At 43.9% G+C, this 144,179-nt stretch overlaps 7 protein-coding genes across 11 annotated transcripts in view; all 7 read right to left on the bottom strand.

Annotated features, from left to right (window-relative positions):
- LOC139000305 (zinc finger protein 256-like) overlaps positions 1-8,996 on the bottom strand; it is a 13,796-nt gene extending 4,800 nt beyond the window's left edge. The window contains exons 1-3 of the mRNA XM_070402544.1: positions 8,964-8,996; positions 8,255-8,398; positions 7,958-8,084 (exon numbers count right to left, since the gene is read on the bottom strand). Of these exons, the coding sequence (XP_070258645.1) occupies positions 7,958-8,084; positions 8,255-8,398; positions 8,964-8,996 (304 nt within the window). The remainder of the gene's footprint in view (positions 1-7,957; positions 8,085-8,254; positions 8,399-8,963) is intronic.
- A 10,681-nt stretch (positions 8,997-19,677) lies between these two features.
- On the bottom strand, positions 19,678-21,247 carry LOC138999804 (zinc finger protein 879-like). Its single transcript, XM_070402030.1, has one exon. The coding sequence runs from the start codon at positions 21,137-21,139 to the stop codon at positions 20,174-20,176; it is 966 nt and encodes a 321-aa protein (XP_070258131.1). The 5' UTR covers positions 21,140-21,247; the 3' UTR covers positions 19,678-20,173.
- An 11,688-nt stretch (positions 21,248-32,935) lies between these two features.
- LOC138999638 (zinc finger protein 418-like) lies at positions 32,936-34,828 on the bottom strand. The gene has a single exon (XM_070401808.1). It carries the CDS (start codon positions 34,679-34,681, stop codon positions 33,011-33,013), a length of 1,671 nt encoding a protein of 556 aa, XP_070257909.1. The 5' UTR covers positions 34,682-34,828; the 3' UTR covers positions 32,936-33,010.
- A 9,203-nt stretch (positions 34,829-44,031) lies between these two features.
- LOC139000304 (zinc finger protein 154-like) lies at positions 44,032-59,518 on the bottom strand. The gene is made up of 4 exons (XM_070402543.1): positions 59,486-59,518; positions 58,483-58,609; positions 49,855-51,327; positions 44,032-45,170 (listed from the first exon to the last, which is right to left on the bottom strand). The coding sequence occupies exons 1-4, from the start codon at positions 59,516-59,518 to the stop codon at positions 44,911-44,913; spliced, it is 1,893 nt and encodes a 630-aa protein (XP_070258644.1). The 3' UTR covers positions 44,032-44,910.
- Positions 59,519-70,690: 11,172 nt separating this feature from the next.
- On the bottom strand, positions 70,691-90,880 carry LOC138999501 (zinc finger protein 585A-like). Of its 3 annotated transcripts, none has more exons than XR_011469394.1 (4): positions 90,674-90,880; positions 89,669-89,795; positions 75,574-79,202; positions 70,691-75,124 (listed from the first exon to the last, which is right to left on the bottom strand). XR_011469394.1 is itself a non-coding variant. In XM_070401631.1 (3 exons), the coding sequence occupies exons 1-3, from the start codon at positions 90,704-90,706 to the stop codon at positions 75,952-75,954; spliced, it is 3,411 nt and encodes a 1,136-aa protein (XP_070257732.1). In that variant the 5' UTR covers positions 90,707-90,880; the 3' UTR covers positions 70,691-75,951. The 3 variants fall into 3 exon arrangements, 1 of the variants encoding a protein (XP_070257732.1); XR_011469395.1 differs by having other exon boundaries at positions 70,691-74,772; XM_070401631.1 differs by having other exon boundaries at positions 70,691-79,202.
- Positions 90,881-96,384: 5,504 nt separating this feature from the next.
- Positions 96,385-116,200, bottom strand: LOC138999506 (zinc finger protein 721-like). Of its 3 annotated transcripts, none has more exons than XR_011469396.1 (4): positions 115,970-116,200; positions 114,966-115,092; positions 100,572-104,533; positions 96,385-100,122 (listed from the first exon to the last, which is right to left on the bottom strand). XR_011469396.1 is itself a non-coding variant. In XM_070401638.1 (3 exons), exons 1-3 carry the CDS (start codon positions 116,000-116,002, stop codon positions 100,950-100,952), a joined length of 3,744 nt encoding a protein of 1,247 aa, XP_070257739.1. In that variant the 5' UTR covers positions 116,003-116,200; the 3' UTR covers positions 96,385-100,949. The 3 variants fall into 3 exon arrangements, 1 of the variants encoding a protein (XP_070257739.1); XR_011469397.1 differs by having other exon boundaries at positions 96,385-99,770; XM_070401638.1 differs by having other exon boundaries at positions 96,385-104,533.
- A 9,913-nt stretch (positions 116,201-126,113) lies between these two features.
- Positions 126,114-127,787, bottom strand: LOC139000303 (zinc finger protein 135-like). Its single transcript, XM_070402542.1, has 2 exons — positions 127,138-127,787; positions 126,114-126,636 (listed from the first exon to the last, which is right to left on the bottom strand). Exons 1-2 carry the CDS (start codon positions 127,785-127,787, stop codon positions 126,213-126,215), a joined length of 1,074 nt encoding a protein of 357 aa, XP_070258643.1. The 3' UTR covers positions 126,114-126,212.
- Positions 127,788-144,179: the final 16,392 nt, after the last annotated feature.

Genomic DNA, 144,179 nt, shown 5'->3' with positions numbered 1-144,179 from the left:
AACTGGAGTCCTCCCGACCCCGCTTTCCTGTCTTTCTTTCTCAATTCCCACCTCCCTACCTCAGCCCGGCTCAACCTGTCAGGCTGGCCCTGACAACCGTGTTCATGGATTGGTAGAATCAACATCATGAAAATGTCCATACTACCCAAACCAATCTGCAGATTCAATGCAATCCCCATTAAGATACCAACCGCATATTTCACAGACCGATAATAAGCTCTCCAAAAATAAATATGGAATAATAATAAAAAATAGTCGCAGCAATCCTGAGAAAGAACAAAGTTGAAGGGATGACAATACCAGGTACCAAGGTATATTGCAAAAATGCCTGGTACTTGCACAACAACAGACATATAGAACAATGCAACAGAACAGAGAATCTAGAAATTGACCCACGCCTTTATGCTCAATATTTGTCAAAGGAGGCAACAGCATACAGTGAAATCAAGACAGTCTTTTCAATAAATAGTGTTGGGAAAATTGAACAGATACATGCAAAAAAATGAAACTAGACCACCAACTTATACCATACACAAAATAAACTAAATATAGATAAAGTCTGTAAACATAAGATGGGAAACTTTAAAAATCTTAGAAGAGAGAGGAACCAAGATGGCGGCGTAGGGAGCGGACCTGTGTGTGCTGCTCTCTCACAGCATCATTGAAACTATCAACTATGAAGTAAACAACCGCCACTCAGAACCATGGGGAAGTTGGCCCAGTGGGAGATCTACAACTGGAGGAAAAGAAAGAAGCGCAGTGAGACTGAGTGGGAGCTACGGAGGCACCAAAACCAGAGGTACGCAGTCACACGCCACGCGGGCTGCAAATGGATTCTCGGTTTTTTACGAACCCTCGAATCCTCTGGGCTTGCTCGGGGCGGGTCTCGGAGGCCCCAGATCCCACAGGGAGAGGCGGCCACGGCCTTGCAGTGGTCGGAGAGCGAGGGAAGCTCTGACACGCGGCTGCTCGCCGGCACCAAGGGACAAGAAGTCCTGGTGTCCCGGGGAGGCGAGGGGCGCGGAGACGCCGCCATCGCTATTTCCTCCACGCTGGCGACTCCCTGTGACCCCGCCCTACCCTCATGGCTGTGCCAGAGGCACAAGAGGGAATGACTGTGCTTTTACAAACTCTCAAATCCACTGAGCTGGTTCGGGCGGGTCTCTGAGGCCCCAGGCCCCAAGGCGAGAGACGGCACGGCCTTCCAGCGGTCAGAAAGCGAGGGAGGCTCTGGCGCTCGGCTGCTCGCCGGCACTGGGGGACGCAAAGTCCTGGAGTCCTGGATAGGCAAGGGGCCGCTGAGTCTCCGCCCCGGCGACTCCCTGTGACCCCGCCCTACGCAATTTACATTCCCATCTGGGCTGTGCCAGACTCACAGGTAGAAACGCCTTTGCTTCTGCAAACTCTCAAATCCACTGAGCTGGTTCAGGCGGGATCATGAAGCACCAGACCCGACGGGGAGAGGCAGCACGGCCTTGCAGCCATCAGAAAGCGAGGGAGACTCTGTTGCACAGCTGCTCGCCGGCACTGGGGGACACAAAGCCCTGGCAGAGAGTCAAGGGGCCGCGGAGACTCAGCCTGTGCTATTTGCTCCGCCATGGCGACTCCCTGAGTCTCAGCCCTAATCAATTTACATCCCCATCCAAGCTGTGCCAGGTGCACAAAAAGACCCACCTGCGCTTTTGCAGCCTATCCCAACAAATTGCAGACTTCAACTGCTTGCAGCCATGAGAGACACACTCAAGAAGCAGACCCAGGAGAACCAGGATGGCGGCATAAGGAAGAGACCTGTGCGTGCTACCTCACACAACAACATCGAAACTACCAAATATCAGACAAACACCTAGCATACAGAACCATGGGAAAGTTGGCCCAGTGGAAGCTCTACAACTGGAAGGAGAGAAAGAACATTGAGACTGAGTAGGATGTGACACCAAGTACAGAGCCCAACCCAACAAACTGCAGATTTCAACTCCTCGCATAGAAAGAAGCGCATTGAGACTGAGTAGGATCTGCAGAGGCACCAAGTACAGAGCCCATCCCAGCAGGCTGCAGATTTCAGCTCCTTGCATCTGGGAGGGACGCAATCGGGGGGCAGAGTCGGGTCCGGGGCCGGCCAGGGCTGGGCCTGACTCTGCCGGCACTGTGGAACTGCTGTACCAGCAAGCGCACAAACATGCCCACTGGTCCCAGTCTCTTGTGGGGCGCTGGGGGACAGCAGACAGGCAGTCTGTGCACTTGGTGGAGGGCAGGAGTGCTGGATGTTCAACCACCAGGAACGCCTGGAGATTTTGTCTAGTGGAGAGCCGCTGGCAGGGGACAGAGGGCCAAACTTCCTGTTTCCCCGGTAAGGCTGGGATGGCCCCGGTGAGGTTGGGATGGCCCCGGTGAGGTTGAAACGGTCCCGGTGTGGTACGGACGACCCCGGTCAGGTCGAAACGGCCCCGGTGTGGTAGGGACGACCCCGGTGAGGTTGAAACAGCCCCCGTGAGGTAGGGACGACCCCAGTCAGGTCGAAACGGCCCCGGTGTGGTAAGGGACGACCCCGGTCAGGTTGAAACGGCCCCCGTGAGGTAGGGACGACCCCAGTCAGGTCGAAACGGCCCCGGTGTGGTAGGGACGACCCCGGTCAGGTTGAAACGGCCCCCGTGAGGTAGGGACGACCCCGGTGAGGTTGAAACGGCCCCCGTGAGGTAGGGACGACCCTGGTCAGGTCGAAACGGCCCCGGTGTGGTAGGGACGACCCCGGTGAGGTTGAAACAGCCCCCGTGAGGTAGGGACGACCCTGGTCAGGTCGAAACGGCCCCGGTGTGGTAGGGACAACCCCGGTGAGGTTGAAACGGCCCCCGTGAGGTAGGGACGACCCCAGTGAGGTTGAAACAGCCCCCGTGAGGTAGGGACGACCCTGGTCAGGTCGAAACGGCCCCGGTGTGGTAGGGACGACCCCGGTGAGGTTGAAACAGCCCCCGTGAGGTAGGGACGACCCTGGTCAGGTCGAAACGGCCCCGGTGTGGTAGGGACAACCCCGGTGAGGTTGAAACGGCCCCCGTGAGGTAGGGACGACCCCAGTGAGGTTGAAACAGCCCCCGTGAGGTAGGGACGACCCTGGTCAGGTCGAAACGGCCCCGGTGTGGTAGGGACAACCCCGGTCAGGTTGAAACAGCCCCGGTGTGGTAGGGACGACCCTGGTCAGGTCGAAACGGCCCCGGTGTGGTAGGGACAACCCCGGTCAGGTTGAAACAGCCCCGGTGTGGTAGGGACGACCCTGGTCAGGTCGAAACGGCCCCGGTGTGGTAGGGACAACCCCGGTCAGGTTGAAACGGCCCCCGTGAGGTAGGGACGACCCCGGTGAGGTTGAAACGGCCCCCGTGAGGTAGGGACGACCTTGGTCAGGTCGAAACGACCCCGGTGTGGTAGGGACAACCCCGGTGAGGTTGAAACGGCCCCCGTGAGGTAGGGACGACCCCAGTCAGGTCGAAACGGCCCCGGTGTGGTAGGGACGACCCTGGTCAGGTCGAAACGGCCCCGGTGTGGTAGGGACGACCCCGGTGAGGTTGAAACAGCCCCCGTGAGGTAGGGACGACCCTGGTCAGGTCGAAACGGCCCCGGTGTGGTAGGGACAACCCCGGTGAGGTTGAAACGGCCCCCGTGAGGTAGGGACGACCCCAGTGAGGTTGAAACAGCCCCCGTGAGGTAGGGACGACCCTGGTCAGGTCGAAACGGCCCCGGTGTGGTAGGGACAACCCCGGTCAGGTTGAAACAGCCCCGGTGTGGTAGGGACGACCCTGGTCAGGTCGAAACGGCCCCGGTGTGGTAGGGACAACCCCGGTCAGGTTGAAACAGCCCCGGTGTGGTAGGGACGACCCTGGTCAGGTCGAAACGGCCCCGGTGTGGTAGGGACAACCCCGGTCAGGTTGAAACGGCCCCCGTGAGGTAGGGACGACCCCGGTGAGGTTGAAACGGCCCCCGTGAGGTAGGGACGACCTTGGTCAGGTCGAAACGACCCCGGTGTGGTAGGGACAACCCCGGTGAGGTTGAAACGGCCCCCGTGAGGTAGGGACGACCCCAGTCAGGTCGAAACGGCCCCGGTGTGGTAGGGACAACCCCGGTCAGGTTGAAACAGCCCCGGTGTGGTAGGGACGACCCTGGTCAGGTCGAAACGGCCCCGGTGTGGTAGGGACAACCCCGGTCAGGTTGAAACGGCCCCCGTAAGGTAGGGACGACCCCGGTGAGGTTGAAACGGCCCCCATGAGGTAGGGACGACCCTGATCAGGTTGAAACGGCCCCGGTGTGGTAGGGACGACTCCGGTGAGGTTGAAACGGCCCCCGTGAGGTAGGGACGACCCCGGTGAGGTTGAAACGGCCCCCGTGAGGTAGGGACGACCCTGGTCAGGTCGAAACGGCCCCGGTGTGGTAGGGACAACCCCGGTCAGGTTGAAACAGCCCCCGTGAGGTAGGGACGACCCCGGTGAGGTTGAATCGGCCCCCGTGAGGTAGGGACGACCCTGGTCAGGTCGAAACGGCCCCGGTGTGGTAGGGACAACCCCGGTCAGGTTGAAACAGCCCCGGTGTGGTAGGGACAACCCCAGTCAGGTTGAAACAGCCCCGGTGTGGTAGGGACGACCCCGGTGAGGTTGAAACGGCCCCCGTGAGGTAGGGACGACCCTGGTCAGGTCGAAACGGCCCCGGTGTGGTAGGGACAACCCCGGTCAGGTAGGGACAACCCCGGTCAGGTTGAAATGGTCCCGGTGTGGTAGGGACGACCCCGGTGAGGTTGAAACGGCCCCCGTGAGGTAGGGACGACCCCGGTGAGGTTGAAACGGCCCCCGTGAGCTAGGGACGGCCCCGGTGAGGTTGAAACGGCCCTGGTGAGGCTCAGACGGCCCTGGTGAGGTTGAGACTACTCCAGTGAGGTTGGGACAAATAAAGGGGACCAGTATGGACTGATGAACAGGGGTAGATACAGAAGCAGAGCAACATTGAACAGAATGTTAAAATACAGTGGGAAGCCTGGGGAGGGTTGGGGGGCGGGATTAAGAGACCAACTGAAGGACTTATATGCATGCATATAAGATTAACCAATGGACACAAGACACGGGGCGGGGGGGGCGGGGGGTAGGGGCCGGGGGAATGTCAAGGGGGGGAATAAAGGAGACATATGTAATACTCTTTGTAATACTTTAAGAAATAAAAATTATTAAAAAATAAATAAATAAAAAAATAAATAAATAAAAAAATAAAAATCTTAGAAGAATCCACAGGCAGCAAAATATCAGACATATATCCTAGCAATGTCTTTACAGATACAGCTCCTAGGGTAATGGAAACTAAGGAAAAAATGAACAAATAGAACTACGTCAAGATAAAAAGCTTCTGCACAGCCAAAGAAACCATCAACAAAATAACCAGAAAGCCCAAGGCATGGGAGAACATATTTGCCAATGTTGTATCTGATAAGGGTTTACTCTCCAAAATTTACAGGAAATCATACATCATAAGAAAAAGAAGGTACATGATCCAATCAAAAAATGGGCAAAGGACCGAAATACACACTTTTCGAGAGTGGATATACGGAAAGCCGAGACATATAAAAACATGCTCAAAGCCACTTATCCAAGAGACGCAAATCAAAATGACAATGAGATATCATCTCACACCTGTCAGGATGCCTATCATCAACTAATCGACAAACGACAAGTGCTGACAAGGATGCGGAGAAAAAGGAACCCTTGTGCATCACTGGTGGGAATGCATATTGGTACAGACACTGTGGAATATAGTGTAGAGTTTTCCAAAAAATTAAAAATGGAACTCCCAATTGACCCATCTAGGAAAATATCCCAAGAAATCAGAAACAGCCCTTGCCGGTTTGGCTCACTGGATAGAGCATCGGCCTGCAGGTTGAAGGGTCCCAGGTTCGATGCCGCCCAAGGCAACATGACGGACTGTGGGCTCAATTACCAGTAGGGTGCATGCAGAACGCAGAGATCAATGATTCTCTCTTATCATTAATGTTACTATCTCTCTCTCCTTCTTCTTTCCTCTTTCTGAAATCAATAATGAAATTAAAATTAAAAAAAGAAATCAGAAACAGCAATCAGAAAGGACATATGCACCCCTATAATCATAGCAACACAATTTACAATAGCTAAGATTTGGAAATAGCCTAAGTGCCCATCAGTAAATGAGTGGATTAAAAACTGTGCTACATAAGTTTGCTATTAAAATACATTAAACTATAAAAAAATAAAAATAAAAATAAAAACTGTGCTACATCTACACAATGGAATAGTATGCTGCTGTTACAAAGGAGGAACTCTTACTATTTGCAACAGCATGGATGGAACTGGAGAGCATTATGCTAAGCAAAATAAGCCAGGTGGAGAAAGATAAATATCACATGATCTCACTCATTTGTGGTCAATGAGGGAAAATGGAGACATATGTAATACAATATATATTTCTTTAAACAATAAAGAATTTTTTTAAAAGAAATATTGTGAAAATATCCATAGTACACAATGCAATCGACAGATTAAATGGAACCCTGAGGTTACTTCTTATGGTACTTTACAAAGATATGAAAAGAGAACCTTGAAATGTATAGAACTAAAAAATGTGAGTAGCAAAAACAATCCTGAGTGAGAAGCAAGCTGGTGGCATCACTTCCTGACATCAATTTTTACAAAGAGAAAGCAAGCAAACTGTGTTGCTGAAGAAACACAGACACATACATCAACAGAAGAGAACAGAAAACACAGAAATAAACCCAGGCACATACTTTCAAGTAATTATTGTCAAAACTGCAAGACAGAGAAGAAAGGAAAGATAGTTTCTTCAATGAATGGTGCTGCTGAAAATCAATACTCACATGTAAACACCACAATACTGCATACCCCTGAAAGAATTTAACGCAACCTGCATACCAGAATTGAATGTCAGCGCTAAAACTTAAAACGCCTCAGAACAACCTAGAGAAAAAGTTTTGGAGATTTGTTTTGACATGATTTTCGGAATGTGACACCAACCACCAGACAAAAAAGAAAAAACAAACAGTCCAGATGGCAACAAATAAAGAAAAAGCTTCTTCACAGCCCAACAGCAATAAACAAAATGAAATGAAAGGAAATCTAGAGAACAGAAAAAAATACTTGCAAATCCTATGAAGGAATTGCTTGGAGAGATTGGGGATTCAGTTCTGATCAGCACAATAAAGCGAATATTGAGATACAGACAGAAATTCAGTCAAATAGTTGGAGTTCCCAGGGAATAATAAAGTTATGTTAATACTATACTGGAGGCTAATAACAATGCAATGACTTGTCTGAAAACCAAACTCAATATAACTTCATTAAAAATACTTTATTACTAAGCACTAGTAACAAGCATCTGAGCTTGCTAGAAACATGGTGGCACTAGACCTGCTAAATGCAGGGTTGTCAAACACATACAATTTGTAGAAAAGTGGGTGTGGGCGAGCAATATATGCATCTGAAAAGCACAATTAAGCACATACAAAAATATATGTTCCTGGATGTGATAAGCAATTAATATATAAAAATACAAGATAGTCAAGAGAATGTTTAACCAAAAAATAGAGTTATTAAGCAGGAAGAGGACATAGAAACAATTCCTCTAAAAGTATGTATAAATGACCAACAAGAATATAGAAAATGCTCTCCTCACTGATCAAAGTGGAATCCCTCAATCTTCAAAAAATACACTAGAAAGCACAAGTCCTTCCCTGTGAATTTAGTGGAGCTGGGGGTATTGGGACTTCAGGAATAGAAGGGAGCAGCAGAAACAGACCAACCCTCCCAAGGACAGCAACTACCCAGGAAACTGGAAAATCAAGCAGTACCACAGTCTACCTGGGAGGACAGAGCACACTCCGGGGAATGGGGCCTGGGAAACAAAAAAGCCAAGTCCAGGTCACTGGTGAGAGTGAGGGTCTTACCCAGCGAGGATATAAGTTCAAAGTTCTCCAGCATCACATTCAGGTACAGCTGTCTCTGACCCTCATCAAGGAGGCTCCATTCCTCCCTGGAGAAGTACAGGGCAATGTCCTCAAAGGTCACGCCAACCTGTCAGAATGCAGACAATTAAAACCAGAGCTGTCTCTCCGAGACCCAGTAATCCTACTCCTTACACACCTTCCCCCCCTCAACCTCCTCCAGGGCACCCGGTTACTGTGGACACCAGTGCAAGCCAGTGCAAGTGCAGGCTGCTCTCTCATCACAGTCCCATTACTCACTGTGATGGCCCTCAGCAGAGCAGCTGGGTTGGGTGGGAAGGACTGGGGGAGGGGAGGGTAGAGGGCAATGCGATTTAAGCTCTGGGCAATGCCTGCAGGGCACCAGCCTTCCTGCCAAGCAACACCACTGCAGTCTCCTAGATCCTGCCCCCAAGACAAAGCCAAGTGTAGGTTTATGCTTCACCTTTAAGTCCCCACAGCAGATCCCGGTGACTATCAGCTCACACTTCCTCCAGATGTGCTCACCACTGGGTAATGTTTATCCCCTTCCCATGTTCAGACCCCAGGTTCACTCCCTCAGCTCTGCCCCCTTCCTGCTCCAATGCCACTGGATCTCACTGGCCTCACCCATGAACCTGGCATATGGCGTGTAGAGAGCTTGTAGTCCAGCCGGATCCAGGACCACCCCAGGCCCCTGATGGACCCACAGCCGGGAAAGCCCCGAATGAGTCTGTGCCGTCCTCCCTGCAGCCTCTGCTCTTTCCGTCAATACTCACAGCCACATCCTCAGGGACCTTCAGATGCAAGTCACCCCCGTCCTCTCTGCCCTGCACTTGCTGTGTCCTCAGAAGCCACAACAGTCCTCTCTCCCCTCCGCCTTCCTCACGGTCCTCCACGCGGGACTGAGCTGCAGGACGGGACAGGCGCCCTCCCCAGGCTGTGGTGTCTGTGTGAGGAGGCGGTGAGGGCCTGGGGGACTCGAACTCACCTCAGCCCGTCTCCTCAGCGGGGGCGCCGCCATTGCCCTCTGTGGGCTGAGCGGGGCGGGAGCAGAAGCCGCTGCGGGAATGGCGGTCCCTGTCCCGGCCCTGGCCTGGGTCCGGGTGCCAACTCCGAGCGTCAATCCCACGTGTGAGCTGTGAGCACCACTGGAGGCTCCCACCATGGGCTGTGAGGCGGGGAACACCGCTCTCCGGCCTTCTCCACGGGACCGCGAACACGGAAAACCTCACCGCCTGAGACAAAAATCTGAGAAAACGAAATCCTGACAAGGATTACCGGTCCCGCCCTACAGAAGCGGCCAAACAGACCCTCCATTGGCTCCGCGTGATGCCATTCCACGCGTGGTCTTCTGGGTAATGTAGTTTCTCCGCTCCAAAGCCGGGATCCAGTATTTCTCAGTTGACTCCAGGACTTGATTTAGGCACAAATAGCCCAAGAACACACCAAGTACACTAAGGGTCCTCTAGCGCCTTCAGGGGAGGTGACGTCCGGGGCAAGTTTGTTTCTCCAGCACCTGCGTGGCTGGTTTTGCATATCTTTCTTCAGGACCTGCTCTTTCTGACTGGCAGGCATTGTTTCTTCATTCAGGACTTTTGGCTCCTGTCTCCTTCAGGCCAACTGTAGCTGGGGGAGGTTGCTCAAGTCTCTGACTAGATCTCACCTGCCTCCATTGAATTCATTATACAAAGTTTATATCACAAAACAGACACTCATACTTAAGAGAATCTGCTTCTGATGCCATCCAAAGTGTCAGCTCTGCCTGGGCTGCAGTGAGGATAAGATGGCCAAGAGACAAGTGAAAAGTGCTCAAAGTGACTGATCATCAGAGAGATGCAAATTAAAGCAACAATTAGAGACCACCTCACAACTGTCGGAGTGGCTGTCATCAACAAATCAACCAAGGACAAGTGCTGGGGAGGATTGGAAAAAAGGGTACCCTAGTACAGGCCTGGTGGGAATGCAAATCTGTACAGCCATTATGGAAATCAGTTTGGAGTTTTTGCAAAAATTTTAATATGGAACTGCCATTTAATTCAGTGATTCTATTCCTAGGAATATATCCTAAGAAACTTAAAACAATCAGATAGAATGTATGCACCCCTATGTTCATAGCAACACAATTTACAATAGCAAAGACCTGGAAACTGCCCAAGTATCCATCAAAATAGTGGATAAAAAACTTTAGTACATATATACCATGGAATACCATGCAGAAGTAAAAATGAAGAATCTCTTACCCTTTCACACAGCATGGAGGGACCTTGAAAGCATCACGCTAAGTGAAATAAGTCAGTCAAAGAGGACAGTATCACTTGATCTCACTCATATTTGGAATCTAATTAACAAAAAACTGATGGAGTGGATTCAGAGATATGGAAGCATGGAATTACAGCAGAATCTTAGAGGGAAAGTGGGGAAGGGTAAAAAGAAATGTGCTCAGGTACGGATTAAAACACACACACACACACACACACACACACACACACACAATAAAAACAAAGTCACCTGAGCCTTGAGCATTTTCTTCTGGTCTCTGAAAGCAAGAGTAAACCTCTAGCTTGCTGGGTTCTGGGTTTGCTCTGCATTTGTGTTTATAAATTTGTCTTCCATCAGTTGTGTCCCTGGAAATGCTGATACCCCTCCATGTAACGTTCTCCTGCTTCACATGAGTCAATTGCTATTGGTGTTGTTGTAAGAAATGTCCAAACTTGTGGAGACTTTTTCTAAGTTTATTTGACCCAAGTTGCGACATTTGCCAGGAAGCAAAATAACAACAGGTTGAGTAGTGCTCAGGAGAACGAGTTTTGCACCTTTTTTTATACATTTTTAAATATATATATTTTATTGATTTTTTACAAAGAGGAAGGGAGAGGGATAGAGAGTCAGAAACATGGATGAGAGAGAAACATCCATAAGCTGCTTCCTACACACCTCCCACTGGGGATGCGCCCGCAACCAACGTACATGCCCTTGACCAGAATCAAACCTGGGACCCTTCAGTCCACAGGCCGACGCTCTATCCACTGAGCCAAACAGGTTAGGGTTATACATGATACTCAAAGGAGAAGACATATGGGGGTTGAGATTTACTGGTGATAAATTAGAGTGGGGGAATGAAGAGGGAAATCCCTGGGATTAAACAAAAAGTAAAAATAGTAGACAAAAACTTCTTTTTAAAATGTTCTCCAACAGTTAACACTTAATATTTGACACAACAATAATAATAATTGTGGACCTGAGGTCTTCTGTGTTTGGAGATTGTGCCCTTAGGAGTCTGTAGAAAAGGAAATTTCCCAGAAAATCCAAAGGTATGTATTCTAGATGCAAAAAGACAATAGACACGCTCAATAAGCTAAAGATTGACCTTTGCAAAGAAACAAAACAAAACAAAAAAAAGGAGGCCAGGGAATAACTACCCCTGTGACTTGCTTTTACTTAAAAAGTTTTAACTTCAAACCATCCTGGGTGGTTACTTTTGGCCTGAGTTTGTATGATTCACTATGTGATGCCAGGCTACCTGAGCTTGCTATATTTACTATGTACCATCATTTTTGTCCATGCTGTGGTGTTAAAACCTATGGGGTCAGGAGAAAAATCACTGAGTGGTGTAATTTCTTTGGGACCCGTTGCTGACATCCTCCTGAACACAATGCCCCCAGTACTGCTGGTGCCCCTTTATTTGGTCTCCTAGAAGTATTCACTCTTCAGGTTAATAAAGCCTTAGGTTCTAAAAGTCCTCGAGGTATTTGTAAGGATAAGAAGAAGGTCTTTCTGTTTCTTTTCTGTGACCTTCCACAATTTATGAGAAGCACTTGCTAATTAAACCCCAAATTAATGGCTCCTCTAATTCAAAGAGCTCCTCTGTTCGAACTGCAGAACAAGATAAGCTACTTTAAATGCTAAATTCTTACATACCCCTCCTTCCTGCTGTTGTTACACCTCAGGGATAACTCACACCAAGGAGTCTCTAGTTTGTAGAAAGTTTCCTCCCCTCCACACCTTCAAACATGCCTCTTCATAACTTTTTCTCAGGTCATTTTTTTTTTTTTTTTTTTTAACAGAGAAGAAGGAGAGGGATAGAGAGTTAGAAACATCGATGAGAGAGAAACATCTATCATCTGCCTCCTGCACACCCCCTACTGGGGATGTGCCTGCAACCAAGGTACATGCCCTTGACCGGAATCGAACCTGAGACCCTTCAGTCTGCAGGCCAACACTCTATCCACTGAGCCAAACCGGTTAGGGCATCCGGTCCTATCTTATAGGCTGGGAAAGAAACTGATAAGCACCTCCGTAGAACATCTGCCAGACTTTCTCCTGGAAACCAAACAAACTGTAACTTTTAAGGACAGCTCCTCTTATCTACACAACTTCAGCTCAGCCCAAGGCCCCTCCATTCTTTGTCCCTAAGTAACAAGCACTGCTGAAAAGCAGAAGCCACCATTTCTTCCCTGCCCTGAATTGACTAGCAATACTTGGCCTTCTCCTGTCTTGGAAAGTAAAATAAACTTCCTCTCTGCATTCCTTTTAGTTGTGAATTCTTTTTTTTTTTTTATTGCTTAAAGTATTACAAAGGGTATTACATATATGTCCTTTTTTTTTCCCCCCCGCCCTTGATAATCCCCTGGCCTCCCCTACCTCCCAGTTGTGAATTCTTTCACAGGCTGTATCACCGCCCAAAACTTAACACTATTCCTTAATTTTGTGGAGTTAAGGGAGTGATTGTGAAAGAAGATGAGGGAAATGATATTGCAGAGGCAAAATAATTTTCCCTTCTTTTGTAGGTATGGATAGCTTTGCTGATTTGGCTTAGTGGATAGAGTGTCGGCCTGTGGACTGAAGGGTTCCTGGTTCAATTCTGGTCAGAGGCACATGCCCTGGTTGCAGGCTTGATCCCCAGTGTGGGGCACACAGGAGGCAGCCCAGCAATGATTCTCTCTCATCATTGATGTTTCCGGCTCTCTCTCCCTCTCTGGGATCAATAGAAATATATTTTTTTTAAAAATTAAATTAAATTAAATGGATATAACACAGATTAACAGGGGAAAACTATCATAAAGTTATGAACATGTACACCTACTGTATACATCAAGCATGTCAAAGGTGGGGCCCCCAGGCTGCAGGGGGCGCACAACGAATATTCATTAAAAATCACTCATTTATAGCAGCCCTTTGTATTCAACCTATCGAGATAAACCTACATTTCTATGAAAATTTAAGGTTGTTTTTTTTTTTTGTGGCCCACAGAAACTTAAACCTTGTTTATATGGCTTGTGTTAGCCTTTGAGCTTGACTGCTTAGTATATGGAAACGACTCAAAGAGTAACACGCCAAAACGGCAAACACCATCATCTGAAAAGCGAACTTAACCTACAATCAAAAAATGTTATGTGTAAAGAGTCAGTTAGGGTAGATTGTCAGGAAAAGCACAGTGAGGACCTCAGTTGTGGCCCAGTGTGCTGCGCACTGTGGTGAGGGCTTGTCCTCAAAAGGACTCTGTTCCAAACCAATGACCCAGGGTGCAGACACAGGAGGCTGGGAAGGAGAACAAGCCTCCAGAACATGATCCGGGCTGCAGGGAAAACATGGTGAAAGCCATTGCCTCATTCAGCCCGTAGGGATATAGAGGATGGAATCACATGGGCAGTGGGTCCTAGGCATGAGTAAGAGGTGAGCACCCGTCCACTGAGACCAGGGTCATGTAGGACTCCAGCATCACTTCCGAATATTAGGTCGCAGAATTCATATCAAAGTGTATCCTCCCCTGAAGGGTGAGTGTCAAACTGAAGGGTCAAACTGAAGCATGAAATTCACCCCAGTAAACAGAATGGCAGCATGACACCCATCATGTGGGCACAGGTGCAGAGACCCAGCCCTAACTACCGAGGTCTCCTGAGGGTCATAGTCTGTGCTGGGATCAGAGGGACGGTAGACAAACAGCAGCTCACTCTGAAAGAAGGTTCCCCTGGAGAAACCACTGCACTGAGAAATGATGGCGTTTCCCTGAACACGGGGAGGCCAGGGGCAAGTGCTCTGAGATGTACAGGGAATGGAAGGAATCGCATAACTGCAACCATGGAAACAGGAGCTGCAGCTGAGCCACCCTGGGCCTCAGACTGTACCTGCTCCAGTGAGGGCTGCACATCTGAGGTACGGACTGTGTCTGACGCTGGAGAAAATGATGGGTTAAAATCCAGCCCCTTGAATCTGACACTTGTCTGTGGTGTAAACTGGGGGAGCTGACTTCATTTCTCAGACACGGAACTTTTTCAGCAATTTGATACGGGACGCACCACAATGAGACCTGAGTGCCCACAGCACCTGCCTCCCTGCAGCCGAGTCAGCGGCTTCTTATAGGCCCCATTTCTCACTAAAATGCACCCAAAGACAAAGGTGCTTTCGGGGATTGGGGGAGTGAGAAGCGCCTGCCTGGGAAGGTCTCTGCAGGGAGTGGCTGGAGTTGCTGGAGCCAAGGCAGGCTGCAGGCACAGCTGCGTTACACAAGTGGACACCTTACCCCTGGACCTTCTCCAATAGCGCCGGCATGGGGACATACCTCATACTTGTTTTTCACAGGAGGAAACTGACTTAGACCAGCAGAAGGGGTTATTTCACTGTAAGTTCCAGTGATAATAGAGAATCTCAAATTCAAATCTAGGATGCCTGATCCAGGGCATAGGGAGTGTGATCACTGCCCTTCTATTTACTGTATAGAATCACAATTTGCTGCATAGGCTTTGGGACTCTAAAACAGCCTGCCACCCAGATGCCCTCTGGCCTTCCTGAGAGATCTGTTCCAATCCAAGAACCCCCATGACAGGAGACAAGGAAAATGCAGAAGACTACAAAGCAAGGGCTTAGTGCAGGATCAGATGACTGGTGTTCTGAAAGCAATGGAGAATGTTGGTAGTGCAGGTTAAAATTAAAAATGGTCATTGCACAGGGCATAGCATTTAAAAAGTAATGACTCACCCCGCTGGCATGGGTCAGTGCTTGAGCTTCCACCCGTGCACAAAGAGTTCCTTGGTTAGAGTCCCAGTCAGAGCACATGCCCGGATTGCAGGCTCCATCCCCAGTAGGGTGTGGAGGAAGCAGCGATCAGTGATTCCCTGGCATCATTGATGTTTCTTTTCTAAGATAAGGGACTCAATTTTCTTTAATATTTTATCGATTTCACAGAGGAAGGGAAAGGCACAGAAAGATAGAAACATCAATGATGAGAGAGAATCAGTGATAAGCTGCCTCCAGGAAGCCCCACCTGGGGATCTAGCAGGGGCCCACGCATGTGCTCTGAGGGGAAAAGGAACTGACCTCCTGATTCATAGGTAGACTGAGTCCCCCTGACTGGCTATCATTGTTTGTTTTTTTTTCTCTCTCTCTCTCCACCTCCCTTGGTCTATGAAATCATTAAAAATATTTTAAAAATCAATTAAATATACTTATCAATTTAGTAAAATAAATTAATATATTTTTATTGATTTCAGAGAGGAAGGGAGTAGAGAGAAACATTAATGATGAGAGAGAATGATTGATTGATTGGCTGCCTCCTGCAGTTCCCCACACTGGGGATTGAGCCTGCAACCTGGACAGCTGATCTTGACTAGAAGCTCACCCTGGACCTTTCAGTCCAAAGGCTGATGCTCTATTCACTGAGCCAAACTAACTAGGACAATTAAATTTTTTAAGTAAAAAATATTAAAACATATTATTCTAATACAAAAAATGTTTATTTCCCAAAGTAAAAAAGGCACAAAATGAGTGAAATTCCAACATCCATCTTTGTTGTTCTCAATCCTATTGTTAAAGAAAATTGCCAAAACTCATAGCACATTAGGCAGAACATATGATGTTTTAACAAAGATACAGACTCAGCAAATATACTTCTGAGAAAATGCTCACCACAAATCCTTAGGAAAAATACAATCCAACAGTGAGGCAGCACAATAAACCTCCCCCCAAAAAAGTTTAAATAAATTAGGATTGACCGAACAAATTTTGCTCTAGGATGTGGAGAATGTGAATCCCTAACACACTGCTGAAAAAAAATGTAAAAAACTATAATCAGCTAAAGTTTATTTTCTATTTTTAAAGAATAGTTTATTAATTTTTAGAGACAAGGAAGAGGGAGAGAAACATTGATGAAAGAGTGCCATATCGGCCAGCCGCCTCCTGCACACCCACTTCTGTGGATCTAGCCCACAAGCCAGGCACATATCACCACTGGCAATCAAATCCACAACCCTGTGTTCCATGAGATGATGGCCAAGCACTGAGCAACAATGGCCCTGGTGGTATATTCCATTGAGATCACAATTTGCTAATCTCAGTAAATTTAAACATTCATCTACTCAAAAACCCAGATTATGCACTGAATTTTTGACAAAGGTAAATAACACTTATATACATACAAGGAATTATACAGAAATGTTTGTACCAGCTCTGTTAGAAATAACCAAATATTTATTAAAATGGACAAACTGATGACGATGTATCAATGATAAGAAAACCTCTCAGAGCCTGAACTGGTTTGGCTCAGTGGATAGAGTCCTGTCCTGTGGACCGAAGGGTCCAAGGTTTGATTCTGGTCAAGGGCATGTACCTTGGTTGTGGGCACATCCCCAATAGGGGGAGGTGCAGGAGGCAGCTGACAGATTGAGCGATGTTTCTAACTCTCTACCCATTTCCCTTCCTCTCTGTAATGGGGTGACCCGCAGAGGACCACCAGGGACTCAGGTCAAGATTTAGGAGCCTTTATTAAGCTGGCCAGCGACTACAGTTACAGCACCCTGCCAAGATGAGGCTGAACTGCAGTGCCGACTACAGGAGTTACATTTTATTATTAAATTCTGTGCAGGCCCAGAGAAAAATGTCTTTCAAATTCTGGGCCCCCAACATGGAGGAAACTCTCTTTATTTATACTTTTTCCAGTCGTCTGTCTCCCAAATTTGGAATGAGATTTCCAGGCCTTCTGAGAAAGAAGGCCTGCTGGGAAGGGGCCATGAGGCCATATCTCAAGGCCTGGCAACTGTCTGGGTGTCAGCACTGACAACTCTGTCTGGGGCATAGTTTAAGGCCTCTCTGGAATGGGAGTAGTCATATTTTCCTTATTATTTAAGACACAAGCCATACTATCAGGGTTAAAATTTCAACCAATTTTTTCCCTTTATTGAATAAGATTTTACAAATATGTCCTTATCCTCCCAATGTCCCGATCCTCCACCTCACACCGAGCATTCTGGAAAGTTTCCACAATAAAATATATTTTTTTAAAAAAATAATATCTATTAGAAAAAACCTTGAGGTACTAATATAACTTGAAAAAATCTCCAAGTATTTATGAAAAAAAAATTAAAGCAGAAAAATACTTAAAAAAATAGTTTCCTATGAAAATGGGATGTAAATCCATGGAAACTAGGAAAGCTGTGAAGAACAGGAACAGGTTAAAATAGGACATGAAGCAAATACACAGTGAAACATATAGTCAGCATTTTGACTATAATAATGGTTTCAGTTTCTGGCACATGTCAAGATTTATGAAACACTATACTTAACACATGGTAACTTACTCATTACAGCTGTTAAAAATGGTTCAAGATAAAAACAAATGTATGTTCACCTATTTTTGAAGCACAGGTTTCACAATTCTATATTCATTCCACATTCATATACCCTCTGGGTGAGTCTCATGTCAGTACAGAAAATGTAACAAACGATGAAGAACTTTCACCCAAACCCACAAAGCCACATACTTTGAGTAAAGACAGCCTCTGTCTCCATCATTGTTTTGCTGCCTGAGCACCAATGGCTCTGATGGGAACATTTGAGAAGACAAAAGAGCCACAAAACATCTTGATTATAATCAATGACAATGACTGCTCCACAGAAGATAAACATGCCTGGGGTCCCTACGATCTGTGTCCACAGAGCTCCTGTAGTCTTTTCCCCCAAATAATTCCTGGATGCACAGTTAGATGAGGACCATTCCATCTAATGGGCTGCAGTCTCGTCCAACAACAATTAGGTCAGTTTTCCTGAAGTGAAAGGGTTTCCCTCACTGCTATGGTCCTCAAACCAGTGACCATCACCCATGAAATTGTAGGCATTAGGGCACATGGCCCTCTGCAACACCTGGGCAAGAGATACCCTTCACATCTATTGGCATCCCTTGCAAACAAGAAAAAAAATTCATGCTCCCAGACATACTTGAGGTTTTCACAGCTACCCCCTCTTTGGAGTGATCTCTGTGTCTCAAATCATCCATCTTCACATGAGAACTAGAGTGTCCACCGTGTTTCTTAGGAAAATATGGGCAGCAGTGTAAATTTGACAACAACTGCTGAGCTAATTTCTGAACCATACGGTTCCCCCAAGGGCAAAAATGGTTGACACCCCAAAAAAGTTTTTCAACTCATCATGCTTGGAAAGCCCAGATCTCCTTATAAACTAACCTATAAAGTTAATAGAACACCCAACATTTCTTAGGAAAAAGCCTTCATTATTTTTTTTTTTAATATATTTTATTGATTTTTTACAGAGAGGAAGGGAGAGAGATAGAGAGTTAGAAACATCGATGAGAGAGAAACATCGATCAGCTGCCTCCTGCACATCTCCTACTGGGGATATGCCCGCAACCCAGGCACATGCCCTTGACCAGAATCGAACCCGGGACCTTTCAGTCCGCAGGCTGACGCTCTATCCACTGAGCCAAACCGGTTTCGGCAGCCTTCATTATTTTACAAACCAAACAGAACAGAGACTGGCAGTTCTTCCATTGATGACTCAGGCACTCAATAAATTCATCACTGGCATCTAGGGAAAGTGTTTCTGAAAATGGCAGTCCCTCTGTGTGGGGAACTGATATAGGGTTGAGCCTTGGACGACCTGCTGGCAAAGTCACAAACAAGTCTCAGCTTAGAGGGCTCAGTCCTCTTAGCATAATTAGGCTTGACCTTATAACACTCCCCAGATCTCACCTGGGAAGTAATGGGCTGAGGGAAGTGCAGGAAGTGTAACTATGGTCAAAACAGGTGAAACTCACAAGAACTGTGTAACTATGATAACCTCTGCCTTGCTTACCTCTGACTATAAAAGGTCGGTGCTGCCTGAGCACCGGTGGAAGTCCTTCCTCTTGAGTTGGACTTACCCGCCTGGCCCCCCAATATTCCCAAATTATCTCTTCTTTTCTCTTTCATTTGTGTGCGGCTCCTCTTCCAGATCCTGAACCCTGAACCATGCGGGACGTGGAGGGAAACATTTACAACACCTCCGCAACATGTTTATGGGGGCCAAGGGAAATCAGTCCTATGTGGCAACTCATGACAGGGAAACAAGAAAGAACAAGGGGCTCAGGTATTCCTCATTTTCTTCAACAAATTAGACAACAGACTTAGCTTCCCTGGGCACATGAGGATGGGGATTGACGCCGTTTGTAGAGACCCTATAGGTGGTTCAGATGAAATACCTTCAGCAACAGAAATATGCAGGGACACAGATCTGGCAGGACATCCGGTATATTAGAACATTCAAGATAATTACATAGTGTTCCAACATAAAAACACACAAACACAATAGCAAAAACACTTATGGGAACTTTACATAATATAGGTGATTAAATATATGAGATACAATTCAGAAAAATGAGGATTCACAAATTTTGTTGTACTATTGCTAAGGCCTCACTAAGAAACCACATTTCCTACACATCTAAGAAATTTCTCCCATTTGTACTCCTATGCAGAGAGCGAATCTAGAAATTTGGATGAGATACACCTCACAATAATTGCACTCATAATAGCTTTCTCCATTGTGAACTCTCTGATGATAATGGAGACCACTTCTACCTTTATAAGATTTCCCACATTCAGTACATTTATAAGGCTTTTCTCCCATATGAACTCTCTGATGAATACTAAGGTGAGAGCTCTGGGTAAAAGATTTCCCACATTCACTGCATTGATAAGGCTTTTCTCCTGAATGAAGTCGCTGACGATAACAAAGGTCACTGCTAGTGGTAAAAGATTTCCCACATTCACTCCATTGATAAGGTTTTTCTCCCATATGAACTCTCTGATGTTGATAAAGGCTGGTCTTAGAGGGAAAAGATTTTCCACATTCACTGCATTGATAACGCTTTTCCCCGGTGTGACCTCTCTTAAGATACTGGAGACCACAGCTACGTTTATAAGATTTTCCACATTAAGTGCATTTATAAGGCTTTTCTCCAGTATGAACTCTCTGATGCTGATGAAGGATGTCCTTAGTGGTAAAAGATTTCCCACATTCACTGCAAATATAAGGCTTTTCTCCCGTATGAAGACTTTGATGATAAAGAAGGGCATGGCTCCGGGTAAAAGACTTCCCACATCCACTACACTTATAAGGCCTTTCTCCCGTATGAACTCTTTGATGAACACGAAGGGTAATGCTCTGGGTAAAAGATTTTCCACATTCACTGCATTTATAAGGCTTTTCACCTGTATGAATTCTCTGATGTATTTGAAGGATGGTTTTAGTGGTAAAAGATTTTCCACATTCACTGCATTGATAAGGCTTTTCTCCAGTGTGAACTCTCTGATGAGATCGAAGGGCAGTGCTCCATGCAAAAGATTTTCCACATTCACTGCATTTATAAGGCTTTTCACCTGTATGAACTCTCTGATGTATTTGAAGGATGGTTTTAGTGGTAAAAGATTTTCCACATTCATTGCATTTATAAGGCTTTTCACCTGTATGAACTCTCTGATGTATTTGAAGGATGGTTTTAGTGGTAAAAGATTTTCCACATTCACTGCATTGATAAGGCTTTTCTCCAGTGTGAACTCTCTGATGAGAACGAAGGGCACTGCTCCATGCAAAAGATTTTCCACATTCAATACACTGAAAAGGCTTTTCTCCTGTATGAACTCTATGATGATCACGAAGGGCACTGCTCCATGCAAAAGATTTTCCACATTCACTGCACTGATAAGGCTTTTCTCCAGTGTGACCTCTTTGTTGACAATGAAAGCTAGAAAATTTGGTAACATATTTTCCACATTCAGAGGACACAAAACACCGACTTCCAAGACGGACACCTTTTTCCTGAATAAACGTGTGCGTGCAACTAATGTCTCTCTTACATTCTTTTCTACTGCAATAATTTTTTCTCCTTTGAAATGTCATCCCACATGCCAAAATTGCAGTTGGACTGTCCCTGGTCTGAGTAGCCTTTAGGTGGAGATTTCCTGGCACGGTTAGGACACCCTGCTCACCCTGCCCGCATGTGAAACAATTCTGGGACACATTGAAATTGCAGCTCTTTGCAAGTGAGATCCTGTCCACACCTCTAGTGAAAGACTTCTCTTTCCCATGCTGCTGGTGAAATTTTCCATGGAAATAAAATCGTTTTGCACACGTTCCACACCTCAACAGTATCTGTCCGTGTTGTGTTCTCTGCCCCTCCATCATGTGGAAAATGTTTCCCAAGACCAGCCCACAACTCTCACAGGGGTGGCTCTTCTGGGAAGACAAGGCTAACTTGGGATTCCTTGCCTGTGACAATTTTACAGAAACCTTCTGTTCAGTCGTTGCCTCCACATTCTCTGCTCCACAGCAGCAACCTGAAGAAAAGAAACGCAGGTGAAGTGCATGTTGACCTGATAAAAACAGAATATCTTCACCTCAATTGTTATGTCACAACTGGACATGATTCCATACAATGATTTTCTTTTTTTTTTACAATGATTTTCAAGACAAGTCAGTGAGACTCTCAGGAAATGGCTGTTATATATAACATGGCCCAAAAGGTCACTGGATGATCAAAATCTCACCAAGGGAGGACAGGAGCATAGGCTGGTATAAAAAGAAGAGAGGCAGGGTCTGCTCGTTACTACTCCACAAATGGCTTCCTTTAGGACCTTTCATGCTGGCGTAATGAATCTGTGTTAAATAATTTCAATGTGCTCAAACCCATAAAATATCAATCATAATAAAGTATGTGATGTGCAGTGTCAATATAATACGGGTGCACTCTAAGGCTCTGCAGGCATGCCACAACACTGGAGTGCAGTAAAGCCGAGATGTGTGAAAGAGGTAGAGGTGCAAAGTTTAGAGAGGTTCAGGTTATCCATGGGCTGGGAGTCCCAGTAGAATGATCACTATTAAAATTGAGTCATAGGCAAAGTGTCAACACTAAGCAAGAAGAATTAGAATTGGGTGAGGAGTGGGCAATGGTAATAAAACCTTTTTGTTGTTGAACAAAATCGCTTCCTAGTTATGAATGTAACAAAGCCCAGGCGTGAGAACTGCCCACAAAGCCCTTCACCAAGGCAAGACTGCCTCTGGGTCTACCCTGTCATTGATAAAGCCATGTTTCTCCTGTGATCAACAACGATTTTACCTCTTAAATCCAAGTTGAGCATGGGAAAAATGATGCAAATCTTAAAAGAAAACCTAAAACGAGGTATGGTCAGCACTGTGGTACAACAACAAACCACAGATGAGATCACAGGCAAAAGACCTATGTGAGTGACATCAGCAAGATGGCAGAATCAGAGATGGAGAATCGTTCCCCATCCCAGAGTAAGTGGACAGCTATCCATGAAGAAAAATCCCACAGGAAATGGGAATAAGAGTACCATGAAGACACACAGTAATACAGAATACCAAATAAGGACAACTGCATAAAAAGGATGACAGGAAACTGGGTGAGGAAACACATTTGAAGATACCCAAGGTCAAAAAAAAGGGTTAGCCCTGACTGGTTTGGCTCAGTGGATAGAGCGTCGGCCTACGGACTGAAAGGTCCCGGGTTTGATTCCGGTCAAGGGCATGTACCTTGGTTGCGGGCACATCCCCAGTGCGGGGTGTGCAGGAGGCAGCTGATCGATGTTTCTAACTCTCTATCCCTCTCCCTTCCTCTCTGTAAAAATCAATAAAATATATTTTAAAAAAAGGGTTAATAACTAACTAACTAAGGAAATAAATAAATAAATAAATAAAGGAATCAAGGGTCGGCCCTAGTTGGTTTTCTCAGTGGATAGAGTGTGAGCCTGCGGACTGAAAGGTCCAAAGTTCCATTCCACTCAAGGGCACATGCCCAGTTTGTTGTGGGTTCAGTCCCCATTGGTGGAAATGCAGAAGGGAGTTGATCAGTGACACTTTCTCATCATTAATGTTTCTCTCTCTCTCTCTCTCTGTCCCGCTTCCTCTCAGAAATTAATAAAAAATATATTTTTTTAAAAAGTGGGTCAGCCCTAGCCGGTTGGGCTCAGTGGATAGAGCATTCACTTGTGGACTGAAGGGTTCCAGGTTCGATTCAGGTTAAGGGCACATGACCTGGTTGCGGGATTGTTCCCAGCTGGGCAGCATGCAGGAGGCAGGTAATTAATGATTCTCTCTCATCACTTATGTTTCTCTCTCGCTCTTTCTTGCTATCTGAAATCAATAAAAATATATTGTAAATAAATAAATAAAATAACGTGTTAGCGATACCACTATAAGCCACTGTGCTTTTGTTCTCATTGATTCTAGTGGCCTGTTTTCCAAAAACCCAGAAATTTTTGTTTCAAAACACCACACAATGCCCTGGCCAGTGTGACTCAGTTGTTTGGAGCAGCGTCCTGTGTTTTGAAGGGTGTAGGGTTCAATTCCCAGTTAAGGCACATATCAGAATGTGGGTTCCATAACCGGTTTTCAACTGTGCAGATGGCACCCAATTAATGTTTCCCCCTCATGTCTACCGCCCCCCCCCCCTCCATTTAACTTCCTCTCTCTGTAAAAGAAATAATAAATAAAGACATAAGGCCGAAACCGGTTTGGCTTAGTGGATAGAGCATCGGCCTGCTGATTGAAAGGTCCCAGGTTCGATTCCGGTCAAGGGCATGTACCTGTGTTGTGGGCACATCCCCAGTAGGAGATGTGCAGGAGGCAGCTGATCGATGTTTCTCTCTCATTGATGTTTCTGACTCTCTATCTCTCTCCCTTCCTCTCTTAAAAAATCAATAAAAAAAAAAAAAAATATATATATATATAAAAAAATAAAAAAAAAAAAAATAAAGACATAAGAATTTTAGGGTAGCCAAAAACAAAAGAGATCTCAAAAAGTCTAGAGGCAAAGTAAATAACAAGACAACCTACCAAAGCTTACGTATAACATTCAGAAAATGTAGCCCTAACTGGTTTGGTTTAGTGGGTAGAGCGTTGACTTGAGGACTTAAGGGTCCCAGGTTCAAAATAGGTCAAGGACATGTACCGTGGTGGCGGGCACATCCCCAGTAGGGAGTGTGCAGGAGGCAGCTGAATCGATGTTTCTCTATCATCTATGTTTCTCTCTATCCCTTTCTCTCCCTTCCTCCGTGTAAAAAATCAGTAAAATGTATTTTAAAAAAGAAAATGTAATTCTAAGGAGAAATTTTATAGAGATAAATGCCCACATTGTCACAAAAGATCTCAAAGAACCTAACATGGCACCTCAGGAAACTAGAAACACACCAGGAAAGTAAACCAAAGGTTTCAGAGGAAAGAAACCATAAATATTAGAACAAACAAAAATAAAAGAGAGACAAGACAAAAGAAAGGAATACCTAAAAGGTATATTTTTAAAAAAAGATATAAAAATGTGCAAGCCATTAGCTACACTAAAGAAAAACACACAAACAAAACCCAAGCCTCAAATAAGTAAAAAAAGAAATTAAAGATAAGACATTACACATGTCACTATGAACCAGAGTGCATCATAAGAGATGTTGATGTTAGGAGACGACATAACCCTCCATAGAGAAATCTGTCAAGATCCCACTATGAGCTCCTGAAATTAACAAACAAATTCAGAATCCTGTCCACGTGGCTCAGTGTTTCAGAGTGTGGCCCTCATGCCCCAAGGTTGTGGGTTTGATCCCCCATCAGGGCACATGTAGGGGACAACCAATGAATGCACAGATGGGTAGAACAGCACATCAATGCCTCACTCTCTTTGTTTCTCTCTCTAAAATCAATCAATAAATGCTGCCCGGTATGTCACACTGATTAAGCATTGACTCATGAACTAGGAGGTCACAGTTCGATTCTTTGTTAGGACACCTGCACTGGTGGTGAGCTCAATCACCAGTAGGGGGTCATGCAGGAGCCAGCTGATCAATGACTCTCTCTCCTCTCCCTCTGGGAAATAAAAAATACATATATTTAAACAAATAAATAAATAATTTAAAGAATAAATCAATATCCCTAGCCACTGTGCTTCACTGATGACAGTGCTGCTTGTGCACTGGAGGGCTAGGGTCTGATTCCCAGTCAAAGGTACATACCTGGGTTGCAGGTCCGATCCCCACTCACAGTAGAGGCAACATATGGGAGGCAGCCAAGCGATGTTTCTGTTTCTCTCTCTGTCTCTCACTCTCTCTCTAAAAAAACAATCAGTGGAAAAAATATCCTCACTATTCAGGTCAAGATAAAAGAAGAATAAAGAATTAAAATCAGAAAAGTTACAGAATGCAAAATAAACATGCCACCATTATTTCCATTTCTACAACCTCATGAGAAATTCTTTGATGGAAAAATGAAGAATGTAATCTAATTGACCAAAGAATCAAAAACCATAAAACCCAAACGAATAAATTCAACCAAAACGTGAAACATCTGTACAGTGAGACCTATAAGACAGTGATAAAACGCCCTGACAGGTTTGACTCAGTGGATAGAGCGTCAGCCTGCGGACTCAAGAGTCCCGGGCAAGTACTTTGGTCGCAGGCACATCGCCAGTAGGGGGTGTGCAGGAGGCAGCTGATCGATGTTTCTCTCTCATCGATGTTTCTAACTCTCTAAAAGACAGTGATGAAAGGAATGGAAGAAAACACAAATAAGTTGAAATACAACCTGTGTTCAAGGCTCTGAAAATGAAATATGGTGGAGATAGGTATCGTACACAAGGAAAACAACAGATTAAATGCAATTCCAAAAACTCCAATGGTATTTTACAAAGAAATGACTAGAAAATCTGAAAATGGAATCGGAAGACCTCCATTAACAAAAACAATCTTTTTAAAAAAATATGTTTTATTGAATTTTTACAGAGAGGAAGGGAAAGGAATAGCGAGTTAGAAACATTGATAGGAGAGAAACATCAATCAGGTGCCACCTGCACACTCCATACGGGATATGTGCTCTTAACCAAGGTACATTCCCTAGACCAGAATCAAACCTGGACCCCTTGAGACCGCCGGCTAGGGATCTATCCACTGAGTCAAATGGGCTAGGGTCGTGGTCGGCAAACTGCGGCTCGCGAGCCACACGCGGCTCTTTGGCCCCTTGAGTGTGTCTCTTCCACTAAATACCAAGTGCGGGCGCGCATGGACAGTGCGATTGAAACTTTGTGGCCCAAGCGCAGAAGTCGGTATTTTGTGGAAGAGCCACACTCAAGAGGCCAAAGAGCCGCGTGTGGCTCACGAACCGCAGTTTACGGACCACGGGAGGGCAACAAAAGCAGTCTTTTTTTTTTTTTTAAATATATTTTATTGATTTTTTACAGAGAGGAAGGGAGAGAGATAGAGAGTTAGAAATATCGATGAGAGAGAAACATCGATCAGGTACCTCCTGCACATCTCCTACTGGGGATGTGCCTGCAACCCAGGTACATGCCCTTGACCAGAATTGAACCTGGGACCTTTCAGTCCCCAGGCCGACGCTCTATCCACTGAGCCAAACCGGTTTCGGCCAAAAGCAGTCTTGAGCAAGAAGAAAGCTCTTGGCATCACACTTCCTGACTTCAATTTATTACAAAGAGAAAGCAAACAAACAGTGTGTTGCTGGAGAAAGACAGACACATACACCAACAGAACAGAACAGAAAACACAAAAAAACCCAGGCACATACTTTAAGTAATCTTTGACAAAGCTGCAAGCCACAGAAGAAGGGAAAGATAGTTTCTGCAATGAATGGTGCTGGTATAAACGGACATTCACATGTAAAACAACAAAACTGGACAGCACTGATAAAATTTAACTCAACTTGCAGAACAGAATTAAATGTCAGCGCTAAAACTTAAAACTCCTCAGGACAACCTAGAGAAAAAGTTTTGGAGGTTTGTTTTGGACAGGATTTTCTGAATGTGACACCAGCCACCACACAAAATAGAAAACATAAACAGTCCACACTGCAACAAATAAAGTAAATAGGGTCTTCACTGCACAACAGCAATGAACAAAATGAATGAAAGGCAATATAGAGAATAGAAGAAAATAGTTGCAAACCAAAGGAAGGAATCTCTTGGAGATATTGTGGATTCGGCTCTGATCAGCACAATAAAGCGAATATTGCGATATAGACAGAAATTCACACAAATAGTGGGAGTTCCCTGGGAATAATGAAGGTATGTTAATACTGTACTGCAGGCTAATAACAATGCAGTGACTCTGTCTCAAAAGCAAAGTGAATATAACTTCACTAACAATATTTAATTGCTAAGCACCTGAGCTTGCTATAAACATGGTGGCACTAGACCTGCTGAATGCCGGGTTGCCAAAAACATGAACTTTGTAGAAAAGCTGGTGTGGGAGAGTTATATCTGCAAAGCACAATTAAGCACATGCAAAAATATGTGTTCCTGTATGTCGTAGGCAATTAATATATAAAATATGCAAGGTATTCAAAAGACTAACAAAAAATACAGTTAATAAACAGGATAAGGATGTAGAGACAACTTTCAAAAAATATATACACATTACCAACAGGAATATGGAAAATGCTATCTTCACTAATCAAGGTGGAATTCTATAAGCTTCCTGCAACACTACCAACCACAAGTCCTTCCCTGTGAATTTAGTGCAACGGGGAGTATTGGGACTTCAGGAACAGAAGGGAGCAGCAGAAACAGACCAACCCTCCCAACAGCAACTACCCAGAAAACTGGAAAATCAAGCAGTACCACAGTCTACCTGGGAGGACAGAGCACACTCCGGGGAATGGGGCCTGGGAAATAGAAAAGCCAAGCCCAGGTCACTGGTAACAGTGAGGGTCTTACCCAGCGAGGATATAAGTTCAAAGTTCTCCAGCATCACATTCAGGTACAGCTGTCTCTGACTCTCATCAAGGAGGCTCCATTCCTCCCTGGAGAAGTACAGGGCAATGTCCTCAAAGGTCACGCCAACCTGTCAGAATGGAGACAATTGAACCCACAGCTGCCTTTTTGAGAACCAGTAATTCTATTCCTTACACATCTGGCCCACCCTAAATCTCCTCCAGGGCACCCCGTTAGTTTGGACACCAGGCCCTAATGCCAGTGCAGGCTGCTCTCTCATCACAGTCCCATTACTCACTGCAATGAATGGCCCTCAGCAGAGCAGCTGGGTTGGGTGGAAGGATTGGGGGAGAGGAGAGTAGAGAGCAATGCCATTTAAGCTCTGGGCGATGCCTGCAGGGCCCCAGCCTTCCTGCCAAGCAACACCACTGCAGTCTCCTAGATCCTGTCTCCAAGACAAAGCCAAGCCTCGGTTTATACTTCTTTATGTGCACAGCAAGTCCCAGGGACCATAAGCTCACACTTCCTCCAGATGTGCACTCACCACAGTAAAATGTTTCTGCCCTTCCCACCTTCAGTCCCCAAGTTCATTCCCCTCAGCTCTGCCCCCTACCTGCTCCAATGCCACTGGATCTCGCTGGACTCACCCATGAACCTGGCATATGGCGGGTAGAGAGCTTGCAGTCCAGCCGGATCCAGGACCACCCCCGGCCCTGATGGATCCCATTCATTCGAATAAGCCCCGAATGAGGCTGTGCCGTCCTCCCTGCAGCCTCTGATCTTTCCGACAATACTCACATCCCACGGACTCAGGGGAAATTCAGATGCAAGTCACCCCTGTTCTCTCTGCCCTGCACTTGCTGTGTCCTCAGAAGCCACAACACTCCTCTCTCCCCTCCACCTTCCTCACGGTCCTCCACGCGGGACTGAGCTGCAGGACGGGACAGGCGCCCTCCCCGGGCTGTGGTGTCTGTGTGAGGAGGCGGTGAGGGCCTGGGGGACTGAACTCACCTCAGCCCGTCTCCTCAGCGGGGGCGCCGCCATTGCCCTCTGTGGGCTGAGCCCGGCGGGAGCAGAAGCCGCTGCAGGAATGGCGGTCCCTGTCCCGGCCCTGGTCTGGGTGAGGGTGGCGACTCCGAGCTTCAATCCCAAGTGTGAGCTGTGACACCACTGGAGGCTCCGACCATGGGCTGTGTGGCGGGGAGCACCACTCTCCAGCCTCCTCCACGGGACTGTGCGACCAGGAAAACGTGACCACAGGAAACAAAGATTTGAGAAGGCAAAACCCCGCCACTAGAACTCCAGTTTCCTCCCTACGGAAGCGGCCAAACGGAAATGACTTTTCTGAGCCTCCATTGGCTCAGCCTGGTGGCAACCCCTGCCATGCCTTCTGGGTATTGTAGTTCCTAAGCTCCACGGCCAGAGTCCTGCATCTCTCAATTGAGTCCAGGACTGGATTGAGGGGCAAATAGCCCAAGAACACACCAACTACACTCAGGGTCCTCCAGCCCCCTCAGTGCAGGTAACGCCTGGGGCAAGTTTGTTTCTCCTGTATCCCCGTGGCTGGTTTTGCATATCTTTCTTCAGGACCTGCTCATTCTGAATGACAGGCACTGTTTCTTCATTCAGGACATTTGGCATGTGTCTTCTTCAGGCCAACTATAGCTTGCAGAGGTTGCTCAAGTCTCTACCTGCCTCTAACCTGCGTCCTTTGAGTCCATTATGCAAGGTTAATGTCTCAAAACAGACACTCATACTTTATATTTGTCTAATGTATCCATTTACATGTCAGCCCTGTCTCCAGATTCCTGAAGCCTTGCTGCTGCGAAAAGAGTGCCACCCGGATAGCAAAGCTGTGGAAGCTTTGTACCTTGGAATACCATGCTGCACTAGAAATGAAGACTCTCTTACCCTTTCACACAGCATGGAGGGACCTGGAGAGCATCCTGCTCAGTGAAATAACTCTGTCAGAGAAAGACAAGCATCACTTCATCTCTCTCTCATGTGGAATCTAATTAATTGAAAAAACAACAGATGGAGTGGTTTGAGAGACATGGAACCATGACATTGAGTGCAGAATCTCAGAGGCAAGTTGGAGGGACAGTAAAAAAAGAAAAATAAAAAAAATCCTCTCGTGAGGATTAAGCACAGGCGCACACACGCACACACACAGGCACACACACACACAAAATAAAAACATTCACCTGAGCCTTAAGCAGTTTCTTCTGCTGTCTGAAAACAAGGGGAAAACTCTAGCTTGCTGGGTTCTGGATCTGCTCTAAATTTGTGGTTAAAAATCTGTCTTCCATCAGTTGAGTCCCTGGAAATGCTGATACTCCTGCATGGAACCTTCTCCTGCTTCACATGAGTCAATGGCTTTTGCTATTGTTCTAAGAAATGTCCAAACCTGTGGAGAACTTTTCTAAGTTCATTTGAACCAAGCCTGCCACATTGCTAGGAAGCAAAATAAGAACAGATTGAGCACTGCTTGGGAGAATGGCAGTTTTGCACCTTTTTGGTAAGTTAGACTCAAAGGAAAAGACATATTGGGGTTTCATGAAATTTATGGATGATAAAATGGGGTAACGGGGTGGGCCTGAGGAGGGAAATCTCAGAGATTTGATAAAAACTTTAAAAAATAGACATAGCCGTAGCTGGTTTGGCTCAGTGGATAGAGCGTCAGTCTGCATACTCAAAGGTCCCAGGTTTGATTTCGGGCAAGGGCATGCACCTTGGTTGCGGGCACATCCCCAGTAGGGAGTGTGCAGCAGGCACCTGATGGATGTCTCTCTCGTCGATGTTTCTAACTCTCTATCCCTCTCCCTTTTTTTCTGTAAAAAAATCAATAAAATATATTTTTAAAAAATAGCCATAAACTACTTTTAAAAAGTATATTGAACAGTTAACAGTTAATATTTAACACAATAACAATAATAATGGGGGCCTTTGGTCTTCTGTGCTGGGAGATTGTGCCTTTAGGAGTCTCTAAAACAAAAATTTCCCTGAAAATCCAAAGGTATGTTATCCCAGATCGAAAAACACAATACACAGTCTCAATAAAGTAAAAATTGACTTTTGCAAAAACAAAAACAAAAACAAGGCTAGGATATAAGTAGCCCTGTGACTTGCTTTTACTTGGAAACTTTTAACTTCAAATCATAAATGGTTACTTTTGGCCTCTGAGTTTGTAAAATTCATCAAGCCATGCCAGACACCCTGAACTTGCTAGGTTTAGTATATGCCAGGGGTGGGCAAACTTTTTGACTCGAGGGCCACAATGGGTTCTTAAACTGGACCGGAGGGCCGGTACAAAAGCATGGATGGAGTGTTTGTGTGAACTAATATAAATTCAAAATAAACATCATTACATAAAAGGGTATGGTCTTTTTTTTTTTTTTAGTTTTATTCATTTCAAATGGGCCATAGTTTGCCCATGGCTGGTATATGCCATCATTTTTTTTTCCATAGTGGGGAGTTAGAACTCCTTGGTTGAAGAGAAAATTCAATGACTGAAGGATTGTATGCATGCATATTAGCATAACTAATGGACACAGACACTGGGGCAGTGGGGGCTTGCCTGGGGTAGGAATGGCTGCGGGGGCGGGGGGGAGTCCAAAACAGGAGAAAAGAGAAATATGTAAAACTTTAGACAATAAATAATTTAAAAATATGAAAATAAAGTCAAGAAAATTCAATGAGGGTTTTATTTCCTCCCGGACACATTGCTGATATCCTCCTGAACACAATACCCCCAGTATTGCTGGTGTACCTTTATTTGGTCTCCTAGAAGTAGTCACTCTTCAGGTCAATAAAGCCTTAGGTTCTAAATGTGCGGGAGGTATTGTAAATAACTGGCAGATCTATACCTGGGGCCTTCCACAATATATGAGATGCACCTACTAATTAAATCCCAAGATTGTTGGCTCCTCTACTTCAAACAGCTCATTTGATCAAACTGCTGAACAAGATCAGTTACTTTCAAGGCTACATTCTTGCTAACCCTCCTCCCTGCTGTTGTCACACCTCAAGGATATTTGGCACAGAAGGGTCTCTAGTTAGTAGAAAGTTTCTTTCCCTCCCCGCCCCCGCTTCACACAATTCTGTTTTGAACTCTACATAACTTTTTCTGTAGTCATATTTTATAGGCTTGGAGAAAATACTAATAAGGCACCTCCTTATACATCTGCCAGGCTATCTCCCGGAAAGCAAACAAACTGTAACTTTTAAAGACAGCCCCTCACATCTACTCAACTTCAGTGCTGTCCAATGCGCCTCCTTCCTTCTCCCTAAGCAACAGCCACTGCTGAAAAGAACTGTATAACTATGGTAACCTCTGCCTTGTTTACCTCTGACTATAAAAGGTCGGTGCTGCCTGAGCACCGGTGGAAGTCCTTCCTCTTGAGTTGGACTTACCCACCTGGCCCCCCAATATTCCCAAATTATCTCTTGTCTTTTCTCTTTCATTTGTGTGCGGCTCCTCTTCCAGATCCTGAACCCTGAACCACGCGGGACGTGGAGGGAAACATTTACAACACCTCCGCAACATGTTTATGGGGGCCAACGGAAATCAGTCTTATGTGGCAACTCATGACAGGGAAACAAGAAAGAACAAAGGGCTCAGGTATTCCTCATTTTCTTCAACAAATTAGACAACAGACTTAGCTTCCCTGGGCACATGAGGATGGTGATTGACGCCGTTTGTAGAGACCTTATAGGTGGTTCAGATGTAATACCTTCAGCAACAGAAATATGCAGTGACATAGATCTGGCAGGACATCCTGATATTAGAAAGTGCAACATAATTACGTAGTGTTCCAACATAAAAACACACAAACACAATAGCAAAAACACTTATGGGAACTTTACATAATATAGGTGATTAAATATATGAGATACAATTCAGAAAAATGAGGATTCACAAATTTTGTTGTACTATTCTTAAGTCCTGAGAAAGTACATTTCCTACACATCAAAGAAATTTCTCCCATTTGTACTCTTATGCGAACAGTGAATATAGAAATATGGCTGAGAGAAACCTCACATTAATTGCACTCATAATGGCTTTCTCCAGTGTGAACTCTCTGATGATAATGGAGACCACTTTTACCTTTATAAGATTTCCCACATTCAGTGCATTCATAAGGCTTTTCTCCTGTATGAACTCTCTGATGTTGATGAAGGAGAGCGTTAGTGGTAAAAGACTTCCCACATTTACTACATTTATAAGGCTTTTCTCCCGTATGAACTCTTTGATGATAATGAAGGGCATTGCTCCGGATAAAAGACTTCCCACATTCACTACACTTATAAGGCTTTTCTCCTGTATGAACACTCTGATGATCACGAAGGGCAGTGCTCTGTGCAAAAGATTTTCCACATTCATAGCATTTATAAGGCTTTTCTCCTCTATGAACTCTCTGATGAGCATGAAGTGTAGCGTTGCGGGTGAAAGATTTTCCACATTCACTGCATTTATAAGGCTTTTCACCTGTATGAAATCTCTGATGAACACGAAGCGTATTGCTCCGGGCAAAACATTTCCCACATTCACTGCATTTATAAGGCTTTTCTCCTGTATGAACTCTCTGATGATCACGAAGGGCATTGCTCTGTGCAAAAGATTTTCCACATTCATAGCATTTATAAGGCTTTTCTCCTGTGTGAACTCTTTGATGTCGATGAAGGATCTTCTTAGAGATAAAAGATTTTCCACATTCATAGCATTTATAAGGCTTTTCTCCAGTGTGAACTCTCTGATGAGCACGAAGGTTACTGCACTTGTTAAAAGATTTTCCACATTCACTGCATTGATAAGGCTTTTCTCCTCTATGAATTCTCTGATGAGCACGAAGGGTAGCGTTCCGGGTGAAAGATTTTCCACATTCACTGCATTTATATGGCTTTTCACCTGTATGAATTCCCTGATGAACACGAAGCGTATTGCTCTGGGCAAAACATTTCCCACATTCACTGCATTTATAAGGCTTTTCTCCTGTATGAACTCTCTGATGATCACGAAGGGCATTGCTCTGTGCAAAAGAGTTTCCACACTCGTAGAATTTATAAGGCTTTTCTCCAGTGTGAACTCTCTGATGTCGATGAAGGATCTTCTTAGAGATAAAAGATTTTCCACATTCACTGCATTGATAAGGCTTTTCTCTAGTGTGAACTCTCTGATGTCGATGAAGGATCTTCTTAGAGATAAAAGATTTTCCACATTCACTGCATTGATAAGGCTTTTCTTGAGTGTGACCTCTCTGTTGATAATGAAAGCTACAACATTTGGAAAAATATTTTCCACATTCAGAGGACAGAAAACACCCACTTCCAAGATGGACATCTTTTTCCTGAATAAATGTGTGGGTGCAACTAATGTCTTCCTTACAATCTTTTCTACTGTAATAATTTTTTGTCCTTTTAAAAGGCATCCCACACGTCGAAATTGTGGTTGGACTGTCCCTGGTCTGAGTAGTCTTGAGGTGGAGATGTCCTGACCCCATAAGGACACCATGAACAAAATTCCCGCATGTGAAATGATTCTGGGATACACTGAAATTGCAGCTGTTTGCAAGTGACATCCTGTCCACATCTCTAGTGAAAGATTTCTCTTTCACATGCTGCTGGTGAAATTTTGCATGGAAAAAAAATTGTTTTGCACATGCCCCACACCTCAACAGTATTTGTCCATGTTGTGTTCCCTGCAGCTCCATCATGTGGAAAATGTTTCCCAAGACCACCCCACAACTCTCACAGGGGTGGCTCTTCTGGGAAGACAAGGCTAACTTGGGATTCCTTGCCTGTGACAATCTTACAGAAACCTTCTGTTCAGTCGTTTCCTCCACGTTTTCTCCTCCACAGCAGCAACCTGAAGAAAAGAAAAGTAGGTAAAGTGCATGTTCACCTGATAAATACAGAATATCTTCATCACAATAGTTTATGTCAAAACAGGACGATTCCATACAATGATTTTCAAGACAAGTGAGTCAGACTCTCAAGAAATAGCTGTCATAAGAAAAAAAAAGAAAAGAAAGAAATGGCTATTATATATAACATAGCCCAAAAGGTCACTGAATGAGGAAAGTCTCACCAAGGGAGGACAGAAGCACTGGCTGGCAAGACAAGAAGAGAGGCAGGGTCTGCTCGTTATTACTCCACAAATGGCTTCCTTTAGGACATTTCATGCTGGAAACATGAGTCTGTGTAAAATAATTTCAATGTGTTCAAACCCATAAAATATCAATCATAGTAAAGCACGGGATGTTCAGCGTCAATATAATACGGGTGCGCTCTAAAGCTCTGCAGGCATGCAACAGCATTGGAGTGCAGTAAAGCCGAGATGTGTGATAGAGGTAGAGGTGCAAAGTTGAAAGAGGTTAAGGTTACCCAAGGGCTGGGAATCCGAGTAGAATGATCACTATTAAAACTGAGTCATGGGCCATGTGTCAACATTAAACAAGAAGTAGAACTGGGAAAAGAGTGGGCAATGGTAACAAAACATTTTTGTTGTTGAACAAAATGGCTTTCTAGTTATGAATGAAACAGAGCCCAGGCATGAAAACCGCCCCCAGAGTCCTTCACCAGGGCAAGACTGCCTCTGGGTCTACCCTGTCATTGATAAAGTCATCTTTCTCCTGTGACGCACAAAAGATTTTGCCTCTTAAATCCAAGTTGAGCCACAGCATGAGATAAATGAGGCAAATCTTACAAGAAAACCTAAAACGAGATATCGTCAGCACTGTGGTAGAACAACAAACCACAAATGAGATCACAGGCAAAAGACCTATGTGAGTGACATCAGCAAGATGGCAGAATCAGAGACAGAGAATCTTTCTTCATCACAGACTAAGTAGACAGCTATCCAAGCAAAAAAATCCCACAGGCAATGGGAATAAGAGTACCTTGAAGACAAACGGTAATACAGAATACCAAATAAGGACAACTGCATAGAAAGGATGACAGGAAACTGGGTGAGGAAACACATTTGAAGACACCTAAGGCCAAAAAAAAGGGTTAATAACTACCTAACTAAATAACTAAGGAAATAAATAAATACATAGATAAATAAATAAAGGAAGGAAGGAAGCAAGAGTCAGTCCTAGCTGATTGACTCAGTGGATAGAGTGTCAGCCTGCGGACTGAAAGGTCCAAGGTTCCATTCCACTCAAGGGCACATGCCCAGTATTTTGTGGTTTAAGTCCCCTGTAGGGGGCATGTAGGAGGGAGCTGATCAGTGACACTTTCTCATCATTACTGTTTCTCTCTCTCTCTTTCTCTCGGACTTTCCTCTAAGAAATTGATAAAAATATATTTTTTAAAAAGAGGGTCAGCCCTAGTCAGTTGGGTTCAGTGGATAGAGTATCCGCTTGTTCACTGAAGAGTCCCAGCTTGGATTCAGGTCAAGGGCACATGACCGGGTTGCGGGCTCGGTCCCTGCTGGTGAGCATGGGGGAGGCAGCCAATTAATGATTCTCTCTCATCACTGATGTTTCTCTCTCTCTCCCTCTTCCTTACTGTCTGAAATCAATAAAAATATATTGTAAATAAAAAATAAAAATAAAGGGTCAGCGATACCACTATGAGCCACTGTGCTTCTGTTCTCATTGATCCTAGTGGCCTGTTCTCCCAAAACCTGGATTTTTGTTTCAAAAAACCACACAATGCCCTGGCCTGTGTGACTCAGATGACTGGAGCAGCATCCTGTGTATTGAAGGGTCTAGGGTTCAATTCCCGGTTAGGGCACAAATCACAATGTGGCTTCCACACCCGTTTTTCCACTGTGCACATGGCAGCCGATTGATGTTTCTCCCTCATCTCTCTTTCCCCCTTGTCCCTTCCTTTCTATGTAAAAGGAATAATAAGGAAAGACATAAGAATTTCAGGGTAGCCAAAAACAAAAGAGATCTCAAAAAAGTCTAGAGGCAAAGTAAATAACAAAGCAAGCTACCAAAGCTTATGTACAACATTCAGAAAATGTAGCCCTAACTGGTTTGGTTCAGTGGATAGAGCACTGGCTTGAGCACTGAAGGGTCCCACGTTCAAATCCGGTCAAGGACATGTACCGTAATTGCGGGCACATCCCCAGTAGGGAGTGTGCAGGAGGTAGCTGAATTGATGATTCTCTATCATCAATGTTTCTCACTATCCCTCTCATTCCCTTCCTCTCTGTGAAAAATCAGTAAAACATATTTTCATGAAGAAAATGTAATTCTAAGGAGAAATTTTATAGAGATAGATGCCTACATTGTCACAAAAGATCTCAAAGAACCTAACATGGCGCCTCAGGAAAGGAGAAGTCGGTATTTTTTGGAAAAGCCACACTCAAGGGGCCAAAGAGCCCCATGTGGCTCGTGAGCCACAGTTTGCCAAACACTGGAGGGCAACAAAAGCACTCTTGAGCAAGAAGAAAGCTCGTGGCATCACACTTCCTGACTTCAATTTATTACAAAGAGAAAGCAAGCAAACGGTGTGTTGCTGGAGAAACACAGACACGTACATCAACAGAACAGAACAGAAAACACAAAAAAACTCAGGCACATACTTTAAATAATCTTTGACAAAGCTGCAAGCCACAGAAGAAGGGAAAGAGAGTCTGCAATGAATGGTGCTGGTATAAATGGACATTCACATGTAAAACAACAAAACTGTACAGCACTGATAAAATGGAACTCAACCTGCAGGACAGAATTAAATGTCAGCGCTAACACTTAAAACTCCTCAGGACAACCAAGAGAAAAAGTTTTGGAGGTTTGTTTTAGACAGAATTTTCTGAATGTGACACCAACCACCACACAAAATAGAAAACATAAACAGTCCACACTGCAACAAATAAAGTAAATAGGGTCTTCACTGCACAACAGCAATGAACAAAATGAATGAAAGGCAATCTAGAGAATAGAAGAAAATACTTGCAAACCAAAGGAAGAAATCTCTTGGAGATATTGTGGATTCAGCTCTGATCAGCACAATAAAGCGAATATTGCGATATAGACAGAAATTCACACAAATAGTGGGAGTTCCCTGGGAATAATGAAGGTATGTTAATACTGTACTGCAGGCTAATAACAATGCAGTGACTCTGTCTCAAAAGCAAAGTCTATAGAACTATACTAACAATATTTAATTGCTGAGCACTGGTAACAAGCACCTGAGCTTGCTATAAACATGGTGGCACTAGACCTGCTGAATGCAGGGTTGCCAAAAACATGGACTTTGTAGAAAAGCTGGTGTGGGGGAGTTATATCTGCAAAGCACAATTAAGCACATGCAAAAATATGTGTTCCTGTATGTCGGAGGCTATTAATATATAAAATATACAAGGTATTCAAAAGACTAATAAAAATAGAGTTAATAAACAGGATAAGGATGTAAACACAATTTTTCAAAAATACATACACATTATCAACAGGAATATAGAAAATGCTTTCTTCACTTACAAGGTGGAATCCCTTAGGCTTCCTGCAACACAACCAACCTCAAGTGGTTCCCTGTGAATTTAGTGCAGCGGGGAGTATTGGGACTTCAGGAATAGAAGGGAGCAGCAGAAACAGACCAATCCTCCCCAGGACAGCAACTACCCAGGAAACTGAAAAATCCAGCAGTACCACAGTCTACCTGAAAGGACAGAGCACACTCCGGGGAATGGGGCCTGGGAAATAGAAAAGCCAATTCCAGGTCACTGGTAACAGGGAGGGTCTTACCCAGTGAGGATATAAGTTCAAAGTTCTCCAGCATCACATTCAGGTACAGCTGTCTCTGACCCTCATCAAGGAGGCTCCATTCCTCCCTGGAGAAGAACAGGGCAATGTCCTCAAAGGTCACACCAACCTGTCAGAATGGAGACAATTGAACCCAGAGCTGCCTTTCTGAGAACTAGTAACTCTATACCTTACACATCTGCCCCCCTCCAACCACCTCCAGGGCACCCCGTTACTTTGGACACCAGGCCCTAATGCCAGTGCAGGCTGCTCTCTCATCACAGTCCCATTACTCACTGCAATGAATGGCCCACAGCAGAGCAGCTGGGTTGGGAGTGAAGGATTAGGGGAGGGGAGGGTAGAGAGCAATGCCATTTAAGCTCTGGGCAATGCCTGCAGGGCCCCAGCCTTCCTGCCAAGCAACACCACTGCAGTCTCCTAGATCCTGTCTCCAAGATAATGCCAAGCCTCGGTTTATACTTCTTTATGTGCACAGCAAGTCCCAGGGACCATAAGCTCACACTTCCTCCAGATGTGCACTCACCACAGTGAAATGTTTCTGCCCTGCCCACCTTCAGTCCTCAAGTTAATTCCCCTCAGCTCTGCCCCCTACCTGCTCCAATGCCACTGGATCTTGCTGGACTCACCCATGAACCTGGCATATGGCGGGTAGAGAGCTTGTAGTCCAGCCGGATCCAGGACCACCCCCGGCCCTGATGGATCCCACTCATTCGAATAAGCCCCGAATGAGGCTGTGCCGTCCTCCCTGCAGCCTCTGGTCTTTCCGTCAATACTCACATCCCACGGACTCAGGGGAAATTCAGAGGCAAGTCACCCCCGTCCTCTCTGCCCTGCACTTGCTGTGTCCTCAGAAGCCACAACACTCCTCTCTCCCCTCCTCCTTCCTCACGGGCCTCCACGCGGGACTGAGCTGCAGGACGGGACAGGCGCCCTCCCCAGGCTGTGGTGTCTGTGTGAGGAGGCGGTGAGGGCCTGGGGGACTGAACTCACCTCAGCCCGTCTCCTCAGCGGGGGCGCCGCCATTGCCCTCTGTGGGCTGAGCCGGGCGGGAGTAGAAGCCGCTGCAGGAATGGCGGTCCCTGTCCCGGCCCTGGTCTGGGTCCGAGTGGCGACTCCGAGCTTCAATCCCACGTGGGAGCTGTGACACCACTGGAGGCTCCGACCATGGGCTGTGAGGCGGGGAGCACCACTCTCCGGCCTTCTCAATGGGACTATGCGACCAGGAAAACGTGACCACAGGAAACAAAGATTTGAGAAGGCAAAACCCTGCCACTAGGATTTCACTTTCCGCCCTACAGAAGCGGCTAAACGGAAGTGCCTTTTCTGAGCCTCCATTGGCTCAGCCTGGTGGCATTCCCTGCCATGCCTTCTGGGTATTGTAGTTCCTAAGCTCCAAGGCCAGGGTCCTGCATCTCTCAATTGAGTCCAGGACTGGATTGAGGGGCAAAAAGCCCAAGAACACACCAACTACACTCAGGGTCCTCCAGCCCCTTCAGTGCAGGTAATGCCTGGGGCAAGTTTGTTTCTCCTGTATCCCCGTGGCTGGTTTTGCATATCTTTCTTCAGGACCTGCTCATTCTGAATGACAGGCATTGTTTCTTCATTCAGGACATTTGACATGCATCTTCTTCAGGCCAACTATAGCTTGCAGGGTTTGCTCAAGTCTCTACCTGCCTCTAACCTGAGTCCTTTGAGTCCATTATAGAAGGTTAATGTCTCAAAACAGACACTCATACTTTATATTTGTCTAATGTATCCATTTACATGTCAGCCCTGTCTCCAGATTCCTAAAATCTTGCTGCTGCGAAAAGAGTGCTCCATGGATACCAAAGCTGTGGAACCTTTGTACCATGGAATACCATGCTGCACACTAGAAATGAAGACTCTCTTACCCTTTCACACAGCATGGAGGGACCTGGAGAGCATCCTGCTCAGTGAAATAACTCTGTCAGAGAAAGACAAGCATCACTTCATCTCTCTCACATGTGGAATCTAATTAATTGAAAAAACAACAGATGGAGTGGTTTGAGAGACATGGAACCATGACATTGAGTGCAGAATCTCAGAGGCAAGTTGGAGGGACAGTAAAAAAAGAAAAATGAAAAAACATCCTCTGGTGAGGATTAAGCACAGGCGCACACACGCACACACAAAATAAAAACATTCACCTGAGCCTTAAGCATTTTCTTCTGTTGTCTGAAAGCAAGGGGGAAACTCTAGCTTGCTGGGTTCTGGATCTGCTCTAAATTTGTGGTCAAAAATCTGTCTTCCGTCAGTTGAGTCCCCGGAAATGCTGATACTCTTCCATGGAACCATCTCCTGCTTCACATGAGTCAATTGCTTTTGGTATTGTTGTAAGAAATGTCCAAACCTGTGGAGAACTTTTCTAAGTTCATTTGAACCAAGCCTGCCACATTGCTAGGAAGCAAAATAAGAAAAGATTGAGCACTGCTTGGGAGAATGGCAGTTTTGCACCTTTCTGGTAAGTTAGACTCAATGGAAAAGACATATTGGGGTTTCATGAAATTTATGGATGATAAATTGGGGTTATGGGGTGGGCCTGAGGAGGGAAATCTCAGAGATTTGATAAAAACTTTAAAAAATAGACATAGCCGTAGCCGGTTTGGCTCAGTGGATAGAGCGTCAGTCTGCATACTCAAGGGTCCCAGGTTTGATTTCGGTCAAGGGCATGCACCTTGGTTGCGGACACATCCCCAGTAGGGAGTATGCAGAAGGCACCTGATGGATGTCTCTCTCATCAATGTTTCTAACTCTCTATCCCCTCTCCCTTTCTTTCTGTAAGAAAATCAATAAAATATATTTTAAAAAAATAGACATAAACTACTTTTAAAAAGTTTATTGAACAGTTAACAGTTAATATTTAACACAATAACAATAATAATTGGGGCCTGTGTTCTTCTGTGCTGGAAGATTGTGCCTTTAGGAGTCTCTAAAACAAAAATTTCCCTGAAAATCCAAAGGTATGTTATCCCAGATCGAAAAAACACAATACACAGTCTCAATAAAGTAAAAATTGACCTTTGCAAAAACAAAAACAAAAACAAGGCTAGGATATAAGTAGCCCTGTGACTTGCTTTTACTTGCAAAGTTTTAACTTCAAATCATAAATGGTTACTTTTGGCCTCTGAGTTTGTAAAATTCATCAAGCCATGCTAGACTTCCTGAACTTGCTAGGTTTAGTATATGCCAGGGATGGGCAAACTTTTTGACTTGAGGGCCACAATGGGTTCATAAACTGGACCGGAGGGCCGGTACAAAAGCATGGATGGAGTGTTTGTGTGAACTAATATAAATTCAAAGTAAACATCATTACATAAAAGGGTATGGTCTTTTTTTTTTTTCAGTTTTATTCATTTCAAAGGGGCCGGGGCCGGCCCGTGGGCTGTAGTTTGCCCATGGCTGGTATATGCCATCATTTTTTTTTTCCATAGTCGGGAGTTAGAACCTGTCGGTTGAAGAGAAAATTCAATGACTGAAGGATTGTATGCATGCATATTAGCATAACTAATGGACACAGACACTGGGGCAGTGGGGGCTTGCCTGGGGTAGGAATGGCTGGCGGGGGGCGGGGAGGGGGAGTCCAAAACAGGAGAAGAGAGAAATATGTAAAAGTTCAGAAAATAATAATTTAAAAATATGAAAATAAAGTCAAGAAAATTCAAAGAGGCTTTTATTTCCACCCGGACCCATTACTGATGCTCCCAGTATTGCTGGTGTACCTTTATTTGCTCTCCTAGAAGTAGTCACTCTTCAGGTCAATAAAGCCTTAGGTTCTAAATGTGCTGGAGATATTTGTAAATACAACAAAAATGTATTTATTTTTCTTGGCTGCGGCCTTCCACAATATATGAGATGCACCTATTAATTAAATACCAAGATTGTTGGCTCCTCTACTTCAAACAGCTCATTTGTTCAAACTGCTGAACAAGATCAGTTACTTTCAAGGCTACATTCTTGCTAACCCTCCTCCCTGCTGTTGTCACACCTCAAGGATATTTGGCACAGAAGTGTCTCCAATTAGTAGAAAGTTTCTCCCCCGCCCCCCCTTCACATAACTCTGTTTTGAACTCTTCATAACTTTTTCTCTAGTCATATTTTATAGGCTTGGGGAAAATACTGATAAAACACCTCCCTATACATCTGCCAGACTATCTCCTGGAAAGCAAACAAACTGTAACTTTTAAAGACAGCCCCTCACATCTACTCAACTTCAGTGCTGTCCAACGTGCCTCCTTCCTTCTCCCTAAGCAACAGCCACTGCTGAAAAGAAGACGCCCCTTTATCGCTGCCATGTAGTGACTACCAATACTTGGCCCTTTCTTCTCTTGGAAAGTAAAATAAAGTTCTTCTCTGCATGTTTCCTTTTAGCTGCGAATCCTTCCACATCCCACATCACCAGAAAAATCCTAAAAGTATTACTTTATTCAAAGGAGTTAAGAGGAAAAATATGAGGAAAATGACTTGTAGAAGCAACATAATATTTCCTCCTTCTTTTCTAGGTTCTTTGTTTGGCCCAATAATTAAATTGATGTAATATAGATTAACAGGGGAATAACAATCACAAAGTTATTAACATAACCTAGAGGTTCTCTGCGCTTCTTGGACCTGTAAGTCCATTTCTTTCACCATGTGGGGGAAGTTTTCTGCCATTATTTCTTCAAATAGGTTTTCAATATCTTGCTGTCTCTCATCTTCTGGCACCCCTATTATTCTGATGTTGGTACGCTTGAAACTGTCCCAGAGGCTCCTTACACTATCTTCACACTTTCGGATTCTTTTTTCATTTTGCTTTTCCAGTTGGGTGTTTTTTGTCGAATCTTTGGTTTGATTCTTGTGCTCCTCTGGTCTGCTATTTGGTGTAATATTCTTTATTTCAGTCCGTGTATGCTTACTTTCTAATTTCTTTATCGTAGCATCGAGGGTCTCATTAGTTTTCGTGAGGCTCTGCTCAAGTTTATAGCAAGCCCTCAAAATTGCAATTTTTAGCTCCATATACCTCCATTTCTGTCATGTTTTTTTGTCTCTGCATCTTTTATGCTTTCTTGGTGCACCCCCTTGTGGTCTTTGTGCGCAGTCTTGTTCTAGCCAAGCCTTAATTGTTGTAGTTAACACTAGAGGGATTTGACCACCAGGCCGACTGGCTGTAGGAATCAGCTGTGTGGAAAACTTCAGTCCTCTGGGGAGGCGCTAGTCCAGCCTTTGCCTGAGGCGATCGGCAAATGGCTCTGCGCAGGGCTTGGGCGGGGCGGGCTCAACAGGGCGGGGGGAGGGAGCAGCTATGGCTGCTCTCAGTCCGTCTCCAGGGGCTCTGCCTCTCTGTCCCCACAACTGCTGCAAACCTCGGAGGGACCTTAGCCAGACAGTCCCGCTTCTCCCGTTTGAGTCTGGGTCCCTAGAGACTCGCCCGGATCTGTAGCCCAGAGTCTGAGACTCCCTCCTGATTGAAAACGACAACCGCGCCCTCAGCCACCAGCCCGCTTTGCGCGCACACCGCCGCACCAACGTACCTTTAAATTTTCCACACTGCGCCTCCTCTAAGCCTCGTAATGCTGTTGTTTTTCCTTCTAGTTGAAGAGTCTCTCCTCAGCCAGCCTTCCTGTGGTTCTGGGTGATGTCCGTTCCGTCTTTTAGTTGTATTTTTGAAGTGGTTGTTCGAGGCAGCTCCGGTGTTTACCTATGCCGCCATCTTGGTTTCTCCTAACATAACCTAGATATACATGGAAATGACTCAGAAAAATGGAATAACCTGCCAAAATGGCAAACACCTTCACCTAAAATCACCCTCCCCTACAGTCAAAAATGTTGTGTGTGGAATCAGGGTGGATTTTCGGGAAAAGCACAGTAAGGATCTCAGTTGTGGCCCATTGTGCAGTGCACTGTGATGAGGGCTTGTATTCAAAAGGACTCTGTTCCAACCCAAAGATCCAGGTGCAGACGCAGGAGACTGGGAAGGAGGATGGGGGTCCAGAACATGATCCGGGCTGCAGGGAATACATGGTGAGAGCCAGTGTCTCATTCAGCCAGTAGGGATATAGAGGACAGAATCACATGGCCAGTCGGTCCTATGCATGAATAAGAAGTGAACATCCGTCCACTGAGACCAACAACATGTAGAACTCCAGCATCATTTCCAAATATTAGGTCCCAAAATTCATGTCCAATTATATCCACTCCTGCAGGGTGAATATCAGTGCCACATAGGAACATCATTTAAAGGAGCAAGCTGAGGCATCAAATTCATCAGTGGAAGGGGTCACAGCATGACACCCAACATGTGGACAAAGGTGCAGAGACCCAGCCCTAATTACCAAGGATTCCTGAGGGTCAAAACCAGTGCTGGGATCAAAGTGAAAGTAGACAACCAGCAGCTCACTCTGAAAGAAGGATCCCCTGCAGAAACCACTGCAGCTGAGCAATGATGGTGTTCCCATACACACAGGGAGGCCAAGGGTAAATGCTCTGAGATCTAAATGAATGGAAGGAAAAGCATTAACTGTAACCATGGAGACAGGAGCTGCAGCTGAGCCACCCTGGGCCTCAGACTGTATCTGCTCCAGTGAGGGCTCCACATCAGTGGTAGAGACTCTGTCTAACGCTGAAGAAAATAATGGTTAAAATCCAGTCTCTTGAACATGACACTTGTCTGTGGTGTAAACTTGGGGACCTGACTTCATTTCTCTGACACTGAACTTTTTCAGCAATTTGATATGGGACGCACCACAATGAGACCTGAGTGGCACAGCACCTGCCTCCCTGCAGCAGAGTCAGCGGCTTCTTATAGGTCCCATTTCTTGGTAAAATGCACCCAAAGACAAAGGTGCTTGCGGGGATCGGGGGAGTGAGAAGTGCCTGCCTGGGAAGGTCTCTGCAGGGAGTGGCTGGAGTTGCTGGAGCCAAAGCAGGCTGCAGGCACAGCTGCGTTACTGCACGTGGACACCTTACCCCTGAACCTTCTCCAATAGCTCCGGCATGGGGACATACCTCATACTTGTTTTTCACAGAAGGAAACGGCCTTAGACCAGCAGAAAGGGTTATGTCATTGTAAGTTCCAGTGATAACAGACAATCTGAAATTCAAATCTAGGATGCCTGATCCAGGGCATAGGGAATCTGCTCACTGCCCCCCATTTTCTGCTGCATTGGCTTTGGGACTCTAAAACACCTGCCCATGCAGATGCCCTCTGGCCTTCCTGAGAGAACTGTTCCAACCCAAGTATCCCCATGACAGGAGACAAGGAAAATGCAGAAGACGACAAAGCCAGGGCTTAGTGCAGGATCAGATGACTGGTGTTCTGAAAGCAAAGGAGAATGTTAGGAGTGCAGGTTAAAATTAAAAATGTTCATTGCACAGGGCATAGCATTTAAAAAGTAATAAATCACCCAGCTGGTGTGGGTCAGTGCTTGAGCTTCAACCTGTGCACAAAGAGGTCCTTGGTTAGATTCCCAGTCAGAGCACATGCCCGGATTGCAGGATCCATCCCCAGTAGGGTATGGAGGAAGCAGTGATCAATGATTCTCTCTCATCATTGATGTTTCCTTTCCTTATTTTTCTTTTTGAAGATTAGGGACTCAGTTTTCTTTTTTATGGATTTCACAGAGGAAGGGAGAGAGACAGAGAGATAGAAACATCAATGATGACAGACAATCATTGATAAGCTGCCTCCTGCAAGCCCCTCCTGGGGATCTAACAGGGACCACGCATGTACCCTGAGTGGCACTGGAACTGACCTCCCAGTTCATAGGACGATTGAGCCGCCTTGCTGGACTCACATTATTAATGGTTCTCTCTCTCTCTCTCTCTCTCTCTTTCCACCTCCTTTGCTCTATGAAGTCAATAAAAATATTTTTTAAATGAATTAAAATATTTTTGAAATATATCTTTATTGATTTCAGAGAGGAAAGGAGAGGTAAAGAGAGATAGAAACATCAATGATAAGAGAGAATGATGGATTGGCTGCCTCTTGCAGTCCCCACACTGAGGATTGAGACTGCAACCTGGGCATGTGCTCTTGACTAGAAGCTTACCTGGGACCTTTCAGTCGGAAGGCTGACGCTCTATTCACTGAGCCAAACCAGGTAGGGAAATTAAAATATTTTTCTTAAGTAATAAATATTAAAACATATTATTCCAATACAAAAAGTTTATTTCCTAAAGTAAAAAAGGCACAAAATGAATGAAATTCCAACATAGATCTTTGTTGTTCCACTGTCCTATTTTTAAAGAAATTTGCAAAAACTCATAGCACATTATGCAGAACATATGGTAAGATGTTTTAATGAAGAAATAGACTCAGCAAATACACCTCTGAGAATAGGGTCACCATAAAATCCTACAAAAAATACAATCAAACATTAAGGCAGCACAACAATTTATAAAAAACAAAAAAATACACGTTAAATTATGATTGACCGAAGAAATTATTCTCTAGGATGTGGAGACTGAATCCTTAATACACTGCTGAAAAAAATGTAAAAAAGTACAGTTAGTTGAAGTTTATTTTTTATTTTTAAAGAATAGTTTATTAATTTTTAGAGAGAGAAGGGAGAGGGAGAGAAACATTGATGGAAGAGTGCTATATGGGCCAGCCGCCTCCTGCACACCCACTTCTATCGATCTAGCCCACAACTCAGGTACATATTCCCACTGGCAATCATCTCCACAACCCTGTGCTGCATGGGATCATGGCCAAGCACTGAGCCACACCGGCCCTGGTGGTATATTCCATTGAGATCACACTTTGCTAATCTCAGTAAATTTAAACCTACATCTACTCAAAAAAACCAGACTTTGCACTGAATTTTTCACAAAGGGAAATAACACTTATATACATACAAGGAATTATATAGAAATGTTTGTACCAGCTGTTAGAAATAACTAAACATTTATTAAAACGGACAAATTATGGTGATATATCAATGATAAGAATATCTATCACAGCCCTAACTGGTTTGGCTCAGTGGATACAGCACTGGCCTGTGGATTGAAGGGTCACAGATTCAATTCTTGTCAAGGGCAAGTATCTTGGTTTCAGGGGGTGTGCAGGAGGCAGCTAATCAAAGTTTCTAACTTTTTACCCCTCTCCCTTCCTCTCTGTAAAATCAATAAAACATATTTAAAAAAAAAGAATATCAGGAAAAAAGATGAGTTACTAATGTAACTTTAATAAATCTCCAAGTATTTATGAAACAAAAATTAAAGCAGAAAAATACTTAGAAAAATAAAGTTCTCTATGAAAATGGAATGTAAATCCATGGAAACTAGGAAAGTTGTGAAGAACAGGGACAGGTTAAAAGCGGTCATGAAGCAATTGCACAGAGACAGATATGGTCAGCATTATGACTATAATGATGGTTTCAGTTTCATGCACATGTCAAGATTTAGGAAAAATGCCATAAACGGTTTGGCTCAGTGGATAGAGGGTCGACCTGCGGACTCAAGGGTCCCAGGTTCGATTCCGGTCAGGGGCATGTACCTTGGCTGTGGGCACATACCCAGTGGGGAGTGCGCAGGAGGCAGCTGATAGATGTTTCTCTCTCATCGATGTTTCTGACACTCTGTCCCTCGCCCTTCCTCTCTGTAAAGAATAAAATATATTTTTTTAAAAAAGATTTAGGAAACAATATACTTAACACACGTACATACTCATTACAGCTGTTAACAATAGTTCACAATAACACAAATGTACATTCACCTATTCTGGAAGAACAGGTTTGGAAACTCTATATTCAATCCACATACTTATGCCATCTGAGTGAGAGTCTCATCTCAGTGACAGAAAATTAACAAACAATGAAGAACTTTCACCAAAATCGACAAAAGCCACATCCCTGGACCAAGGACAGCCTTAGTTTCCATCTTGGTTTTCCTGTCAGCACACCAATGGCTCTGATGGGAACATCTGAGAAGCTACAGGAGCCACAAACCATCTTGATTATAATCAATGATAATGACTCCTTCACAAAAGATAAAATACCTGCAGTCCCTCAGATCTGTGTACACACAGCTCCTGTTGTCTTTTCCTCAAACTAATTCCTGGATGCACAGTTAGAGGAGGACCATTCCATCTAATGGGCTGCAATCTCGCCCAACAACAATCAGGTCAGTAGGCATTAGTGCACATGGCCCTCTGCAAGACCTGGGCAAGAGATTCCCTTCACATGTATTGGCATCCCTTGCAAACGAGAAAATAAGTTCATGCTCCCAGACATACTTGAGGTTGTTACAGCTACCCCCTCTTTGCAGTGATCTTTGTGTCTCAAAGCATCCAAACATCACAGGACGATTAGAGAGTCCACAGTGCTTTCAAGAAAAATATGGGCACAGTGTAAATTTGCCAAAAACTGCTGAGCTACTTTCTGCACCATACTGTTTCCCCAAAGGGAAAAATGTTTAAGAACCCAAACAAGTTTTCACCTCATCACGCTTGAAGAGCCCAAATCTTTCTATAAGCTAACCTACACAGTAAATAGAACACCCCAGATTAAAGAAGTCTTAGGAAAAAGCCTTCATTATTTTACCTACCAAAGAGACAGGAGACTGGCAGTTCTTCCATTGACGACTAAGTACTCAATAAACTCACCACCAGCGTTCAGGCAAAGCATGTCCCTGAAAATGGCAGTCCCTCTGCAACATTATGTTTACTGGGGCCAACAGTAATCAGTCCTATGTGGCGACTCATGATAGGGAAACAAGTAAGAAACAAGGGCTCAGGTATTCCTCATTTTCTTCAACAAATTCGACAACAGAGTTAGCTTCCCTGGGCACATGAGGATGGTGACTGAGGCCATTTGTAGGGGCCTTATAGGTGGTTCAGGTGAAATACCTTCAGCAACAGAAATATGCAGTGATGTAGATCTGGCAGGACATCTCAGTATGTTAGAACGTGCAACATAATTACACAGTGTGCCAACGAAAAACACACAAACAGAAAAGCAAAAACACTTATGCAAGCTTTACAGAATATAGGTGATTAAATAAATGAAATACAATTCAGAAAAATGAGGACTCAGAAATTTTCCTGTACTATTGTTATGTCCAAATTAAGAAATTAAATTTCCTACACATCTAAGAAATTTCTCTCATTTGTACTCTTATGAACGGAGCGAATTTAGAAATTTGGCTGGGATATACCTCACATTAATTGCACTCACATTGGCTTTCTCCAGTGTGAACTCTCTGATGATACTGGAGACTACTGCTCCTTTTAAAAGATTTCCCACATTCAGTGCATTTATAAGGCTTTTCTCCTGTATGAACTCTCTGATGTCGATGAAGGATGGTATTAGTGGTAAAAGACTTCCCACATTCACTGCATTGATAAGGCTTTTCTCCTGTATGAAGTCTCTGATGACGATGAAGGTCATTGCTAACGGGAAAAGATTTCCCACATTCACTGCACTGATACGGCTTTTCTCCAGTGTGAACTCTCTGATGATACTGGAGACCTTTTCTACCTTTAAAAGATTTTCCACAATCACTGCATTTATAAGGCTTTTCTCCTGTATGAACTCTCTGATGATAACGAAGGGCAATGCTCCGGGTAAAAGATTTCCCACACTCACTGCATTTATAAGGCTTTTCTCCAGTGTGAACTCTCTGATGATAATGAAGGGCATTGCTCTGGGTAAAAGATTTCCCACATTCACTGCATTGATAAGGCTTTTCTCCCGTATGAACTCTCTGATGTTGATAAAGATCTTTCTTAGTAGTAAAAGATTTTCCACATTCACTGCATTGAAAAGGCTTTTCTCCAGTATGAACTCTCTGATGATATCGGAAACCACTTCTACTTTTAAAAGATTTTCCACATTCACTGCATTTATAAGGCTTTTCTTCAGTGTGAACTATCTGATGATAACGAAGAGCAGTGCTCCAGGTAAAAGATTTCCCACACTCACTGCATGTATAAGGCTTTTGTCCTGTATGAAATCTCTGATGACAATGAAGATCATGGATCCTGGTAAAATATTTCCCACATTCACTGCAGTGATATGCCCTTTCTCCAGTGTGATCTCTCTGTTGATAATGAAACCTAGAAAATTTGGTACAATATTTTCCACATTCAGTGCACACACCACATGGACTTCCAAGATGGACACCTTTTTCCTGAATAAACGTGTGGGTGCAACTGATGTCGTTCTTACATTCTTTTCTGCTGAAATAATTTTTTCTGCTTTGAAACATCATCCCACGCTTCAAAATAGCACTTGGACTGTTCCTGGTCTCAGTATCCTTTAGGTGGAGATGTCCTGACCCGGTAAGGACACTCTGCCCAACCTCTCCGCATGTGAAATGATTCTGGGACACATTGAAATTGCAGCTGTTTGCAAGTGACATCCTTTCCAAACCTCTTATGTAAGTCTGCTCTCTCACATGCTGCTGGTGAAATTTTGCACACAAATAAAACCGTTTTGCACATGCCCCACACCTCAACAGTATTTGTCTGTGTTGTGTTCCCTGCAGTTCCATCACGCGGAAAATGTTTCCCAGGACTAGCCCACAACTCTCACAGGGGTGGCTCTTCTGGGAAGACAACGGTAACTTGGGATTCCTTGCCTGTGAAAATCTAATAGAAATCTTTTGTTCAGTCGTGGCCTCCACATTCTCTTCTCCACAGCAGCAACCTGAACAAAAGGAAATGTAGGTGAAGTGCATGTTGACCTGATAAAAGCAGAATATCTTCAACACAGATGTTTATGTCACAACTGGACATGATTCCAGACATTGATTTTCAAGACAAGTGAGTCAGACTCTCAGGAAATGGCTGTTATATATAAAATGCCCAAAAGGAAAATCTCACCGAGGGAGGACAGAAGCATAGGCTGGGACAAAAAGAGGAGGGCAGGGTCTGCTCATTATTACTCCACAAATGGCTTCCTTAGGAACTTTCATGCTGGTGATGTGACTGTGTGTAGAATAATTTCATGTGTGCAAACCCATAAACTATCAATCACATTAGAGCATGTGATGTTCAGCATGAATAAAATAATACATGTGCACTCGAAGGCCTGCAGGCATGGAACAACATTGGAGGGCAGTAAAGCAAGATGTGCTAAAGAGGTAAAGGTGCAAAGTTTAGAGAGGTTAAGGTTATCCATGGGCTGGGAATCTGAGTAGAATGATCACTACTAAAACTGACTCGTGGATGGCGGCATAGGTTAACGCTGGAGTTTGCTGCCTCGAACAACCACTTCAAAAACACAACTAAAAGACGAAACGGACATCATCCAGAACCACAGGAAGGCTGGCTGAGTGGAATTTCTACAACTAGGAGGAACCGAGAATCAGAAGAGGCACAGTGCTGAAGTAAAATACTAAGGTGCGGAGTGCATGCGGCGCGGGCTGGTGGCTGAGGGCGCAATTGTCTGTTTCAATCCAGAGGGAGCCTCAGACTCTGAACTCCAGATGCGGGTGAGTCTCTAGGGACCCAGACTCAAACAGGAGAAGCGGGACTGTCTGGCATCGGTCCCTCCGAGGTTTGCAGCGGTTGCTGGGACAGAGAGGCAGAGCCCCTGGGGACAGACTGAGAGCAGCCATAACTGCTCCCTCCTCCGCCCTGTTGATCCTGTGGGACCGGCCCCGCCCAAGCCCTGCACAGAGCCATTTGTCGGATAGCCTCAGGCAAAGGCTAGATTAGCACCTCCCTAGAGGACAGAAGTTCTCCCACTGCAGACACAGCTGATTCTCACAGCCAGTTGGCCTGGAGGTCAAGTAGTAATTACCTACAACAATCAAGGCTTGACTACAACAAGACTGCTCACAGAGACCACAAGGGGGTGCACCAAGAGTGTCTACCTCAGGTAATTGGGACACTTAACACGCAAAGCCACTCTATCGACACAGCGAAGCATAAAAAAATGCCGAGACAAAGAAACAGGCCACAAATGACAGAACCGGAGGAAAGCAGGCTACTGGACATAGAATTCAAAACCACACTTTTGAGGTCTCTCAAGAGGCTTCTAGAGTCTGTCGATAAACTTGATGAGATGTACAGGAAATCTAATGAGACCCTCGACGGTGTGATAAAGGACCAACTAGAAAGTAAGCATACACTGACTGAAATAAAGAATATTATACAGACTCCCAACAGCAGATCAGAGGAGCGCAAGAATCAAGCCAAAGATTTGAAATGTGAGGAAGCAAAAAACACCCAACTGGAAAAGCAAAATGAAAAAAGAATCTGAAAGTGTGAATATAGTGTAAGGAGCCTCTGGGACAGCTACAAGCGTACCAACATCAGAATTATAGGGGTGCCAGAAGATGAGAGACAGCAAGATATTGAAAACCTATTTTAAGAAATAATTACAGAAAACTTCCCCTACTTGGTGAAAGAAATAGACTTACAAGGCCAGGAAGCGCAGAGAACCCCAAACAAAAGGAATCCAAAGAGGACCACACCAACACACATCATAATTAAAATGCCAAGAGCAAAAGACAAAGAGAGAATCTTAAAGCGGCAAGAGAAAGAAACTCAGTTACCTACAAGGGAATACTCATATGACTGTCAGCTGATTTCTCAACAAAAACGTTGCAGGCCAGAAGGGAGTGGCAAGAAATATTCAAAGTGATGAACCTACAACCAAAAGTACTTTATCCAGCAAAGCTATCATTCAGAATTGAAGGTCAGATAAAGAGCTTCACAGATAAGGAAAAGCTAAAGGAGTTCACCACCACCAAACCAGTATTATATGAAATGCTGAAAGGTATCCTTTAAGAAGAGGAAGAATGCCGAAACCGGTTTCGCTCAGTGGACAGAGCGTCGGCCTGTGGACTGAAGGGTCCCAGGTTCGATTCCGATCAAGGACATGTACCTGGGTTGCAGGCACATCCCAGTAGGAGGTGTGCAGGAGGCAGCTGATCGATGTTTCTCTCTCATCGATGTTTCTGACTCTCTATCTCTCTCCCTTCCTCTCTGTAAAAAATCAATAAAATATATTTTAAAAAAAAACAGGAAAAAGAAGAAAAAGGTAAAGATACAAATTGTGAACAACAAACATGCATCTATCAACAAGTGAATCTAAGAATCAAGTGAATAAATAATCTGATGAACAGAATGAACTGGTGATTATAATAGAATCAGGGACATAGAAAGGGAATGGACTGACTATGCTTGGGGGGGAAAGGGGTGTGGGAGATGCGGGAAGAGACTGGACAAAAATCATGCACCTATGGATGAGGACAGTGGGTGGGGAGTGAGGGCGGAGGGTGGGGTGGGAACTGGGAGGAGGGGAGTTATGGGGGGGAAAAAGAGGAACAAATGTAATAATCTGAACGATAAAGATTTAATTATTTTAAAAAATAAATAAATAAATAAAAATAAAACTGACTCGTGCCCTGACCAGTTTGGTTCAGTGAATAGAGCGTAGGCCTGTGAACTCAATGGTCCCAGGTTCGATTCCAGTCAAGGTCACATGCCTGAGTTGCATGGTTGATCCCCTGCAGGGGGTGTGCAGGAGGTAGCTGATCAATGATTCTCTCTCATCATTGATGTTTCTATCTCTCTCCCTCTCCATTCCTCTCTGAAATCAATAAAAATATATTAAAAAAAAAAAACAAAACAAAAAACTGAGTTGAATGCAAAGTGTCAACATTAAGCAAGAAGTAGAATTGGGTGAGGAGTGGGCAATGGTAACTAAACATTTTGAACAAAATGGCTTTCTAGTTATGAATGTAACAAAGCCCTGGCATGAAAACTGCCCCCACTGCCCTTCACCAAGGCAAGACTGCCTCTCAGTCTACCCTCTCATTGATAAAGGCATGTTTCTCCTGTGATACACAAAGTATTCTGTCTCTTAAATCCCAGTTGAGCCACTGCATGAGATCAATGATGCAAATCATAAAAGAAAAACTAAAAAGATGGATGGTCAGCACTGTGGTAGAACAACAAACCACAAATGAGATCACAGGCAAAAGACCTATGTGAGTGACATCAGCAAGATGGCAGAATCAGAGAAAGAGAAACTTTCCCCATTCAAGAGTAAGTAGACAGCTACTCATGAGAAAAACATCCCACAGGAAATGGGAATAAGAGTACCATGAAAACAAACATTAGTACAGAATACCAAATAAGGACAACTGCATAGAAAGGATGACAGGAAACTGGGTGAGGAAGCACATTTGAAGATACCTGAGGTCAAAAACAAGAGTTAATAATAACTAACTAACTGACTAACTTTTTTAAGTAAATAAATAAATACAGCAAGGGTCAGCCCTAGCTGGTTTGCTCAGTGGATAGAGTTTCAGCCTTGGGACTGAAAAGTCCTAGGTTCCATTCCAGTCAAAGGCACAGGCAGAGTTTGTTGTGGGTTCAGTCCCAGTAAGGGAGCATGCAGGAGGCAGCTGATCAGTGATACTCTCTCAGTATTAATGTTTCCCTCTCTCTGTCTCTGTTTCTGTCTCCCTTCCTCTGAGAAATCAATAAAAATCAAGGGTCAGCCCTAGCTGGTTTGGCTCAGTGGACAGAGCATCGGCTTGTGGACTGAAGAGTCCCAGGTTCAATTCTGGACAAGGGCACCTAGGGAGATATTGACAGAAGAATAACAGGGGACAGACCAAGATGGCGGTGTAGGTAAACACCGGAGACCGCTGCCGCAAACAACCATTTCAAAAATACAACTAAAAGATGGAACGGACATCACCCAGAACCACAGGAAAGCTGGCTGAGGAGAGACTCTTCAACTAGAAGGAAAGAGAACAGCAAACCGAGGCTCAGAGGAGGCGCAGTGTGGAAAATACAAAGGAACCGAGGTGCGCGCGAAAGCGGGCTGGTGGCTGAGGGCGCGGTTGTCGTTTTCGGTCGGGAGTGAGTCTCAGACTCTGGGCTCCAGATCCGGGCGAGTCTCTAGGGACCCAGACTCAAATGGGAGAAGCGGAATTATCCGGCATCAGTTGGAACCTGAGGGCAGCTTTCTCTCCGAGGTTTGCAGCGGCTGCCGGGGTTCTGAGAAGCAGAGCCTCTGGGAACAGGACTGAGAGCGGCCATAACTGCTCCCTCCGCCCGCCCTGTTGAGCCCGCCCCGCCCAAACCCTGCCCACGCCATTTGCCGGATCGCCTCAGGCAAAGGCTGGATTAGCGCCTCCCCAGAAGACAGACGTTTTCCACACAGCTGATTCCTACAACCAGTCGGCCTGGTGGTCAAATCCCTCTAGTGTTAACTACAACAATTAAGGCTTGGCTAGAACAAGACTGCCCACAAAGACCACAAGGGGGTGCACCAAGAAAGCATAAAAGATGCGGAGACAAAAAAACATGACAGAAATGGAGGATATGGAGCTAAGAATCGCAATCTTGAGGGCTTGCTATAAACTTGAGCAGAGCCTCACGAAAACTAATGAGACCCTCGATGCTACGATAAAGAAATTAGAAAGTAAGCATACACGGACTGAAATAAAGAATATTTTTTTTTTTTAATATATTTTATTGATTTTTGACAGAGAGGAAGGGAGAGAGATAGAGAGCTAGAAACATCGATGAGAGAGAAACATCGATCAGCTGCCTCCTGCACACTCCCCACTGGGGATGTGCCCGCAACCCAGGTACATGCCCCCGACCGGAATCGAACCCGGGACCCTTCAGTCCACAGGCCGACGCTCTATCCACTGAGCCAAACCGGTTTCGGCTGAAATAAAGAATATTATACCAAATAGCAGACCAGAGGAGCAGAAGAATCAAACCAAAGATTTGACAAAAAACACCCAACTGGAAAAGCAAAATGAAAAAAGAATCCGAAAGTGTGAAGATAGTGTAAGGAGCCTCTGGGACAGCTTCAAGCCCACTAATATCAGCATAATAGGGGTGCCAGAAGATGAGAGACAGCAAGATATTGAAAACCTATTTGAAGAAATAATGGCAGAAAACTTCCCCCACCTGGTGAAAGAAATGGACTTACAGGTCCAAGAAGCGCAGAGAACCCCAAACAAAAGGAATCCAAAGAGGACCACACCAAGACACATCATCATTAAAATGCCAAGAGCAAAAGACAAAGAGAGAATCTTAAAAGCAGCAAGAGAAAGAGACTCAATTACCTACAAGGGAATACCCATACGACTGTCAGCTGATTTCTCAACAGAAACTTTGCAGGCCAGAAGGGAATGGCAAGAAATATTCAAAGTACTGAAAACCAAGAACCTACAACCAAGATTACTTTAACCAGCAAAGCTATCATTCAGAATTGAAGGTCAGATAAAGAGCTTCACAGATAAGGAAAAGCTAAAGGACTTCATCACCACTAAACCAGTATTATACGAAATGCTGAAAGGTTTCCTTTAAGAAGAGGAAGAAGAAAAAGGTAAAGATACAAATTGTGAACAACAAACATGCATCTATCAACAAGTGAATCTAAGAATCAAGTGAATAAATAATCTGATGTACAGAATGAACTGGTGATTACAATGAATCAGGGACATAGAAGGGGAATGGACTGACTATTCTTGGGCGGGGGGGAAGGGGAATGGGAGATGCGGGAAGAGAATGGACAAAAATCGTGCACCTATGGATGAGGACAGTGGGTGGGGAGTGAGGGCGGAGGGTGGGGCGGGAACTGGGAGAAGGGGAGTTATGGGAAAAAAAGAGAAACAAATGTAATCAGAAAAATAAAGATTTAATTAAAAAAAAAAAAAAAAAAAGAATAACAGGGAGCCAGAACTCCCACCATCTCATAAAAATAATACCGCTCCCCCCCAACACCCCCCCCCCCCCCACACACACACAAACACGCACAAACACCTACAAACCTTGGGCCAAGTGGGGAACATGGACTTCTATTCTCTTCTTCAAATAATGAGGTGGCATCTCACCCTTCCCTTACCAGAGCAGTAACAAAACAAGCCAGATAAAACAGGCTTGAAAAGATCCAGCGTTCTATAATGCTAAAAATTTCTAGGTTTCAATTATCAAATTATTCATACAAAGAAGCAGAAAGATCTAAAAACGGAACAACAATATTTAATTGCTAAGCACTAGTAACAAGCATCTAAGCTTGCTAGAAACATCGTGGCAGTAGACCTGCTGAACGCAGGGTTGCGAAGAACATGGAATTTCTCACCCTAACCAGTTGGGCTCAGTGGATAGAGCCTCAGCCTACAGACTCAAGGGTCCCAGGTTGGATTCCCGTCAAGGGCATGTACCTTGGTTGCGAGCACATCCCCAGGAGGGAGGGTGCAGGAGGCACCTGATCGATGTTTCTCTCTCATCGATGTTTCTAACTCTCTATCCCTCTCCCTTCCTCTCTGTAAAAAAATCAATAAAATATATTAAAATAAAAAACAAACAAAAATCATGGACTTTCTGGAAAAACAGGTGTGGGGGAGGAATATATGCAAAGCACAATTAAGCACATACAAAAATATGTGTTCCTGTATTTGTAAGCAATTAATATATAAAATATACAAGGTATTCCAAATATTCTTTAACGAAAAAAAATATAGTTAACAAACTGGATAAGGATGTAATACAACTTTTCAAAATATATTTACACATGACCAATAGGAATACAGAAAATGTTTTCCTCACTAATCAAGGTGGAATTCCTTAGCTGCCAACAACACTACCAACCACAAGTCCTTCCCTGTGAATTCAGTGCAGCGGGGAGTATTGGGACTTCAGGAATAGAAGGGAGAGCAGAAACAGACACACCCTCCCCAGGACAGCAACTACCCAGAAAACTGGAAAAATCAAGCAGTACCACAGTCTACCTGGGAGGACAGAGCACACCCTGGGGAATGGGGCCTGGGAAATGGCAGAGCCAAGTCCAGGTCACTGGTGAGAGTGAGGGTCTTACCCAGCGAGGACAGAAGTTCAAAGTTCTCCAGCATCACATTCAGGTACAGCTGTCTCTGACCCTCATCAAGGAGCCTCCATTCCTCCCTGGAGAAGTACAGGGCAATGTCCTCAAAGGTCACGCCAACCTGTCAGAATGGAGACAATTAAAACCAGGGCTGTCTCTCTGAGAACCAGTAATCCTACTCCTTACACATCTTCCCCCCCTCAACCTCCTCCAGGGCACCCGGTTACTGTGGACACCAGGCCCTAATGCCAGTGCAGGCTGCTCTCTCATCACAGTCCCATTACTCACTGCATGGCCCTCAGCAGAGCAGCTGGGTTGGGAGTGAAGGATTGGGGGAGGGGAGGGGAGAGGGCAATGCCAATTAAGGTCTGCGCGATGCCTGCAGGGCCCCAGCCTTCCTGCCAAGCAACACCACCGCAGTCTCCTAGATCCTGCCTCCAAGACAAAGCCAAGCGTCGGTTTATGCTTCGCCTTTAAGTCCCCACAGCAGGTCCCGGGACCATCAGCTCACACTTCCTCTAGATGTGCTCACCACTGGGTAATGTTTATCCCCTTCCCAAGTTCAGACCCCAGGTTCACTCCCTCAGCTCTGCCCCCTTCCTGCTCCAATGCCACTGGATCTCGCTGGACTCACCCATGAACTTGGCATATGGCGTGTAGAGAGCTTGTAGTCCAGCCGGATCCAGGACGACCCCAGGCCCTGATGGACCCACAGCCGGGAAAGCCCCGAATGAGGCTGTGCCATCCTCCCTGCAGCCTCTGCTCTTTCCGTCAATACTCACAGCCACATCCTCAGGGACCTTCAGACGCAAGTCACCCCCGTCCTCTCTGCCCTGCACTTGCTGTGTCCTCAGAAGCCACAACAGCCCTCTCTCCCCTCCACCTTCCTCACGGTCCTCCACGCGGGACTGAGCTGCAGGACGGGACAGGCGCCTGCACCCGGGCTGTCCTGTCGGTATAAGTAGCGATGAGGGGAGGACCCGGGGGACACACTCACCTCAGCCCGTCTCCTCAGCACCGGCGCCTCCATTGCACTCGGTGGGAGGAGCGGGGCGGGAGCAGAAGCCGCTGCAGGAATGGCGGTCCCTGTCCCGGCCCTGGGGCGGGTCTGGTGGCGACTCCGAGCTTCAATCCCACGTGTGCGCTGTGAGCACCACTGGAGGCTCCGACCATTGGCTGTGAGGCGGGGACGACCACTCTCCAGCCTTCTCCAGGGGACTCTGCAATCAAGTACCGCCGACCGCTTAAGACAAAATGGAGAGAAAACTACCGGTCCCGTACACCAGAACTTGAAAAACGGAAACGCCTTTTCTGAGCTCCCATTGGCTCAGCTGGGTGCCATTCGACGCCTGGCCTTCTGGGTAATGTAGTTCCTACGCTCCCTGGCCAGGATCCTGTATTTCCTCAGCCGACTACAGGACAGGTTTTGAGGGCAAATAGTCCAAGGACACACGGGGTATACTCAGGGCCCTCCAGCGCATTCAGGGAAGTGGATTTCCGGAACAGGTTTGTTTCTGTGGGACCTGCCTGGCTTCCTTTAGTTGCTGGTTTTGCATATCTTTCTTCAGAATCTGCTCTTTTCTGAATGACGGGCAATGTGTGTTCTTTCAGGCCATTAGGCTTCTATCCCCTTCAGGCTTAATGTAGCTTGCAGAGGTTGTTTAAGTGTCTAAAGCACCTATCCTCCCTCCATTTTACGAAGTTAATGTCTCAAAACAGACATCACTATTTAAGAGCATCTGCTTCTGGGGCCAAAGTGTCAGCTCTGCCAGGACTGCAGTGTGGATAAGATGGCCAAGACACATTTGAAAAAATGCTCAAAGTCACTGATTATCAGAGAGACGCAAATTAAAGCAACAATTAGATACCACCTCCCAACTGTCAGGAAGACTACCATCAACAAAGGACAAGTACTGGCGAGGATATGGAAAAAAAGGGAACCCTAGTACACTGCTGATAAAAATGCAGACTGGAAGATGGCGGCGATATAGGCAGACGCGTCCCAGGTCTTGTCCCGGAGCAAACGGAGTAAGCAGCTGAAACTAATAACACCCACCCCGAATTGGCAAATTTACTCAGCTGGTGAGACGGCTTGCAGCCTGGAAGGGCAGACCTCCCCTGGAAAGGTTAAAAACCAGGGATCTGGGCAGGAAAGTTTGCCAGACCTGAGCCCAGAGGGTCGGAGGGAGACCGCATGGCAGACAGCCGCGTCTCTTGGGACAGACACAGACCCTGACCAGGGTAAGGAGTTCCGCGGGTTTGCTGGCGCCAGGAGATTTGAGATTTGGATTTTGTGATTGCGGAGAACTGAGACTAAAGGGGGCATCCTGAGGAACTGATCAGACCGTGCAGTGCCCATAAGAGAGGAGCGTTTCCCAGACCATGCAGTGCTGGTAAGAGAGGAGCGTTTCCCAGACCGGTAAGAGAGGAGCGTTTCCGCGGCCGGCCGGCGTTTGTCTGTTTCTTTGTTTTCACTGAACCCTGCTCATAGGACAGTTCGGATACAGACACTCACCTGTGCTGAAGAGAGGGTGAAGGTGCAGACGAGGGGAACCTGGGGAGAGGCTGAGGAAAGAGGGGGAGCCGGAGGAGGTGGCAGCGAATTGAGTGCTGAGACCCCCCTGGGCCCAGGACTGGGGCAGCCATTCCTCCAGAGGGTGGAATTCCTCCCCCCAGCCCCCCAGGCAAGGAGCACAGCCACACCCAGATTCCACCCTGTATGAGATAAAGGACTAAAACAAGCTGATTAGTCCCTGGGAGTTACCAGGGTCTGGCCTATAGAGGGATTTTCAGTCCCACCAACAACACAGAGCAGGGTAAGGATTAAAAAAGGATAGAGAAGCTGTATAGCCTCAGAGGCCAACCCAAAAACACTGCCACCCAGAGGTTGAGCCACAAACTGACTCTTAGGGGAATACAAATTAAGGCAGACTGGATCACAAATACGGCCTGCTTTAAAATCAGGACTGTGATTTACAACACGGAGGAACAGTGTAATGCAGGCAAATTCAACACTCTCCTAAATACCTGGCAGGACCAAGGCGAACCAGGCTGAAGAGTAGAAGAACCGAAAGACCATCACTACTGCAAATTTTTTCTTTTTCTTTTTCTTTTTAATTTTTTCACCTTTTTACTAAGAAACCAATTTTTTTTTTCTCTTTTTCTTCTTTTTCCATCACCTGATTTTACCCTTTCAATTACCACATTTTTATTTTTAACCAGTATTATTACTCCTACCATTTTACCATTTTTCAAAGTGCCATTTTATTTTCTCTTTATTTTCTTTTGGGATTAGTGTTCTCCATTCTATTTTCATCGTTCCTTTAGCATTAATTTTCCCTATCTCAATTCCACCTCTTTGCTAAAACCCTCTTCCTTACTTTTCCCCTTTTGGTGTCCTGTTTCTCTTACCCTATTCCTGCTCCAGACTTTCCCAATTCCCTCTTTTTACCCCCTGTCTAATTCCACCCTACTTATATATCCTATTTCCAATCTACTGCTCTAAATCCTTATACACCTATTCTTTATCCTTCTTCACTTTCCAACCATTTTTTTTTCTCTCTTATCTTTCTATTGTTTTCTTGATTGTTGAATATATTGGGCTTTTTTTTTTTTTTTTTTTTTTAATTTGTTTGTTTGTTTTGTTTTGTGTTTTTTCTTCTTTTTTAGGACTGGTTGTGAGGTTGTTTTTCTTTTTCTTTTTCTTTTTCTTTTTTTTTCTGCTGGTTTTTCCCTTCCCTCCCCCACCCCACCCCAGCTATTTTTGTGCTTCTGTTTTCCCTTACCCCTCTGGATATTATTGGTGGTTTGTAGTTTGCATTCATCTCCAGGGATCTGTTGCTGGAATTTGTTGAGATTAGTGGCAGTTCTATTGGAGTTTGCTCCTCATACGGGGAGTCTCTTCCCCACTTCTACTTCATTCTCTTTTTTCGCTCTCTTTTTTTCCCCCCTCTTTTTTCCCAATTCTATTTTTGCACTCCTTTTTTGTTTGTTTTTTTCTTATTTTTCTTTTCTGTTCTCTCTTTTATCTTCTTCTCTTCTTTCTCCCTTATCCCCTAATTCTCTTAATTCGGGTGGTCACCTTTATTTGGAGTTATTAATATTGTGAATATACTTGTGTTCAGTGCCTGGTACGTTGTGCCTTGCTCTGTTGTATTTTGTGCCTTTAAATCAACGCAGCAGATCCAAGCAACAGCAGCCCCCTGATCACCGCAGCCTCCTGATCACCACAGCCTCCTGATCACCACACCCTCTGTCTGTGGAACAGCAACTGTACGTGAAGCCTCCCCCCACCAGCCAGAAGAGCCAACACAGCTGTGAACAACACCCACCAGAGGAGCTGCTGCCAACTGGAAAGCAGCTGCTACCGCAACCGTCTGAGCAGCAACCACAACCCAAGGAGCCCCTGCCACCCAGGGAGCAGCCACTGAACACCTCAACATCTACATATGTCAGCGAGATCAAACATGGGTAGGCAAAGAAACCCCCAAAGGAAAGAAAAGGAGGACTCGCCAGAAAAGCAGCTAAGTGAGACAGAGATATGCAACATGACGGAAAAAGAATTCAGAATAAGGTTCCTAGAGTACATGCACCACATGTTCAAGAAGCAAGAAGAAACAGATGAAAAACTCAACTACTTATGCAAGAAGCTAGAAGAAACAGATGAAAAAATCAACAACTTAAGTAAGTCCCAAGAAGAAATGAAGAGTGACATAGCTTCAATAAAAAACTCCATTGAAAGTATCAACAGTAGACTGGGAGAAGCGGAGGACCGAATTAGTGAATTAGAAGACAAGGAAGCAAAACACACTCAAACTGTACGGCAAATGGAGAAAAAAATTAAAAGACAGGAGGAGAGCCTAAGGGAGCTTTGGGACAACATGAAACGAAACAACATACGAATAATAGGGGTGCCAGAACAACAGAAAGATGAACATGGATTAGAAAACCTATTCGAAGAAATAATATCAGAAAACTTCCCTGAGGTGGGGAAGAAAAAAGTCACACAAGCCCAGAGAGTCCCAAACAAGGTGAACCCGAAAAGACCCACACCAAGACACATCATAATTACCATGGCAAATGTTCAGGATAAAGAGAGAATCTTACAGGCTGCAAGAGAGAGACGGAAAGTAACATACAAGGGATCTCCCATTAGATTATCAAATGATTTCTCAACAGAAACACATCAGGCCAGAAAAGAATGGACGGAAATCTACAAAGTGATGCAAAGCAAAGGACTGAATCCAAGAATACTCTATCCAGCAAGGCTATCATTCAAAATTGAAGGGGAAATAAGAAGCTTCACAGACAAAAAAGGGCTAAGGGAGTTTATCACCACCAAGCCAGCCATGCAAGAAATGCTAAAGGGACTGGTGTAAAAAGAAGAAATATCAAGCTCAGAAAGAAAACAGCCACACACACACACACAAAAAGAAATGGCTACAAACAAATACCTTTCAATAATAACTTTAAATGTAAATGGACTAAATGCTCCAACCAAAAGACATCGAGTGGCTGAATGGATAAAAAAACATGACCCATACATCTGCTGTCTACAAGAGACCCACCTCATTAGAAGGGACTCACACAGACTGAAAGTGAAGGGATGGAAAAATATCTTTCACGCAAATGGAAAGGAAAAGAAAGCTGGGGTAGCAATACTTATATCTGACAAAGTACATCTCAAAGTGAAGGCCATAACCAGAGATAAGGAAGGCCACTTCATAATACTAAAGGGATCAATACAACAAGAAGATATAACCCTGGTAAACATATATGCACCCAATGCAGGAGCACCCACATACATAAGAAAACTTCTGGAAGATATCAGGGGAGAGATCGACAACAATACAATCATAGTAGGGGACTTTAATACACCACTGACATCACTGGATAAATCCGCTAGACAAAAACTCAGCAAAGAAACAGCAATCCTAAATGACTCACTAGATCAGATGGACTTAATTGACATCTTCAGAACACTTCACCCCACAGCTGCGGAATATACATTCCTCTCAGGTGCTCATGGGACATATTCAAAAATAGACCACATATTGGGTCACAAGCAAAGTCTCCACAAATTCAAGAAGATTGAAATCATAAAAAGCTTCTTCACAGACCACGATGGCATAATGTTAGAAATAAACTACAATAAAAACAACCCAAAATACTCAAACACTTGGAAGCTGAATAGCATGTTATTAAATATTGATTGGGTTACCGATGACATCAAAGAAGAAATTAAAAACATCCTGGACACTAATGACAATGAAAACACAACAATCCAAAACCTCTGGGACACAATGAAAGCAGTCCTGAGAGGGAAGTTTATAGCTCTACAGGCCTATCTCAAAAAACAAGAAAAAATGGTAGTCAATCATCTAACTCTACAACTCAAAGAATTAGAAAGAGAGCAACAAGAACACCCCAGAGTGAGCAGAAGGAAGGAGATAATAAAGATTAGAGCAGAAATCAATGAAATAGAGACCAAAAAAACAATACAGAAAATCAATGAAACCAAGAGCTGGTTCTTTGAAAGGATAAACAAGATTGACAAACCCCTAGCCAGGCTCACCAAGAAGCAAAGAGAGAGGTCCCAAATAAACCAAATCAGAAATGATAGAGGCGAAATAACAACAGACCCCACAGAAATACAAATGATTGTTAAACAATACTACGAGCAACTCTACTCCAACAAACTGGACAACCTGGAGGAAATGGACAAATTCCTAGAAAAATACAACATTCCAAAACTCAATCAGGAAGAATCTAAAAACCTCAATAGGCCAATAACTATGGAAGAAATTGAAGCAGTCATCAGAAAGCTTCCAGCAAACAAAAGCCCAGGGCCAGACGGCTTCACAGGGGAGTTCTACCAAACATTCAAGGAAGAACTAAAACCTACCCTCCTCAGACTACTACAAAAAATTCAAGAGGAAGGAACGCTTCCAAGCTCATTCTATGAAGCCAGCATCACCCTAATACCAAAACCAGGTAAAGACATCACAATGAAAGAGAATTACAGGCCAATATCCCTCATGAACATAGATGCCAAAATCCTCAACAAAATCTTAGCAAATCGGATCCAGCAGTACATCAGAAGGATCATACACCATGACCAAGTAGGATTCATCCCAGAGATGCAAGGATGGTACAACATCCGTAAATCAATAAATGTGATACATCACATAAACAAATTGAAAGAAAAAAACCACATGGTCATATCAATTGATGCAGAAAAAGCATTCGACAAAATCCAACACCCATTTTTGATAAAAACTCTCAGAAAGGTGGGAATAGAAGGATCATACCTCAACATAATAAAAGCCATATATGACAGGCCCACAGCCAACATCATACTCAATGGACAAAAACTAACACCATTTCCCCTAAGAACAGGAACAAGACAGGGATGCCCACTCTCACCACTCCTGTTCAACATAGTACTGGAAGTATTAGCCATTGCAATTAGGCAAGAAGAAGGAATAAAAGGCATCCAAATTGGAAAAGAGGAAGTAAAACTGTCCTTATTTGCAGATGACATGATATTATACATACAAAACCCTAGAGACTCCATCAAAAAGCTACTAGACTTAATACATGAATTTGGCAATGTAGCAGGATACAAAATTAACCCCAAGAAATCTGAGGCATTTCTATACACCAACAGTGAACTTTCAGAAAGGGAGATCAGAAAAACAATCCCATTTACCATCGCACCAAAAAAATTAAGATACCTAGGAATAAACTTAACTAAAGAGGTTAAAGACCTCTACTCAGAAAACTACAGGACGTTGAAAAAAGAGATAGAGGAAGACATAAACAGATGGAAGAACATACCATGTTCTTGGATTGGTAGAATCAACATCATTAAAATGTCCATACTACCCAAAGCAATCTATACATTCAACGCACTTCCCATTAAAATACCAATGGCCTTCTTCAAAGATCTAGAACGAACTCTCCAAAAATTCATCTGGAATAAAAAAAGACCCCGAATAGCTGCAACGATCCTGAGAAAGAACAAAGTAGGTGGGATCTCAATGCCAGATATCAAGCTGTATTACAAAGCCACTGTTCTCAAAACTGCCTGGTACTGGCACAAGAACAGACATATAGATCAGTGGAATAGAATAGAGAGTCCAGAAATTAGCCCGAACCAATATGCTCAATTAATTTTTGACAAAGGAGGCATGAACATACAATGGAGCCAAGATAGTCTCTTCAATAAATGGTGTTGGGAAAATTGGACAGACATATGCAAGAAAATGAAACTAGACCACCAACTTACACCATACACAAGAATAAACTCAAAATGGATAAAGGACTTAAATGTACGACAGGAAACCATAAAAATTCTAGAAGAATACAAAGGCAACAAAATCTCAGACATATGCCAAAACAATTTCTTCACTGATACAGCTCCTAGGGCAGTTGAAACTAAAGAGAAACTGAACAAATGGGACTACATCAAAATAAAAAGCTTCTGCACAGCAAAAGAAACCATCAACAAAACAACAAGAAAACCCACCTCGTGGGAAAACATATTTGCCAACGTCATATCGGATAAGGGCTTAATCTCCAAAATTTATAGGGAACTCATACAACTTAACAAAAAGAAGATAAACAATCCAATCAAAAAATGGGCAAAGGATCTAAATAGACACCTTTCAAAAGAGGACATTCAGAAAGCCAAGAGACATATGAAAACATGCTCAAAGTCACTAATCATCCGAGAGATGCAAATCAAAACAACAATGAGGTACCATCTCACACCTGTCAGAATGGCCATCATCAACAAATCAACAAACGACAAGTGCTGGAGAGGATGTGGAGAAAAAGGAACACTTGTGCACTGCTGGTGGGAATGCAGACTGGTGCAGCCACTATGGAAGGCAGTATGGAGGTTCCTCAAAAAATTGGAAATGGAACTCCCATTTGACCCTGTGATCCCACTACTAGGAATATATCCCAAGAAACCAGAAACACCTATCAGAAAGGATATATGCACCCAGATGTTCATAGCAGCACAATTCACCATAGCTAAGATCTGGAAACAGCCTAAGTGCCCATCAGTAGATGAATGGATTAGAAAGCTGTGGTACATCTACACGATGGAATACTATGCTGCTGTTAAAAAGAAGGAACTCCTGCCCTAACCGGTTTGGCTCAGTGGATAGAGCGTCGGCCTGCGGACTGAAAGGTCCCAGGTTCGATTCCGGTCAAGGGCATGTACCTAGGTTGCGTGCACATCCCCAGTAGGGAGATGTGCAGGAGGCAGCTGGTCGATGTTTCTCTCTCATCGATGTTTCTAACTCTCTATCTCTCTCCCTTCCTCTCTGTAAAAAATCAATAAAAATATATTTAAAAAAAAAAAAAAAAAAAAAAAAAAAAAAAAAAAAAAAAAGAAGGAACTCCTACCATTTGCAACATCATGGATGGAACTGGAGAGCATTATGCTAAGTGAAACAAGCCAGTCAATGAAGGAAAAATACCACATGATCTCACTCATTCATGGATAATAAAGACCATTACAAACTTTTGAACAATAATAGATACAGAGGCAGAGCTGCCTCAAACTGATTGTCAAACTGCAGTGGGAAGGCCAGAGAGAGTTGGGGGGCAGGAGGGAGGGGAGTAAGAGATCAACCGAAGGACTTGTATGCATGCATATAAGCATAACTAATGGACATAAGACACTGGGGGGTAAGGGAGGGTAGTGGTTTGTCAAGGGCGGGGGGGGGGGAAAAAGGATACTTATGTAATACCCTTTGTAATACTTTAAGAGGAAAATAAAAAAAAAAAAATGCAGACTGGGACAGCTCCTCTTATCTACACAACTTCAGCTCAGCCCAAGGCCCCTCCATTGGTTGTCCCATAGTACCAGGCACTACTGAAAAGCAGAAGCCACCATTTCTTCCCTGCCCTGAATTGATTAGCAATACTTGGCCTTTTACTCTCTTGGAAAGTAAAATAAATTTCCTCTTTGCATTACTTCTTTTAGTTCTGAATTCTTTCACAGGCTGTATCACCACCCAAAACTTAACAGTATTCCTTTATTTTGTGGAGTTAAGGGAATTATTGTGAAAGATAATGAAGGAAATGACATTGTAGAGGCATCATAATTTTCCCTTCTTTTCTAGCTTCTTTGGTTAGTCTAAGAATTAAATGGATATAACACAGATTAACAGGGCAAAACAATAAAAAAGTTATTAACATGTATACCTACTGTATACATCAAGCATGTCACACTTGTGGTCCCTGGGCTGCAGGAAGCCCACAAGGAATATTCATTAACGATGACTCATTCATTTCAGGCCTTCGTATTCAGCATGTCTCTATCAAAATAAACCTACATTTCTATGAAAATTTAAGCTTTTATTTTTTTGCGGCCCACATAAACTTAAACCTGGTTTATATGGCCCATATTAGCCTTTGAGTTTGACATATTGGTATACATGGAAATGACGAAAAAAACAACAGTAACTGGCCAAAACGGCAAACACCATCATCTGAAAAGCCACCTTCACCTACAATAAAAAATTGTGTGTGGAGAGTGAGTTAGGATGGATTGTCAAGAAAAGCACAGTATGAACCTCAGCTGTGGCCCAGTGTGCTGTGCACTGTGGTGAGGGCTTGTATTCAAAAGGTCTCTGTTCCAACCAAAAGACTCATGGTGCAGACACAGGAGACAGGGAAGGAGGACAGGAATCCAAAACATGATCCGGGCTGCAGGGAACACATGGTGAGAGCCATTGTCTCATTCTGCCAGTAGGGATATAGAGGACAGAATCACATGGCAGTGGGTCCTAAGCATGAATAAGAGGTAAGCACCCATCCAATGAGACCTGGATCATGTAGGACTCCAGTGTCACTTCCAATATTACGTCCCGAAAATCACGTCAAAGTATATCCTCTCCTCAAGGGTGTCAGTGTTGCATATGAAGATCATTTGAAAAGGCAAGAAATTCATCACAGTGAATGGTGTCACAGCATGACAACCAACATGTGGGCAAAGGTGCAGAGACAAAGCGCTAATAACCGAGGTCTCCTGAGGGTCATAGTCTGTGCTGAGATCAAAAGGAAGGCAGATAAATTGCAGCTCACTCTTTAAAAAGGTTCCCCTGGAGAAACCACTGCAGCAGAGAAGTGATAGCCTCCCCCTGAACACGGTGGGTGGGGTGGGGGGGGGGGAGTAAGTGCTCTGAGATGTAAAGGCATTGGGAGGAAAAGCATAACTGCAACCATGGAAACAGGAGCTGCAGCTGAGCCACCCTTGTCCTCAGACTGTACCTGCTCCAGCAAGCGCTGCACATCAGTGGTAGAGACTTTGTCTGACGCTGGAGAAAACAATGGTTAATATCCAGCCCCTTGAATCTGACACTTGTCTGTGGTGTAAACTTGGGGAGCTGACTTCATTTCTGAAAAAGACACTGAACTTTTTCAGCAATTAGATATGGGATGCACCACAATGAGACCTGAGTGGCACAGCACCTGCCTCCCTACAGCACAGTTGGTGGCTTCATATAGGTCCCATTTCTCACTAAAATGCACCCAAAGACAAAGGTGCTTGCGGGCATCTGGGGAGTGAGAAGTGCCTGCCTGGGAATGTCTCTGCAGGGAGTGGCTGGAGTTGCTGAGGCCAAGGCAGGCTGCAGGCACAGCTGCCTTACACAAGTAGACACCTTACCACTGGACCTTCTTCAATAGCTCTGGCATGGACATACCTCATACTTGTTTTTCACAGTATGTGCCCACCGATGAGCCCTAAGTGGCAATGGAACTGTGACCTCCTGGTTCATGGGTCGACTGAAAACCCTTGCTGAGCTCTCATCATTAATGTCTCTCTCTCTCTCTCTCTACCTCCCTTGCTCTATGAAATCAATGAAAATATTTTAAAATTAATTAAGTATATTTATTAATTTAGTAAAATAAATTTAAATGTTTTTAAATATATTTTTATTGATTTCAGAGAGGAAGGCAGAGGTAGAGAGAGAGAAACATCAATGATGAGAGAGAATGATTGGCTGCCTCCTGCAGTCCCCACACTGGTGATTGAGCCCGCAACCTGGGCACCTTCCCTTGACTGGAAGCTCACCCAGGACCTTTCAGTCTGAAGGCTGATGCTTTATTCACTGAGCCAAACCAGCTAGGGCAATTTCGACATATTATTTCAATACAAAAAAATGTTTATTTCCTAAAGTAAAAAAGGCACAAAATGAGTGAAATTCCAACATCCATCTTTGTTGTTCCACAGTCCTGTTGTTAAAGAAAATTGCCAAAACTCATAGCATATTAGGCAGAACATATGACGTTTTAACAAAGATACAGACTCAGCAAATACATTTCTGAGAAAAGACTCACCATAAATTCCTAGAAAAAATACAATCAAACAGTGAGGCTGCACAACAAACTTATCAAAAAAATGTTTAAATAAATTATGATTGATTGAACAAATTATTCTCTAGGACAGGGGTGAGCAACCTTTTTGTGTGTGCTAAAACCACCAAAATCTCTGACTCAAAATTCTTCTACGTGCCAACCCTAATGTTTTGAGAACTTGTTACACCTACTTGATATCTCTTAAGGTGTACGTATGTGAAGAACCTTGAAGAAATACATTCATTTGAGCGACAAAAACACAGTAGATGATGAGAAGTAAATTTATTTTTTAATGTATACATGTACACTGATAGTCCGACAGAAAACTTAATGATTCCATTTGATATCATCAGTGGGGCTTTGCTGCTGTATCACTGATGACAGAGATTTTACATCAGGTTTATATTTCGTGAACTTCAGAGATATGCACGAGGTACTACTTTCATCTGTCAGGCTACTCCTATTATGAGACTTAACAAAATTCATCACTGAGAACAAAGATTCACAAGTATATGTGGATGAAAACATGGAGAGTAACACTATTGCAAAGTTTTTTAAACACAAAAATTTTTCTGGAATGGCATTCCAAGTCCTCAATAGTTTGTTTTCGACACTTCTCTCTGATACTCCTGACTCTAATCGCTTTTTTTCAATGTTTTCCAAGTCAACTCTAAGGTCAATGAATTTCTGTTTCCAAACTGAGCTACTCTGAAATTCAATTAACTGCATTTCAAACTCAGCCATTTCTATCCATGAAAACATTTCTAAGTTTAGTTCCTCCAGTTTTATGCTGTCTGGAAAACTCATGAATTTTGCTCTCTTCCAGTCCTCTGAATTTCATAAATCTTGACAAGAACTGCTCAATAGTTGACTCCATGATGTTTAAAAACAGCTTTTGAAGGCTTTGACAGTCTGTTCTGTCATCTTTTGGGAGGTCTTTGATGTGCCTCTTGAGGTTTGGGAAAGATATAAATCTCTCACCATCCACATCCCTCTCAAGGACTTCCAGTTTCATTTCAAAAGCCTTTATGTTAGCAAACATAACATCAAGTGTCTTGCCAGTTCCATGTAATTTAACATTTAAGTCATTCAACTGTTCATAAAAATTGTAAATGGAAGATTATAAGAGAGGGTTTCACGTGTCAGCAAAAGTTACCGGCGTGTCATGTTTGCCATGTGTGCCAAAGGTTGCCCACCCCTTCTCTAGCATGTGGAGAATGTGAATCCCTAATACATTGCTAAAAAATGTAAAAAACTACAATCAGTTAAATTTTATTTTCTATTTTTTAAAAAATATATTTTATTGATTTTTTACAGAGGGAGATAGAGAATTAGAAACATCGATGAGAGAGAAACATCGATCAGCTGCCTCCTGCACATCTCCCACTGGGGGATGTGCCCGCAACCCAAGTCCATGCCCTTGACCGGAATCGAACCCGGGACCTTTCAGTCTGCAGGCCGACGCTCTATCCACTCAGCCAAACCGGTTTTGGCTTATTTTCTGTTTTTAAAGAATAGTTTAATAACTTTTAGAGAGAGAAGGAAGAGGGAGAGAAACATTGATGGAAGAGTGCCATATTGGCCAGCCACCTCCTGCACACCCAATTCTGTGGATATAGCCACAGCACAGGCACATATCCCACTGACAATCAAATCCACAACCTTGTGCTGCATGAGAGGACGGACAAGTACTGACCCACACTGGCCCTGGTGGTATATTCCATTTAGATCACAATTTGCTAATCTCCGTAAATTTAAACATTCATCTACTCAAAAACCCAGGTTATTCACTGAAGTTTTGACAAAGGTAATTAACACTTATACACATACCAGGAATTATACAGAAATGTTTGTAACATCTTTGTTAGAAATAACCAAGTATTTATTAAAATGGACAAATTGATGGTGATATATCAATGATAAGAATATCTATCACAGCCCTAACTGGTTTGGCTCAGTGGATACAGAGCCGGTCTGCTGAATGAAGGGTCCCAAGTTCATTTCCAGTCAAGGGCATAAACCTTGGTTACTGGCAAATCCCCAGTAGGGGGTGTGCAGGAGGCAACTGATCAATGTTTCTAACTCTCTACTCCTCTCCCTTCCTCTTTGTAAAATCAATAAAAAATATATTTTTAAAAAAGAATATCAGAAAAAAAGATGAGTTACTAACATAACTTTAATGAATCTCCAAGTATTTATGAAACATAATTAAAGCAGAAAAATACTTAGAAAAATAAAGTTCTCTAAATCCTTGAAAACTATAAAATCTGTGAAGAACAGGGACAGGTTAAAATAGGTCATGAAGCAATTACACAGTGAAACAGATGGTCAGCAATATGAATATAACTAGAGGCCCGGTGCACAAAAATTTGTGCACTCGGGGGGGGGTCTCTCAGCCTGGCCGGTACCCTCTTGCAGTCTGGGACCCCTGAGGTGTTGTCCACCTGCTGGCTTAGGCATGCTCCCTGGGGGGACTGGGCCTAAGCGGGCAATCAGACATTACTCTGGCAGCCAGGGAGCCCTCAAGGGAAGTCAACTTACCAGCGGGGAGCAGGCCTAAGCTGCAGTTGGAAATCCTTAGCGCTGCTGAGGAGGCGGGAGAGGCTCCCACCACCACTGCTGTACTGGCAGCCGTCAGCCTGGCTTGTGGCTGAGGAGAGCTCCCACTGTGGGAGTGCAATGATCACCAGGGGGCAGCTCCAGCATTGCGCATCTGCCCCCTGGTGGTCAGTGTGTGTCATAGTGACATCATTCCCAGTCGTTCTGCTGTTAGGGTCAATTTGCATATTACCCTTTTATTATATAAGCTAGATGCCTGGTGTATGTGGGGGCTGACTGGTTTGCCCTGAATGGTGTCCCTGGCCAGCCTGGGTGAGGGGCTGATGGCTGTTTGCAGGCTGGCCAAGCCCCCCGAGCCACTCAAGCTCCCAGTGCAGGCTGGCTGGAAGCAGCTATATGAGGTTTATTTATCTTCTATAATTGAAACTTTGTTGCCTTGAGCGGAGCTGACAGCCGGCCAGGGCAGGCGGGAAGCTTGGCTTCCTCCAACACAGGGGCAACCAAGCCTCCTGCTTGCTCCAGCTCCATGGCTACCAGCCGCCATCTTGGTTGGGTTAATTTGCATATATTGCTCTGATTGGCTGGTGGACGTGGCCTGTGAGTGTAGCAAAGGCATGGCGAATTTGCATGTTTCTCTCTTTTTTTTTTTTTTTTTTTTGTTGTTGTTGTTTTTTTTAAACATATTTTATTGATTTTTTAGAGAGAGGAAGGGAGAGAGATAGAGAGTTAGAAACATCGATGAGAGAGACATCGATCAGCTGCCTCCTGCACATCTCCCACCGGGGATGTGCCTGCAACCCAGGTACATGCCCTTGACCGGAATCGAACCTGGGACCTTTCAGTCCGCAGGCCGACGCTCTATCCACTGAGCCAAACCGGTTTCGGCTGCATGTTTCTCTTTAATTACATAAGATGATGGTTTCAGTTTCACACACATGTCACGATTTCTGAAACACATGTAATTTACTCATAGCTGTTAAAAATGGTTCAAGATAAAACAAATGTACGTTCAGCTATTTTGGAAGAACAGGTTTGGCAACTATATATTCAATCCATATTCTCATGCCCTCTGGGTGAGAGTCTCAACTTAGTGACAGAAAATATAATCAACAATGAAGAACTTTCACCCAAACCCACAAAAGCCACATTCTTGAACTAAAGACAGCCGTTGTCTCCCATCTTTCTTTTGATGCCAGCGCACCAATGGCTCTGATGGGAACTTCTGAGAAGCTACAGGAGCAACAAAACATCTTGATTGTAATCAATGACAATGACTGCTTCACAGAAGATAAACAAGCCTGGAGTCCCTCAGATCTGTGTACACACAGCAATTGTAGTCTTTTCCTAAAAATAATGCCGGATGCACAGTTAGGTGAGGACCATTCCATCTAAAGGAGTGCAGTCTCATCCAACCACAATTAGCTCAGTGTTTCTGTAGTGAAAGGGTTCCCCCTGAATGCGATGGTCCTCAAACCAGTGACCATCACCCGTGATATTGTAGGCATTAGGGCTTATGTCCCTTTGCAAGACCTGGGTAAGAGATTCACTTCATACGTATTGGCATCACTTGCAAACAAGAAAAAAATTCATGTTTCCAGACACACTTGAGGTTGTCACAGCTACACTCTCTTTGGAGTGATCTCTATGTGTCAAAGCATCCATATTCACATGAGAAGTAGAGTGTCCACAGTGTTTCCTAGAAAAGTATGGGCAGTAGTGTAAATTTGCCAAAAACTGCAGAACTAATTTCTGAACCATACTGTTGCCCCATGGGCAAAAATGTTTGAGACCCCTAAAAGTTTTTCACCTCTTCATGCTTGGAAAGCCCGGATCTCCTTATAAACTAACCTATCGAGTAAATAGAACACCCCAGATTAAAGAATTCTTAAGAAAAAGCCTTCATTATTTTACAATCCATAGAGACATGAGACTGGCAGTTCTTCCGTTGATGAATTAGGCACGCAATAAACTCATCATTAGCATCTAGGGAAAGTGTGTCCCTGAAAATGGCAGGCCCTCTGCAACATTATGTTTACTGCGGCCAACAGTAATGAGTCCTATTTGGCAACACAAGACAGGGAAAGAAGAAAGAACTAAGGACTCAGGTATTCCTCATTTCCGTCAACAAATTAGAGTCTGACTTACCTTCCCTGGGAACGGGAGGATGGTGACTGATGCCATCTGTAGGGACCTTATAGGTGGTTCAGCTGAATTACCTTCAGCAACAGAAATGTGCAGTGACACAGATCTGGCAGTACATCCTATATATTAGAGCGTGCAACATAATTACATAGTGTTCCAACATAAAAACACAGTAACACAACAGAAAAACACTTATGGGAACTTTACATACTATAGGTGATTAAATGTATGATACAATTCAGAAAAATGAGGACTCACAAATTTTCTTGTACTATTGTTAAGTCCTAAGAAACTACATTTCCTACACATTTAAGAAATTTCTCCCATTTGTACTCTTATGCGGAGAGGGAATTTAGAAATTTGGCTGAGAGATACCTCACATTAATTGCACTCTTTATAGCTTTCTCCAGTGTGAACTCTCTGATGATACTGAAGACCACTGCTTCTTTTAAAAGAATTCCCACATACAGTGCATTTATAAGGCTTTTCTCCCGTATGAACTCTCTGATGTCGATGAAGTGAAGAGCTCTTGGTAAAAGATTTTCCACATTCACTGCATTGATATGCCTTTTCTCCTGTATGAACTCTCTGATGACAACGAAGATGAGTGCTCTTGGTAAAAGATTTCCCACATTCACTGCATTGGTAAGGCTTTTCTCCAGTGTGAACTCTCTGATGATATAGGAGACATTTTCTACGTTTAAAAGATTTTCCACAGTCACTGCATTTATAAGGCTTTTCTCCTATACGAACTGTCTGATGGTAACGAAGGGCAATGCTCCGGGTAAAAGATTTCCCACATTCACCGCATTGATAAGGCTTTTCTCCCGTATGAACTCTCTGATGAGAACGAAGATTAACGCTCTGGGTAAAAGATTTTCCACATTCACTGCATTGATAAGGCTTTTCTCCTGTATGAACTCGCTGATGAAAACGAAGATTACCGCTCTGGGTAAAAGATTTTCCACATTCACCGCATTGATAAGGCTTTTCTCCAGTATGAACACTCTGATGACGATGAAGGCCAGACTTAGTGGTAAAAGATTTCCCACACTCACTGCATTGATAAGGCTTTTCTCCAGTGTGAACTCTCTGATGATATAGGAGACTTTTTCTACGCTTAAAAGGTTTTCCACATTCACTGCATTTATAAGGCTTTTCTCCTGTATGAACTCTCTGATGTCGATCACGGATGGTTTTAGTGGTAAAAGATTTATCACATTCACTGCATTGATATGGCTTTTCTCCTGTATGAACTCTCTGATGAAAACGAAGAGTACCGCTCTGGGCAAAAGATTTTCCACATTCACTGCATTTATAAGGCTTTTCTCCTGTATGAAGTACCTGATGGTAACGAAGGTAAGTGCTCCGGGAAAAAGATTTCCCACACACAAAACATTTATAAGGCTTTTCTCCCGTATGAACTCTCTGATGAATACGAAGGGTAGTGCTCTGGGTAAAACATTTCCCACATTCACTACACTGATGAGGCTTTTCTCCTGCATGAACTACCTGATGTCGATCACGGGTGGTTTTAGTGGTAAAAGATTTCCCACACTCACTGCATTGATAAGGCTTTTCTCCAGTGTGAACTCTCTGATGATATAGGAGACTATTTCTACGCTTAAAAGGTTTTCCACATTCACTGCATTTATAAGGCTTTTCTCCTGTATGAACTCTCTGATGTCGATCACGGATGGTTTTAGTGGTAAATGATTTTCCACATTCACTGCATTGATATGGCTTTTCTCCTGTATGAACTCTCTGATGAAAACGAAGAGTACCGCTCTGGGTAAAAGATTTTCCACATTCACTGCATTTATAAGGCTTTTCTCCTGTATGAAGTACCTGATGGTAACGAAGGTAAGTGCTCCGGGAAAAAGATTTCCCACACACAAAACATTTATAAGGCTTTTCTCCCGTATGAACTCTCTGATGAATACGAAGGGTAGTGCTCTGGGTAAAACATTTCCCACATTCACTACACTGATGAGGCTTTTCTCCTGCATGAACTACCTGATGTCGATCACGGGTGGTTTTAGTGGTAAAAGATTTCCCACACTCACTGCATTGATAAGGCTTTTCTCCAGTGTGAACTCTCTGATGATATAGGAGACTATTTCTACGCTTAAAAGGTTTTCCACATTCACTGCATTTATAAGGCTTTTCTCCTGTATGAACTCTCTGATGTCGATCACGGATGGTTTTAGTGGTAAATGATTTTCCACATTCACTGCATAGATATGGCTTTTCTCCTGTATGAACTCTCTGATGAAAACAAAGATTAACGCTCTGGGTAAAAGATTTTCCACATTCACTGCATTGATATGGCTTTTCTCCTGTATGAACTCGCTGATGAAAACAAAGATTACCGCTCTTGGTAAAAGATTTTCCACATTCACTGCATTTATAAGGCTTTTCTCCTGTATGAACTCTCTGATGATAATGAAGGGCAGTGCTCTGGGTAAAAGATTTCCCACACTCACTGCATTTAAAAGGCTTTTCTCCTGTATGAAGACTCTGATGGTAACGAAGGTGAGTGCTCCGGGAAAAAGATTTACCACACTCATCACATTTATAAGGCTTTTCTCCTGTATGAACTCTCTGATGAATACGAAGGGTAGGCCTCCGGGTAAAAGATTTCCCACATTCACTACACTGATAAGGCTTTTCTCCTGTATGAACCACCTGATGATCATGAAGACAAGTACTCCGTGTAAAAGATTTTCCACATTCAGTGCATTTATAAAGGTTTTCTCCTGTATGAAGTCTCAGCTGTCGATGAAGGTGGGTCTTAGTGGTAAAAGGTTTGCCACATTCACTGCATTGATAAGGTTTTTCTCCAGTGTGAACTCCCTGATGAAAACAAAGGGTAGTGCTCTGAATAAAAGACTTCCTATATTCACTGCATTTACAAGGCTTTTCTCCCATATGAACTCTCTGATGTTGCTGAAGGATGTTCTTAGCGGTAAAAGATTTACCATATTCACTGCATTTGTAATGCTTTTCTACAGTGTGACCACTCTGTTGATAATGAAAGCCAGAAAATTTGGTAAAAAATTTTCCACATTCAGAGCACACACAACACCCACTTCCAAGATGGAAATCTTTTTCCTGAATAAACGTGTGGGTGCAACTAATGTCTTTCTTACATTCTTTTCTGCTGAAATAGTTTTTTCTACTTTGAAACGTCATCCCACGCATCAAAATAGCAGTTGGACTGTCCCCGGTCTGAGAAGCCTGTAGGTAGAGATGTCCAGATTCAGTAAGGACACTCTGCCCAACCTCCCCACAGGTGAAATGATTCTGGGACACATTGAAATTGCAGCTGTTGGCAAGTGACATCCTTTCCGGAATTCTAATGTAAGTCTGCTCTCTCACATGCTGCTGGTGAAATGTTGCACACAAAGAAAATCTTTTTGCACACGCTCCACACCTCAACAGTATCTGTCTGTGTTGTGTTCCCTGCAGCTCCATCACGCAGAAAATATTTCCCAGGACTAGCCCACAACTCTCACAGGGGTGGCTCTTCTGGGAAGACAATGCTAACTTGGGATTCCTTGCCTGTGAAAATCTTCCAGAAACCTTTTGTTCAGTCAGGGCCTCCACATTCTCTTCTCCACAGCAGCAACCTGAACAAAAGTAAAGGTAGGTGAAGTGCATGTTGACCTGATAAAAACAGAATATCTTCAACACAGATGTTTATCTGTCATGGCTGAACACGATTTCTTTCTTTATTTTTTTTAAAAATATATTTTAATGATTTTTTACAGAGAGGAAGGGAGAGGGATAGAGAGTCAGAAACATGAGAGAGAAACATCGACCAGCCGCTTCCTGCACACACCCCCACTGGGGATGTGCCTGCAACCAAGGTACATGCCCTTGACCGGAATCGATCCTGGGACGTTTCAGTCCATAGGCCAATGCTCTATCCACTGAGCCAAACCGGTTAGGGCCTAGATATGATTTCATACAATGATTTTCAAGACGACTGCGTCAGACTCTCAGGAAATGGCTGCTATATATATAACATGACTCAAAAAGTCACTGAATGAAGAAAATCTTACCAAGGGAGGACCTAAAAGCATAGGCTGGCAGAAAAAGAAGAGAGGTAGCGGTCTGCCCATTATTACTCCACAAATGGCTTCCTTTCAGCCCTTTCATGCTGGCAATGCGAGTCTGTGTAGAATAATTCCAATGTGTTCAAAACCATAAATGATCAATCATATTAGAGCATGTGGTGTTCAGCGTCAATGTAATAATTCATATGTACTGTAAGGCCTGCAGGCATGGAACAATATTGGAGTGCAGTAAAGCGAGATGTTTGAAAGAGGTAGAGGTGCAAAGTTTAGAGAGGTTAAGGGTATCCACAGGCTGGGAATCCCAATAGAATGATCACTATTAAAACTGAAAGGTGCCGAACCGGTTTGGCTCAGTGGATAGAGCATTGGCCTGCTGACTGAAGGGTGCCAGGTTCAATTCCGGTCAAGGGCATGTGCCTTGGTTGCAGGCACATCCCCAGTAGGGGGCGTGCAGGAGGCAGCTGATCGATATCTCTCATCGATGTTTCTAACTCTCTATCCCTCTCCCTTCTTCTCTGTAAAAAATCAATAAAATATATATTAAAAAATAAAAAATAAAAACCTGAAAAGTGTCAACATTAAGCAAGAAGTAGAATTGGGTGAGGAGTGGGCAATGGTAACAAAACATTGTTGAACAAAATGGGTTCCTAGTTATGAATGTAACAAAGCCCAGGCATGAAAACTGCCCCCACAGTCCTTCACCAAGGCAAGACTGCCTCTGGGTCTAGCCTGTCACTGATAAAGTCATGTTTCTCCTGTGATATACAAAGGATTCTGCCTCTTAAATCCCAGTTGAGCCACTGCATGGGATAAATGATGCCATTTTAGAAGAAAAACTAAAAAGATGGATTGTCAGCAATGTGGTAGAACAACAAAGGACAAATGAGATCACAGGCAAAAGGCCTAGGAGACTGACATCAGCAAGATGGCAGAATCAGAGATAGAGAAACTTTCCCCATTCAAGAGTAAGTAGACAGCTACTCATGAAAAAAACATCCCACAGGAAATGGTAATAAGAGTATCATGAAGATACACAGCAATACAGAATACCAAATAAGGAAAACTGTATAGAAAGGATGACAGGAAACTGAGTGAGCAATCACATTTGAAGATACCTAAGGTCAACAATCTACACTAATAAAAGAGAAACATGGTATTTAGCGTACGACCGCTACCCTTCCCATTGGCTAATCAGCATATCCTTATGCAAATTAACTGTCAGTCAAGATGGCGGCCAGCAGCCATGCACTGAAGCGAGCAGGAAGGCTTCCTTGCTCCAGTGACTGCGGACTCCAACGTTCCCCGCCTAACTTGCCGACCTCTCAGCTACAACTCTAAGCAACTATGTACTATGTTGCAAATATAGAAGCTAAACAAAACCCCAGAAACCGGCTTTCAGTCAGCCCCGGACCGCAACATTGTATCGATGTTTTCAGCAGCGAGGCCTCAGAGCTAAAGCTGGCCCAGAATAAAAAAAAAAAAAAGAAAAAAAGAAAAGAAGGAGCGGTTGGGAGCTTCAGTCACTCGCCAGCCGGAAAACAGCCCTCAGCCCCTCACCCAGAATGGCCAGGCACCCCAGTGGGGACCCCCACCCTGATCCAGGACACCCTTCAGGGCAAACCAGCCAGCCCCCACCCATGCACCAGGCCTCTATTCTATATAGTAAAAGGGTAATATGCCTCCCGGCACCGGGATCAGCCGAGCAGCGAGGCTCCCGGCACCGGGATCAGCGTGACAGGGGGCAGTGCCCAAAGCCCCTGATCGCCCTGTGGCTCTGTGTGTGACAGGGGGCGGGGCCACAACCTCCCTATCCAGCCTGCTCTGTTCGTGACAGGGGAAAGCGCCCCAATCCCCTGATCAGCCCTGCTCTGTGCCTGATAGGGGGGAGCTCCCCAATCCCCTGATTGCCCTGCGGCCCTGTGTGTGACAGGGTGCAGCGCCCTAACCCCCTGATCGCCCTGTGGCTCTGTGTGTGACAGGGGGCGGGGCCACAACCTCCCTATCCAGCCTGCTCTGTTCGTGACAGGGGAAGGCGCCCCAATCCCCTGATCAGCCCTGCTCTGTGCCTGATAGGGGGGAGCTCCCCAATCCCCTGATTGCCCTGCGGCCCTGTGTGTGACAGGGTGCAGCGCCCTAACCCCCTGATCGGCCCTGCTCTGTGTGTGACAGGGTAGAGCCATAACCTCCCATTGGCCCTGCCCTGAGTGTGACAGGGGGTGGTGCCCCAACCCCCCTGATGGGCCCTGCTCTGTGAGTGACAGGGGGCGGTGGCCCAACTTCCCTATCGGCCCTAGTCTGTGAGTGACAGGGGGGAGCTCTTCAACCCCCTGATCGGCCCTGCTCTGTGTGTGACAGGGTACGGAGCCCCAACCCCCCTGATGGACCATGCTCTGTGAGTGACAGGGAGCAGCGCAACAACCCCCTGATCGGCCCTGCTCTGAGAGTGACAGGGGGCAGTGCCCCAAACCCCTGATCAGCCCTACTCTGTGTGTGACAGGGGGTGGCGCCGCAACCTCCCCATCGACCCTGCCTTGAGTGTGACAGGGGGCGGTGTCCCAACCCCCCAATCGGCCCTACCCTGAGCGTAACTGAGGGGGGCATCGCAACCTCCTGATCTGCCCTGCTCGGTGCATGACGGGGCGACGCCCCAACTCCCCAATCAGTCCTGCTCTGACCCTGACCAGGGGCTGCACCTAGGGATTGGACGTGCCCTCTGCCACCCGGGAGCAGGCCTAAGCCAGCAGGTCGTTATCTCTCGAGGCGTCCCAGACTGCGAGAGGGCACAGGCCGGTATGGGGGACCCCCTCCCCCGAGTGCACAAATTTTTGTGCACCAGGCCTCTAGTAAAAGTTAATAATAATTAACTAACTAACTGACTAAGTAAGTAAATAAATACAGCAAGGGTCAGCCCTAGCTGGCTTACTCAGTGGATAGAGTGTAAGCCTGGGGACTGAAACGTCCTAGGTTCCATTCCAGTCAAGGGCACAGGCCCAATTTGTTGTGGGTTCAGTCCCAGTAAGGGGGCATGCAGGAGGCAGCTGACCGGTGATACTCTCTTATCATTAATGTTTCTCTCTCTATCTCTCTTTCTCTGTCTCCCTTCCTTGAGAAATCCATAAAAATGTATTAAAACAAAAGGGTTAACCCTAGCTGGTTTCGCTCAGTGGGTAGAGCATCAGCTTTTAGACTGAAGGGTCCCAGGTTCCATTCTGGGAAAGGCCATATGACAAGGTTGGGGGCTCGGTCCCTGCTGGGGGGCGTGCAGGAGGCCGTCAATCAATGATTCTCTCTCATCATTGATGTTTCTATCTCCCGCTCCCTCTCTCTCCCTTCTGAAATCAATGAGAATATATTTAAATAAATAAATAAAAATAAAGGGTTAGCGTTACCACTATCAGCCACTGTGCTTCTATTCTCATTGATCCTAGTGGCCTGTTCTCTAAAAGCCTGGACATTTAAAAACAAAAAACAAAAAACACAGAATGCCCTGGCCAATGTGGCTCAGTTTGTTGGAGCATCCTCTAGTGTATCAAAGGCTGGAGGGTTCGATTCTCAGTTAGGGCACATTTCAGAATGAGGCTTTCATATCCGGTTTACATGTGTGCAGAAGGGAGCTGATTGATATTTCTTCCCCACCTCTCTCTCTCCCTCTCTCTTTCTCCATTTCTCTTCCTCTCTATGTAAAAGGAATCTAATTATATAAACAGCTAGGGGTTCTGATGGCCTAAACGACCAAACTGACAACCGAATGCCGGAACTCAATCCTGAAGTAAGTGCTGGGTCGATGACCCAGGACTGACTGCCGAGGCTGGTGGGCAGGCAGGGCCAGGCAGGAGTCACAGGTGGGAGTCAGTCCCAGGTCATGTAAGTGGAAACCAAAAGATATAGAAACAAGGAAGACCTATCCCTCCAACTGGGGAGATATTGGCAGAAGAATAGTAGGGAGCCAGAACTCCCACCATCTCATAACAAAATGATTACCCATCTCCCTCCCTCTTCACCCCTCCGCCAACACACACACCTACAAACCTTGGGCCAAGTGGGGAACCTCGACTTCTACTCTCTTCTTGAAATAATGAGATGGCATTTCACCCTGACATTACCAGAGCAATAACAAAGCAAGTCAGATAAAATGGGCTTGACAAGATCCAGAGTTTCATAATGCTCAAAATTCCTAAGTTTCAATTATGAAATTATTCATACAAAGAAGCAGAAAGATCTAAAACTGAATAAAAGAGATAACAGAAACTAACACTATTAGTGATGATAGAGTTATTTGATAATAAGTTTAACGCAGCCATCAAAACAATCTTTACATGAGTGATTTTGAACATCATTAAATGGGAAAAAAAGCAAGTTATGACAAGTAAATAGAAAGTCTCAGCAAAGAAAATGAAGCTATAAAGAAAAACCAGATGAAAACTCTAGTACAGAAGACTATTATAACTGAAATAAATAACTCAGTGAATAGGCTCAAAACAGAATGGATGGAACAGAGGAAACACTCAGGGAACTAGAAAATTTAACAATAAAAATATCCTATGAGAATAGAGAGAAAATGGGCTTGAAAACAGCAACAGAAAAAGATCAGAACCACAGGAACCAGTGGAGTCATAACAACAACAACAACAACAAATCACTACAAAATAAAACTGTAACATTTGCTGTCCAGGAAGAAATGAAAGAAGATGCAGCTGAAAGAGTACTTGAAGAAATAATGGCTGAAAATGCTTCCAATTGGTCCAAAGACAGAAATCCTCAATTTTAAGAAGGTCAGCAAATACAAAATGAGATAAACCCAAAGATAGCAACACCCACATCATAGTTAAATTTATGAAAAATAAAAACAAAGAAAAAAATCTTAAAAGTTCTGAATGACAAATAGCACTTCATCTATAAGGAAAAAGTAATTCTCATGACAACAGGTTTTCCATTAGACACCATAATGTCTAAAAAGAAAGGAACTGTCAACAGAGTCCTATTTCCAGAGAAAATATCCTTCAGCAATATGGGGAAAATCAAGGCTCCTCAGAAAAGAGAACACAAATGTAAACAAGAATTGATAAAGGATAATATCAAAATCTCAAAAAATATATAAAATATATTCAATATCATCTAACCAGGTAAACTCAAATTTATTCCTCCATGACTTACTTACCAGGATAGCTAAAATTAAATAGGTTTATGATACTAATTACTGGGAAGTATCTGCAGGATCTGGAACTCTCATTCACTGCTCTTTGTTGTATCACTTGGAAAAAAGGATGTGCAAAACTGTACCTACTAAAATTAAACATATGCCTACATCATGAGTCGTTAAATTTACTGCTCTTATTATATCCAAAAGACATGAGCATATAGATCCTCAAAATCATATGTGAAAGGATGTTTGGCATAGCTTTATTCATAATATTTTCAAATTAGAAATAACTTACAAATCTGCCTACAGGAAAATGGAAGAATGGTAGTAAATATCAATAGTAGAATACTACAGAGCGATAAAAGAATAGTAACATCATGCTAGGAAGAATAATAGGGGTTAATTTCATAGATATTATGTGGAGCAAAAGAAATGAGACACAAATAAGAATACATCATATAAAACCACTGATATGAATTTCATGAGCTGATGGTACTATCAATGATTATAAAGGTCAGAAAATTAAGAAATTCTGAGGGTCGTCGTCGGAAAGGGGGATGAAAGAAACTTCTAAAATCTTGAAAAAGATTCTACATCTTATATTGGGTGTTACATATGTAAACAGGTTTGATCTCTACATTTATGTTTCATGCACAGGTGGAGTTAAATGTAAGTGTTTTCTAGCACTGAAAGTTGCTTCTTATTTGAGCTTGGGTTCCTCAATTTTCAGAGTCCATGCTAATCTCCATTATGTCATATTACACTCTGAAGATAAACAGTGCCATCAAGATGTAATTCTTCCCTGACTGGTTAACTCAGTGGATGGAGCATCGGCCTGTGGACTGCGGCGGCCCGGGTTTGATTCCGGTCAAGGGCATGTACCTTGGTTGCGGGCACTTCCCCAGTGGGGTATGTACAGGAGGCGGCTGATCGATGTTTCTCTCTCATGGATGTTTCTAACTCTCTATCCCTTCCTCTCTGTGGAAAATCAATAAAAAAAATTTTTTTTAAAAAGATTCAATTCTACCACTCAGTAACTCTGAAAAATGAAAGAGGATTTATCCTGATTAAGAACTCTGAAGAAATCATACTAACAATTCAACATAATTCACCAAATGTTCTGCATCAAATATCACCTCAAATGGAGTACCATTTATGATTCCATAATTGGAATTTATGAGGAAGTAAAACAGAAGGTCTTTTGTTATTCTCATAGTTTCCGGACTCAGTAGTAATACTGATAAACTATTGAAAAAGTTGGTGTTTCCTTTTTCTACAAATATTTGAATTGTTTGGGTAATTCCAAAAGACTGTACATTTTTAGCCTAAACACACTTTAATATCTTTTTATTGTTGATTTTAGAGAGGAAGGGAGAGGGAGAAAAAGATAGAAATATCAACGATGTGAGAGAATCACTGATCGGCTTCCTCTATTGGAAAATACCCCACACTGGGGATCTAGCCTGCAACTCGGGCATGTGCCCTGACCAGGAATCCTACTGTGACTTCTTGGTTCATAGGTTGATGCTCAACCACTGAGAAACACCAGCCAGGCAGCCTAAACATACTTTAAAAAGTGACTGTCATATATTGGGAAATGAAATATTAAAGTAATATGTAATCTATACTAATAAAAGAGTAATCGCCTAATTAGACCAGGAGACTGGCCATCTTCAGGTCAAAGGCCACAGTGGTGGGGGTCGAGGAAGAGATGGTTAGGGGTGATCCGAATGGCAGGCCAGGGCAGTTGGGGGCCATGAGGCCAGCAGGGGAGGCCGGTTGGGGGCCATCAGGCTGGCAAGGGAGCACTTAAGCAGCAGTCAAGATGGTAAGCAGACAAGCAGTTAGGAGCCAGTGGTCGCGGATTGCGAGAGGGATGTCCGACTGGGCCTAAACCGGCAGTCGGATATCCCCGAGAGGTCCGGACTGGAGATTAGAGAGGGTGCTAGCCGGACCGAGGACACCGTCCCTGTCCCCTCTCTCCCCCAAATTTCATGCAACTGGCCTCTAGAAATAATAAATAAAAAATAAATAAGAATTTCAGGGTAGCCAAAAACAGAAGTGATCTGGAGACAAAGTAAATAACAAAACAACCTACCAAAGCTTCTGTATATCATTCAGAAAATGGAACTCTAAGGAGAAATTCTATAGAGATAAATGCCTACATTGTCATAAAAGATCTCAAAGAACCTAACATAGCACCTCAGGAAACTAGAAACACAATAGGAAAGTAAACCCAAAGGTCTCAAAGGAAAAATACCATAAATATTAGAACCAACATAAACAAAAGGGATTTAAGACAAAAGAAAGGAATACCTAAAAGGGATATTTTAAAAATATATAAAAATGTGCAAGCATTTAGCTACACTAAAGCAAAAACAACCAACCAAAACCAACCAAAAACCAAGCCTCAAATAAGTTAAAAAATACATGCAAGAGCCCTAACTGGTGTTTTGGCTCAGTTGATAGAGTGTCGGCCTGGGGACTAAACAGTCCCAGATTTGATTCCAGTCAAGGGCACGTACCTTGCTTGTGGGCACATCCCCAGGAGGGGGTGTGCAGGAGGCAGCTGATTGATTTTTCTCTCTCATCAACGTTTCTAACTTTCTATCCCTCCTCCTTCCTCTCTGTAAAAAATCAATAAGATATATAGTTTTAAAAAAGACATGAAAGCCCTGACCGGTTTGGTTCAGTGGATAGAGCATCAGCCTGCGGACTCAAGAGTCCCAGGTTCAATTCCAGTCAAGGGCATGTACCTTGCTGTGGGCACATCCCCAGTAGGGGGTGTGCAGGAGGCAGCTGATTGATGTTTCTCTCTCATCCATGTTTCTAACTCTCTGTCCCCCTCCCTTCCTCTCTGTAAAAAATCAATAAAATATATTAAAATAAAAAGACATGAAATATAAGACATTACACCGGTCACTATGAGTCACAATGCATCATTAGAGATGTTGATGTTACCACATGACATCACGCTCCATAGAGAAATTTGTCAAAAATCTCACTATGAGTTTCTGAAATTAATAAACAAATTCAGAATCCTGTCCAGGTAGCTCAGTTGTTGACTGTGTGGTCCTGATGCACCAAGGTTGTGGATTTGGTCCCCTATTAGGTCACATGTAGGGGACAACCAATGAATGCACAGATGGGTAGAACAGCTGATCTGTGTTTCCCTCCCTTTCTCTGTCTCCTTACTGTCTCTAAAATCAATAAGTAAATGCTGCCTGATATGTCTCACTGATTGAGCATTGACTCATGAACTAGATGACCACAATTCGATTCTTTGTTAGGACACCTGCACTGGTTGCCAGCTCAATCAACAGTGGGGGGTCGTGCAGGAGGCAGCTGATCAATGACTCTCTCCCTCTCATCACTGTTGCTTTTATCTCTCTCTCCTCTTCCTCAAGGAAATAAAAAATACATATATTTAGATAAATAAATAAATAAATAAATAAATACAAGAATAAATAAATACCCCTAGCCACTGTGCTTCACTGATGAGACTGCTAGCTTGTGCACTGGAGGGCTAGGGTTCGATTCCCAGTCAAATACAGGTACCTGGGTTGCAGGTCCGCTCCCCTTTCTCAGTAGGGGCTCATATGGGAGGCAGACAATTGATATTTCTCTCTTTCTCTCTCTATTTCTCTCTCTCTCTCTGTCTCCCACTCTCTCTGTAAAAAAACAATCAATGAAAAAAATATCATCTCTATTTTGGTGAAGCTAATACAAGAATAAAGAATTAAATTCAGCCCTGACCTGTTTAGCTCATTGGATAGAGCCTCGGCCTGCGGACTCAAGGGCCCCAGATTCGATTCCGGTCGGGGGCATGTACATTGGTTGCGGGCACATCCCCAGTGGGGTGTGTGCAGGAGGCAGCTGATCGATGTTTCTCTCTCATCGATGTTTCTGGCTCTCTATCTCTCTCCCTTCCTCTCTGTAAAAAATCAATAAAATATATTTAAAAAAAATTTCTAGGTTTCAATTATCAAATTATTCATACAAAGAAGCAGAAAGATCTAAAACGGAAAAACAATATTTAACTGCTAAGCACTAGTAACAAGCATCTGAGCTTGCCAGAAACATAGTGGCAGTAGACCTGCTGAACGCAGGGTTGCGAAGAACATGGAATTTCTCACCCTAACCAGTTCGGCTCAGTGGATGGAGCCTCAGCCTACGGACTCAAGGGTCCCAGGTTCGATTCCCGTCAAGGGCATGTACCTTGGTTGCAGGCACATCCCCAGTAGGGAGGGTGCAGGAGGCAGCTGATCGATGTTTCTCTCTCATCGATGTTTCTAACTCTCTATCCCTCTCCCTTCCTCTCTGTAAAAAAATCAATAAAATATACTAAAATAAAAAACAAACAAACAAAAATCATGGACTTTCTGGAAAAACAGGTGTGGGGGAGCAATATCTGCAAAGCACAATTAAGCACATACAAAAATATGTGTTCCTGTATGTTGTAAGCAATTAATATATAAAATATACAAGGTATTCCAAATATTCTTTAACGAAAAAAAATATAGTTAACAAACTGGATAAGCATGTAATACAACTTTTCAAAATATATTTACACATGACCAATAGGAATACAGAAAATGTTTTCCTCACTAATCAAGGTGGAATTCCTTAGCTGCCAACAACACTACCAACCACAAGTCCTTCCCTGTGAATTTAGTGCAGCGGGGAGTATTGGGACTTCAGGAATAGAAGGGAGCAGCAGAAACAGACACACCCTCCCCAGGACAGCAACTACCCAGGAAACTGGAAAATCAAGCAGTTCCACAGTCTACATGGGAGGACAGAGCACACCCTGGGGGATGGGGCCTGGGAAATGGCAAAGCCAAGTCCAGGTCACTGGTGATAGTGAGGGTCTTACCCAGCGAGGATATTAGTTCAAAGTTTTCCAGCATCACATTCAGGTACAGCTGTCTCTGACCCTCATCTAAGAGGCTCCATTCCTTCCTGGAGAAGTACAGGGCAATGTCCTCAAAGGTCACGCCAACCTGTCAGAATTAAGACAATTGAAACCAGAGCTGCCTTTCTGAGAACCAGTAATCCTACTCCTTACACACCTTCCCCCCCTCAACCTCCTCCAGGGCACCCGGTTAGTGTGGATGCCAGGCCCTAATGCCAGTGCAGGCTGCTCTCTCATCACAGTCCCATTACTCACTGTGATGGCCCTCAGGAGAGCAGCTGGGTTGGGTGGGAAGGATTGGGGGAGGGGAGGGGAGAGGGCAATGCCATTTAAGGTCTGGGCGATGCCTGCAGGGCCCCAGCCTTCCTGCCAAGCAACACCACTGCAGTCTCCTAGATCCTGCCGCCAAGACAAAGCCAAGCGTCGGTTTATGCTTCACCTTTAGGTCCCCACACCAGGTCCCGGGACCATCAGCTCACACTTCCTCCAGATGTGCACACCAGTGGGTAATGTTTATCCCTTTCCCATGTTCAGACCCCAGGTTCACTCCCTCAGCTCTGCCCCCTTCCTGCTCCAATGCCACTGGATCTCGCTGGACTCACCCATGAACTTGGCATATGGCGTGTAGAGAGCTTGTAGTCCAGCCGGATCCAGGACCACCCCGGGCCCCTGATGGACCCACAGCCGGGAAAGCCCCGAATGAGGCTGTGCCGTCCTCCCTGCAGCCTCTGCTCTTTCCGTCAATACTCACAGCCACATCCTCAGGGACCTTCACATGCAAGTCACCCCCGTCCTCTCTGCCCTGCACTTGCTGTGTCCTCAGAAGCCACAACAGCCCTCTCTCCCCTCCACCTTCCTCACGGTCCTCCACGCGGGACTGAGCTGCAGGACGGGACAGGCGCCTGCACCCGGGCTGTCCTGTCGGTATAAGTAGCGATGAGGGGAGGACCCGGGGGACACACTCACCTCAGCCCGTCTCCTCAGCACCGGCGCCTCCATTGCACTCGGTAGTCGGAGCGGGGCGGGAGCAGAAGCCGCTGCAGGAATGGCGGTCCCTGTCCCGGCCCTGGGCGGGTCTGGTGGCGACTCCGAGCTTCAATCCCACGTGTGCGCTGTGAGCACCACTGGAGGCTCCGACCATGGGCTGTGAGGCGGGGACGACCACTCTCCAGCCTTCGCCCCGGGACTCTGCAAACAAGTACCGCCGACCGCTTAAGACAAAATGGAGAAAAAACTACGGGTCCGGTACACCAGAACTTGAAAAACGGAAACGCCTTTTCTGAGCTTCCATTGGCTCAGCCTGGTGGCATTCCACGCCCGGCCTTCTGGGTAATGTAGTTCCTACGCTCCCTGGCCAGGATCCTGTATATCCTCAGCCGACTACAGGACTGGTTTTAATCGGCAAACAGCCCAAGAACACAGGGTATACTCAGGGCCCTCCAGCGCATTCAGGGGAGGGGATTTCTAGAACAGGTTTGTTTCTGTGGGACCTGCCTGGCTTCCTTTAGCTGCTGGTTTTGCATATCTTTCTTCAGAATCTGCTCTTTTCTGAATGACAGGCAATGTGTGTTCTTTCAGGGCATTAGGCTTCTGTCCCCTTCAGGCTTAATGTAGCTTGCAGAGGTTGCTTAAGTGTCTAAAGCACCTATCCTCCGTCCATTTTACGAAGTTAATGTCTCTAAACAGACATCACTATTTAAGAGCATCTGCTTCTGCGGCCAAAGTGTCAGCTCTGCCAGGACTGCAGTGTGGATAAGATGGCCAAGACACATTTGAAAAAATGCTCAAAGTCACTGATTCTCAGAGAGATGCAAATTAAAGCAACAATTAGATACCACCTCCCAACTGTCAGGAAGACTACCATCAACAAAGGACAAGTGCTGGCGAGGATATGGAAAAAAGGAAACCCTAGTACACTGCTGATAGGAATGCAGACTGGTACAAACATTATGGAAAGCATAGGGAGTTTCATTAAAAAATTAAATATGGAACTCATTTGACCCAGTTCTAAGAATATATCCTAATAAACCTGAAACAACAATCAGAATACTATGCAGTGGTAAGAAGTAAGAATCTCTTACCCTTTCAGACAGCATGCAGGACCTGGAGAGCCCCGTGCTAACTGAAATAAGTGAGTCAGAGAAAGAAAAGCATCACTTGATCTCACACATAGATGGAACCTAAATAACAAAATTAACTGAAGAATGGAGTGGATCCAGAGACATGGAAGCTTGGTACAGAGTGCAAAGTCTCAGATGGAAGACAAGGGAGGGTTATATAAAATAAAAGAGACAGAGAGAGAGAGTAAAGATTCCTTGGTGAGGATTAAAGAAACACACACACACACACACACACACACACACACACACACACACCAAACAAAGCCACCTGAGCCTTGAGCATTTTCTTCTGTTCCATGGAAGCAAGGAGAAAGCTCACTTGCTGTGTTCTGGGTTGCCTCTAAATTTGCATTTATAAATGTGTCTTCATTCATCTCTGTCTTGGGAAATGCTGATACCCCTCCATGTAACCTTCTCCTGCTTCACCTGAGTCAATTGCTTTTGATGTTGTTGTAAGAAATGTTCAAACCTGTGGGAAATTTTTCTAAGTTTATTTGACCCAAGTCACCAACATTTGCCAGGAAGTAAAACAACAACACATTGAGTAATGCAAAGGGGAACGGCAGTTTTGCATCGGTTTCATACTGAGACTCAAAGGAGAAGACATATGGGGGTTTTATGAAATTCACTGGTAAAAAATTAGAGTGTGGGGGGGAACTGAAGAGGGAAATCTCTGGGATTGGATAAAAAGTAAAAAAAAAAAAAATAGACACAAACTTCTTTTTAAAATGTTCTCCAATAGATTAACTCTCCAAGAGTTAATATTTAACACAACAACAATAATAATTTTAGCTCTGAGGTCTTCTGTGTTTGGAGATTGTGCCCTTAGGACTTTGCAAAAAAGGAAATTTCCCTGAAAACCCAAAGGTATGTTATCCTAGATGCAAAAAAATGCCATAGACAGGATTAATAACGTAAAGATTGACCTTTGCAAAGAAACAAAACAAAACGAAGGAGGCTAGGACAAAACTACCCCTGTGACTCCCTTTTACTTAGAAAGTTTTAACTTCAAACCATCATAGGTCGTTACTTTTGGCCTTGGAGTTTGTAAGATTCACCATGTGATGCCAGGATACCTGAGCTTGCCATGTTTAGTATACACCATCATTTTTGTCCATACTGTGGTGTTAAAACCTATGAGGTCAGGAGAAATTTCACTGAGTGGTTTATTTCCTTCGGGAACCATTGCTGACATCCTCCTGAACACAATGCCCCCAGTACTGCTGGTTTCCCTTTATTAGGTCTCCTAGAAGTATTCACTCTTCAGGCCAATAAAGCCTTAGGTTCTAAAAGTGGTCAAGGTATTTGTAAGGACAAGAAGAAGGTCTTTCTGTTTCTTTTCTGTGACCTTCCACAATTTATGAGAAGCACCTGCTAATTAAACCCCCAAATTACTGGCTCCTTTAATTCAAAGAGCTCCTCTGTTCAAACTGCAGAACAAGATAAGCTACTTTTAAGGCTAAATTCTTACATACCCCTCCTTCCTGCTGTTGTTACACCTCAGGGATAACTCACACCAAGGAGTCTCTAGTTAGTAGAAAGTTTACTCCCCTCCACCCTTTCAAACAAGCCTCATTTGAACTCTTCACAACTTTTTCTCTAGTCATATTTTATAGGCTGGGGAAGAAACTGATAAGACACCTCTGTAGAACATCTGCCAGACTGTCTCCTGGAAAACAAGCAAACTGTAACTTTGAAGGACAGCTCCTCTTATCTACATAACTTCAGCTCAGCCCAAGGCCCCTCCATTGGTTGTCCCATAGTACCAGGCACTACTGAAAAGCAGAACCCACCATTTCTTCCCTGCCCTGAATTGATTAGCAACACTTGGCCTTTTACTCTCTTGGAAAGTAAAATAAATTTCCTCTTTGCATTACTTCTTTTAGTTGTGAATTCTTTCACAGGCTGTATCACCACCCAAAACTTAACAGTATTCCTTTATTTTGTGGAGTTAAGGGAATTATTGTGAAAGAAGATGAAGGAAATGACATTGTAGAGGCATCATAATTTTCCCTTCTTTTCTAGCTTCTTTGGTTAGTCTAAGAATTAAATGGATATAACATAGATTAACAGGAAAAAACAATAAAAAAAGTTATTAACATGTATACCTACTGTATTCATCAAGCATGTCACACTTGCCGTCCCTGGGCTGCAGGAAGCCCACAACGAATATTCATTAACGATGACATTTATTTCAGGCCTTCGTATTCAGCATGTCTCTATCAAAATAAACCTACATTTCTATGAAAAGCGAAGCTTTTATTTTTTTTGCGGCCCACATAAACTTAAACCTTGTTCATATGGCCCATATTAGCCTTTGAGTTTGACATATTGGTATATATGGAAACGACGAAAAAAACCAGAGTAACTGGCCAAAACAGCAAACACCATCATCTGAAAAGCCACCTTCCCCTACAAGAAAAAATTGTTGTGTGTGGAGAGTGAGTTAGGGTGGATTGTCAAGAAAAGCACAGTATGAACCTCAGTTGTGGCCCAGTGTGCTGTGCACTGTGGTGAGGGCTTGTATTCAAAAGGTCTCTGTTCCAACCAAAAGACTCATGGTGCAGACACAGGAGACAGGGAAGGAGGACAGGAATCCACAACAGGATCCGGGCTGCAGGGAACACATGGTGAGAGCCATTGTCTCATTCTGCCAGTAGGGATATAGAGGACAGAATCACATGGCAGTGGGTCCTATGCATGAATAAGAGGTAAGCACCCGTCCAATGAGACCTGGATCATGTAGGCCTCCAGCATCTCTTCCAATATTACGTCCCAAAATTCACGTCAAAGTGTATCCTCTCCTCAAGGGTGTCAGTGTTGCCTATGAAGATCATTTGAAAAGGCAAGAAATTCATCACAGTGAATGGGGTCACAGCATGACAACCAACATGTGGGCAAAGGTGCAGAGACAAAGCGCTAATAACCGAGGTCTCCTGAGGGTCATAGTCTGTGCTGAGATCAAAGGGAAGGCAGATAAATTGCAGCTCACTCTTAAAAAAGGTTCCCCTGGAGAAACCACTGCAGCAGAGAAGTGATAGCCTCCCCCTGAACACGGAGGAGGGGGGAGGGGGGGTAAGTGCTCTGAGATGTAAAGGCATTGGGAGGAAAAGCATAACTGCAACCATGGAAACAGGAGCTGCAGCTGAGCCACCCTTGTCCTCAGACTGTACCTGCTCCAGTGAGGGCTGCACATCAGTGGTAGAGACTGTGTCTGACGCTGGAGAAAACAATGGTTAATATCCAGCCCCTTGAATCTGACACTTGTCTGTGGTGTAAACTTGGGGAGCTGACTTCATTTCTGAAAAAGACACTGAACTTTTTCAGCAATTAGATATGGGACGCACCACAATGAGACCTGAGTGGCACAGCACCTGCCTCCATGCAGCACAGTTGGTGGCTTCATATAGGTCCCATTTCTCACTAAAATGCACCCAAAGACAAAGATGCTTGCGGGCATCTGGGGAGTGAGAAGTGCCTGCCTGGGAATGTCTCTGCAGGGAGTGGCTGGAGTTGCTGAGGCCAAGGCAGGCTGCAGGCACCGCTGCCTTACACAAGTGGACACCTTACCACTGGACCTTCTTCAATAATGCTGGCATGGACATACCCCATACTTGTTTTTCACAGTATGTGCCCACCGATGAGCCCTAAGTGGCAATGGAACTGTGACCTCCTGGTTCATGGGTCGACTGAAAACCCTTGCTGGGCTCTCATCATTAATGTCTCTCTCTCTCTCTCTCTCTCTACCTCCCTTGCTCTATGAAATCAATGAAAATATTTTAAAATTAATTAAGTATATTTATTAATTTAGTAAAATAAATTAAAATGTTTTAAATATATTTTTATTGATTTCAGAGAGGAAGGCAGAGGTAGAGAGAGAGAAACATCAATGATGAGAGAGAATGATTGGCTGCCTCCTGTAGTCCCCACACGGTGATTGAGCCCGCAACCTGGGCACCTTGCCTTGACTGGAAGCTCACCCAGGACCTTTCAGTCTGAAGGCTGATGCTCTAGTCACTGAGCCAAACCAGCTAGGGCAATTAAAATATTTTTTTAATGAAAAAAATATTAAAACATATTATTTCAATACAAAAAAATGTTTATTTCCTAAAGTAAAAAAGGCACAAAATGAGTGAAATTCCAACATCCATCTTTGTTGTTCCACAGTCCTATTGTTAAAGAAAATTGCCAAAACTCATAGCATATTAGGTAGAACATATGACGTTTTAACAAAGATACAGACTCAGCAAATACATTTCTGAGAAAAGGCTCACCATAAATTCCTAGAAAAAGTACAAACAGTGAGGCTGCACAATAAACTTATCAAAAAAATGTTTAAATAAATTATGATTGATTGAACAAATTATTCTCTAGGACAGTGGTGAGCAACCTTTTGGTGAGTGTGTGCTAAAAGCACCAAAATCTCTGACTCAAAATTCTTCTACGTTCCAACCCTAATGTTTTGAGAACTTGTTACACCTACTTGATATCTCTTAAGGTGTACGTATGTGAAGAACCTTGAAGAAATACATTCATTTGAGCGACAAAAACACACTATATGATGAGAAGTAAATTTATTTTTTAATGTATACATGTACACTGATAGTCCGACAGAAAACTTAATGATTCCATTTGATATCATCAGTGGGGCTTTGCTGCTGTATCACTGATGACAGAGATTTTACATCAGGTTTATATTTCGTGACCTTCAGAGATATGCACGAGGTACTACTTTCATCTGTCAGGCTACTCCTATTACGAGACTTAACAAAATTCATCACTGAGAACAAAGATTCACAAGTATATGTGGATGAAAACATGGAGAGTAACACTATTGCAAAGTTTTTTAAACACAAAAATTTTTCTGGAATGGCATTCCAAGTCCTCAATAGTTTGTTTTCGACACTTCTCTCTGATACTCCTGACTCTAATCGCTTTTTTTCAATGTTTTCCAAGTCAACTCTAAGGTCAATGAATTTCTGTTTCCAAACTGAGCTACTCTGAAATTCAATCAACTGCATTTCAAACTCAGCCATTTCTATCCATGAAAACATTTGTAAGTTTAGTTCCTCCAGTTTTATGCTGTCTGGAAAACTCATGAATTTTGCTCTCTTCCAGTTCTCTGAATTTCGTAAATCTTGACAAGAACTGCTCAATAGTTGACTCCATGATGTTTAAAAACAGCTTTTGAAGGCTTTGACAGTCTGTTCTGTCATCTTTTGGGAGGTCTTTGATGTGCCTCTTGAGGTTTGGGAAAGATAATAAATCTCTCACCATCCACATCCCTCTCAAGGACTTCCAGTTTCATTTCAAAAGCCTTTATGTTAGCAAACATAACATCAAGTGTCTTGCCAGTTCCATGTAATTTAACATTTAAGTCATTCAACTGTTCATAAAAATTGTAAATGGAAGATTATAAGAGAGGGTTTCACGTGTCAGCAAAAGTTACTGGCGTGTCATGTTTGCCATGTGTGCCAAAGGTTGCCCACCCCTTCTCTAGCATGTGGAGAATGTGAATCCCTAATACATTGCTAAAAAATGTAAAAAACTACAATCAGTTAAATTTTATTTTCTATTTTTTAAAAAATATATTTTATTGATTTTTTACAGAGAGGGAGATAGAGAATTAGAAACATCGATGAGAGAGAAACATCGATCAGCTGCCTCCTGCACATCTCCCACTGGGGGATGTGCCCGCAACCCAAGTCCATGCCCTTGACCGGAATCGAACCCGGGACCTTTCAGTCTGCAGGCCGACGCTCTATCCACTGAGCCAAACCGGTTTTGGCTTATTTTCTGTTTTTAAAGAATAGTTTAATAACTTTTAGAGAGAGAAGGAAGAGGGAGAGAAACATTGATGGAAGAGTGCCATATTGGCCAGCCACCTCCTGCACACCCACTTCTGTGGATATAGCCACAGCACAGGCACATATCCCACTGACAATCAAATCCACAACCTTGTGCTGCATGAGAGGACGGACAAGTACTGACCCACACTGGCCCTGGTGGTATATTCCATTTAGATCACAATTTGCTAATCTCGGTAAATTTAAACATTCATCTACTCAAAAACCCAGATTATTCACTGAAGTTTTGACAAAGGTAATTAACACTTATACACATACCAGGAATTATACAGAAATGTTTGTAACATCTTTGTTAGAAATAACCAAGTATTTATTAAAATGGACAAATTGATGGTGATATATCAATGATAAGAATATCTATCACAGCCCTAACTGGTTTGGCTCAGTGGATACAGAGCCGGTCTGCTGAATGAAGGGTCCCAAGTTCATTTCCAGTCAAGGGCATAAACCTTGGTTACTGGCAAATCCCCAGTAGGGGGTGTGCAGGAGGCAACTGATCAATGTTTCTAACTCTCTACTCCTCTCCCTTCCTCTTTGTAAAATCAATAAAAAATATATTTTTAAAAAAGAATATCAGAAAAAAAGATGAGTTGCTAACATAACTTTAATGAATCTCCAAGTATTTATGAAACATAATTAAAGCAGAAAAATACTTAGAAAAATAAAGTTCTCTAAATCTTTGAAAACTATAAAATCTGTGAAGAACAGGGACAGGTTAAAATAGGTCATGAAGCAATTACACAGTGAAACATATGGTCAGCAATATGAATATAACTAGAGGCCCGGTGCACAAAAATTTGTGCACTCGGGGCGGGGGGGGGGATCTCTCAGCCTGGCCGGTACCCTCTTGCAGTCTGGGACCCCTGAGGTATTGTCCACCTGCTGGCTTAGGCATGCTCCCTGGGGGGACTGGGCCTAAGCGGGCAATCAGACATTACTCTGGCAGCCAGGGAGCCCTCAAGGGAAGTCAACTTACCAGCGGGGAGCAGGCCTAAGCTGCAGTTGGAAATCCTTAGCGCTGCTGAGGAGGCGGGAGAGGCTCCCACCACCACTGCTGTACTGGCAGCCGTCAGCCTGGCTTGTGGCTGAGGAGAGCTCCCACTGTGGGAGTGCAATGATCACCAGGGGGCAGCTCCAGCATTGCGCATCTGCCCCCTGGTGGTCAGTGTGTGTCATAGTGACATCATTCACAGTCGTTCTGCTGTTAGGGTCAATTTGCATATTACCCTTTTATTATATAAGCTAGACGCCTGGTGTATGTGGGGGCTGACTGGTTTGCCCTGAAGGGTGTCCCTGGCCAGCCTGGGTGAGGGGCTGATGGCTGTTTGCAGGCTGGCCAAGCCCCCCGAGCCACTCAAGCTCCCAGTGCAGGCTGGCTGGAAGCAGCTATATGAGGTTTATTTATCTGCTATAATTGAAACTTTGTTGCCTTGAGCGGAGCTGACAGCCGGCCAGGGCAGGCGGGAAGCTTGGCTTCCTCCAACACAGGGGCAACCAAGCCTCCTGCTTGCTCCAGCTCCATGGCTACCAGCCGCCATCTTGGTTGGGTTAATTTGCATATATTGCTCTGATTGGCTGGTGGACGTGGCCTGTGAGTGTAGCAAAGGCACGGCGAATTTGCATGTTTCTCTTTAATTACATAAGATGATGGTTTCAGTTTCACACACATGTCACGATTTCTGAAACACATGTAATTTAGTCATAGCTGTTAAAAATGGTTCAAGATAAAACAAATGTACGTTCACCTATTTTGGAAGAACAGGTTTGGCAACTATATATTCAATCCATATTCTCATGCCCTCTGGGTGAGAGTCTCAACTTAGTGACAGAAAATATAATCAACAATGAAGAACTTTCACCCAAACCCACAAAAGCCACATTCTTGAACTAAAGACAGCCGTTGTCTCCCATCTTTCTTTTGATGCCAGTGCACCAATGGCCCTGATGGGAACTTCTGAGAAGCTACAGGAGCAACAAAACATCTTGATTGTAATCAATGACAATGACTGCTTCACAGAAGATAAACAAGCCTGGAGTCCCTCAGATCTGTGTACACACAGCAATTGTAGTCTTTTCCTAAAAATAATGCCGGATGCATAGTTAGGTGAGGACCATTCCATCTAAAGGAGTGCAGTCTCATCCAACCACAATTAGCTCAGTGTTTCTGTAGTGAAAGGGTTCCCCCTGAATGCGATGGTCCTCAAACCAGTGACCATCACCCGTGATATTGTAGGCATTAGGGCTTATGTCCCTTTGCAAGACCTGGGTAAGAGATTCACTTCATACGTATTGGCATCACTTGCAAACAAGAAAAAAATTCATGTTTCCAGACACACTTGAGGTTGTCACAGCTACACTCTCTTTGGAGTGATCTCTATGTGTCAAAGCATCCATATTCACATGAGAAGTAGAGTGTCCACAGTGTTTCCTAGAAAAATATGGGCAGTAGTGTAAATTTGCCAAAAACTGCAGAACTAATTTCTGAACCATACTGTTGCCCCATGGGCAAAAATGTTTGAGACCCCTAAAAGTTTTTCACCTCTTCATGCTTGGGAAGCCCAGATCTCCTTATAAACTAACCTATCGAGTAAATAGAACACCCCAGATTAAAGAATTCTTAAGAAAAAGCCTTCATTATTTTACAATCCATAGAGACATGAGACTGGCAGTTCTTCCGTTGATGAATTAGGCACGCAATAAACTCATCATTAGCATCTAGGGAAAGTGTGTCCCTGAAAATGGCAGGCCCTCTGCAACATTATGTTTACGGCGGCCAACTGTAATGAGTCCTATTTGGCAACACAAGACAGGGAAAGAAGAAAGAACTAAGGACTCAGGTATTCCTCATTTCCGTCAACAAATTAGAGTCTGACTTACCTTCCCTGGGAACGGGAGGATGGTGACTGATGCCATCTGTAGGGACCTTATAGGTGGTTCAGCTGAATTACCTTCAGCAACAGAAATGTGCAGTGACACAGATCTGGCAGTACATCCTATATATTAGAGCGTGCAACATAATTACATAGTGTTCCAACATAAAAACACAGAAACACAACAGAAAAACACTTATGGGAACTTTACATACTGTAGGTGATTAAATGTATGATACAATTCAGAAAAATGAGGACTCACAAATTTTCTTGTACTATTGTTAAGTCCTAAGAAACTACATTTCCTACACATTTAAGAAATTTCTCCCATTTGTACTCTTATGCGGAGAGGGAATTTAGAAATTTGGCTGAGAGATACCTCACATTAATTGCACTCTTTATAGCTTTCTCCAGTGTGAACTCTCTGATGATACTGAAGACCACTGCTGCTTTTAAAAGAATTCCCACATACAGTGCATTTATAAGGCTTTTCTCCCGTATGAACTCTCTGATGTCGATGAAGTGAAGAGCTCTTGGTAAAAGATTTTCCACATTCACTGCATTGATATGCCTTTTCTCCTGTATGAACTCTCTGATGACAACGAAGATGAGTGCTCTTGGTAAAAGATTTCCCACATTCATTGCATTGGTAAGGCTTTTCTCCAGTGTGAACTCTCTGATGATATAGGAGACATTTTCTACTTTTAAAAGATTTTCCACAGTCACTGCATTTATAAGGCTTTTCTCCTGTATGAACTGTCTGATGGTAACGAAGGGCAGTGCTCCGGGTAAAAGATTTCCCACATTCACCGCATTGATAAGGCTTTTCTCCCGTATGAACTCTCTGATGAGAACGAAGATTAACGCTCTGGGTAAAAGATTTTCCACATTCACTGCATTGATAAGGCTTTTCTCCTGTATGAACTCGCTGATGAAAACGAAGAGTACCGCTCTTGGTAAAAGATTTCCCACATTCACCGCATTGATAAGGCTTTTCTCCCGTATGAACTCTCTGATGAAAACGAAGATTAACGCTCTGGGTAAAAGATTTTCCACATTCACTGCATTTATAAGGCTTTTCTCCTGTATGAACTCTCTGATGAAAACGAAGTTTACCGCTCTGGGTAAAAGATTTTCCACATTCACTGCATTGATAAGGCTTTTCTCCAGTATGAACACTCTGATGACGATGAAGGCCAGACTTAGTGGTAAAAGATTTCCCACACTCACTGCATTGATAAGGCTTTTCTCCAGTGTGAACTCTCTGATGATATAGGAGACTATTTCTATGCTTAAAAGGTTTTCCACATTCACTGCATTTATAAGGCTTTTCTCCTGTATGAACTCTCTGATGGAAACGAAGAGTACTGCTCTGGGCAAAAGATTTTCCACATTCACTGCATTTATAAGGCTTTTCTCCTGTGTGAACTCTCTGATGTCGATCACGGATGGTTTTAGTGGTAAAAGATTTATCACATTCACTGCATTGATATGGCTTTTCTCCTGTATGAACTCTCTGATGAAAACGAAGAGTACTGCTCTGGGCAAAAGATTTTCCACATTCACTGCATTTATAAGGCTTTTCTCCTGTATGAAGTACCTGATGGTAACGAAGGTAAGTGCTCTGGGAAAAAGATTTCCCACACACAAAACATTTATAAGGCTTTTCTCCCGTATGAACTCTCTGATGAATACGAAGGGTAGTGCTCTGGATAAAACATTTCCCACATTCACTACACTGATGAGGCTTTTCTCCTGCATGAACTACCTGATGTCGATCACGGGTGGTTTTAGCGGTAAAAGATTTCCCACACTCACTGCATTGATAAGGCTTTTCTCCAGTGTGAACTCTCTGATGATATAGGAGACTATTTCTACGCTTAAAAGGTTTTCCACATTCACTGCATTTATAAGGCTTTTCTCCTGTATGAACTCTCTGATGTCGATCACGGGTGGTTTTAGTGGTAAATGATTTTCCACATTCACTGCATTGATATGGCTTTTCTCCTGTATGAACTCTCTGATGAAAACGAAGAGTACCGCTCTGGGTAAAAGATTTTCCACATTCACTGCATTTATAAGGCTTTTCTGTATGAAGTACCTGATGGTAACGAAGGTAAGTGCTCCGGGAAAAAGATTTCCCACACACAAAACATTTATAAGGCTTTTCTCCCGTATGAACTCTCTGATGAATACGAAGGGTAGGGCTCCGGTTAAAAGATTTCCCACACTCACTGCATTGATAAGGCTTTTCTCCAGTGTGAACTCTCTGATGATATAGGAGACTATTTCTACCCATAAAATGTTTTCCACATTCACTGCATTTATAAGGCTTTTCTCCTGTATGAACTCTCTGATGTCGATCACGGGTGGTTTTAGTGGTAAATGATTTTCCACATTCACTGCATTGATATGGCTTTTCTCCTGTATGAACTCTCTGATGAAAACGAAGAGTACCGCTCTGGGTAAAAGATTTTCCACATTCACTGCATTTATAAGGCTTTTCTCCTGTATGAACTCTCTGATGTCGATCACGGATGCTTTTAGTGGTAAATGATTTTCCACATTCACTGCATAGATATGGCTTTTCTCCTGTATGAACTCGCTGATGTCGATCACGGATGGTTTTAGTGGTAAATGATTTTCCACATTCACTGCATAGATATGGCTTTTCTCCTGTATGAACTCGCTGATGAAAATGAAGATTACCGCTCTTGGTAAAAGATTTTCCACATTCACTGCATTTATAAGGCTTTTCTCCTGTATGAACTCTCTGATGATCATGAAGGGCAGTGCTCCGGGAAAAAGATTTCCCACACTCACTGCATTTAAAAGGCTTTTCTCCTGTATGAAGACTCTGATGGTAACGAAGGTGAGTGCTCCGGGAAAAAGATTTACCACACTCATCACATTTATAAGGCTTTTCTCCTGTATGAACTCTCTGATGAATACGAAGGGTAGGGCTCCGGGTAAAAGATTTCCCACATTCACTACAAATATAAGGCTTTTCTCCTGTATGAACCACCTGATGATCATGAAGACAAGTACTCCGTGTAAAAGATTTTCCACATTCAGTGCATTCATAAAGGTTTTCTCCTGTATGAAGTCTCAGCTGTCGATGAAGGTGGGTCTTAGTGGTAAAAGGTTTGCCACATTCACTGCATTGATAAGGTTTTTCTCCAGTGTGAACTCCCTGATGAAAACAAAGGGTAGTGCTCTGAGTAAAAGACTTCCTATATTCACTGCATTTACAAGGCTTTTCTCCCATATGAACTCTCTGATGTTGCTGAAGGATGTTCTTAGCGGTAAAAGATTTACCATATTCACTGCATTTGTAATGCTTTTCTACAGTGTGACCACTCTGTTGATAATGAAAGCCAGAAAATTTGGTAAAAAATTTTCCACATTCAGAGCACACACAACACCCACTTCCAAGATGGAAATCTTTTTCCTGAATAAACGTGTGGGTGCAACTAATGTCTTTCTTACATTCTTTTCTGCTGAAATAGTTTTTTCTACTTTGAAACGTCATCCCACGCATCAAAATAGCAGTTGGACTGTCCCCGGTCTGAGAAGCCTGTACGTAGAGATGTCCAGATTCAGTAAGGACACTCTGCCCAACCTCCCCACAGGTGAAATGATTCTGGGACACATTGAAATTGCAGCTGTTGGCAAGTGACATCCTTTCCGGAATTCTAATGTAAGTCTGCTCTCTCACATGCTGCTGGTGAAATGTTGCACACAAAGAAAATCTTTTTGCACACGCTCCACACCTCAACAGTATCTGTCTGTGTTGTGTTCCCTGCAGCTCCATCACGCAGAAAATATTTCCCAGGACTAGCCCACAACTCTCACAGGGGTGGCTCTTCTGGGAAGACAATGCTAACTTGGGATTCCTTGCCTGTGAAAATCTTCCAGAAACCTTTTGTTCAGTCAGGGCCTCCACATTCTCTTCTCCACAGCAGCAACCTGAACAAAAGTAAAGGTAGGTGAAGTGCATGTTGACCTGATAAAAACAGAATATCTTCAACACAGATGTTTATCTGTCATGGCTGAACACGATTTCTTTCTTTATTTTTTTTAAAAATATATTTTAATGATTTTTTACAGAGAGGAAGGGAGAGGGATAGAGAGTCAGAAACATGAGAGAGAAACATCGACCAGCCGCTTCCTGCACACACCCCCACTGGGGATGTGCCTGCAACCAAGGTACATGCCCTTGACCGGAATCGATCCTGGGACGTTTCAGTCCATAGGCCAATGCTCTATCCACTGAGCCAAACCGGTTAGGGCCTAGATATGATTTCATACAATGATTTTCAAGACGACTGCATCAGACTCTCAGGAAATGGCTGCTATATATATAACATGACTCAAAAGGTCACTGAATGAAGAAAATCTTACCAAGGGAGGACCTAAAAGCATAGGCTGGCAGAAAAAGAAGAGAGGTAGCGGTCTGCCCATTATTACTCCACAAATGGCTTCCTTTCAGCCCTTTCATGCTGGCAATGCGAGTCTGTGTAGAATAATTCCAATGTGTTCAAAACCATAAATGATCAATCATATTAGAGCATGTGGTGTTCAGCGTCAATGTAATAATTCATATGTACTGTAAGGCCTGCAGGCATGGAACAATATTGGAGTGCAGTAAAGCGAGATGTTTGAAAGAGGTAGAGGTGGAAAGTTTAGAGAGGTTAAGGGTATCCACAGGCTGGGAATCCCAATAGAATGATCACTATTAAAACTGAAAGGTGCCGAACCGGTTTGGCTCAGTGGATAGAGCATTGGCCTGCTGACTGAAGGGTGCCAGGTTCAATTCCGGTCAAGGGCATGTGCCCTGGTTGCAGGCACATCCCCAGTAGGGGGCGTGCAGGAGGCAGCTGATCAATATCTCTCATCGATGTTTCTAACTCTCTATCCCTCTCCCTTCTTCTCTGTAAAAAATCAATAAAATATATATTAAAAAATAAAAAATAAAAACCTGAAAAGTGTCAACATTAAGCAAGAAGTAGAACTGTGTGAGGAGTGGGCAATGGTAACAAAACATTGTTGAACAAAATGGGTTCCTAGTTATGAATGTAACAAAGCCCAGGCATGAAAACTGCCCCCACAGTCCTTCACCAAGGCAAGACTGCCTCTGGGTCTAGCCTGTCACTGATAAAGTCATGTTTCTCCTGTGATATACAAAGGATTCTGCCTCTTAAATCCCAGTTGAGCCACTGCATGGGATAAATGATGCAATTTTAGAAGAAAAACTAAAAAGATGGATTGTCAGCAATGTGGTAGAACAACAAAGGACAAATGAAATCACGGGCAAAAGGCCTAGGAGACTGACATCAGCAAGATGGCAGAATCAGAGATAGAGAAACTTTCCCCATTCAAGAGTTAAGTAGACAGCTACTCATGAGAAAAACATCCCACAGGAAATGGTAATAAGAGTATCATGAAGATACACAGCAATACAGAATACCAAATAAGGAAAACTGTACAGAAAGGATGACAGGAAACTGAGTGAGCAATCACATTTGAAGATACCTAAGGTCAACAATCTACACTAATAAAAGAGAAACATGGTAATTAGTGTACGACCGCTACCCTTCCCATTGGCTATTCAGCATATCCTTATGCAAATTAACTGTCAGCCAAGATGGCGGCCAGCAGCCATGCACTGAAGCGAGCAGGGAGGCTTCCTTGCTCCAGTGACTGCGGACTCCAACGTTCCCCGCCTAACTTGCCGACCTCTCAGCTACAACTCTAAGCAACTATGTACTATGTTGCAAATATAGAAGCTAAACAAAACCCCAGAAACCGGCTTTCAGTCAGCCCCGGACCGCAACATTGTATCGATGTTTTCAGCAGCAAGGCCTCAGAGCTAAAGCTGCCCCAGAATAAAAAAAAAAAAAAAAAGAAAGAAAACAAGGAGCAGTTGGGAGCTTCAGTCACGCGCCAGCGGGAAAACAGCCCTCAGCCCCTCACCCAGACTGGCCAGGCACCCCAGTGGGGACCCCCACCCTGATCCAGGACACCCTTCAGGGCAAACCAGCCAGCCCCCACCCATGCACCAGGCCTCTATTCTATATAGTAAAAGGGTAATATGCCTCCCGGCACCGGGATCAGCATGACAGGGGGCAGTGTCCAAACCCCCTGATCGCCCTGTGGCTCTGTGTGTGACAGGGGGCGGGGCCACAACCTCCCTATCCACCCTGCTCTGTTCGTGACAGGGGAAGGCGCCCCAATCCCCTGATCAGCCCTGCTCTGTGCCTGATAGGGGGGAGCTCCCCAATCCCCTGATCGCCCTGCGGCCCTGTGTGTGACAGGGTGCAGCGCCCTAACCCCCTGATCGGCCCTGCTCTGTGTGTGACAGGGTAGAGCCATAACCTCTCCATCGGCCCTGCCCTGAGTGTGACAGTGGCGGCGCCCTAACCCCCTGATTGGCCCTGCTCTGTGGGTGATAGAGGGTGGTGCCCCAACCCCCCTCCACGGGCCTTGCTCTGTGTGTGACAGGGTAGAGCCATAACCTCCCATTGGCCCTGCCCTGAGTGCAACAGGGGGTGGTGCCCCAACCCCCCTGATGGGCCCTGCTCTGTGAGTGACAGGGGGCAGCGCAACAACCCCCTGATCCGCCCTGCTCTGTGTGTGACAGGGGGCGGTGCCCAAACTTCCCTATCGGCCCTACTCTGTGAGTGACAGGCGGGAGCTCTTCAACCCCCTGATCGGCCCTGCTCTGTGTGTGACAGGATAAGGAGCCCCAACCCCCCTGATGGACCATGCTCTGTGAGTGACAGGGAGCAGCGCAACAACCCCCTGATCGGCCCTGCTCTGTGAGTGACAGGGGGCAGTGCCCCAAACCCCTGATCAGCACTACTCTGTGTGTGACAGGGGGTGGCGCCGCAACCTCCCCATCGACCCTGCCTTGAGTGTGACAGGGGGCGGTGTCCCAACCCCCCAATCGGCCCTACCCTGAGCGTAACTGAGGGGGGCATCGCAACCTCCTGATCTGCCCTGCTCGGTGCATGACGGGGCGACGCCCCAACTCCCCAATCAGTCCTGCTCTGACCCTGACCAGGGGCTGCACCTAGGGATTGGACGTGCCCTCTGCCACCCGGGAGAAGGCCTAAGCCAGCAGGTCGTTATCTCTCGAGGGGTCCCAGACTGCGAGAGGGCACAGGCCGGTATGGGGGACCCCCTCCCCCGAGTGCACAAATTTTTGTGCACCAGGCCTCTAGTAAAAGTTAATAATAATTAACTAACTAACTGACTAAGTAAGTAAATAAATACAGCAAGGGTCACCCCTAGCTGGCTTACTCAGTGGATAGAGTGTAAGCCTGGGGACTGAAACGTCCTAGGTTCCATTCCAGTCAAGGGCACAGATCCAATTTGTTGTGGGTTCAGTCCCAGTAAGGGGGCATGCAGGAGGCAGCTGACCGGTGATACTCTCTTAACATTAATGTTTCTCTCTCTATCTCTCTTTCTCTGTCTCCCTTCCTCTGAGAAATCTATAAAAATGTATTAAAACAAAAGGGTTAACCCTAGCTGGTTTCGCTCAGTGGACACAGCATCAGCTTTTAGACTGAAGGGTCCCAGGTTCCATTCTGGGAAAGGGCATATGACAAGGTTGGGGGCTCAGTCCCTGCTGGTGGGCGTGCAGGAGGCCGTCAATCAATGATTCTCTCTCAACATTGATGTTTCTATCTCCCGCTCCCTCTCTCTCCCTTCTGAAATCAATGAGAATATATTTAAATAAATAAATAAAAATAAAGGGTTAGCGTTACCACTATCAGCCACTGTGCTTCTATTCTCATTGATCCTAGTGGCCTGTTCTCTAAAAGCCTGGACGTTTAAAAACAAAAAACAAAAAACACAGAATGCCCTGGCCAATGTGGCTCAGTTGATTGGAGCATTCTCTAGTGTATGGAAGGCTGAGGGTTCGATTCTCAGTTAGGGCACATTTCAGAATGAGGCTTACATATCCGGTTTACATGTGTGCAGAAGGGAGCTGATTAATATTTCTTCCCCACCTCTCTCTCTCCCTCTCTCTTTCTCCATTTCTCGTCCTCTCTATATAAAAGGAATCTAATTATATAAACAGCTAGGGGTTCTGATGGCCTAAACGACCAAACTGACAACTGAATGCCGGAACTCAATCCTGAAGTAAGTGCTGGGTCGATGACCCAGCACTGACTGCCGAGGCTGGTGGTCCTGGAGGGCCAGTCAGGAGTCACAGGTGGGAGTCAGTCCCAGGTCATGTAAGTGGAAACCAAAAGATATCGAAACAAGGAAGACCTATCCCTCCAACTGGGGAGATATTGGCAGAAGAATAGTAGGGACCCAGAACTCCCACCATCTCATAACAGAATGATTACCCATCTCCCTCCCCCTTCACCCCTCCGCCAACACACACACCTACAAACCTTGGGCCAAGTGGGGAACCTCGACTTCTACTCTCTTCTTGAAATAATGAGATGGCATTTCACCCTGACATTACCAGAGCAATAACAAAGCAAGTCAGATAAAATGGGCTTGACAAGATCCAGAGTTTCATAATGCTCAAAATTTCTAAGTTTCAATTATGAAATTATTCATACAAAGAAGCAGAAAGATGTAAAACTGAATAAAAGAGATAATAGAAACTAACACTATTAGTGATGATAGAGATATTTGATAATAAGTTTAACGCAGCCATCAAAACAATCTTTACATGAGTGATTTTGAACATCATTAAATGGGAAAAAAAGCAAGTTATGACAAGTAAATAGAAAGTCTCAGCAAAGAAAATGAAGCTATAAAGAAAAACCAGATGAAAACTATAGTACAGAAGACTATTATAACTGAAATAAATAACTCAGTGAATAGGCTCAAAACAGAATGGATGGAACAGAGGAAACACTCAGGGAACTAGAAAATTTAACAATAAAAATATCCCATGAGAATAGAGAGAAAATGGGCTTGAAAACAGCAACAGAAAAAGATCAGAACCACAGGAACCAGTGGAGTCATAACAACAACAACAACAACAACAAATCACTACAAAATAAAACTGTAACATTTGCTGTCCAGGAACAAATGAAAGAAGATGCAGCTGAAAGAGTACTTGAAGAAATAATGGCTGAAAACGCTTCCAATTGGTCCAAAGACAGAAATCCTCAATTTTAAGAAGGTCAGCAAATACAAAATGAGATAAACCCAAAGATAGCAACACCCACATCATAGTTAAATTTATGAAAAATAAAAACAAAGAAAAAAATCTTAAAAGTTCTGAATGACAAATAGCACTTCATCTATAAGGAAAAAGTAATTCTCATGACAACAGGTTTTCCATTAGACACCATAATGTCTAAAAAGAACGGAACTGTCAACAGAGTCCTATTTCCAGAGAAAATATCCTTCAGCAATATGGGGAAAATCAAGGCTCCTCAGAAAAGAGAACACAAATGTAAACAAGAATTGATAAAGGATAATATCAAAATCTCAAAAAATATATGAAATATATTCAATATCATCTAACCAGGTAAACTCAAATTTATTCCTCCATGACTTACTTACCAGGATAGCTAAAATTAAATAGGTTTATGATACTAATTACTGGGAAGTATCTGCAGGATCTGGAACTCTCATTCACTGCTCTTTGTTGTATCACTTGGAAAAAAGGATGTGCAAAACTGTGCCTACTAAAATTAAACATATGCCTACATCATGAGTTGTTAAATTTACTGCTCTTATTATATCCAAAAGACATGAGCATATAGATCCTCAAAATCATATGTGAAAGGATGTTTGGCATAGCTTTATTCATAATATTTTCAAATTAGAAATAACTTACAAATCTGCCTACAGGAAAATGGAAGAATGGTAGTAAATATCAATAGTAGAATACTACACAGCGATAAAAGAATAGTAAAATCATGCTAGGAAGAATAATAGGGGTTAATTTCATAGATATTATGTGGAGCAAAAGAAATGAGACACAAATAAGAATACATCATATAAAACCACTGATATGAATTTCATGAGCTGATGGTACTATCAATGATTATAAAGGTCAGAAAATTAAGAAATTCTGAGGGTCGTCGTCGGAAAGGGGGATGAAAGAAACTTCTAAAATCTTGAAAAAGATTCTACATCTTATATTGGGTGTTACATATGTAAACAGGTTTGATCTCTACATTTATGTTTCATGCATAGGTGGAGTTAAATGTAAGTGTTTTCTAGCACTGAAAGTTACTTCTTATTTGAGCTTGGGTTCCTCAATTTTCAGAGTCCATGCTAATCTCCATTATGTCATATTACACTCTGAAGATAAACAGTGCCATCAAGATGTAATTCTTCCCTGACTGGTTGGCTCAGTGGATGGAGCATCGGCCTGTGGACTGCGGCGGCCCGGGTTTGATTCCGGTCAAGGGCATGTACCTTGGTTGCGGGCACTTCCCCAGTGGGGGATGTACGGGAGGCGGCTGATCGATGTTTCTCTCTCATGGATGTTTCTAACTCTCTATCCCTTCCTCTCTGTGGAAAATCAATAAAAAAAATTTTTTTTAAAAAGATTCAATTCTACCACTCAGTAACTCTGAAAAATGAAAGAGGATTTATCCTGATTAAGAACTCTGAAGAAATCATACTAACAATACAACATAATTCACCAAATGTTCTGCATCAAATATCACCTCAAATGGAGTACCATTTATGATTCCATAATTGGAATTTATGAGGAAGTAAAACAGAAGGTCTTTTGTTATTCTCATAGTTTCCGGACTCAGTAGTAATACTGATAAACTATTGAAAAAGTTGGTGTTTCCTTTTTCTACAAATATTTGAATTGTTTCGGTAATTCCAAAAGACTGTATATTTTTAGCCTAAACACACTTTAATATCTTTTTATTGTTGATTTTAGAGAGGAAGGGAGAGGGAGAAAAAGATAGAAACATCAACGATGCGAGAGAGTCACTGATCGGCTTCCTCCATTGGAAAATACCCCACACTGGGGATCTAGCCTGCAACTCGGGCATGTGCCCTGACCAGGAATCCAACTGTGACTTCTTGGTTCATAGGTTGATGCTCAACCACTGAGAAACACCAGCCAGGCAGCCTAAACATACTTTAAAAAGTGACTGTCATATATTGGGAAATGAGATATTAAAGTAATATGTAATCTATACTAATAAAAGAGTAATAGCCTAATTAGACCAGGAGACTGGCCATCTTCAGGTCAAAGGCCACAGTGGTGGGGGTCGAGGAAGAGATGGTTAGGGGTGATCCGAATGGCAGGCCAGGGCAGTTGGGGGCCATGAGGCCAGCAGGGGAGGTCAGTTGGGGGCCATCAGGCTGGCAAGGGAGCACTTAAGCAGCAGTCAAGATGGTAAGCAGACAAGCAGTTAGGAGCCAGTGGTCCCGGATTGCGAGAGGGATGTCCGACTGGGCCTAAACCGGCAGTCGGATATCCCCAAGAGGTCCGGACTGGAGATTAGAGAGGGTGCTAGCCGGACCGAGGACACCGTCCCTGCCCCCTCTCTCCCCCAAATTTCATGCAACTGGCCTCTAGAAATAATAAATAAAAAATAAATAAGAATTTCAGGGTAGCCAAAAACAGAAGTGATCTGGAGACAAAGTAAATAACAAAACAACCTACCAAAGCTTCTGTATATCATTCAGAAAATGGAACTCTAAGGAGAAATTCTATAGAGATAAATGCCTACATTGTCATAAAAGATCTCAAAGAACCTAACATAGCACCTCAGGAAAGTAGAAACACAATAGGAAAGTAAACCCAAAGGTCTCAAAGGAAAAATACCATAAATATTAGAACCAACATAAACAAAAGGGATTTAAGACAAAAGAAAGGAATACCTAAAAGGTATATTTTAAAAATATATAAAAATGTGCAAGCGTTTAGCTACACTAAAGCAAAAACAACCAACCAAAACCAACCAAAAACCAAGCCTCAAATAAGTTAAAAAATACATGCAAGAGCCCTAACTGGTGGCTTGGCTCAGTTGATAGAGTGTCGGCCTGGGGACTAAACAGTCCCAGATTTGATTCCAGTCAAGGGCACGTACCTTGGTTGTGGGCACATCCCCAGTAGGGGATGTGCAGGAGGCAGCTGATTGATTTTTCTCTCTCATCAACGTTTCTAACTTTCTATCCCTCCTCCTTCCTCTCTGTAAAAAATCAATAAGATATATAGTTTTAAAAAAGACATGAAAGCCCTAACCGGTTTGGCTCAGTGGATAGAGCATCAGCCTGCGGACTCAAGAGTCCCAGGTTCAATTCCAGTCAAGGGCATGTACCTTGCTGTGGGCACATCCCCAGTAGGGGGTGTGCAGGAGGCAGCTGATTGATGTTTCTCTCTCATCCATGTTTCTAACTCTCTATCCCCCTCCCTTCCTCTCTGTAAAAAATCAATAAAATATATTAAAATAAAAAGACATGAAATATAAGACATTACACCGGTCACTATGAGTCACAATGCATCATTAGAGATGTTGATGTTACCACATGACATCACGCTCCATAGAGAAATTTGTCAAAAATCTCACTATGAGTTTCTGAAATTAATAAACAAATTCAGAATCCTGTCCAGGTAGCTCAGTTGTTGACTGTGTGGTCCTGATGCACCAAGGTTGTGGATTTGGTCCCCTATTAGGTCACATGTAGGGGACAACCAATGAATGCACAGATGGGTAGAACAGCTGATCTGTGTTTCCCTCCCTTTCTCTGTCTCCTTACTGTCTCTAAAATCAATAAGTAAATGCTGCCTGATATGTCTCACTGATTGAGCATTGACTCATGAACTAGACGATCACAATTCGATTCTTTGTTAGGACACCTGCACTGGTTGCCAGCTCAATCAACAGTGGGGGGTCGTGCAGGAGGCAGATGATCAATGACTCTCTCCCTCTCATCACTGTTGCTTTTATCTCTCTCTCCTCTTCCTCAAGGAAATAATAAATACATATATTTAGATAAATAAATAAATAAATAAATAAATACAAGAATAAATAAATACCCCTAGCCACTGTGCTTCACTGATGAGACTGCTAGCTTGTGCACTGGAGGGCTAGGGTTCGATTCCCAGTCAAATACAGGTACCTGGGTTGCAGGTCCGCTCCCCTTTCTCAGTAGGGGCTCATATGGGAGGCAGACAATTGATATTTCTCTCTTTCTCTCTCTATTTCTCTCTCTCTCTCTGTCTCCCACTCTCTCTGTAAAAAAACAATCAATGAAAAAAATATCATCTCTATTTTGGTGAAGCTAATACAAGAATAAAGAATTAAATTCAGCCCTGACCTGTTTAGCTCAGTGGATAGAGCCTCGGCCTGCGGACTCAAGGGCCCCAGATTCGATTCCGGTCGGGGGCATGTACATTGGTTGCGGGCACATCCCCAGTGGGGTGTGTGCAGGAGGCAGCTGATCGATGTTTCTCTCTCATCAGTGTTTCTGGCTCTCTATCTCTCTCCCTTCCTCTCTGTAAAAAATCAATAAAATATATTTTAAAAAAATTTCTAGGTTTCAATTATCAAATTATTCATACAAAGAAGCAGAAAGATCTAAAACGGAAAAACAATATTTAACTGCTAAGCACTAGTAACAAGCATCTGAGCTTGCCAGAAACATAGTGGCAGTAGACCTGCTGAACGCAGGGTTGCGAAGAACATGGAATTTCTCACCCTAACCAGTTCGGCTCAGTGGATAGAGCCTCAGCCTACGGACTCAAGGGTCCCAGGTTCGATTCCCGTCAAGGGCATGTACCTTGGTTGCAGGCACATCCCCAGTAGGGAGGGTGCAGGAGGCAGCTGATTGATGTTTCTCTCTCATCGATGTTTCTAACTCTCTATCCCTCTCCCTTCCTCTCTGTAAAAAAATCAATAAAATATACTAAAATAAAAAACAAACAAACAAAAAGCATGGACTTTCTGGAAAAACAGGTGTGGGGGAGCAATATATGCAAAGCACAATTAAGCACATACAAAAATATGTGTTCCTGTATGTTGTAAGCAATTAATATATAAAATATACAAGGTATTCCAAATATTCTTTAACGAAAAAAAATATAGTTAACAAACTGGATAAGCATGTAATACAACTTTTCAAAATATATTTACACATGACCAATAGGAATACAGAAAATGTTTTCCTCACTAATCAAGGTGGAATTCCTTAGCTGCCAACAACACTACCAACCACAAGTCCTTCCCTGTGAATTTAGTGCAGCGGGGAGTATTGGGACTTCAGGAATAGAAGGGAGCAGCAGAAACAGACCAACCCTTCCCAGGACAGCAACTACCCAGGAAACTGGAAAATCAAGCAGTACCACAGTCTACCTGGGAGGACAGAGCACACCCTGGGGGATGGGGCCTGGGAAATGGCAAAGCCAAGTCCAGGTCAATGGTGATAGTGAGGGTCTTACCCAGCGAGGATATTAGTTCAAAGTTCTCCAGCATCACATTCAGGTACAGCTGTCTCTGACCCTCATCTAAGAGGCTCCATTCCTTCCTGGAGAAGTACAGGGCAATGTCCTCAAAGGTCACGCCAACCTGTCAGAATTAAGACAATTGAAACCAGAGCTGCCTTTCTGAGAACCAGTAATTCTACTCCTTACACACCTTCCCCCCCTCAACCTCCTCCAGGGCACCCAGTTAGTGTGGACACCAGGCCCTAATGCCAGTGCAGGCTGCTCTCTCATCACAGTCCCATTACTCACTGCAATGAATGGCCCTCAGCAGAGCAGCTGGGTTGGGTGGGAAGGATTGGGGGTGGGGAGGGGAGAGGGCAATGCCATTTAAGGTCTGGCCAAGTCTGCAGGGCCCCAGCCTTCCTGCCAGCAACACCACTGCAGTCTCCTAGATCCTGCCTCCAAGACAAAGCCAAGCGTCGGTTTATGCTTCACCTTTAGGTCCCCACAGCAGGTCCCGGGACCATCAGCTCACACTTCCTCCAGATGTGCTCACCACTGGGTATGTTTACCCCTTCCCATGTTCAGACCCCAGGTTCACTCCCTCAGCTCTGCCCCTTCCTGCTCCAATGCCACTGGGTCTCGCTGGCCTCACCCATGAACTTGGCATATGGCGTGTAGAGAGCTTGTAGTCCAGCCGGATCCAGGACCACCCCAGGCCCCTGATGGACCCACAGCCGGGAAAGCCCCGAATGAGGCTGTGCCGTCCTCCCTGCAGCCTCTGCTCTTTCAGTCAATACTCACAGCCACATCCTCAGGGACCTTCAGATGCAAGTCACCCCCGTCCTCTCTGCCCTGCACCTGCTGTGTCCTCAGAGGCCACAACACTCCTCTCTCCCCTCCGCCTTCCTCACGGTCCTCCACGCGGGACTGAGCTGCAGGACGGGACAGGCGCCTGCACCCGGGCTGTCCTGTCGGTATAAGCAGCGATGAGGGGAGGACCCGGGGGACATACTCACCTCAGCCCGTCTCCTCAGCACCGGCGCCTCCATTGCACTCGGTGGGAGGAGCGGGGCGGGAGCAGAAGCCGCTGCAGGAATGGCGGTCCCTGTCCCGGCCTTGGGCGGGTCTGGTGGCGACTCCGAGCTTCAATCCCACGTGTGCGCTGTGAGCACCACTGGAGGCTCCGACCATGGGCTGTGAGGCGGGGACGACCACTCTCCAGCCTTCTCCAGGGGACTCTGCAATCAAGTACCGCCGACCACTTGAGACAAAATGGAGAAAAAACTACCGGTCCCGTACACCAGAACTTGAAAAACGGAAACGCCTTTTCTGAGCTTCCATTGGCTCAGCTGGGTGCCATTCGACCCCTGGCCTTCTGGGTAATGTAGTTCCTACGCTCCCTGGCCAGGACCCTGTATTTCCTCAGCGGACTACAGTACTGGTTTTGAGGGCAAATAGTCCAAGAACACACCGGGTATACTCAGGGCCCGCCAGCGCATTCAGGGAAGGGGATTTCTAGAACAGGTTTGTTTCTGTGGGACCTGCCTGGCTTCCTTTACTTGCTGGTTTTGCATATCTTTCTTCAGAATCTGCTCTTTTCTGAATGACAGGCAATGTGTGTTCTTTCAGGGCATTAGGCTTCTGTCCCCTTCAGGCTTAATGTAGCTTGCAGAGGTTGCTTAAGTGTCTAAAGCACCTATCCTCCCTCCATTGTACGAAGTTCATGTCTCAAAACAGACATCACTATTTAAGAGCATCTGCTTCGGGGGCCAAAATGTCAGCTCTGCCAGGACTGCAGTGTGGATAACATGGCCAAGACACATTTGAAAAAATGCTCAAAGTCACTGATTATCAGAGAGATGCAAATTAAAGCAACAATTAGATACCACCTCACAACTGTCAGAAAGACTACCATCAACAAAGGACAAGTGCTGGCGAGGATATGGAAAAAAGGGAACCCTAGTACACTGCTGATAGGAATGCAGACTGGTGCACACATTATGGAAAACATAGGGCGTTTCATTAAAAAATTAAATATGGAACTGTCATTTGACCCAGTTCTAAGAATATATCCTAATAAACTTGAAACAACAATCAGAATACTATGCAGTGGTAAAAAGTAAGAATCTCTTACCCTTTCAGACAGCATGCAGGGACCTGGAGAGCCTCGTGCTAACTAAAATAAAAGAGTCAGAGAAAGAAAAGCATCACTTAATCTCACACATAGATGGAACCTAAATAACAAAATTTACTGAAGAATGGAGTGGTTCCAGAGACATGGAGGCTTGCTACAGAGTGCAAAGTCTCAGATGGAAGGCAAGGGAGGGTTATATAAAAAAGAGAGAGAGAGAGAGAGAGAGAGAGAGAGAGAGAATAAACACCCCAGGGTGAGGATTAAAGAAACACTCACACACACACACACCAAACAAAGCCACCTGAGCCTTGAGCATTTTCTTCTGTTCCCTGGAAGCAAGGAGAAAGCTCGCTTGCTGTGTTCTGGGTTGCCTCTAAATTTGTATTTATAAATGTGTCTTCATTCATCTCTGTCTTGGGAAATGCTGATACCCCTCCATGTAACCTTCTCCTGCTTCACATGAGTCAATTGCTTTTTATGTTGTTGTAAGAAATGTCCAAACCTGTGGGAAATTTTTCTAAGTTTATTTGACCCAAGTCACCAACATTTGCCAAGAAGCAAAACAACAACACATTGAGTAATGCAAAGGGGAACGGCAGTTTTGCATCGGTTTCATACTGAGACTCAAAGGAGAAGACATATGGGGGTTACATGAAATTCACTGGTAAAAAATTAGAGTGTGGGGGGGAACTGAAGAGGGAAATCTCTGGGATTGGATAAAAAGTAAAAAAAAAAATAGACACAAACTTCTTTTTAAAATGTTCTTCAATAGTTAAGAGTTAATATTTAACACAGCAACAATAATAATTTTAGCTCTGAGGTCTTCTGTGTTTGGAGATTGTGCCCTTAGGACTTTGTAAAAAAGGAAATTTTCCTGAAAACCCAAAGGTATGTTATCCTAGATGCAAAAAATGCAATAGACAGGCTTAATAAGGTAAAGATTAACCTTTGCAAAGAAAACAAAACAAAACCAAGGAGGCTAGGACAAAACTACACCTGCGACTCCCTTTTACTTAGAAAGTTTTAACTTCAAACCATCATAGGTCGTTACTTTTGGCCTTGGAGTTTGTAAGATTCACCATGTGATGCCAGGATACCTGAGCTTGCCATGTTTAGTATACACCATCATTTTTGTCCATACTGTGGTGTTAAAACCTATGAGGTCAGGAGAAATTTCACTGAGTGGTTTATTTCCTTCGGGATCCATTGCTGACATCCTCCTGAACACAATGCCCCCAGTACTGCTGGTTTCCCTTTATTAGGTCTCCTAGAAGTATTCACTCTTCAGGCCAATAAAGCCTTAGGTTCTAAAAGTGGTCAAGGTATTTGTAAGGACAAGAAGAATGTCTTTCTGTTTCTTTTCTGTGACCTTCCACAATTTATGAGAAGCACCTGCTAATTAAACCCCAAATTACTGGCTCCTCTAATTCAAAGAGCTCCTCTGTTCAAACTGCAGAACAAGATAAGCTACTTTTAAGGCTAAATTCTTACATACCCCTCCTTCCTGCTGTTGTTACACCACAGGGATAACTCACACCAAGGAGTCTCTAGTTAGTAGAAAGTTTACTCCCCTCCACCCTTTCAAACAAGCCTCATTTGAACTCTTCACAACTTTTTCTCTAGTCATATTTTATAGGCTGGGGAAGAAACTGATAAGACACCTCTGTAGAACATCTGCCAGACTGTCTCCTGGAAAACAAGCAAACTGTAACTTTTAAGGGCAGCCCCTCTTATCTACACAACTTCAGCTCAGCCCAAGGCCCCTCCATTGGTTGTCCCATAGTACCAGGCACTACTGAAAAGCAGAAGCCACCATTTCTTCCCTGCCCTGAATTGATTAGCAATACTTGGCCTTTTACTGTCTTGGAAAGTAAAATAAATTTCCTCTTTGCATTACTTCTTTTAGTTGTGAATTCTTTCACAGGCTGTAGCACCACCCAAAACTTAACAGTATTCCTTTATGTTGTGGAGTTAAGGGAATTATTGTGAAAGAAGATGAAGGAAATGACATTGTAGAGGCATCATAATTTTCCCTTCTTTTCTAGCTTCTTTGGTTAGTCTAAGAATTAAATGGATATAACATAGATTAACAGGACAAAAAAATAAAAAAAGTTATTAACATGTATACCTACTGTATTCATCAAGCATGTCACACTTGCCGTCCCTGGGCTGCAGGAAGTCCACAACGAATATTCATTAACGATGACTCATTTATTTCAGGCCTTCATATTCAGCATGTCTCTATCAAAATAAACCTACATTTCTATGAAAAGTGAAGCTTTTATTTTTTTTGCGGCCCACATAAACTTAAACCTTGTTTATATGGCCCATATTAGCCTTTGAGTTTGACATATTGGTATATATGGAAACGACGAAAAAAACCAGAGTAACTGGCCAAAACAGCAAACACCATCATCTGAAAAGCCACCTTCCCCTACAATAAAAAATTGTTGTGTGTGGAGAGTGAGTTAGGATGGATTGTCAAGAAAAGCACAGTATGAACCTCAGCTGTGGCCCAGTGTGCTGTGCACTGTGGTGAGGGCTTGTATTCAAAAGGTCTCTGTTCCAACCAAAAGACTCATGGTGCAGACACAGGAGACAGGGAAGGAGGACAGGAATCCACAACATGATCCGGGCTGCAGGGAACACATGGTGAGAGCCATTGTCTCATTCTGCCAGTAGGGATATAGAGGACAGAATCACATGGCAGTGGGTCCTATGCATGAATAAGAGGTAAGCACCCGTCCAATGAGACCTGGATCATGTAGGCCTCCAGCATCTCTTCCAATATTACGTCCCAAAATTCACGTCAAAGTGTATCCTCTCCTCAAGGGTGTCAGTGTTGCCTATGAAGATCATTTGAAAAGGCAAGAAATTCATCACAGTGAATGGGGTCACAGCATGACAACCAACATGTGGGCAAAGGTGCAGAGACAAAGCGCTAATAACCGAGGTCTCCTGAGGGTCATAGTCTGTGCTGAGATCAAAGGGAAGGCAGATAAATTGCAGCTCACTCTTAAAAAAGGTTCCCCTGGAGAAACCACTGCAGCAGAGAAGTGATAGCCTCCCCCTGAACACGGAGGAGGGGGGAGGGGGGGTAAGTGCTCTGAGATGTAAAGGCATTGGGAGGAAAAGCATAACTGCAACCATGGAAACAGGAGCTGCAGCTGAGCCACCCTTGTCCTCAGACTGTACCTGCTCCAGTGAGGGCTGCACATCAGTGGTAGAGACTTTGTCTGACGCTGGAGAAAACAATGGTTAACATCCAGCCCCTTGAATCTGACACTTGTCTGTGGTGTAAACTTGGGGAGCTGACTTCATTTCTGAAAAAGACACTGAACTTCTTCAGCAATTAGATATGGGACGCACCACAATGAGACCTGAGTGGCACAGCACCTGCCTCCATGCAGCACAGTTGGTGGCTTCATATAGGTCCCATTTCTCACTAAAATGCACCCAAAGACAAAGCTGCTTGCGGGCATCTGGGGAGTGAGAAGTGCCTGCCTGGGAATGTCTCTGCAGGGAGTGGCTGGAGTTGCTGAGGCCAAGGCAGGCTGCAGGCACCGCTGCCTTACACAAGTAGACACCTTACCACTGGACCTTCTTCAATAATGCTGGCATGGACATACCCCATACTTGTTTTTCACAGTATGTGCCCACCGATGAGCCCTAAGTGGCAATGGAACTGTGACCTCCTGGTTCATGGGTCGACTGAAAACCCTTGCTGGGCTCTCATCATTAATGTCTCTCTCTCTCTCTACCTCCCTTGCTCTATGAAATCAATGAAAATATTTTAAAATTAATTAAGTATATTTATTAATTTAGTAAAATAAATTAAAATGTTTTTAAATATATTTTTATTGATTTCAGAGAGGAAGGCAGAGGTAGAGAGAGAGAAACATCAATGATGAGAGAGAATGATTGGCTGCCTCCTGTAGTCCCCACACTGGTGATTGAGCCCGCAACCTGGGCACCTTCCCTTGACTGGAAGCTCACCCAGGACCTTTCAGTCTGAAGGCTGATGCTCTATTCACTGAGCCAAACCAGCTAGGGCAATTTCGACATATTATTTCAATACAAAAAAATGTTTATTTCCTAAAGTAAAAAAGGCACAAAATGAGTGAAATTCCAACATCCATCTTTGTTGTGCCACAGTCCTATTGTTAAAGAAAATTGCCAAAACTCATAGCATATTAGGTAGAACATATGACGTTTTAACAAAGATACAGACTCAGCAAATACATTTCTGAGAAAAGGCTCACCATAAATTCCTAGAAAAAGTACAAACAGTGAGGCTGCACAATAAACTTATCCAAAAAATGTTTAAATAAATTATGATTGATTGAACAAATTATTCTCTAGGACAGCGGTGAGCAACCTTTTGGTGAGTGTGTGCTAAAAGCACCAAAATCTCTGACTCAAAATTCTTCTACGTTCCAACCCTAATGTTTTGAGAACTTGTTACACCTACTTGATATCTCTTAAGGTGTACGTATGTGAAGAACCTTGAAGAAATACATTCATTTGAGCGACAAAAACACAGTATATGATGAGAAGTAAATTTATTTTTTAATGTATACATGTACACTGATAGTCCGACAGAAAACTTAATGATTCCATTTGATATCATCAGTGGGGCTTTGCTGCTGTATCACTGATGACAGAGATTTTACATCAGGTTTATATTTCGTGACCTTCAGAGATATGCACGAGGTACTACTTTCATCTGTCAGGCTACTCCTATTATGAGACTTAACAAAATTCATCACTGAGAACAAAGATTCACAAGTATATGTGGATGAAAACATGGAGAGTAACACTATTGCAAAGTTTTTTAAACACAAAAATTTTTCTGGAATGGCATTCCAAGTCCTCAATAGTTTGTTGTCGACACTTCTCTCTGATACTCCTGACTCTAATCGCTTTTTTTCAATGTTTTCCAAGTCAACTCTAAGGTCAATGAATTTCTGTTTCCAAACTGAGCTACTCTGAAATTCAATCAACTGCATTTCAAACTCAGCCATTTCTATCCATGAAAACATTTCTAAGTTTAGTTCCTCCAGTTTTATGCTGTCTGGAAAACTCATGAATTTTGCTCTCTTCCAGTTCTCTGAATTTCGTAAATCTTGACAAGAACTGCTCAATAGTTGACTCCATGATGTTTAAAAACAGCTTTTGAAGGCTTTGACAGTCTGTTCTGTCATCTTTTGGGAGGTCTTTGATGTGCCTCTTGAGGTTTGGGAAAGATAATATATCTCTCACCATCCACATCCCTCTCAAGGACTTCCAGTTTCATTTCAAAAGCCTTTATGTTAGCAAACATAACATCAAGTGTCTTGCCAGTTCCATGTAATTTAACATTTAAGTCATTCAACTGTTCATAAAAATTGTAAATGGAAGATTATAAGAGAGGGTTTCACGTGTCAGCAAAAGTTACCGGCGTGTCATGTTTGCCATGTGTGCCAAAGGTTGCCCACCCCTTCTCTAGCATGTGGAGAATGTGAATCCCTAATACATTGCTAAAAAATGTAAAAAACTACAATCAGTTAAATTTTATTTTCTATTTTTTAAAAAATATATTTTATTGATTTTTTACAGAGAGGGAGATAGAGAATTAGAAACATCGATGAGAGAGAAACATCGATCAGCTGCCTCCTGCACATCTCCCACTGGGGGATGTGCCCGCAACCCAAGTCCATGCCCTTGACCGGAATCGAACCCGGGACCTTTCAGTCTGCAGGCCGACGCTCTATCCACTGAGCCAAACCGGTTTTGGCTTATTTTCTGTTTTTAAAGAATAGTTTAATAACTTTTAGAGAGAGAAGGAAGAGGGAGAGAAACATTGATGGAAGAGTGCCATATTGGCCAGCCACCTCCTGCACACCCACTTCTGTGGATATAGCCACAGCACAGGCACATATCCCACTGACAATCAAATCCACAACCTTGTGCTGCATGAGAGGACGGACAAGTACTGACCCACACTGGCCCTGGTGGTATATTCCATTTAGATCACAATTTGCTAATCTCGGTAAATTTAAACATTCATCTACTCAAAAACCCAGATTATTCACTGAAGTTTTGACAAAGGTAATTAACACTTATACACATACCAGGAATTATACAGAAATGTTTGTAACATCTTTGTTAGAAATAACCAAGTATTTATTAAAATGGACAAATTGATGGTGATATATCAATGATAAGAATATCTATCACAGCCCTCACTGGTTTGGCTCAGTGGATACAGAGCCGGTCTGCTGAATGAAGGGTCCCAAGTTCATTTCCAGTCAAGGGCATAAACCTTGGTTACTGGCAAATCCCCAGTAGGGGGTGTGCAGGAGGCAACTGATCAATGTTTCTAACTCTCTACTCCTCTCCCTTCCTCTTTGTAAAATCAATAAAAAATATATTTTTAAAAAAGAATATCAGAAAAAAAGATGAGTTACTAACATAACTTTAATGAATCTCCAAGTATTTATGAAACATAATTAAAGCAGAAAAATACTTAGAAAAATAAAGTTCTCTAAATCCTTGAAAACTATAAAATCTGTGAAGAACAGGGACTGGTTAAAATAGGTCATGAAGCAATTACACAGTGAAACATATGGTCAGCAATATGAATATAACTAGAGGCCCGGTGCACAAAAATTTGTGCACTCGGGGTGGGGGGTCTCTCAGCCTGGCCGGTACCCTCTTGCAGTCTGGGACCCCTGAGGTATTGTCCACCTGCTGGCTTAGGCATGCTCCCTGGGGGGACTGGGCCTAAGCGGGCAATCAGACATTACTCTGGCAGCCAGGGAGCCCTCAGGGGAAGTCCACTTACCAGCGGGGAGCAGGCCTAAGCTGCAGTTGGAAATCGTTAGCGCTGCTGAGGAGGCGGGAGAGGCTCCCAGCACCACTGCTGTACTGGCAGCCGTCAGCCTGGCTTGTGGCTGAGGAGAGCTCCCACTGTGGGAGTGCACTGATCACCAGGGGGCAGTTCCAGCATTGCGCATGTGGCCCCTGGTGGCCAGTGTGTGTCATAGTGACATCATTCCCAGTCGTTCTGCTGTTAGGGTCAATTTGCATATTACCCTTTTATTATATAGGCTAGACGCCTGGTGTATGTGGGGGCCGACTGGTTTGCCCTGAAGGGTGTCCCTGATCAGGGTGGGGGTCCCTGGCCAGCCTGGGTGAGGGGCTGATGGCTGTTTACAGGCTGGCCAAGCCCCCCGAGCCACCCAAGCTCCCAGTGCAGGCTGGTTGGAAGCAGCTATATAAGGTTTATTTATCTTCTATAATTGAAACTTTGTTGCCTTGAGCGGAGCTGACAGCCGGCCAGGGCAGGCGGGAAGCTTGGCTTCCTCCAACACAGGGGCAACCAAGCCTCCTGCTTGCTCCAGCTCCATGGCTACCAGCCGCCATCTTGGTTGGGTTAATTTGCATATATTGCTCTGATTGGCTGGTGGACGTGGCCTGTGAGTGTAGCAAAGGCACAGCGAATCTGCATGTTTTTCTTTAATTAGATAAGATGATGGTTTCAGTTTCACACACATGTCACGATTTCTGAAACACATGTAATTTACTCATAGCTGTTAAAAATGGTTCAAGATAAAACAAATGTACGTTCACCTATTTTGGAAGAACAGGTTTGGCAACTCTATATTCAATCCATATTCTCATGCCCTCTGGGTGAGAGTCTAAACTTAGTGACAGAAAATGTAATAAACAATGAAGAACTTTCACCCAAACCCACAAAAACCACATTCCTGAACTAAAGACAGCCGTTGTCTCCCATCTTTCTTTTGATGCCAGTGCACCAATGGCTCTGATGGGAACTTCTGAGAAGCTACAGGAGCAACAAAACATCTTGATTGTAATCAATGACAATGACTGCTTCACAGAAGATAAACAAGCCTGGAGTCCCTCAGATCTGTGTACACACAGCAATTGTAGTCTTTTCCTAAAAATAATGCCGGATGCATAGTTAGGTGAGGACCATTCCATCTAAAGGAGTGCAGTCTCATCCAACCACAATTAGCTCAGTGTTTCTGTAGTGAAAGGGTTCCCCCTGAATGCGATGGTCCTCAAACCAGTGACCATCACCCGTGATATTGTAGGCATTAGGGCTTATGTCCCTCTGCAAGACCTGGGTAAGAGATTGACTTCATACGTATTGGCATCGCTTGCAAACAAGAAAAAAATTCATGTTTCCAGACACACTTGAGGTTGTCACAGCTACACTCTCTTTGGAGTGATCTCTATGTGTCAAAGCATCCATATTCACATGAGAAGTAGAGTGTCCACAGTGTTTCCTAGACAAATATGGGCAGTAGTGTAAATTTGCCAAAAACAGCTGAACTAATTTCTGAACCATCCTGTTGCCCCATGGGCAAAAATGTTTGAGACCCCTAAAAGTTTTTCACCTCTTCATGCTTGGAAAGCCCAGATCTCCTTATAAACTAACCTATCGAGTAAATAGAACACCCCAGATTAAAGAATTCTTAAGAAAAAGCCTTCATTATTTTACAATCCATAGAGACATGAGACTGGTAGTTCTTCCGTTGATGAATTAGGCACGCAATAAACTCATCATTAGCATCTAGGGAAAGTGTGTCCCTGAAAATGGCAGGCCCTCTGCAACATTATGTTTACTGCGGCCAACTGTAATGCGTCCTATTTGGCAACACAAGACAGGGAAAGAAGAAAGAACTAAGGACTCAGGTATTCCTCATTTCCGTCAACAAATTAGAGTCTGACTTAGCTTCCCTGGGAACGGGAGGATGGTGACTGATGCCATCTGTAGGGACCTTATAGGTGGTTCAGCTGAATTACCTTCAGCAACAGAAATGTGCAGTGACACAGATCTGGCAGTACATCCTATATGTTAGAACGTGCAACATAATTACATAGTGTTCCAACATAAAAACACAGAAACACAACAGCAAAAACACTTATGGGAACTTTACATAATGTAGGTGATTAAATGTATGATACAATTCAGAAAAATGAGGACTCACAAATTTTCTTGTACTATTGTTAAGTCCTAAGAAACTACATTTCCTACACATTTAAGAAATTTCTCCCATTTGTACTCTTATGCGGAGAGGGAATTTAGAAATTTGGCTGAGAGATACCTCACATTAATTGCACTCTTTATAGCTTTCTCCAGTGTGAACTCTCTGATGATACTGAAGACCACTGCTGCTTTTAAAAGAATTCCCACATACAGTGCATTTATAAGGCTTTTCTCCCGTATGAACTCTCTGATGTCGATGAAGTGAAGAGCTCTTGGTAAAAGATTTCCCACATTCACTGCATTGGTAAGGCTTTTCTCCAGTGTGAACTCTCTGATGATATAGGAGACATTTTCTATGTTTAAAAGATTTTCCACAGTCACTGCATTTATAAGGCTTTTCTTCTGTATGAACTCTCTGATGAAGATGAAGGGCAGTTCTCTGTGTAAAAGATTTCCCACATTCACTGCATTGATAAGGCTTTTCTCCAGTATGAACACTCTGATGATGATGAAGGCCAGACTTAGTGGTAAAAGATTTCCCACACTCACTGCATTAATAAGGCTTTTCTCCAGTGTGAACTCTCTGATGATATAGGAGACTTTTTCTACGCTTAAAAGCTTTTCCACATTCACTGCATTTATAAGGCTTTTCTCCCATATGAACTCTCTGATGTCGATCACGGATGGTTTTAGTGGTAAAAGATTTTCCACATTCACTGCATTGATATGGCTTTTCTCCTGTATGAACTCTCTGATGAAAACGAAGAGTACCGCTCTGGGTAAAAGATTTTCCACATTCACTGCATTTATAAGGCTTTTCTCCTGTATGAACTACCTGATGGTAACGAAGGTAAATGCTCTGGGAAAAAGATTTCCCACACTCAAAACATTTATAAGGCTTTTCTCCCGTATGAACTCTCTGATGAATACGAAGGGTAGTGCTCCGGGTAAAACATTTCCCACATTCACTACACTGATGAGGCTTTTCTCCTGCATGAACTACCTGATGTCGATCACGGATGGTTTTAGTGGTAAAAGATTTCCCACACTCACTGCATTGATAAGGCTTTTCTCCAGTGTGTACTCTCTGATGATATAGGAGACTGTTTCTACGCTTAAAAGGTTTTCCACATTCACTGCATTTATAAGGCTTTTCTCCTGTATGAACTCTCTGATGAAAACGAAGAGTACCGCTCTGGGTAAAAGATTTTCCACATTCACTGCATTTATAAGGCTTTTCTCCTGTATGAATTACCTGATGGTAACGAAGGTGAGTGCTCCGGGAAAAAGATTTACCACACTCATCACATTTATAAGGCTTTTCTCCTGTATGAACTCTCTGATGAATACGAAGGGTAGTGCTCCTGGTAAAAGATTTCCCACATTCACTACACTGATAAGGCTTTTCTCCTGTATGAACCACCTGATGATCATGAAGACAAGTACTCCGTGTAAAAGATTTTCCACATTCAGTGCATTTATAAAGGTTTTCTCCTGTATGAAGTCTCAGCTGTCGATGAAGGTGGGTCTTAGTGGTAAAAGGTTTGCCACATTCACTGCATTGATAAGGTTTTTCTCCAGTGTGAACTCCCTGATGAAAATGAAGGGTAGTGCTCTGAGTAAAAGACTTCCTATATTCACTGAATTTACAAGGCTTTTCTCCCATATGAACTCTCTGATGTTGCTGAAGGATGTTCATAGTGGTAAAAGATTTACCACATTCACTGCATTTGTAATGCTTTCCTACAGTGTGACCACTCTGTTGATAATGAAAGCCAGAAAATTTGGTAAAAAATTTTGCACATTCAGAGCACACACAACACCCACTTCCAAGATGGAAATCTTCTTCCTGAATAAACGTGTGGGTGCAACTAATGTCGTTCTTACATTCTTTTCTGCTGAAATAATTTTTTCTACTTTGAAACGTCATCCCACGAATCAAAATAGCAGTTGGACTTTCCCTGGTCTGAGAAGCCTGTAGGTAGAGATGTCCAGATTCAGTAAGGACACTCTGCCCAACCTCCCCACAGGTGAAATGATTCTGGGACACATTGAAATTGCAGCTGTTTGCAAGTGACATCCTTTCCGGAATTCTAATGTAAGTCTGCTCTCTCACATGCTGCTGGTGAAATGTTGCACACAAAGAAAATCTTTCTGCACACGCTCCACACCTCAACAGTATCTGTCTGTGTTGTGTTCCCTGCAGCTCCATCACGCAGAAAATGTTTCCCAGGACTAGCCCACAACTCTCACAGGGGTGGCTCTTCTGGGAAGACAAGGCTAACTTGGGATTCCTTGCCTGTGAAAATCTTCCAGAAACCTTTTGTTCAGTCGGGGCCTCCACATTCTCTTCTCCACAGCAGCAACCTGAACAAAAGTAAATGTAGGTGAAGTGCATGCTGACCTGATATCTTCAACACAGATGTTTATCTGTCATGGCTAAACACGATTTCTTTATTTTTTTTTAAAATATATTTTATTGATTTTTTACAGAGAGGAAGGGAGAGGGATAGAGAGTCACAAACATGAGAGAGAAACATCGACCAGCCTCTTCCTGCACACACCCCCACTGGGGATGTGCCTGCAACCAAGGTACATGCCCTTGACCGGAATCGATCCTGGGACGTTTCAGTCCATAGGCCAACGCTCTATCCACTGAGCCAAACCGGTTAGGGCCTAGATATGATTTCATACAATGATTTTCAAGACGACTGCGTCAGACTCTCAGGAAATGGCTGCTATATATATAACATGACTCAAAAGGTCACTGAATGAAGAAAATCTTACGAAGGGAGGACAAAAGCATAGGCTGGCAGAAAAAGAAGAGAGGTAGCGGTCTGCCCATTATTACTCCACAAATGGCTTCCTTTCAGCCCTTTCATGCTGGCAATGCGAGTCTGTGTAGAATAATTCCAATGTGTTCAAAACCATAAATGATCAATCATATTAGAGCATGTGGTGTTCAGCGTCAATGTAATAATTCATATGTACTGTAAGGCCTGCAGGCATGGAACAATATTGGAGTGCAGTAAAGCGAGATGTTTTAGAGAGGTAGAGGTGCAAAGTTTAGAGAGGTTAAGGGTATCCACAGGCTGGGAATCCCAATAGAATGATCACTATTAAAACTGAAACGTGCCGAACCGGTTTGGATCAGTGGATAGAGCATTGACCTGCTGACTGAAGGGTCCGAGGTTCAATTCCGGTCAAGGGCATGTGCCCTGGTTGCGGGCACATCCCCAGTAGGGGGCGTGCAGGAGGCAGCTGATCGATATCTCTCATCGATGTTTCTAACTCTCTATCCCTCTCCCTTCTTCTCTGTAAAAAATCAATAAAATATATATTAAAAAATAAAAAATAAAAACCTGAAAAGTGTCAACATTAAGCAAGAAGTAGAATTGGGTGAGGAGTGGGCAATGGTAACAAAACATTGTTGAACAAAATGGGTTCCTAGTTATGAATGTAACAAAGCCCAGGCATAAAATCTCCCCCCACAGTCCTTCACCAAGGCAAGACTGCCTCTGGGTCTAGCCTGTCACTGATAAAGTCATGTTTCTCCTGTGATATACAAAGGATTCTGCCTCTTAAATCCCAGTTGAGCCACTGCATGGGATAAATGATGCAAATTTTAGAAGAAAAACTAAAAAGATGGATTGTCAGCAATGCGGTAGAACAACAAAGGACAAATGAAATCACGGGCAAAAGGCCTAGGAGACGGACATCAGCAAGATGGCAGAATCAGAGATAGAGAAACTTTCCCCATTCAAGAGTAAGTAGACAGCTACTCATGAGAAAAACATCCCACAGGAAATGGTAATAAGAGTATCATGAAGATACACAGCAATACAGAATACCAAATAAGGAAAACTGTATAGAAAGGATGACAGGAAACTGAGTGAGCAATCACATTTGAAGATACCTAAGGTCAACAATCTACACTAATAAAAGAGAAACATGGTAATTAGCGTACGACTGCTACCCTTCCCATTGGCTAATCAGCATATCCTTATGCAAATTAACTGTCAGCCCAGATGGCGGCCAGCAGCCATGCACTGAAGCGAGCAGGGAGGCTTCCTTGCTCCAGTGACTGCGGACTCCAACGTTCCCCGCCTAACTTGCCGACCTCTCAGCTACAACTCTAAGCAACTATGTACTATGTTGCAAATATAGAAGCTAAACAAAACCCCAGAAACCGGCTTTCAGTCAGCCCCGGACCGCAACATTGTATTGATGTTTTCAGCAGCGAGGCCTCAGAGCTAAAGCTGGCCCAGAATAAAAAAAAAAAAAAAAAAAAAAGAAACCAAGGAGCAGTTGGGAGCTTCAGTCACTCGCCAGCTGGAAAACAGCCCTCAGCCCCTCACCCAGACTGGCCAGGCACCCCAGTGGGGACCCCCACCGTGATCCAGGACACCCTTCAGGGCAAACCAGCCAGCCCCCACCCATGCACCAGGCCTCTATTCTATATAGTAAAAGGGTAATATGCCTCCCGGCACCGGGATCAGCGTGACAGGGGGCAGTGTCCAAACCCCCTGATCGCCCTGTGGCTCTGTGTGTGACAGGGGGCGGGGCCACAACCTCCCTATCCACCCTGCTCTGTTCGTGACAGGGGAAGGCGCCCCAACCCCCTGATCAGCCCTGCTCTGTGCCTGATAGGGGGGAGCTCCCCAATCCCCTGATCGCCCTGCGGCCCTGTGTGTGACAGGGTGCAGCGCCCTAACCCCCTGATCGGCCCTGCTCTGTGTGTGACAGGGTAGAGCCATAACCTCTCCATCGGCCCTACCCTGAGTGTGACAGGGGCGGCGCCCTAACCCCCTGATTGGCCCTGCTCTGTGGGTGATAGAGGGTGGTGCCCCAACCCCCCTCCACGGGCCTTCCTCTGTGTGTGACAGGGTAGAGCCATAACCTCCCATTGGCCCTGCCCTGAGTGTGACAGGGGGTGGTGCCCCAACCCCCCTGATGGGCCCTGCTCTGTGAGTGACAGGGGGCAGCGCAACAAGACCCTGATCCGCCCTGCTCTGTGTGTGACAGGGGGCGGTGCCCCAACTTCCCTATCGGCCCTAGTCTGTGAGTGACAGGGGGGAGCTCTTCAACCCCCTGATCGGCCCTGCTCTGTGTGTGACAGGGTAAGGAGCCCCAACCCCCCTGATGGACCATGCTCTGTGAGTGACAGGGAGCAGCGCAACAACCCCCTGATCGGCCCTGCTCTGTGAGTGACAGGGGGCAGTGCCCCAAACCCCTGATCAGCCCTACTCTGTGTGTGACAGGGGGTGGCGCCGCAACCTCCCCATCGACCCTGCCTTGAGTGTGACAGGGGGCGGTGTCCCAACCCCCCAATCGGCCCTACCCTGAGCATAACTGAGGGGGGCATCGCAACCTCCTGATCTGCCCTGCTTGGTGCATGACGGGGCGGCGCCCCAACTCCCCAATCAGTCCTGCTCTGACCCTGACCAGGGGCTGCACCTAGGGATTGGACGTGCCCTCTGCCACCCGGGAGAAGGCCTAAGCCAGCAGGTCGTTATCTCTCGAGGGGTCCCAGACTGCGAGAGGGCACAGGCCGGTATGGGGGACCCCCTCCCCCGAGTGCACAAATTTTTGTGCACCAGGCCTCTAGTAAAAGTTAATAATAATTAACTAACTAACTGACTAAGTAAGTAAATAAATACAGCAAGGGTCAGCCCTAGCTGGCTTACTCAGTGGATAGAGTGTAAGCCTGGGGACTGAAACGTCCTAGGTTCCATTCCAGTCAAGGGCACAGGTCCAATTTGTTGTGGGTTCAGTCCCAGTAAGGGGGCATGCAGGAGGCAGCTGACCAGTGATATTCTCTTAACATTAATGTTTCTCTCTCTATCTCTCTTTCTCTGTCTCCCTTCCTCTGAGAAATCAATAAAAATGTATTAAAACAAAAGGGTTAACCCTAGCTGGTTTCGCTCAGTGGATACAGCATCAGCTTTTAGACTGAAGGGTCCCAGGTTCCATTCTGGGAAAGGGCATATGACAAGGTTGGGGGCTCGGTCCCTGCTGGGGGGCGTGCAGGAGGCCGTCAATCAATGATTCTCTCTCATCATTGATGTTTCTATCTCCCGCTCCCTCTCTCTCCCTTCTGAAATCAATGAGAATATATTTAAATAAATAAATAAAAATAAAGGGTTAGCATTACCACTATCAGCCACTGTGCTTCTATTCTCATTGATCCTAGTGGCCTGTTCTCTAAAAGCCTGGACATTTAAAAACAAAAAACAAAAAACACAGAATGCCCTGGCCAATGTGGCTCAGTTGGTTAGAGCATCCTCTAGTGTATGGAAGGCTGGAGGGTTCGATTCTCAGTTAGGGCACATTTCAGAATGAGGCTTACATATCCGGTTTACATGTGTGCAGAAGGGAGCTGATTAATATTTCTTCCCCACCTCTCTCTCTCCCTCTCTCTTTCTCCATTTCTCGTCCTCTCTATATAAAAGGAATCTAATTATATAAACAGCTAGGGGTTCTGATGGCCTAAACGACCAAACTGACAACCGAATGCCGGAACTCAATCCTGAAGTAAGTGCTGGGTCGATGACCCAGCACTGACTGCTGAGGCTGGTGGGCAGGCAGGGCCAGGCAGGAGTCACAGGTGGGAGTCAGTCCCAGGTCATGTAAGTGGAAACCAAAAGATATAGAAACAAGGAAGACCTATCCCTCCAACTGGGGAGATATTGGCAGAAGAATAGTAGGGAGCCAGAACTCCCACCATCTCATAACAAAATGATTACCCATCTCCCTCCCCCTTCACCCCTCCGCCAACACACACACCTACAAACCTTGGGCCAAGTGGGGAACCTCGACTTCTACTCTCTTCTTGAAATAATGAGATGGCATTTCACCCTGACATTACCAGAGCAATAACAAAGCAAGTCAGATAAAATGGGCTTGACAAGATCCAGAGTTTCATAATGCTCAAAATTTCTAAGTTTCAATTATGAAATTATTCATACAAAGAAGCAGAAAGATCTAAAACTGAATAAAAGAGATAATAGAAACTAACACTATTAGTGATGATAGAGATATTTGATAATAAGTTTAACGCAGCCATCAAAACAATCTTTACATGAGTGATTTTGAACATCATTAAATGGGGAAAAAAGCAAGTTATGACAAGTAAATAGAAAGTCTCAGCAAAGAAAATGAAGCTATAAAGAAAAACCAGATGAAAACTATAGTACAGAAGACTATTATAACTGAAATAAATAACTCAGTGAATAGGCTCAAAACAGAATGGATGGAACAGAGGAAACACTCAGGGAACTTGAAAATTTAACAATAAAAATATCCTATGAGAATAGAGAGAAAATGGGCTTGAAAACAGCAACAGAAAAAGATCAGAACCACAGGAACCAGTGGAGTCATAACAACAACAACAAATCACCACAAAAGAAAAATGTAACATTTGGAGTCCAGGAAGAAATGAAAGAAAATGCAGCTGAAAGAGTACTTGAAGAAATAATGGCTGAAAATGCTTCCAATTGGTCCAAAGACAGAAATCCTCAATTTTAAGAAGGTCAGCAAATACAAAATGAGATAAACCCAAAGACAGCAACACCCACATCATAGTTAAATTTATGAAAAATAAAAACAAAGAAAAAAATCTTAAAAGTTCTGAATGACAAATAGCACTTCATCTATAAGGAAAAAGTAATTCTCATGACAACAGGTTTTCCATTAGACACCATAATGTCTAAAAAGAAAGGAACTGTCAACAGAGTCCTATTTCCAGAGAAAATATCCTTCAGCAATATGGGGAAAATCAAGGCTCCTCAGAAAAGAGAACACAAATGTAAACAAGAATTGATAAAGGATAATATCCAAATCTCAAAAAATATATGAAATATATTCAATATCATCTATCCAGATAAACACAAATTTATTCCTCCATGACTTACTTACCAGGATAGCTAAAATTAAATAGGTTTATGATACTAATTACTGGGAAGTATCTACAGGATCTGGAACTCTCATTCACTGCTCTTTGTTGTATCACTTGGATAAAAGGATGTGCAAAACTGTACCTACTAAAATTAAACATATGCGTACATCATGAGTTGTTAAATTTACTGCTCTTATTATATCCAAAAGACATGAGCATATAGATCCTCAAAATCATATGTGAAAGGATGTTTAGAGTAGCTTTATTCATAATATTTTCAAATTAGAAACAACTTACAAATCTGCCTACAGGAAAATGGAAGAATGGTAGTAAATATCAATAGTAGAATACTACACAGCTATAAAAGAAGAATAAAATCATGCTAGGAAGAATAATATGGGTTAATTTCATAGATATTTATGTTGAGCAAAAGAAATGAGACACAAATAAGAATACATCATATAAATCCACTGATATGAGTTTCATGAGCTGATGGTACTATCAATGATTATAAAGGTCAGAAAATTAAGAAATTCTGAGGGTCGTCGTCGGAAAGGGGGATGAAAGAAACTTCTAAAATCTTGAAAAAGATTCTACAACTTATATTGGGTGTTACATATGTAAACAGGTTTGATCTCTACATTTATGTTCCATGCACAGGAGGAGTTAAATGTAAGTGCTTTCTAGCACTGAAAGTTGCTTCTTATTTGAGCTCGGGTTCCTCAACTTTCAGAGTCCATGCTATTCTCCATTATGTCATATTACCCTCTGAAGATAAACAGTGCCATCATGATGTAATTCTTCCCTGAATGGTTTGGCTCAGTGGATAGAGCACTGGCCTGCGGACTGAAAGGTCCCAGGTTCGATTCCAGTTAAGGGCATGTACCTGGGTTGCGGGTACATCCCCAGTGGGAGATGTGCAGGAGGCAGCTGATCGATGTTTCTCTCTCATCGATGTTTCTAACTCTCTATCTCTCTCCCATCCTCTCTGTAAAAAAAATCAATAAAAATATACTTAAAAAAAAAAAGTATTAAATTCAGCCCTGACCTGTTTCGCTCAGTGGATAGAGCCTCGGCCTGGGGACTCAAGGGTCCCAGGTTCGATTCCGGTCAAGGGCATGTACTTTGGTTGCAGGCACATCCCCAGTAGGAGGTGTGCAGGAGGCAGCTGATCGATGTTTCTTTCTCATCGATGTTTCTAACTCTCTATCCCTCTCTCTTCCTCTCTGTAAAAAAATCAATAAAAGAATTAAATTCAGCCCTACCCGGTTTGGCTCAGTGGATAGATCGTCAGCCTGCAGACTGAAGGGTCCCAGATCGAGTATGGTTGGGGGCATGTACATTGGTTGTGGGCACATCCCCAGTGGGGGGTGTGCAGGAGGCAGCTGATCGATGTTTCTCTCTCATCGATGTTTCTAGGTCTCTATGCCTCTCCCTTCCTCTCTGTAAAAAATCAATAAAATATATATTAAAAAAAAGAATTAAATTCAGAAAAGTTACAGGATGCAAAATAAACATATAAACATTAGTTCCATTTCTACACACTAACAATAAATACTTTGATAGAAAAATGTTGAAGGAAATTAAATTTACAATAGCATCAAAAACAATAAAATTAGCAGGAATAAACTGAATCAAAATGGAAAACATCTGCACATTGAATATTGGAACAGTGATGAAAGGAATGGAAGAAAACACAAATATGTTGAAAGACAACCTGTGTTCATGGATCGGGAAATGAAATATCGTGCAGATAGCTATAGTACACAAGGCAAACTACAGATTAAATGCATTCCCAATAACTCCTATGGTTTTTTACAAAGAGATGAATGGAGAATCTTGTAAGGGAATCAAAAGCTCTCCATTAACAAAAGCAATCTTGAGCAAGAACAAAGATGGTGGCATCACACTTCCTGACTTCAACTTATTACAAAGAGAAAGCAAGCAAACAGTGTGTTGCTGGAGAAACACAGACACATACATAAACAGAACAGAACAAAAAACACGGAAATAAGCCGAGGCACAGACTTTAAGTAATTTTTGACAAAGCAGCAGCCACAGAAGGAAGGAAAGATAATTTCTTCAATGAATGGTCCTGGTAAAAAAATCAACATTCGCCGAAGCCGGTTTGGCTCAGTGGATAGAGCGTCGGCCTGCGGACTGAAGGGTCCCAGGTTCGATTCCGGTCAGGGGCATGTACCTGGGTTGCGGGCACATCCCCAGTGGGAGATGTGCAGGAGGCAGCTGGTCGGTGTTTCTCTCTCATCGATGTTTCTAACTCTCTATCTCTCTCCCTTCCTCTCTGTAAAAAATCAATAAAATATATTTAAAAAAAAAAAAAATCAACATTCACATGTAAAACAACAAAACTGGACACCAATGATAAAATTTTACTCAACCTGCAGGACAGAATTAAATGTCAGCACTAAAACTTCAAACTCCTCAGGACAACCTAGAGAAAAAGTTTCGGAGGTTTGTTTTGGACAGGATTTCCTGAAGGTGAAACCAACCACCACACAAAATAGAAAAAAAATAAACAGTCCAGATGGCAACAAATAAAGAAAAATAGTGCCTTCACTGCACAACAGCAATAAACAAAATGAAATGAAAGGCAATCTAGAGAACAGAAGAAAATACTTGCAAACCATATGAAGGAATCGCTTGGCGGGATTGTGGATTCCGTTCTGATCAGCACAATAAAGTGAATATTCTGATATAGATGGAAACTCACATAATTAGTTGGAGTCCCCCAGGAATAATGAAGGTATGCTAATACAATACTGCAGGCTAATAACAATGCAATGACTGTTTCAAAAGCAAACTCTATATAACTTCATTAAAAATACTTAATTGCTAAGCACTAGTAACAAACATCTGAGCTTGCTAGAAACAAGGTGGAACTAGACCTGCTGAAAGCAGAGTTGACAAAAACAAGGACTTTCTAGAAAAGCGAGTATGGGGGAGTAATATCTGCAAAACACAATTAAGCAGGTGCAACAATGTGTTCCTGTATGTCGTAAGCAATTAATATATAAAATATACAAGGTATTCAAAAGACTCTTTAACCAACAAAAAAAATGCATAGTTAATAAAGAGGATAAGGACGTACAGACAATTTTTCAAAAAATATGTATACATCACCAATATGAATATAGAAAATGCTTTCTTCACTCATCAAGGTGGAATCCCAGAGACTGCCTACAACACTACCAACTACAAGTCCTTCCCTAGGAATTTAGTACAGCGGGGAGTATTGGGACTTCAGGAATAGAAAGGAGCATTGGAAATAGACCAATCCTCCCCAGGACAGCAACTACCCAGGAAACTGGAAACATCAAGCAGTACCACAGTCTACATGGGAGGACAGAGCACACTCTGGGGAATGGGCCCTGGGAAATCTCAGAGCCAAGTCCAGGTCACTGGTGAGAGGGAGGGTCTTACCCAGGGAGGATAGAAGTTCAAAGTTCTCCAGCATCACATTCAGGTACAGACGTCTCTGACCCTCATCAAGTAGGATCCATTCCTCCCTGGAGAAGTACAGGGCAATGTCCTCAAAGGTCACGCCAACCTGTCAGAATTGAGAAAATAGAAACCGTGGTTGAAATTTTGAGAACTAGCAACCCTACTCCTTACACATCTTTCCCACCCTCAACCTCCTCCAGGGCTCCCCAGTTTAGTGTGGACACCAGACCCTAATGCCAGTGCTGGCTGCTCTCTCATCACAGTCCCAATACTCACTGTGACTGCCCTCGGCAACAGTCAGGCTGGGAAGGGGGACAACAGAGAAACACCATCTAAGCTCTGGGCCAAGCAGGCAGGGTCCCAGACTTCCTGACAAGCAATACCACTGCAGTCTCCCAGATCATGCCTCCAGGACAAAGCCAAGGTTTTATGCTTCATCCTATAGTCCTAATACCAGCCCTGGCTGGTTTGTCTCAGTGGACAGTTTTGGACTGTGCACTGAAGGATCCCGGGTTTGATTCTAATCAAGGAAGGACACATGCCCGGGTTGAAGACTCCATCCCCAGTACGGGGCTTCCAGAGGCAGTTTATGGATGATTCATTCTCATTCTCTTTCTCTCTCTCTCTCCCCCTCTCCCTTCCTCTCTGAAATCAATTTTTAAAAATATATTTTTTAAGTCCCAATACCAAATTTCCAGTACCATCAGCTCAAACTTCCTCCAGCTGTGCACACCACTGTGTAATGTCTAACCCCATCACAACTTCAGACCCCACGTTCACTGCCTCAGCTCTGCCACCTTCCTGCTCCACAGCACAGGACCTCTCTGGACTCATCCATGAACTTGGCACATGGTACCCAGAGAGAGGTTTGTGAGGGTTCAGAAGGATCTACCACAACCCAATTCTTGGTGGACCCCACAGCCTGGGGAAAGCAGGGCATGCGGCTCTGAAATCCTCCCCGCCCGCCTCGGCCCTCGGTTTCTATACTCAGCACCCACATCCGCAGGGGGATTTCAGATACGAGTCACCCCTGTCCACTGAGGCCTGCATTTCCTGTGTCCTCAGAAGCCACAACACTCCTCTCTCCCCTCCACCTTCCTCAGGGTCCTTGGCGGGGACCTGAGCTGCAGGACGGGACAGGCGCCCTGAGCCCAGGCTGCAGGGTTGAGGGTAAGGAGGCGGTGAGAGCGGGTGTGGGGGGCGGGGGACGCGAACTCACCTCAGCTGAGCAACTGGGCAAGGCCATTGCCATTGGACGCCGTGCGCGGACCCAGGCAGGAGAGGCCGGAGAGGCGGGTAAGAAGCAGGGGCAGCGGAAGGGGGTACAGGGGGTCTCTGTTCCGTCACGGACGTGGGTAACCCGATGGCGTCAGAGAATTTCACTCCCACGTGCGGGCTGAGCCGGTGAGGACTCGGGCCTTCTCCCTCCGCGTATCCGCCCCTTTCCCCGCCACCTGCAGCCTTCCGCCCTGTACTGGGGTAGATTTTCGGTTGAGACCAATAGTCGCCTAGAATGTACAGGAAGTCCCGCCCCTCCTCCACTGTGACGCAAGACGAAGTCCTTTTCTGACCCTTCATTGGCTAAGCTGGCGGTAGCCCTCACAAGGCCTTCTGGGTAATGTGGGTTCCAGCGTCCAAGATGGTGATGGAAGGTTTTTCCATATCGCCCCAAGGACAACAGCGACATCTGCCGGTAGAGACGCTGGGAAATGACCTTCCTCAGGTAAGAGACATCTTGAAAATGGCTAGAAAAGAGTCATTTTTCCTGGTAAAGGGACTGGGGTCCTTTTTATGAAAACTCATTATCTGTGAGACCAATGCAGTTCGTCATACTATAGAGCAGTGATGGCGAGCCTTTTGAGCTCGGCGTGTCAGCATTTTGAAAAACCCTAACTTAACTCTGGTGCCGTATCACATATAGAAATTTGTTACTTGCAACCAAAGTAAAACAAAGATTTATATTTTTGATATGGATTTTATATATTTAAATGCCATTTAACAAAGAAAAAGCAACCAAAAAAATGAGTTCGCGTGTCCCCTCTGACACGCGTGTCATAGGTTCGCCATCAGTGCTAAAGAGGTTCGCCTGAATCACAATCTGGAGAGTTTTAGAACACAAATGACGTACTCACGCCACCATATACGTATGTTACCAATAGTACACAAGAATATTCCACAGACCTCTCCAGTTTAATTGGTGGTTACAGCATGGACGACAGATGTGAGTATAAACAAGTTATATTTTCTGTAAAAGAACAGTTTAGACAGCCGCCATGTTAGATGGACGGCAGGACTTGGCACTGCCATGTTGGCCAAATGGCTTGCAGCTCCCCTGGAAGCTGCCCCTTAGCTCCAATCAAGAGATCAAGAGCAAGGGACAGCTCACATGCCTCAGGGAATATAAAGACCAGCTGACCACCTGCTCCATGTGGGTGAGCTTCCAGACCTTATGTGTGCACCCTTCTGTGTAGAAGTAAAGATATTAGCTTTGCTGCCTGGCTCCCAGCATCCGTGAATTCAGGGGCTCGCCTTATTTCTGACATGCAGACTGAAGGCTCCTGGACTCTGTTTCTGCCAGTGCTTGTACCTATGCTGCTGGCTATGTCCCAGTGAGGTCTGGGTGAGTGCCCAGGCTCCCAATCAATCTGTCTCACTCACATCTATGTTTCTTACACTGTCTCTCACTCTCCCTTCCATTCTACCTACAAAAAAAAAAGAGGGGGTGGGAAGAATGTGGCGCCTATCTTTGAAATAAAGAAGAACTAACATGCCTAATATAAAAATTAAATCAAATTCTGTTCTTTAATTTTTACTTGAACATCAATAAAGACAAATACACTTTTGAAACAGTACGAAACTTGAATTCTGGCAAAGTAACTGGTGTTTTTGTTAATGTGAAGATGCCACTGTAATTATCATAGTGAAAGACAATTCGTCCCTTACACACGTATTGAAGATGTCAGCAGAGTTGATGTTTCAGGCATTCTCTATGAGATAAGATTGCACAAATATTCACAAAGTATACTTAGTGTAAATGAAATACATATTCATACTGAAAGATGAGCTATGCATATATAGCTCCAGAACTTTAAAACCACATTAAATATAAATAACTAATGATGATGGGTATGTATATGTGCAGTGAATCTTTAAAATTCATAAGTCTGTAAGAACCTTGTACTACTTAATAATTAGGACCAAGTCGTGCTGGTGTGGCTTACAGTACGAGCATCATCCTATGAAAGAGGAGATTAGGGTTTGATTTCTGTTTTGGGTAGAAGCCTGAGGTAGTGGTTTGATCCCCAGTGGTGTGGGGGGTGGGTATGCAGGAGGCCACTGATCAATGATTCTCTTTCATCATTGATGTTTCTATCACTCTCTCCCTCTCCCTTCGTCTCTGAAATCAATAAAAATCTACTTTTTAAAATTCAGAGCAAAAAACACAGTGAAGTATAAACCCAATTGGAACATGTCATAAAGCATTAAAACTAAGTAACGTAGTAGAGGAGTTGAAAAAAATCTAAAACCGGCTAGGGCTAGAAATAACTTCTAAATGAAACTGACCTCCAGCACACTGAAACTGGAAGGATGATCACAGGAGTAGTCTGACACTCTCCACAAAGTTCTGACACAGGGCCCTACCTGGTTTGCCTCAGTGGATAGAGCATCTGCCTGGGGACTGAAGGATCCCAGGTTTGATTTGGGCCAAGGGCACATGCCTGCATTCTGGGCTGCATCCCCAGTATGGGGAGTGCAGGACACAGCCCATGCAGGATTCTCTTTCATCATTGATGTGTATTTCTCTCACTTCCTCTCTGAAATCAATTAAAAATAAATAATACATAAACATTAAAAAATTAATAGAAAAAATCCTCAGGTGAGGATTTATAAAAACAAACAACAACAACAAAACTTCTGACTTGGGAACCCTGTACAGTGCCCTCTTGTCCATAAAACATCTTCATGATAAAATCAAATCTCCTCACTTCCTTTCAATGTGTGCTTTAACATTCTTACATCCAATGCTAGTCATTCCTGAGGGCTGCTCATTTCAAATCTCTACAGCCCGACACCAAATGATTCACTATCACATAGAGTGTATATATATATTCTATTGATTTTTTACAGAGAGGAAGGGAGAGGGATAGAGAATTAGAAACATCGATGAAAGAGAGACATCAATCAGCTGCCTCCTGCACACCCCCTACTGGGGATGTGCCTGCAACTAAGGTACACTCCCTTGACTGGACTCAAAACTGGGACACCATCAGTCCGAAGGCCTACGCTCTATCCACTGAGCCACTGAGCCAAACCGGTCAGGGCAGGAATATTTTCTTTTTCAATGATTTGCTACTCATTCCATAAAGCCTTTAAACATGCCTTGGGTAGAAGCCTGAGGTAGGGGTTTGATCCCGGCGGGGGTGGGGTGGGGGTGGGGGTGCGGGGTAATGCAGGAGGCCACTGATCAATGATTCTCTTTATGCACTGCTGTGACAGTTCAGCCTCAGAAGCAGATGGGATCCTTAGTAAATGATGGTTGACGCCATGAAACATCATGCTGTGGCTTTCCTTCCACAGCTTTAAATTCTTCTGCTCACACCGTATTATATTTTCTCAGCTCACTGTATTTTCCTCAAGTTGTTGCGAATGAGGAGGCCTCACACATGTAGAAAATATAATTTCCTGGTAGCCAGTGTTTCAGCAGAGCCATATCTAAAGTTAATTATCTCACCTCTTGGGAATCAGTGTCTTTAACTTACCACCTATTCAGACCTACCTGCTGTCAGCCTTCATAGAGACTTTTGTCTTCTAGCTATATAAATACTGCTCATTGTATAACTCCATTATGCCTTTCTATAGTTTGCTCTAGCAATATTCTCTTCCATAAATAATGTTCATTCTGCATGCAGACACTGTAACTTCATGAACAGGTGAAACAATTATTTCCAAGCAAGGTTGTGAGACCCTAGGATCCACAATCTTTATCTCAGGTGCAGATGCCCACTTTCCAAACCTTGAATAGTGCCAACATGATAGCCATGTATACAACAAATAGTTTGGCTCAAAGGATGGACCCTTGGCCTGTGGACTGAGGGGTCAAGGCTTTCATTCTGCTCAAGAGCCTCTACCTCGTGGGGGCTCAACACCCAGCCAGGTCAGGGCATGTTTGGGAGTCCACCAAATGATTTGTTTCTCACACACAGATATTTCTCTCTGTGTGTCTCTCCACCTCCCTAACACTCTCTAAAACTCAATGGAAAAATCAGAAGTTGAGGGTTAAAAACAAACAAAAAAAGGATGATCAAAGAAAATATTCTCTAGGATGTGGAGAATGAATCCCTCATATACTGCTAGTATAATGCAAAAAATGCAAAATCAATTTTTATTTTAAAAGAATATTGTACTGATATTTAGAGAAAGAATTAGAGGGAAAGAAACATCTATATGACAGTGCAACCTCAGTCATTAGCCTTGTGCACATCCCGTTCGTTCTGGGGATCTAGCACACAACCAGGCCCTTTTCCCCACTGGCAATCCAAGGCCCAACACGAGGTTGCAATCCAGCCTTTATATCTTACACTTGTTTTGTGGGGAAGCAAGTCTGTGTACATGCGAGCACCTGGGTATTTACTAGAATCTTTATGCTTAGTCTTTAGCTGCAGACACATGTGTGATCTCAAGGATGCTTACCCTACTGATAGTATCTAATAGTTAATTTTGATTCAAGCTGTTGTTACAATAAAAGCCTAAGGAGGTAGGTGAACGGGGCTGTTTGGTTCTCTTATCCAGGCAGTCCATTAGCTCTTTCTATCACAAAAATGTGTCAGAGTAATCATTCATCCATCACTCAGAGTCTGCTGTTCAGCCCTGGCATTGTTTCTTAAGTAAACTTGGAAAATCTTCCTCATTTCTGTAATCAAAGATGTTCCCAGCAGTTCAATACCCGTTTAGACCTTCCAGGTTTTTGTGAGAATTAAAAGACAAAAATACTCAAACAGTCATCTCTGGAACCCTGGCCCAGGCAAGTACCAACTCTGTAACTTTTATTGATTCTCACAGTCCTAGCTAAGTCCGGTATCAGCGTCATGTTACATTTAACCAACTGAGGTGCAGGGAGCTGTAGTGAGTCTCCTGGAGATTCCAGGTTGGAGACCCAACACTGAGACCTTAGTGCCCACAGTACTGCCTCCCTGCAGGTGGGTCAGCGGGTTCAGAAAGGCCCCAGTTCTTTCTCAAAAGCCCTTACACACAAAGGTGCTTGTTGGCACTGGGGAACTGAAGGGTTCCTGTCCTGAGTTTTTCTAAAGTTGCTCTTCTGAAGGTGGTGGAGAATGTTAGTTGTGCGGGTTAAAATTAAAAGTGTTCACTGCATTGTGCATAGTATTTAAAAATTAAAAATTCCTAGCTGGTGCGGCTCAGTGGTTAAGCATCAGCACAGGCACAAAGATGTCCCCCATTCGATTTCTCATCAGAGCACATGCCTGGGTTGCGGGGACCATTCCCAGCAGCAGTGTGAAGGAGGTAGCCCATCAATGATTCTCTCTCATTACTCATGATTCTCTTTCTCCCTTCCTCTGTGAAATCAATAAAAAATATTCTAAAAATCTCTAAAAATAGATATTTTTAACAGGTAAAAATTATTAAAAACACTTTATATCAATACAAAAATTTATTTCCTAAATCAAAAAGGCACAAAATGAGTGAAAATTCTAACATTCATATTTGTTATCC

The sequence above is a fragment of the Myotis yumanensis genome, unplaced genomic scaffold, assembly GCF_028538775.1.
Source record: "Myotis yumanensis isolate MYYU_CA2020_CCGP unplaced genomic scaffold, mMyoYum1.0.hap1 SCAF_23, whole genome shotgun sequence".
NCBI lineage: Eukaryota > Metazoa > Chordata > Mammalia > Chiroptera > Vespertilionidae > Myotis > Myotis yumanensis.
The sequence above is the reverse complement of the archived record's forward strand: the minus strand, read 5'-3'. Positions and strand labels throughout refer to the sequence as shown.

Bases quoted from the DNA above. Each gene is read 5' to 3' on its own strand.
- LOC138999804 (XM_070402030.1), bottom strand. From the start codon at position 21,139: ATGACATTTCAAAGGAGAAAAAATTATTGCAGTAGAAAAGAATGTAAG.
- LOC138999638 (XM_070401808.1), bottom strand. From the start codon at position 34,681: ATGATGGAGCTGCAGGGAACACAACATGGACAAATACTGTTGAGGTGT.
- LOC139000304 (XM_070402543.1), bottom strand. From the start codon at position 59,518: ATGGAGGCGCCGGTGCTGAGGAGACGGGCTGAG. The intron at 58,610-59,485 runs GTGAGTGTGTCC...CCATTCTGACAG, and splicing joins TGCTGAGGAGACGGGCTGAG to GTTGGCGTGACCTTTGAGGA. The intron at 51,328-58,482 runs GTAAGACCCTCA...CCTTTTGTTCAG, and splicing joins TGAACTTCTGTCCTCGCTGG to GTTGCTGCTGTGGAGAAGAG.
- LOC138999501 (XM_070401631.1), bottom strand. From the start codon at position 90,706: ATGGAGGCGCCGGTGCTGAGGAGACGGGCTGAG. The intron at 89,796-90,673 runs GTGAGTGTGTCC...TAATTCTGACAG, and splicing joins TGCTGAGGAGACGGGCTGAG to GTTGGCGTGACCTTTGAGGA. The intron at 79,203-89,668 runs GTAAGACCCTCA...ACTTTTGTTCAG, and splicing joins TGAACTAATATCCTCGCTGG to GTTGCTGCTGTGGAGAAGAG.
- LOC138999506 (XM_070401638.1), bottom strand. From the start codon at position 116,002: ATGGAGGCGCCGGTGCTGAGGAGACGGGCTGAG. The intron at 115,093-115,969 runs GTGAGTATGTCC...TAATTCTGACAG, and splicing joins TGCTGAGGAGACGGGCTGAG to GTTGGCGTGACCTTTGAGGA. The intron at 104,534-114,965 runs GTAAGACCCTCA...ACTTTTGTTCAG, and splicing joins TGAACTAATATCCTCGCTGG to GTTGCTGCTGTGGAGAAGAG.
- LOC139000303 (XM_070402542.1), bottom strand. From the start codon at position 127,787: ATGAACATCCTTCAGCAACATCAGAGAGTTCATATGGGAGAAAAGCCT. The intron at 126,637-127,137 runs GTGTGGGAAATC...TTATTAATGCAG, and splicing joins AAGCCTTATCAATGCAGTGA to TGAGTGTGGGAAATCTTTTA.